Below are 133,962 nucleotides of genomic sequence, written 5' to 3' on the forward strand. Positions count from 1 at the left end.
CTCCACTGCTCCTCAGGTTCACTCCTCCCTCCCTCCCTCCCTCTCTCCACTGCTCCTCAGGTTCACACCTCCCTCCCTCCCTCCCCCTCTCTCCACTGCTCCTCAGGTTCCTCCTCCCTCCCTCCCTCTCTCCACTGCTCCTCAGGTTCCTCCCTCCCTCTCCCTCCCTCCCTCTCTCCACTGCTCCTCAGGTTCACCTCCCTCCCTCCCTCCCTCCTCCCTCCCTCCCTCCCTCTCTCCACTGCTCCTCAGGTTCACACCTCCTCCCCTCCCTCCCTCTCTCCACTGCTCCTCAGGTTCACACCTCCCTCCCTCCTCCCCTCCCTCCTCCTCTCTCCACTGCTCCTCAGGTTCACACCTCCTCCCTCCCCTCCCTCTCTCCACTGCTCCTCAGGTTCACACCTCCTCCCTCCCTCTCTCTACTGCTCCTCAGGTTCACTCCTCCCTCCCTCCCTCCCTCTCTCCACTGCTCCTCAGGTTCACTCCTCCCTCCCTCCCTCCCTCTCTCCACTGCTCCTCAGGTTCACTGCTCCTCACCTCCCTCCCTCCCTCCCTCTCTCCACTGCTCCTCAGGTTCACTCCTCCCTCCCTCCCTCCCTCTCTCCACTGCTCCTCAGTTCTCCACCTCCCTCCCTCCCTCCCTCCCTCTCTCCACTGCTCCTCAGGTTCACTCCTCCCTCCCTCCTCCCTCTCTCCACTGCTCCTCAGGTTCACACCTCCCTCCCTCCCTCCCTCTCTCCACTGCTCCTCAGGTTCACCTCCCTCCCTCCCTCCCTCCCTCCCTCCTCCTCCCTCCCTCCCTCCCTCTCTCCACTGCTCCTCAGTTTCCACCTCCCTCCCTCCCTCCCTCTCTCCACTGCTCCTCAGGTTCACTCCTCCCTCCCTCCCTCCCTCTCTCCACTGCTCCTCAGGTTCACACCTCCCTCCCTCCCTCCCTCTCTCCACTGCTCCTCAGGTTCACACCTCCCTCCCTCCCTCCCTCTCTCCACTGCTCCTCAGGTTCACTCCTCCCTCCCTCCCTCTCTCCACTGCTCCTCAGGTTCACACCTCCCTCCCTCCCTCCCTCTCTCCACTGCTCCTCAGGTTCACACCTCCCTCCCTCCCTCCCTCTCTCCACTGCTCCTCAGGTTCACACCTCCCTCCTCCTCCCTCCTCCACCTCCCTCCCTCCACCTCCTCAGGTTCCCTCCCTCCCTCCCTCCCTCTCTCCACTGCTCCTCAGGTTCACTCCCTCCTCCCTCCCTCCCTCCCTCTCTCCACTGCTCCTCAGGTTCACCTCCCTCCCTCCCTCCCTCTCCACTGCTCCTCAGGTTCACACCTCCCTCCCTCCCAGGTTCACACTCCCTCTCTCCTCCCTCAGGTTCTCTCCCTCTCCCTCCACTGCTCCCTCCCTCCCTCCCTCTCTCCACTGCTCCTCAGGTTCACACTCAGGTTCACACTCTCCTCCCTCCCTCCCTCCCTCCTCTCTCCACTGCTCCTCAGGTTCACACCTCCTCCCTCCCTCCCTCCCTCCCACTGCTCCTCCACTGCTCCTCAGGTTCACACCTCCCTCCCTCCCTCCCTCTCTCCACTGCTCCTCAGGTTCACACCTCCCTCCCTCCCTCCCTCTCTCCACTGCTCCTCAGGTTCACACCTCCCTCCCTCCCCTCTCTCCACTGCTCCTCAGGTTCACCTCCTCCCTCCCTCCCTCCTCCCTCCCTCCCTCCCTCTCTCCACTGCTCCTCAGGTTCACACCTCCCTCCCTCCCTCCCTCTCTCCACTGCTCCTCAGGTTCACACTCCTCCCTCCCTCCCTCCCTCTCTCCACTGCTCCTCAGGTTCACACCTCCCTCCCTCCCTCCCTCTCTCCACCTCCCTCCTCCTGCTCCTCAGGTTCAGGTTCCTCCCTCCCTCCCTCCCTCTCTCCACTGCTCCTCAGGTTCCTCCTCCCTCCCTCCCTCCTCTCTCTCCACTGCTCCTCAGGTTCACACCTCCCTCCCTCCCTCCCTCTCTCCACTGCTCCTCAGGTTCACACCTCCTCCTCCCTCCCTCTCTCCACTGCTCCTCAGGTTCACTCCTCCCTCCCTCCCTCCCTCCCTCTCTCCACTGCTCCTCAGGTTCACACCTCCCTCCCTCCCTCCCTCCTCCCTCCTCTCCACTGCTCCTCAGGTTCACCTCCCTCCTCCCTCCCTCCCTCTCTCCACTGCTCCTCAGGTTCCTCCACCTCCCTCCCTCCCTCCCTCCCTCTCTCCACTGCTCCTCAGGTTCCACCTCCTCCCTCCCTCCCTCTCTCCACTGCTCCTCAGGTTCACACTGCTCCCTCCCTCCCTCCCTCTCTCCACTGCTCCTCAGGTTCACACCTCCCTCCCTCCCTCCCCTCTCCACTGCTCCTCAGGTTCTCCTCCTCCCTCCTCCTCCCTCCCTCCCTCCCTCTCCACTGCTCCTCAGGTTCACACCTCCCTCCCTCCCTCCCTCTCTCCACTGCTCCTCAGGTTCCACTGCTCCTCTCACCCTCCCTCCCTCCCCTCTCTCCACTGCTCCTCAGGTTCACACCTCCCTCCCCTCCCTCTCTCCCTCTCTCTCCTCCTCCTCCCTCTCTCCACTGCTCCTCAGGTTCACCTCCCTCCTCCCTCCTCCCTCCCTCCCTCCCTCCCTCCCTCTCTCCACTGCTCCTCAGGTTCTCTCCCCTCCCTCCCTCCCTCTCTCCACCTCCCTCCCTCCCTCCCTCTCTCCACTGCTCCTCAGGTTCACACCTCTCCCTCCCTCCCTCTCTCCACTGCTCCTCAGGTTCACTGCTCCTCACCTCCCTCCCTCCCTCCCTCTCTCCACTGCTCCTCAGGTTCACTCCTCCTCCCTCCCTCCTCCCTCCCTCCCTCCCCCTCCTCCCTCTCTCCACTGCTCCTCAGGTTCACACCTCCCTCCCTCCCTCCCTCTCTCCACTGCTCCTCAGGTTCACACCTCCCTCCCTCCCTCCCTCTCTCCACTGCTCCTCAGGTTCACTCCCTCCTCCCTCCCTCCCTCCCTCCCTCCCTCTCCACTGCTCCTCAGGTTCACACCTCCCTCCCTCCCTCCCTCTCTCCACTGCTCCTCAGGTTCACACCTCCCTCCCTCCCTCCCTCCCTCTCTCCACTGCTCCTCAGGTTCACACCTCCCTCCCCTCCTCCCTCTCTCCACTGCTCCTCAGGTTCACACCTCCCTCCCCTCCCTCCCTCTCTCCACTGCTCCTCAGGTTCACCTCCCTCCCTCCCTCCCTCTCTCCACTGCTCCTCAGGTTCACACCTCCCTCCCTCCCTCCCTCTCTCCACTGCTCCTCAGGTTCACACCTCCCTCCCTCCCTCCCTCTCTCCACTGCTCCTCAGGTTCTCCTCCCTCCCTCCCTCTCTCCACTGCTCCTCAGGTTCACACCTCCCTCCCTCCCTCCCTCTCTCCACTGCTCCTCAGGTTCACTCCTCCCTCCCTCCCTCCCTCTCTCCACTGCTCCTCAGGTTCCACTGCTCCCTCCCTCCCTCCCTCCCTCTCTCCACTGCTCCTCAGGTTCACCTCCTCCCTCCCTCCCTCTCTCCACTGCTCCTCAGGTTCTCCTCCCTCCTCCCTCCCTCCCTCCCTCTCCACTGCTCCTCAGGTTCACCTCCCTCCCTCCCTCCCTCTCTCCACTGCTCCTCAGGTTCACACCTCCCTCCTCCCTCCCTCCCTCTCTCCACTGCTCCTCAGGTTCCACCTCCCTCCCTCCCTCCCTCTCTCCACTGCTCCTCAGGTTCACCTCCCTCCCTCCCTCCCCCTCCCTGCTCCTCTCTCCACTCCCCTCCCTCCTCAGGTTCCTCCTCCTCCCTCCCTCTCTCACTGCTCCTCAGGTTCACTCCTCCTCCCTCCCTCCCTCTCTCCACTGCTCCTCAGGTTTCCTCACCTCCCTCCCTCCCTCCCTCTCTCCACTGCTCCTCAGGTTCACTCCCTCCCTCCCTCCCTCCCTCTCTCCACTGCTCCTCAGGTTCACACCTCCCTCCCTCCCTCCCTCTCTCCACTGCTCCTCAGGTTCACACCTCCCTCCCTCCCTCCCTCCTCCACTGCTCCCAGGTTCCCTCCCTCCCTCTCTCCACTGCTCCTCAGGTTCACACCTCCCTCCCTCCCTCCCTCTCTCCACTGCTCCTCAGGTTCACACCTCCCTCCCTCCCTCCCTCTCTCCACTGCTCCTCAGGTTCTCCCTCCTCTCCTCTCCTCCCTCCTCCCTCTCTCCACTGCTCCTCAGGTTCACCTCCCTCCCTCCCTCCTCCCTCCCTCCCTCCCCCTCCCTCTCCACTGCTCCTCAGGTTCCTCCCTCCCTCCCTCCCTCTCTCCACTGCTCCTCAGGTTCACACCTCCCTCCCTCCCTCCCTCCCTCCCAGGTTCTCCCTCCACTGCTCCTCAGGTTTCCTCCCTCCCTCCCTCCCTCTCTCCACTGCTCCTCAGGTTCACTCCCTCCCTCCCTCCCTCCCTCCCTCTCTCCACTGCTCCTCAGGTTCACTCCTCCTCCCTCCCTCCCTCCCTCTCTCCACTGCTCCTCAGGTTCACACCTCCCTCCCTCCCTCCCTCTCTCCACTGCTCCTCAGGTTCACACCTCCCTCCCTCCCTCCCTCTCCCTCTCTCCACTGCTCCTCAGGTTCACACCTCCCTCCCTCCCTCCCTCTCTCCACTGCTCCTCAGGTTCCACACCTCCCTCCCTCCCTCCCTCTCTCCACTGCTCCTCAGGTTCACACCTCCCTCCCTCCCTCTCTCCACTGCTCCTCAGGTTCACACCTCCCTCCCTCCCTCCCTCTCTCCACTGCTCCTCAGGTTCACACCTCCCTCCCTCCCTCCCTCTCTCCACTGCTCCTCAGGTTCACACCTCCCTCCCTCCCTCCCTCTCTCCACTGCTCCTCAGGTTCACTCCCCTCCTCCCTCCCTCCCTCCCTCTCTCCACTGCTCCTCAGGTTCACTCCTCCTCCCTCCCTCCCCTCTCCACTGCTCCTCCACCTCCCTCCCTCCCTCCCTCTCTCCACTGCTCCTCAGGTTCACACCTCCCTCCCTCCCTCCCTCCCTCTCCACTGCTCCTCTCCCTCCCTCACTCCTCCCTCCCCTCCCCTCCCTCCCTCTCTCCACTGCTCCTCAGGTTCACTCCTCCCTCCCTCCCCCTCCCTCCCTCTCTCCACTGCTCCTCAGGTTCACCTCCTCCTCCTCCCTCCTCCCTCCCTCTCTCCACTGCTCCTCAGGTTCCTCCCTCCCTCCCCTCTCTCCACTGCTCCTCTCCCTCCTCCCTCCCTCCCTCTCCTCCACTGCTCCTCAGGTTTCACCTCCCTCCCTCCCTCCCTCCCTCTCTCCACTGCTCCTCAGGTTCACACCTCCCTCCCTCCCTCCCCCTCTCTCCACTGCTCCTCAGGTTCACACCTCCCTCCCTCCCTCCCTCTCCACTGCTCCTCAGGTTCCTCCCTCCCTCCCTCCCTCTCTCCACTGCTCCTCAGGTTCACTCCCTCCCTCCCTCCCTCCCTCTCTCCACTGCTCCTCAGGTTCACACCTCCCTCCCTCCCTCCCTCCCTCTCTCCACTGCTCCTCAGGTTCTCCTCCCTCCCTCCCTCCCTCCCTCTCTCCACTGCTCCTCAGGTTCACTCCTCCCTCCCTCCCTCCCTCTCTCCACTGCTCCTCAGGTTCACTCCACTGCTCCTCAGGTTCCTCCCTCCCTCCCTCCCTCCCTCTCCACTGCTCCTCAGGTTCACCTCCCTCCTCCCTTCTACCTCCTCCTCCCTCCCTCCCTCTCTCCACTGCTCCTCAGGTTCACTCCCTCCCTCCCTCCCTCCCTCTCTCCACTGCTCCTCAGGTTCACCTCCCTCCCTCCCTCCCTCTCTCCACTGCTCCTCAGGTTCACACCTCCCTCCCTCCCTCCCTCTCTCCACTGCTCCTCAGGTTCACACCTCCCTCCCTCCCTCCCTCTCTCCACTGCTCCTCAGGTTCACTCCTCCCTCTCTCTACTGCTCCTCAGGTTCACACCTCCCTCCCTCCCTCCCTCTCTCCACTGCTCCTCAGGTTCCTCCTCCCTCCCTCCCTCCCTCTCTCCACTGCTCCTCAGGTTCACACCTCCCTCCCTCCCTCCCTCTCTCCACTGCTCCTCAGGTTCACACCTCCCTCCCTCCCTCCCCTCTCTCCACTGCTCCTCAGGTTCAGGTTCACCTCCCTCCTCCCTCCCTCCCTCCCTCTCTCCACTGCTCCTCAGGTTCACCTCCTCCTCCCTCCCTCTCTCCTGCTCTCCTCCCTCCCTCCCTCTCCACTGCTCCTCAGGTTCACACCTCCCTCCCTCCCCTCCCTCTCTCCACTGCTCCTCAGGTTCACCTCCACTGCTCCCTCCTCCCTCCCTCTCCTCTCCACTGCTCCTCAGGTTCACACCTCCCTCCCTCCCTCCCTCTCTCCACTGCTCCTCAGGTTCACTCCTCCCTCTCTCTACCTCCTCTCCCTCCCTCCCTCCCTCTCTCCACTGCTCCTCAGGTTCACTCCTCCTCCCTCCCTCCCTCTCCTCCACTGCTCCTCAGGTTCACACCTCCCTCCCTCCCTCCCTCTCTCCACTGCTCCTCAGGTTCACTCCTCCTCCCTCCCTCCCTCCCTCTCTCCACTGCTCCTCAGGTTCTCTCCTCCTCCCTCCCTCCCTCCCTCTCTCCACTGCTCCTCAGGTTCACACCTCCCTCCCTCCCTCCCTCTCTCCACTGCTCCTCAGGTTCACTCCTCCCTCCCTCCCTCTCTCCACTGCTCCTCAGGTTCACACCTCCCCTCCCTCCCTCCCTCCCTCCCTCTCTCCACTGCTCCTCAGGTTCACACCCCTCTCCCTGCTCCCTCCCTCTCTCCACTGCTCCTCAGGGTCCCTCCCTCCCCTCCCTCCTCTCCCTCCCTCTCTCCACTGCTCCTCAGGTTCTCCTCCCTCCCTCCCTCCCCCTCTCTCCACTGCTCCTCAGGTTCACTCCTCCCTCCCTCCCTCCCTCTCTCCACTGCTCCTCAGGTTCACACCTCCCTCCCTCCCTCCCTCTCTCCACTGCTCCTCAGGTTCACACCTCCCTCCCTCCCTCTCTCCACTGCTCCTCAGGTTCACACCTCCCTCCCTCCCTCCCTCTCTCCACTGCTCCTCAGCTTCACTCCTTCTTCATGTCTTGATATAATCAGCCTCCCCTCAGGCCTGTAACCATTGCCACTGCAGGTATTCTAGGGGATCTCCTTGGAGAATAGGGGTGAGAATGGTGTGTGGGTGTAGGAGTTCAGTGGGAGAGCTCTGTGTACAGGCCACAGTGACGTGGCTGACGCTAGAACCCCTTGGAGGGCAGAGCAATAAACTTGGGTTCCAATGTTGTCCGGTGGTTGGTCAGCACTGACCTTTTAACCCCTCTCAGCATACCAAATTACACCCTAATCCCTTTTATAGTGTACTGTTATTGACCAGGGTACTGTGCTACAAAGTGAAAAGGGTGCCATTTGGGACACACCCATTGCTTTACCTGGATCAGTGTATAGATGGGAGATGTGATGACATCAATGAGTCTGCCAGAGGGGCAGACTGGCCACCTGGCATTTTGAGGAAATGCTGGATGGGATGGGCCGGTCTAACTTGTTTGTTTTGTTGTACAGAAAATGAGCCGGCGTGGGGGCCACAAGGACAGAAATGGACTGGTGTGTTAAATGTCGGGGGTCATTTCTGTCCCCAGTCTGCCCCTTTCCTATTCCTCTTCTGCTTGCGATGAAGAGTTACAACCGCTCTGTTACTATCTACAAACATTAATGGATTACACATTTTATGAACTGAACTGGACACTTAAGTTAAACGTAACCAGTGAAGGCATGTTAGTGTCTGTTCTCCTCAAGAAAGCAGACAAAGCGGCTGAGACATGGTCATCATTAGCACTGTGGATGGTATCAGAAGAAAACAGATCGTTTTCGCGCTTGGTCAAGGGATCACGTTTAAAAAATGGTTAGGCCTGTCCTTCACCTAACCTAATGTATTATTGTATTAAGCCTTTATTTAAACAGTCACATTGAGATTTACATCTCTTTTTCAAGGTTGCAGAAAACACACTAAAATAAAAACACAACATGCAACCATTTGAAAGATTTGATGACCTCCCTCCCTCCTCCTCTCTCCTCCTCCCTCCCTCCCTCCCTCCCTCCCTCCTCCTGCTCCTCAAGTTACAGGTTCCTCCTCCTCTCCCCTCCCTCACCTCTCCCTCCCCAGTTCAAATAAGGAAATCAGTCAGTTTAAATCAATTCATTAGGTCCTAATCTATGGATTTCACATGAGACTGGGAAGACAGAAAACCAGTCAGTATCTGGTGTGACCATTTGCTTCGTGCAGCTAGTCACAGGCTGTTGACTGTGGCCTGTGGAATGTTGTCCCACTCTTCAATAGCTGTTTGAGGTTGCTGGATATTGGCAGGAACTGAAACAAGCTGCTGTACATGTCAATCCAGAGCATCCCAAACATGCTCAATGGGTGACATGTCTGGTAAGTATGCAGGCCATGGAATAACCTGGAAATGTTCAGCTTCCAGGAATTGTGTACATGGGGCTGTGTATTATCATACTGAAACATGAGGTGGTGGTGGATGAATGGCACAACAATGGGCCTCAGGATCTCATCACAGTATCTCTGTGCATTCAAATTGACATTGATAAAATGTGATTGTGTTAACAGAGTGCCCCCACCATGGGGACATACACGCTGCCATCTCCCTGGTACAGTTGAAAACACGCTGCCATCTCCCTGGTACAGTTGAAAACACGCTGCCATCTCCCTGGTACAGGTGAAAACACGCTGCCATCTGCCTGGTACAGGTGAAAACACGCTGCCATCTGCCTGGTACAGGTGAAAACACGCTGCCATCTCCCTGGTACAGGTGAAAACACGCTGCCATCTCCCTGGTACAGGTGAAAACACGCTGCCATCTGCCTGGTACAGGTGAAAACACGCTGCCATCTGCCTGGTACAGGTGAAAACACGCTGCCATCTCCTGGTACAGGTGAAAACACGCTGCCATCTGCCTGGTACAGGTGAAAACACGCTGCCATCTGCCTGGTACAGGTGAAAACACGCTGCCATCTCCCTGGTACAGGTGAAAACACGCTGCCATCTGCCTGGTACAGGTGAAAACACGCTGCCATCTGCCTGGTACAGGTGAAAACACGCCTCCATCTCCCTGGTACAGGTGAAAACACGCTGCCATCTCCCTGGTACAGGTGAAAACACGCTGCCATCTGCCTGGTACAGGTGAAAACACGCTGCCATCTCCCTGGTACAGTTGAAAACACGCTGCCATCTCCCTGGTACAGTTGAAAACACGCTGCCATCTGCCTGGTACAGTTGAAAACACGCTGCCATCTCCCTGGTACAGTTGAAAACACGCTGCCATCTGCCTGGTACAGTTGAAAACACGCTGCCATCTCCCTGGTACAGTTGAAAACACGCTGCCATCTGCCTGGTACAGGTGAAAACACGCTGCCATCTCCCTGGTACAGGTGAAAACACGCTGCCATCTGCCTGGTACAGTTGAAAACACGCTGCCATCTGCCTGGTACAGTTGAAAACACGCTGCCATCTGCCTGGTACAGGTGAAAACACGCTGCCATCTGCCTGGTACAGTTGAAAACACGCTGCCATCTGCCTGGTACAGTTGAAAACACGCTGCCATCTCCCTGGTACAGTTGAAAACACGCTGCCATCTCCCTGGTACAGGTGAAAACACGCTGCCATCTGCCTGGTACAGTTGAAAACACGCTGCCATCTGCCTGGTACAGTTGAAAACACGCTGCCATCTCCCTGGTACAGGTGAAAACACGCTGCCATCTCCCTGGTACAGTTGAAAACACGCTGCCATCTCCCTGGTACAGTTGAAAACACGCTGCCATCTGCCTGGTACAGTTGAAAACACGCTGCCATCTGCCTGGTACAGGTGAAACCGGGATTCATCCGTGCCAGTGGCCATCGAAGGTGAGCATCTCCCTGCAGTCAGGTGTGTACGGAACATTTCTGGAAACTTTTATTTCAGCTCATGAAACGTGGGACCAACACTTTACATGTTGCATTCCCCCAAAAAATTCTGTGTAGTTACACAATACACATGAATGAAAGTTAAAACAGTGCAAAGTGCATAAGAGAGAAAGAGATTAAAAGAGCAGGTTTATAAACAAGTGCAGTCGGTGAGCAGCAGCCCTCCAATCCTGAATTTAAACTGGTCATTCAGAATAAAATGATCTAATTCTGGGATTATAACCCAATGATTTGACTTGTGTTTACATTTTGCCATGGTCTGAATACTGTTGCTTTCGTCATTGTTCATTTGAGAACTATGCATACCGGTATTATAAAACAATCAAATATATGTTTAATTTAACGCATGTTTAAGGTAATGAGGTAGGTCCTTTTCTGGGGGAAAATATGATTTATAGAGCGTTATGGTTTATAATGCCATCTAGCGTCCGAATGACCTCTTAACAACCTGAAGTGAAACAAGAAGAACAACTACAACTACCATGATCCCATAACCAACGTCGTACGTTTTGGGCGTTTCCGAAAGTTCCCCGGATGAAGTTGTGATTGACTGTTACACGGCTAAAAAGTTGAGCTCTAGTCGAGAGGTGGTAAGATAAACAACACTCTTTTTAAATATAGATCATTCTTGCAAACTATTGTTTTACCTATATGTATACTAACAATGTGCTTATTGTGGCTAATAACTGCTTTAATTGTTTTTAGGAAGTCTAAACTTTGAGAAACTCCACATGCTTGCTTGCTAGCACGCTAGCTAACGTTAGGTTCTTAGCGCTCCATCTAGCTGGCTGGCTGGTATGGGTGCGCCCAAAAGTTGACGACCTAAGATACCAAATTATTGTTGTCTAACTTTCTCAGGCTTTCCATTTTATCATAGTTAAATCATTGTACTTAACTAGTACCTTGTTAATTAAAATAAAATATTTGATAATTAATAATTAATAATAATCAAAACAAGCAACAGCCAATGTGCTGCTCATGGTTTATTCTCTGTCCCTCTTTCTCCCCTCCTCTCCTCATCTCCCTCCTTCCCTCTCTTTCTCCCCCCTCCTTCCCTCTCTTTCTCCCCCTCCTTCCCTCTCTTTCTCTCCCCCCTTCCCTCTCTTTCTCTCCCCTCCTTCCCTCTCTTTCCCCCCTTCCCTCTCTCCCCCTCCTTCCCTCTCTTTCTCTCCCTCCTTCCCTCTCTTTCTCTCCCCCCATTCCCTCTCTTTTCTCCCCCCATTCCCTCTCTTTCTCTCCCCCCCATTCCCTCTCTTTCTCCCCCCTTCCCTCTCTTTCTCTCCCCCCTTCCCTCTCTTTCTCTCCCCCATTCCCTCTCTTTCTCCCCCCATTCCCTCTCTTTCTCCCCCCCCCTTCCCTCTCTTTCTCCCCCCTTCCCTCTCTTTCTCTCCCCCTTCCCTCCTTTCTCTCCCCCCCTTCCTTCTCTTTTTCTCCCCCCTTCCCTCTTTATCCCCTTCCCTCTCTTTCTCCCCCTTCCCTCTCTTTCTCCCCCTCCTTCCTCTCTTTCTCCCCCTCCTTCCTCTCTCTCCCCCTCCTTCCCTTCTCTCTCCCTCCCTCCTTCCTATTTCTCTCTCTCCCCCCTCTTTTTCCTCTCCCTCTCTCTCTCCTTCCCTATTTCTCCCCCTCCTTCCCTCTCTTCCCTCTCTCTCTCCCCTCTTTTCCCTCTCTCTCTCCCCTCTTTCCCTCTCTCTCTCCCCTCTTTCCCTCTCTCTCTCTCCCCTCTTTCCCTCTCTCTCCCCTCTTTCCCTCTCTCTCCCCTCTTTCCTCTCTCTCTCCCCTCTTTCGCTCTCTCTCTCCCCTCTTTCGCTCTCTCTCTCTCCCCTCTTTCGCTCTCTCTCTCCCCCTTCTTTCCCCCTCCCCCTCCTTTCCTCTCTCCTCTCATTCCTGCTCTCCTTCCCTCTCCCTCTCTCCCCGCTCCTTCCCCCTCTCTCTCCCCCCTCCTCTCCTCTCTCTCCTTCCGTCTCTCTCCATCCTTCCCTGTCAAGGGGCGTTATTGGCATGGGAAACATATGTTAACATTGCCAAAGCAAGTGAAATTGATAAACAAAAGGGAAATGAACAATAAAAAGTGAATGGTAAATATTACACTCCCACAAGATCCGAAAGAATAGAGACATTTCAAATGTCATAGTATGTCTATATGCAGTGTTGTAACGATGTGCAAATAGTTTAAGTACAAAAGGGAAAATAAATTAACATAAATATGGATGTACGATGGTGTTTGTTCTTCACTGGTTGCCCTTCTCTTGTGGCAACAGGTCACAAATCTTGCTGCTGTGATGGCACACTGGTCTGTGTAATCTGAGGGAAATATGTCTCTATTATTGTCATACATTTGGCTGGAGGTTCGGAAGTGATTTCAGTTTCCACTTCATTTTGTGGGCAGTGTTCACATAGCCTGTCTTTAGCGAACCAGTTCAGCCGACGGAGACCTTTTTCAATAGCAAGGCTGTGCTGTCAATAGCAAGGCTGTGCTGTCAATAGCAAGGCTGTACATAGTCAAGGCCTTCCTTAATTTTTTGGGGTCACTTACAGTGGTCAGGTATTCTGCCGCTGTGTACTCTCTGTTTAGGACCAAATAAGCATTCTAGTTTGCTCTGTTTTTTTGTTGATTGTTTCCAATGTGTCAAGTATTTATCTTTTTGTTTTCTCATGATTTGATTGGGTCTAATTATGTTGCTGTCCTGGGGCTCTGTGTGGTGTTTGTGTTTGAACAGAGCCCCAGGACCAGCTTGCTTAGGGGACTTTTCTCCAGGTTCATCTTCCTGTAGGGGATAGTTTTGTTATGGAAGGTTTGGGAATATCTCTCCCCCTCCTTCCCTCCCCCCCCTTCCCCCTCTCCCCTTCCCCCTTCCCTCTCCCCCCTCCTTCCCTCTCCCCCCTCCTTCCCTCTCCCCCCTCCCCCTCCTTCCCTCTCCCCCCTCCTTCCCTCTCCCCCCCTCCCCCTCCTTCCCCTCTCTCCCCCTCCTTCCCTCTCTCCAGCCCCCCATTCCCTCTCTAATGAGGAGCATCCCCCTCCTTCCCTCTCTCTCTCCCCCCTCCTTGCTGTGACTCTTATGTGGATGATGCTAAAAAATATTTGTTGGTCTGATGTGATTAATGAGGAGCATCCAGACGCTGGTCTGATGTGATTAATGAGGAGCATCCAGACGCTGGTCTGATGTGATTAATGAGGAGCATCCAGACGCTGGTCTGATGTATTAATGAGGAGATTAATGAGGAGCATCCAGACTGGCTGGTCTGATGTGATTAATGAGGAGCATCCAGACGCTGGTCTGATGTGATTAATGAGGAGCATCCAGACGCTGGTCTGATGTGATTAATGAGGAGCATCCAGACGCTGGTCTGATGTGATTAATGAGGAGCATCCAGACGCTGGTCTGATGTGATTAATGAGGAGCATCCAGACGCTGGTCTGATGTGATTAATGAGGAGCATCCAGACGCTGCACTTGATGAATTTATGTAATTGCTTCTTCCAATTATTAACAAACATGCACCTGTTAATGAATAATTGGAAGAAGTGTTCAGGCTGTTAATTAATAACTTTTCAGGCACCACGGAATGACGAGGAATTGAAATGGTTGACAGGGATGGGCTAATATGAGGTCCCACAGTTGACAGTGCATGTCAGAGTAAAAACCAAGCCACGAGGTCAAAGGAATTGTCCGTAGAGCTCCGAGACAGGATGGTGTCGAGGCACAGATCTGGGAAAGGATACCAAAACATTTCTGCATCGTTGAAGGTCCCGAGAACACAGTGGCCTCCATCATTCTGAAATGGAAGAAGATTGGAACCACCAAGACTCTTCCTAGAGCTGGCCACCCGGCCAATCTGAGCAGTCTGCCTACGGCGGCCTCTCTCAATAGCGAGGCCATGCTCACTATAACTCTGTACATATTCAAATCTTTCCTTAATTGTGGGTCAGTCACAGTGGTCAGGTATTCTGCCACTATGTACTCTCTGTTTAGGGTCAGTCACAGTGGTCAGGTATTCTGCCACTATGTACTCTCTGTTTAGGGTCAGTCACAGTGGTCAGGTATTCTGCCACTATGTACTCTCTGTTTAGGGTCAGTCACAGTGGTCAGGTATTCTGCCACTATGTACTCTCTGTTTAGGGTCAGTCACAGTGGTCAAGTATTCTGCCACTGTGTACTCTCTGTTTAGGGTCAGTCACAGTGGTCAGGTATTCTGCCACTGTGTACTCTCTGTTTAGGGTCAGTCACAGTGGTCAGGTATTCTGCCACTGTGTACTCTCTGTTTAGGGTCAGTCACAGTGGTCAGGTATTCTGCCACTGTGTACTCTCTGTTTAGGGTCAGTCACAGTGGTCAGGTATTCTGCCACTGTGTACTCTCTGTTTAGGGTCAGTCACAGTGGTCAGGTATTCTGCCACTGTGTACTCTCTGTTTAGGGTCAGTCACAGTGGTCAGGTATTCTGCCACTGTGTACTCTCTGTTTAGGGTCAGTCACAGTGGTCAGGTATTCTGCCACTGTGTACTCTCTGTTTAGGGTCAGTCACAGTGGTCAGGTATTCTGCCACTGTGTACTCTCTGTTTAGGGTCAGTCACAGTGGTCAGGTATTCTGCCACTGTGTACTCTCTGTTTAGGGTCAGTCACAGTGGTCAGGTATTCTGCCACTGTGTACTCTCTGTTTAGGGTCAGTCACAGTGGTCAGGTATTCTGCCACTGTGTACTCTCTGTTTAGGGTCAGTCAAAGTGGTCAGGTATTCTGCCACTGTGTACTCTCTGTTTAGGGTCAGTCACGGTGGTCAGGTATTCTGCCACTGTGTACTCTCTGTTTAGGGTCAGTCACGGTGGTCAGGTATTCTGCCACTGTGTACTCTCTGTTTAGGGTCAGTCACGGTGGTCAGGTATTCTGCCGCTGTGTACTCTCTGTTTAGGGTCAGTCACGGTGGTCAGGTATTCTGCCACTATGTACTCTCTGTTTAGGGTCAGTCACAGTGGTCAGGTATTCTGCCACTATGTACTCTCTGTTTAGGGCCAGTCACAGTGGTCAGGTATTCTGCCACTATGTACTCTCTGTTTAGGGTCAGTCACAGTGGTCAGGTATTCTGCCACTGTGTACTCTCTGTTTAGGGTCAGTCACGGTGGTCAGGTATTCTGCCACTGTGTACTCTCTGTTTAGGGTCAGTCACAGTGGTCAGGTATTCTGCCACTGTGTACTCTCTGTTTAGGGTCAGTCACAGTGGTCAGGTATTCTGCCCCTGTGTACTCTCTGTTTAGGGTCAGTCACAGTGGTCAGGTATTCTGCCCCTGTGTACTCTCTGTTTAGGGTCAGTCACAGTGGTCAGGTATTTTGTCAAGTAATTATCTTTTTATTTTGTCATTATTTGGTTTGTTCTAATTGTGTTCTTTCTCTCTCTCTTTCTCTCTCTCTCTTTCTCTTTCTCTCTTTCTCTTTCTCTCTTTCTCCTCACGTCTCTCTTTCTCTCTCCTCACGTCTCTCTCTCTCTCTTCTCTCTCTCTCTCTCTCTTTCTCTCTCTCTCTCTCTCCTCACGTCTCTCTTTCTCTCTCTCTCTCTCTCCTCACGTCTCTCTTTCTCTCTCTCTCCTCACGTCTCTCTTTCTCTCTCTCTCCTCACGTCTCTCTTTCTCTCTCTCCTCACGTCTCTCTCTTTCTCTCTCTCTCTCCTCACGTCTCTCTCTTTCTCTCTCTCTCCTCACGTCTCTCTCTTTCTCTCTCTCTCACGTCTCTCTCTTTCTCTCTCTCTCTCCTCACGTCTCTCTCTTTCTCTCTCTCTCTCCTCACGTCTCTCTCTTTCTCTCTCTCTCTCCTCACGTCTCTCTCTTTCTCTCTCTCTCTCCTCACGTCTCTCTCTTTCTCTCTCTCTCTCCTCACGTCTCTCTCTTTCTCTCTCTCTCGTCTCTCTCTTTCTCTCTCTCCTCACGTCTCTCTCTTTCTCTCTCTCTCTCCTCACGTCTCTCTCTTTCTCTCTCTCTCTCCTCACGTCTCTCTCTTTCTCTCTCTCTCTCCTCACGTCTCTCTCTTTCTCTCTCTCTCCTCACGTCTCTCTCTCTCTCTCCTCACGTCTCTCTCTCTTTATCTTTCTTTCTCTCTCCTCACGTCTCTCTCTTTCTCTCTCTCTTCCCTCACATCTCTCTTTCTCTCTCTCCTCACGTCTCCCTCTCTCTCTCCTCTCCCTCTCTCTCCCCAGGTTCTGCAGCCCGTGTGTTCTAAGGAAGGCAGAATGCAGACCATGAAGTGTGTAGTGGTGGGGGACGGTGCTGTGGGTAAAACATGCCTCCTCATCTCCTACACCACCAATGCTTTCCCAGAGGAGTACATCCCCACCGTGTTCGACAACTACAGCGCCCAGGTTCACCTGTGTTTTCCTCTGTCTGTGTGTTCGTCTGCGTGTGTGTGTTTTTTACAGCTGGGTTTTTACATCTCTGTGTGTGTGTGTGTGTGTGTGTGTGTGTGTGTGTGTGTGTCGCAGATGACGGTAGATGGTCGCAGCATCAGCCTCAACCTGTGGGACACAGCCGGACAAGAGGAGTACGACCGCCTCCGTACTCTGTCCTACCCCCAATCCAACGTCTTCGTCATCTGTTTCTCCATCGGGAGTCCTTCCTCCCACGCCAACGTCCGCCACAAGTGGCACCCGGAGGTGTCTCACCACTGCCCCAGCGTGCCCATCCTCCTAGTGGGGACCAAGAGGGACCTGAGGAGTGATGGGGAGACGGTGAAGAAGCTGAAGGAGCAGGGTTTAGCTCCCACCACACAGCAACAGGGGAACAGCATGGCTAAGCAGATAGGAGCGGTGAAGTACATGGAATGCTCTGCTCTGACGCAGGAAGGGGTCAGGGAAGTGTTCAGCGAGGCAGTACGGGCCGTGTTGTATCCCGTTACCAAAAAGAATGCCAAGAAGTGTGTACTGTTGTAATGAAATGGGTTGGTGGCTGGGACTAAGGGAGGCACATGGATGGAGAGAGTGAGGAGAAAAGACTGGAGAGAGACTATGACGGGGAGCAAGTTTGAGTTTGTTGGAGGAGATGGACTCAGGCCCCTCTGCCTGTAAAGACTCTTGATTCAGCTCACTTCTCTCCTTCCTCCAGTACCCTCAAAATCAAATCAGGACCTCGAAGCCAGTTCCACGGCATTTATTTAGTTCCTTCTTACTCTCTAATCAGGGAAAAGCTTTAGACCTGGGACACCAGGTGGGAGCAATTCATAATCAGGCAGAACTGAAAACCAGTTGTAGTCTGGACCTCGTAGGGTCAGAGTTGAATACCCTGGCTCTATTCTTTTCCTCTCTGCAGAGTTTAATCCACTTCTCATTGTATCACCAAAGTGACTATGCCAACAGAGCTGCAGGGGAGAATATAGTCTTTCTCTCCAACAGTCTGCTCAAACTCCTATTAATGTTATCTATTGATATCACTTGATTTGTAGCAATGTTCGAAAAGATGCTTCTGCATTAGCTAATACAATCGGTCTAGAAGATGCTTCTGCATTAGCTAATACAATCGGTCTAGAAGATGCTTCTGCATTAGCTAATACAATCGGTCTAGAAGATGCTTCTGCATTAGCTAATACAATCGGTCTATAAGATGCTTCTGTATTAGCTAATACAATCGGTCTAGAAGATGCTTCTGCATTAGCTAATACAATCGGTCTAGAAGATGCTTCTGCATTAGCTAATACAATCGGTCTAGAAGATGCTTCTGCATTAGCTAATACAATCGGTCTATAAGATGCTTCTGTATTAGCTAATACAATCGGTCTAGAAGATGCTTCTGCATTAGCTAATACAATCGGTCTAGAAGATGCTTCTGCATTAGCTAATACAATCGGTCTAGAAGATGCTTCTGCATTAGCTAATACAATCGGTCTAGAAGATGCTTCTGCATTAGCTAATACAGTCGGTCTATAAGATGCTTCTGTATTAGCTAATACAGTCGGTCTAAAAGATGCTTCTGCCTTAGCTAATACAATCGGTCTATAAGATGCTTCTGCATTAGCTAATACAATCGGTCTATAAGATGCTTCTGTATTAGCTAATACAATCAGTCTAGAAGATGCTTCTGCATTAGCTAATACAGTCGGTCTATAAGATGCTTCTGCATTAGCTAATACAGTCGGTCTATAAGATGCTTCTGCCTTAGCTAATACAATCGGTCTAAAAGATGCTTCTGCATTAGCTAATACAATCGGTCTATAAGATGCTTCTGCATTAGCTAATACAATCGGTCTAAAAGATGCTTCTGCATTAGCTAATACAATCGGTCTATAAGATGCTTCTGCATTAGCTAATACAATCGGTCTAGAAGATGCTTCTGCATTAGCTAATACAATCGGTCTATAAGATGCTTCTGCATTAGCTAATACAATCGGTCTATAAGATGCTTCTGCCTTAGCTAATACAATCGGTCTATAAGATGCTTCTGCATTAGCTAATACAGTCGGTCTATAAGATGCTTCTGCATTAGCTAATACAGTCGGTCTATAAGATGCTTCTGCATTAGCTAATACAGTCGGTCTAAAAGATGCTTCTGCCTTAGCTAATACAATCTGTCTAAAAGATGCTTCTGCATTAGCTAATACAATCGGTCTATAAGATGCTTCTGCATTAGCTAATACAATCGGTCTATAAGATGCTTCTGCATTAGCTAATACAATCGGTCTATAAGATGCTTCTGCCTTAGCTAATACAATCGGTCTATAAGATGCTTCTGCCTTAGCTAATACAATCGGTCTAAAAGATGCTTCTGCCTTAGCTAATACAATCGGTCTATAAGATGCTTCTGCATTAGCTAATACAATCGGTCTATAAGATGCTTCTGCCTTAGCTAATACAATCAGTCTAAAAGATGCTTCTGCCTTAGCTAATACAATCAGTCTAAAAGATGCTTCTGCATTAGCTAATACAATCGGTCTAAAAGATGCTTCTGCCTTAGCTAATACAGTCGGTCTATTTTGTTTTGTGCAATCCCTTTTTGAGATGTTCCATAATGACAGATCCCCAACCTGATAGAGCTGGAGAGACGAGCTTTAGTATAAAGGTATCCACTCCCTCCATCACAGCCTATCCAGTCAGCTATTCAGGATACTCATCGAGTACTGTTGAAACCACACCTGGAAATAGCCTATAGGTTTTGGGCATCTTGTTTTGTGCAGCTCTCTGCTTTAGCTAGGTGTCCAGTTTGCCTTCTTAATTTACCTCCAAATGACCCTAAACCTTCTTAATTAACCTTCAAATTACCCTAAACCTTCTTAATTTACCTTCAAATGACCCTAAACCTTCTTAATTAACCTTCAAATTACCCTAAACCTTCTTAATTTACCTTCAAATTACCCTAAACCTTCTTAATTTACCTCCAAATGACCCTAAACCTTCTTAATTTACCTTCAAATTACCCTAAACCTTCTTAATTCACCTTCAAATGACCCTAAACGTTCTTAATTTACCTTCAAATTACCCTAAACCTTCTTAATTTACCTCCAAATGACCCTAAACCTTCTTAATTCACCTTCAAATGACCCTAAACCTTCTTAATTTACCTTCAAATTACCCTAAACCTTCTTAATTCACCTTCAAATGACCCTAAACCTTCTTAATTTACCTTCAAATTACCCTAAACCTTCTTAATTTACCTCCAAATGACCCTAAAACTTCTTAATTTACCTCCAAATGACCCTTAAACCTTCTTAATTTACCTTCAAATGACCCTAAACCTTCTTAATTTACCTTCAAATGGACATTAGCCTAATCCAATTATGATGCAAGGGCCAAATCAACGGGGTTGTGGGCAGACCTTTTAAAATCAATGAATCGAATGGTTGGATGAATGTTGTGAGTTTTTATGATTAATGCTGACAAGAATGATGGAACGACAGAAATATCAGATTGTTGTTTCCGGTTATTTATGCAAATGACATTTTATGTGCCTTATTGTATGATATTTGATTTTTAAATTTTATCTACCTTTTTTTAAATCTAGATGTACATGCATTAGATCCCAAAATGATTTTATTAGAAATATGTTGTGTGTGTACTAGTCTCTGGGAGTAACTCAACATTACATCCTCTCAGAAGAACCTAAGCTTCTTTCAGAAAGTGCCATGAAACAAACCTTTTGATTTTACACGATGTTTCCTCCCTCTCGGAAACGGATGTAGAGCTGACATCAGAGAGGTGGTGTGGGTGTTGTGGTGTGAACTTGTGTTCACAGCCTTCAGCGTTTGCCACTAGAATGTGATTTATGCTACAGCCTATACGATGCTGGTAAATGAGCGGTGGGGTTTACAGGCTCTGTGATAACTGACAACGGCAGCAGGAAGTAGGGCTCAGATTCCAGTAACTGTACATTATTTAGGCTTGTCTTTTTATTTCTGCATCTTTTTATTAAATGAATGAACCACGGGTGGTTTTTATAGTCTGGAAAGGGTATCATACTGAAAATGTACAGGGCCAAACCTGAAGATCTATTTAAGTGTGCATCACAAATGGCACACTACTCCCTTTTCTAGTGCATTACATAAGTAATCAGGGTGTCATATGGGACTTAGTGTATGAAAGCCTAAACCAAGAGAGCAATAAAACCTCATTCCTTTCTTTATTCAAAATTTTTTTAATCAATTTATTCAGGTGATCAGCTGTTAGTTTGAATGTAAACCTAACCAAAACCAGTCATGGGACTGCTCTTCTAGGTAAGGAGAGAGATGCAAATGGTTATTTATTGGGGGGGGTGGGTGGACTCTTGAGTTGGAAGAACCATGTTATTCCACCTCTCAAGTTGCAGAGGGAGTTTGCTTCATTCTGTCAAGAGAAGAGAGGTGGAGGTCCTTCAGGGCTTTGTGGAAACAGATGTTAGTTTGACAGATCACTGTGTTGTGTAGAGGATTGAATGAAAGCGTGTGTCTGTTAGTGGAAATCCTGTTTCCGTGTCCTGATTTCACTCTCTGAACATGCTGTTAAACATCACACACCTGGGGCCTTTCCATCTTACAGCTGTGTGTGTGTGTGTGTGTGTGTGTGTGTGTGTTTCCCAAATTCCAGGGGACCCCAAGAGGTGTGTGTTTTGGGTGTTGCCATGGCACTACACAGTTGATTAAAATAATCAAAGCTGGATGATTAGTTGTTTATTTGAACCAACTGTGTAGTGCCATGGCAACACCCCGGGGGGGGGGGGGGGACTCCATTTATTATACACTGGGAACTAGTTTTATCTGTAGAATTTTTGTAATTATATATAAAAGTGTATTTGTATAAATGAACTAACAATGAGATTATTTTAAACTATGCTAAATACAATTCTTCTAGTGAAATAGTGACGTGCTATTCCCTGTTTGGCGTTCTCTGCTTCTGCAGATGGGGAGCTTGTGGGGGACAACGCATCACGGCAAGAAGACAACATAGCAAGGTTACACAGCATGTGGAGGCAGGTAGCCTAGTGGTTAGAGCGTTGGACTAGTATGACACAGTAGACCTAGAACACAGTAGACCTAGAACACAACTCTTAAGCATTAGGTCATGACACAGTAGACCTAGAACACAGTAGACCTAGAACACAAATCTTAAGCACCAGGTCATGACACAGTAGACCTAGAACACCGTAGACCTAGAACACAACTCTTAAGCACCAGGTCATGACACAGTAGACCTAGAACACAACTCTAAGCACCAGGTCATGACACAGTAGACCTAGAACACAACTCTAAGCACCAGGTCATGACACAGTAGACCTAGAACACAACTCTAAGCACCAGGTCATGACACAGTAGACCTAGAACACAACTCTAAGCACCAGGTCATGACACAGTAGACCTAGAACACAACTCTAAGCACCAGGTCATGACACAATAGACCTAGAACACAGTAGACCTAGAGCACAACTCTAAGCACCAGGTCATGACACAATAGACCTAGAACACAGTAGACCTAGAGCACAACTCTAAGCACCAGGTCATGACAGTAGACCTAGAACACAGTAGACCTAGAACACAACTCTAAGCACCAGGTCATGACACAGTAGACCTAGAACACAACTCTTAAGCACCAGGTCATGACACAGTAGACCTAGAACACAACTCTAAGCACCAGGTCATGACAGTAGACCTAGAACACAGTAGACCTAGAACACAACTCTAAGCACCAGGTCATGACACAGTAGACCTAGAACACAACTCTTAAGCACCAGATCATGACAGTAGACCTAGAACACAACTCTAAGCACCAGGTCATGACAGTAGACCTAGAACACAACTCTAAGCACCAGGTCATGTACTGTATGTATTCAGGTCCCAAGTGGCTACATGTACTGTATGTATTCATCCCCTTTTAAAAGATACATTGAAGGCTGCTGTGGCACATTTATCAGCACATCAGTACTAAAATACATATATCTATACGTTGTAGTTGGTGAGTACATGACCATTCTTCAACACAAGATGGCGACAAAGCTCCTCTGTTTTATTCCACATTCCCAGATCGACTCTCTTCCCTGGTTTACACACTAGTGTTACACAACCTTCTACATTCAGAGGCAACGTCCCAAATGACGTTCTATTCTCGTTATAGTCCACTACCTTTGACCAGGGCCCGCATAGGGTTCTACAGGCAATAGGGTTCTGGTCAAAAGTAGTGCACTACAGGCAATAGGGCTCTGTTCAAAAGCAGTGCACTACAGGCAATAGGGTTCTGGTCAAAAGTAGTGCACTAAAGGCAATAGGGTTCTGGTCAAAAGTAGTGCACTAAAGGCAATAGGGTTCTGGTCAAAAGCAGTGCACTACAGGCAATAGGGCTCTGTTCAAAAGTAGTGCACTACAGGCAATAGGGCTCTGTTCAAAAGTAGTGCACTATATAGGGAATAGTGTCATTTGGCACACTGACTCAGAGTTCAAGTTCCATCCTCGTCTTCTCTCTGAGTCATCCTTCAACTCAGCAGACACCTACAAGTTCCACCCTCGTCTTCTCTCTGAGTCATCCTTCAACTCAGCAGACACCTACAAGTTCCACCCTCGTCTTCTCTCTGAGTCATCCTTCAACTCAGCAGACACCTACAGTTCCATCCTCGTCTTCTCTCTGAGTCATCCTTCAACTCAGCAGACACCTACAGTTCCTCCCTCGTCTTCTCTCTGAGTCATCCTTCAACTCAGCAGACACCTACAAGTTCCATCCATTCTTCCTGCTCTAGAATATCGAAGTGTTGCTAACGCTGAAAAATGGCTGTGACCTTCATGGGCGTTGGCTCTCACCACATGATAGATGTGTTGAACTTCACCAACAAACTCCCACAACAGTATGCATATTCTCTGTCCTGAAATGTTTTATTCCGTTCAGGTTTGAGTTCTATTCAAGAGGTTGACATTGTTGGCACAGAATAGTAAGAAGAGGCCTAGTTCACATTTAGTAGATACAATGTGGACATAACTTCTTCGACGACATGCCAGACATTAGAGCTGTGACCATGAACCGAAAATGATCAACAATGACCATACCAATCACTTATCGCAGGATTTTTGCTCATATGGTTCGTTTGGATAAGTAGCCTATACCAGACAAATGTGATGTTTGAAATGAATGTTTGCTAATAATGGTAATGGGACAATTGATGGCTTCAACCATCAGAATAGTAGTTTAGTAGTTTAAAGGATCATTTTAAAATGTGGTGTACATTTATATGATTAACTTGTGGTTCTATTGATCATTATTGCATCATCTCTGGTGCAGAGCGGAGGACAGCTAAGTTACTCTGGTGCAGAGCGGAGGACAGCTAAGTTACTCTGGTGCAGAGCGGAGGACAGCTAAGTTACTCTGGTGCAGAGCGGAGGACAGCTAAGTTACTCTGGTGCAGAGCGGAGGACAGCTAAGGTACTCTGGTGCAGAGCGGAGGACAGCTAAGTTACTCTGGTGCAGAGCGGAGGACAGCTAAGTTACTCTGGTGCAGAGCGGAGGACAGCTAAGTTACTCTGGTGCAGAGCGGAGGACAGCTAAGTTACTCTGGTGCAGAGCGGAGGACAGCTAAGTTACTCTGGTGCAGAGCGGAGGACAGCTAAGTTACTCTGGTGCAGAGCGGAGGACAGCTAAGTTACTCTGGTGCAGAGCGGAGGACAGCTAAGTTACTCTGGTGCAGAGCGGAGGACAGCTAAGTTACTCTGGTGCAGAGCGGAGGACAGCTAAGTTACTCTGGTGCAGAGCGGAGGACAGCTAAGTTACTCTGGTGCAGAGCGGAGGACAGCTAAGTTACTCTGGTGCAGAGCGGAGGACAGCTAAGGTACTCTGGTGCAGAGCGGAGGACAGCTAAGTTACTCTGGTGCAGAGCGGAGGACAGCTAAGTTACTCTGGTGCAGAGCGGAGGACAGCTAAGTTACTCTGGTGCAGAGCGGAGGACAGCTAAGTTACTCTGGTGCAGAGCGGAGGACAGCTAAGTTACTCTGGTGCAGAGCGGAGGACAGCTAAGGTACTCTGGTGCAGAGCGGAGGACAGCTAATTTACTCTGGTGCAGAGCGGAGGACAGCTAAGTTACTCTGGTGCAGAGCGGAGGACAGCTAAGTTACTCTGGTGCAGAGCGGAGGACAGCTAAGTTACACTGGTGCAGAGCGGAGGACAGCTAAGTTACTCTGGTGCAGAGCGGAGGACAGCTAAGTTACTCTGGTGCAGAGCGGAGGACAGCTAAGTTACTCTGGTGCAGAGCGGAGGACAGCTAAGTTACTCTGGTGCAGAGCGGAGGACAGCTAAGGTACTCTGGTGCAGAGCGGAGGACAGCTAAGGTACTCTGGTGCAGAGCGGAGGACAGCTAAGTTACTCTGGTGCAGAGCGGAGGACAGCTAAGTTACTCTGGTGCAGAGCGGAGGACAGCTAAGTTACTCTGGTGCAGAGCGGAGGACAGCTAAGTTACTCTGGTGCAGAGCGGAGGACATCCACTGTAAAGCCTGGAAAGAGAAGTGAGGAGAAGATATACCAAGGTCTTTACACAATACACACAGAATATTTCCATGACAGATTTCTCTCCTTTACCCGCTCACTCTGTCTTTCTCCCTCTAACGTTCCTTTTCCTTCAGTTTCACTAAAGACCTACGTAACTGGTGCCACTGCTGTAAACAGTATCTCTTCCTCCACTCCCTGTCGGTACCATGACTTAAACTAGTGGCCCACTGCTGGTCAACACACGTGACCATCGGCTTGACAACAGACTGAGCAGTGGACCAGTGGAAAGATCTGATTCTAGGGGCCAACTGGCTGAGTTTGTCCAGTACGATCTCAATCTTGTTACACCAACACATATTAACTATGGTCGGTCTTAGAGTTCAGATACATCTCCCCCATCTCTGTCTCAGCTCTGTGGGAGGTTAACTGTGCCTCTCAGCTCTGTGGGAGGACCTCAGCTCTGTGGGAGGTTAACTGTGCCTCTCAGCTCTGTGGGAGGTTAACTGTGCCTCTCAGCTCTGTGGGAGGTTAACTGTGCCTCTCAGCTCTGTGGGAGGTTAACTGTATCTCTCAGCTCTGTGGGAGGTTAGGTATATCTCTCAGCTCTGTGGGAGGTTAGCTATATTTCTCAGCTCTGTGGGAGGTTAGGTATATCTCTCAGCTCTGTGGGAGGTTAGCTGTATCTCAGCTCTGTGGGAGGTTAGCTGTATCTCAGCTCTGTGGGAGGTTAGGTATATCTCTCAGCTCTGTGTGAGGTTAGGTATATCTCTCAGCTCTGTGGGAGGTTAGCTGTATCTCAGCTCTGTGGGAGGTTAGGTATGTATCTCAGCTCTGTGGGAGGTTGTATCTCAGCTCTGTGGGAGGTTAGGTATATCTCTCAGCTCTGTGGGAGGTTAGCTGTATCTCAGCTCTGTGGGAGGTTAGGTATATCTCTCAGCTCTGTGGGAGGTTAGGTATGTATCTCAGCTCTGTGGGAGGTTAGCTGTATCTCAGCTCTGTGGGAGGTTAGCTGTATCTCAGCTCTGTGGGAGGTTAGGTATATCTCTCAGCTCTGTGGGAGGTTAGGTATATCTCTCAGCTCTGTGGGAGGTTAGGTATATCTCTCAGCTCTGTGGGAGGTTAGGTGTATCTCTCAGCTCTGTGGGAGGTTAGCTGTATCTTAGCTCTATGGGAGGTTAGCTGTATCTCTTAGCTCTGTGGGAGGCTAGCTATGTCTCTCAGCTCTGTGGGAGTTTAGCTGTATCTCTCAGCTCTGTGGGAGGTTAGCTGTATCTCTCAGCTCTGTGGGAGGTTAGCTATATCTCTCAGCTCTGTGGGAGGTTAGCTATATCTCTCAGCTCTGTGGGAGGTTAGGTATATCTCAGCTCTGTGGGAGGTTAGCTGTATCTCAGCTCTGTGGGAGGTTAGGTGTATCTCTCAGCTCTGTGGGAGGTTAGCTGTATCTTAGCTCTATGGGAGGTTAGCTGTATCTCTTAGCTCTGTGGGAGGCTAGCTATGTCTCTCAGCTCTGTGGGAGTTTAGCTGTATCTCTCAGCTCTGTGGGAGGTTAGCTGTATCTCTCAGCTCTGTGGGAGGTTAGCTATATCTCTCAGCTCTGTGGGAGGTTAGCTATATCTCTCAGCTCTGTGGGAGGTTAGGTATATCTCAGCTCTGTGGGAGGTTAGGTGTGTCTCTCAGCTCTGTGGGAGGTTAGGTATATCTCTCAGCTCTGTGGGAGGTTAGCTGTATCTCTCAGCTCTGTGGGAGGTTAGCTGTATCTCTCAGCTCTGTGGGAGGTTAGCTGTATCTCTCAGCTCTGTGGGAGGTTAGCTGTATCTCTCAGCTCTGTGGGAGGTTAGCTGTATCTCTCAGCTCTGTGGGAGGTTAGCTGTATCTCTCAGCTCTGTGGGAGGTTAGCTGTATCTCTCAGCTCTGTGGGAGGTTAGCTGTATCTCTCAGCTCTGTGGGAGGTTAGCTGTATCTCTCAGCTCTGTGGGAGGTTAGCTGTATCTCTCAGCTCTGTGGGAGGTTAGCTGTATCTCTCAGCTCTGTGGGAGGTTAGCTGTATCTCTCAGCTCTGTGGGAGGTTAGCTGTATCTCTCAGCTCTGTGGGGAGGTTAGCTGTATCTCTCAGCTCTGTGGGAGGTTAGCTGTATCTCTCAGCTCTGTGGGAGGTTAGCTGTATCTCTCAGCTCTGTGGGAGGTTAGCTGTATCTCTCAGCTCTGTGGGAGGTTAGCTGTATCTCTCAGCTCTGTGGGAGGTTAGCTGTATCTCTCAGCTCTGTGGGAGGTTAGCTGTATCTCTCAGCTCTGTGGGAGGTTAGCTGTATCTCTCAGCTCTGTGGGAGGTTAGCTGTATCTCTCAGCTCTGTGGGAGGTTAGCTGTATCTCTCTGTGGGAGCTCTGTGGGAGGTTAGCTGTCTCAGCTCTGTGGGAGGTTAGCTGTATCTCTCAGCTCTGTGGGAGGTTAGCTGTATCTCTCAGCTCTGTGGGAGGTTAGCTGTATCTCTCAGCTCTGTGGTGGGAGGTTAGCTGTCAGCTCTCAGCTCTGTGGGAGGTTAGCTGTATCTCTCAGCTCTGTGGGAGGTTAGCTGTATCTCTCAGCTCTGTGGGAGGTTAGCTGTATCTCTCAGCTCTGTGGGAGGTTAGCTGTATCTCTCAGCTCTGTGGGGAGGTTCAGCTCTGTGGGAGGTTAGCTGTCTCTCAGCTCTGTGGGAGGTTAGCTGTAACTCTCAGCTCTGTGGGAGGTTAGCTGTATCTCTCAGCTCTGTGGGAGGTTAGGTGTGTCTCTCAGCTCTGTGGGAGGTTAGGTGTGTCTCTCAGCTCTGTGGGAGGTTAGCTGTATCTCTCAGCTCTGTGGGAGGTTAGCTGTATCTCTCAGCTCTGTGGGATGTTAGCTGTATCTCTCAGCTCTGTGGGAGGTTAGCTGTATCTCTCAGCTCTGTGGGAGGTTAGCTCTGTGGAGGTTCTGTATCTCAGCTCTGCTCTGTGGGAGGTTAGCTGTATCTCTCAGCTCTGTGGGAGGTTAGCTGTAACTCTCAGCTCTGTGGGAGGTTAGCTGTATCTCTCAGCTCTGTGGGAGGTTAGGTGTGTCTCTCAGCTCTGTGGGAGGTTAGCTGTATCTCTCAGCTCTGTGGGAGGTTAGCTGTATCTCTCAGCTCTGTGGGAGGTTAGCTGTATCTCTCAGCTCTGTGGGAGGTTAGCTGTATCTCTCAGCTCTGTGGGAGGTTAGCTGTATCTCTCAGCTCTGTGGGAGGTTCTGTGGGAGGTTAGCTATATCTCAGCTCTGTGGGAGGTTAGGTGTATCTCTCAGCTCTGTGGGAGGTTAGCTATATCTCAGCTCTGTGGGAGGTTAGCTGTATCTCTCAGCTCTGTGGGAGGTTAGCTGTATCTCTCAGCTCTGTGGGAGGTTAGCTGTATCTCTCAGCTCTGTGGGAGGTTAGGTGTGTCTCTCAGCTCTGTGGGAGGTTAGCTGTATCTCTCAGCTCTGTGGGAGGTTAGCTGTATCTCTCAGCTCTGTGGGAGGTTAGCTGTATCTCTCAGCTCTGTGGGAGGTTAGGTATATCTCTCAGCTCTGTGGGAGGTTAGCTATGTGTCTCTTTTCTCTGTTTATCTGTTTAGCTTCCTCCTGCGGTACATGTGATTATCAGTGTAACCTAGCAGCAGATGCCCATGTTTTGTGTGTGTGTATGTGAGTCATCAGTGTGGGAGGAGAGACCCATGCTAAGACCTTGATGTGGGCTCTGCCCTCCCTCTCTCCGTACATTTGTTTGATACTGTACTGGTTAGGGGTGGAGGTTGGACAGCTGTGGGCTCCACAAGGAGATTTCTTATTTTCTTCAGAAAGAAATAAAGAAGAAGAGGCCTTGAACTCAGACACCCTGCAGCAGAGAATGTGAGACTGAGGCCCAAATGGCATCCGTTTCCCTATATAGTACACTACTTTTGACCACAGGGCCACTAGGGTAAGGTACAGGTTTCCATTTGGGATACAAAGAAAGTCATGGCTCTTCATTCAAATCAAGGAGTGAAGAAAGAGGTAGATGGAATTAAAGCCACAGAGGGAGGCTTTATGGCTGTGTGTTCCACGAAAGACAGGCTTTTAATATAAACAGTGAAGTAGAGAGTATTGATATAGAGACAGGAGTTATTGTATAGAGTAAAGGGATTGATATCAGAGGGGAGTTACTGTACAGAGGAAAGGAATTGATAGGAGTTACTGTATAGAGGAAAGGGGTTGATAGGAGTTACTGTATAGAGGAAAGGGGTTGATAGGAGTTACTGTATAGAGGAAAGGGATTGATATAGAGATAGGAGTTACTGTACAGATGAAAGGGATTGATAGGAGTTACTGTATAGAGGAAAGGGGTTGATAGGAGTTACTGTTTAGAGGAAAGGGGTTGATAGGAGTTACTGTATAGAGGAAAGGGGTTGATATCAGAGAGGAGTTACTGTACAGAGGAAAGGGATTGATAGGAGTTACTGTATAGAGGAAAGGGATTGATAGGAGTTACTGTATAGAGGAAAGGGGTTGATAGGAGTTACTGTACAGAGGAAAGGGATTGATAGGAGTTACTGTATAGAGGAAAGGGATTGATAGGAGTTACTGTATAGAGGAAAGGGATTGATAGGAGTTACTGTATAGAGGAAAGGGATTGATAGGAGTTACTGTATAGAGGAAATGGGTTGATAGGAGTTACTGTACAGAGGAAAGGGATTGATAGGAGTTACTGTATAGAGGAAAGGGATTGATATAGAGATAGGAGTTACTGTATAGAGGAAAGGGGTTGATGGGAGTTACTGTATAGAGGAAAGGGGTTGATATAGAGATAGGAGTTACTGTATAGAGGAAAGGGGTTGATATCAGAGAGGAGTTACTGTATAGAGGAAAGGGATTGATAGGAGTTACTGTATAGAGGAAAGGGATTGATATAGAGATAGGAGTTACTGTATAGAGGAAAGGGATTGATATCAGAGAGGAGTTACTGTATAGAGGAAAGGGATTGATAGGAGTTACTGTATAGAGGAAAGGGATTGATATAGAGATAGGAGTTACTGTACAGAGGAAAGGGATTGATAGGAGTTACTGTATAGAGGAAAGGGGTTGATATAGAGATAGGAGTTACTGTACAGAGGAAAGGGATTGATAGGAGTTACTGTATAGAGGAAAGGGGTTGATAGGAGTTACTGTATAGAGTAAAGGGGTTGATAGGAGTTACTGTATAGAGGAAAGGGGTTGATATAGAGATAGGAGTTACTGTACAGAGGAAAGGGGTTGATAGGAGTTACTGTATAGAGGAAAGGAATTGATAGGAGTTACTGTATAGAGAAAAGGGATTGATAGGAGTTACTGTATAGAGTAAAGGGATTGATAGGAGTTACTGTATAGAGTAAAGGGATTGATAGGAGTTACTGTATAGAGTAAAGGGATTGATAGGAGTTACTGTATAGAGGAAAGGGGTTGATAGGAGTTACTGTATAGAGGAAAGGGATTGATAGGAGTTACTGTATAGAGTAAAGGGATTGATAGGAGTTACTGTATAGAGGAAAGGGATTGATAGGAGTTACTGTATAGAGGAAAGGGATTGATAGGAGTTACTGTATAGAGGAAAGGGGTTGATAGGAGTTACTGTATAGAGGAAAGGGGTTGATAGGAGTTACTGTACAGAGGAAAGGGGTTGATAGGAGTTACTGTATAGAGGAAAGGGATTGATAGGAGTTACTGTATAGAGGAAAGGGATTGATAGGAGTTACTGTATAGAGGAAAGGGGTTGATAGGAGTTACTGTATAGAGGAAAGGGATTGATATCAGAGATGAGTTACTGTATAGAGGAAAGGGGTTGATAGGAGTTACTGTACAGAGGAAAGGGATTGATAGGAGTTACTGTATAGAGGAAAGGGATTGATAGGAGTTACTGTACAGAGGAAAGGGGTTGATGGGAGTTACTGTATAGAGGAAAGGGATTGATAGGAGTTACTGTATAGAGGAAAGGGATTGATATAGAGATAGGAGTTACTGTATAGAGGAAAGGGATTGATATCAGAGAGGAGTTACTGTATAGAGGAAAGGGATTGATAGGAGTTACTGTATAGAGGAAAGGGGTTGATATAGAGATAGGAGTTACTGTACAGAGGAAAGGGATTGATAGGAGTTACTGTATAGAGGAAAGGGATTGATAGGAGTTACTGTATAGAGGAAAGGGATTGATAGGAGTTACTGTACAGAGGAAAGGGATTGATAGGAGTTACTGTATAGAGGAAAGGGGTTGATATCAGAGAGGAGTTACTGTACAGAGGAAAGGGATTGATATAGAGATGGGAGTTACTGTATAGAGGAAAGGGATTGATAGGAGTTACTGTATAGAGGAAAGGGGTTGATAGGAGTTACTGTATAGAGGAAAGGGATTGATATGAGTTACTGTACAGAGGAAAGGGGCTGGGTGTGCATACATATGCATTTTTGTGTGTGTGTGTGTGTGTCGGTGTCTGTGTGTGAATGTCTGTGTCTGTGTCTGTCTGTGTGTGTGTGTGTGTACAGGGTAGGTGGTTTTAAATGACATGTTTATTGTCACATTATGGTTGCATTAGCATTCTAGACAGCACTGTGAGCGGAGAAGGACCCAGATGGAAATCCCTCAGGGAACACGGAGTTAGTGGGCAGCTTGGAGAGGAGAGGGGAGGGGAGGGGAGGGGAGAGGAGTGGGGAGGGGAGAGGAGAGGAGAGGAGGGTAGAGGAGAGGAGAGGAGAGGTCAAGAACAGAACTGGGAAGAAAAGGTAAGAGGACAGAGACACGTCAGAGAACATCTCAGGTCTTCATTGTGGATGAAGAGAGAGTAGAGTAGGAACTGCCCACGTAACCCGGACACAAACACACACACTGCCCACGTAACACACTTTAATGAAAAAGGAACATAGTCCTCACACTCTTCCTTTCTTCTTTGTACTCTCTCTCTCTCTCTCTCTCTCTCTCTCTCTCTCTCTCTCTCTCTCTCTCTATCTCTTCTCTCTCTATCTCTTCTCTCTCTCTCTCTCACCCCCTCTCACTGTCTGTCTTTTTCTGTCTCCTTTTCTCTCTTTCTATCTGTAGAAGGGTTCCCGGTCTCTCTGTTGTTGTTCACCTCACTGTGTTGATGTCAGCTATCTGCCATTATTGCACCAAGCCATTTCACAACACTGTCAGCTCTCACGCTGCTAGAAAGGTTACAAGGCAATTTAACCCCGACTGTTACTCACTGAACCAACCATCGCTCTGCTCAAATACATCTGTGTGCGTGTGTGTGTGCGTGCGTGCGTGTGTGTGCGTTTGTGTGTGTGTCACTGCTATCACCACAACAGTCACAGCAGCTGATTTTAACCACATTTCCATCTCCCCAGTACCGATCTCTAAAAAGACTGTTAATATTAAAGCAGGTGGAAAATGCACGTTGAATGTGAATCAGACAGTTTCTTTGGCTCCTCCGGTCCTCGGATTAGCATCAACTTCCACTGAAAGCAACCTCTCAGTGTGTGTTTCTGTCTCTGCATGACGGTATGATGACATGATGATACGATGGCTCCACAGTAAAACACCAAGACCTCTGAAACCTAAAGTCTCCCAGGGCCAAGTCTTTGCAGATGGAGTGAAGTACGTACACACACTGAGAGTCCAGGCAGTTCATCCAATTGTCTCAAGTCCCGTGTAAAGAGAGGGGATTGGGCCCTCTGTGTGTTTGTGTGTGGGTTGGGGGGTTGTGTGTGTGTCTGACATGTTTATGGATTAGTGGGGTGGGGGGTTGCAGGACGGCCAGCCAGTGTGTTGAGCCTCTAGCTGCTGCTGTCTGTTAGCTCTAGCTGCTGTCTGTTAGCTCTAGTTGCTGTCTGTTAGCTCTAGCAGCTGTCTGTTAGCTCTAGCAGCTGTCTGTTAGCTCTAGCAGCTGTCTGTTAGCTCTAGCAGCTGTCTGTTAGGTCTGTTAGCTCTAGCAGCTGTCTGTTAGCTCTAGCAGCTGTCTGTTAGCTCTAGTTGCTGTCTGTTAGCTCTAGCAGCTGTCTGTTAGCTCTAGCAGCTGTCTGTTAGGTCTGTTAGCTCTAGCAGCTGTCTGTTAGCTCTAGCAGCTGTCTGTTAGCTCTAGTTGCTGTCTGTTAGGTCTAGCTGCTGTCTGTTCTAGCTGCTGTCTGTTAGTTCTAGCTGCTGTCTGTTAGCTCTAGCTGCTGTCTGTTAGCTCTAGCTGCTGTCTGTTAGCTCTAGCTGCTGTCTGTTAGTTCTAGCTGCAGTTGTCTGTTAGCTCTAGTTGCTGTCTGTTAGGTCTAGCTGCAGCTGTCTGTTAGTTCTAGCTGCAGCTGTCTGTTAGCTCTATTTGCTGTCTGTTAGGTCTAGCTGCAGTTGTCTGTTAGCTCTAGTTGCTGTCTGTTAGTTCTAGTTGCTGTCTGTTAGTTCTAGTTGCTGTCTGTTAGTTCTAGTTGCTGTCTGTTAGCTCTAGTTGCTGTCTGTTAGGTCTAGCTGCAGCTGTCTGTTAGGTCTAGCTGCAGCTGTCTGTTAGCTCTAGTTGCTGTCAGTTAGGTCTAGCTGCAGCTGTCTGTTAGCTCTAGTTGCTGTCAGTTAGGTTTAGTTGCAGCTGTCTGTTAGCTCTAGTTGCTGTCTGTTAGCTCTAGTTGCTGTCTGTTAGCTCTAGTTGCTGTCTGTTAGCTCTAGCAGCTGTCTGTTAGCTCTAGCAGCTGTCTGTTAGCTCTAGTTGCTGTCTGTTAGCTCTAGTTGCTGTCTGTTAGCTCTAGCAGCTGTCTGTTAGCTCTAGCAGCTGTCTGTTAGCTCTAGCAGCTGTCTGTTAGGTCTGTTAGCTCTAGCAGCTGTCTGTTAGCTCTAGCAGCTGTCTGTTAGCTCTAGCAGCTGTCTGTTAGCTCTAGCTGCTGTCTGTTAGCTCTAGCTGCTGCTGTCTGTTAGCTCTAGCTGCTGCTGTCTGTTAGCTCTAGTTGCTGTCTGTTAGCTCTAGCAGCTGTCTGTTAGCTCTAGCTGCTGTCTGTTAGCTCTAGCAGCTGTCTGTTAGCTCTAGCTGCTGTCTGTTAGCTCTAGCTGCTCTCTGTTAGCTCTAGCAGCTGTATGTTAGTTCTAGCTGCTGCTGTATGTTAGCTCTAGCAGCTGTCTGTTAGCTTTAGCTCTAGCTGCTGTCTGTTAGATCTAGCTGCAGCTGTCTGTTAGCTCTAGTTGCTGTCTGTTCTAGCTGCTGTCTGTTAGTTCTAGCTGCTGTCTGTTAGCTCTAGCTGCTGTCTGTTAGCTCTAGCTGCTGTCTGTTAGCTCTAGCTGCTGTCTGTTGTTCTAGCTAGTTGTCTGTTAGCTCTAGTTGCTGTCTGTTAGCTGTCTAGCTGCAGCTGTCTAGTTCTAGCTGTTAGCTCTAGTTGCTGTCTAGTTAGCTGTCTGTTAGCTCTTTGCTGTCTGTTAGCTGTCTGTTAGCTCTAGTCTGTTAGCTCTAGTGCTGTCTAGCTCTAGTTGCTGTCTGTTGTCTAGCTGTCTGTTAGTTCTAGTTGCTGTCTGTTAGTTCTAGTTGCTGTCTGTTAGCTCTGCTGATCTAGCAGCTGTCTGTTAGGTCTAGCTGCAGCTGTCTGTTAGCTCTAGTTGCTGTCTGTTAGCTGTCTGTTAGCTCTAGTTGCTGTCTAGCTCTAGCTGCAGCTGTCTGTTAGTTAGCTCTAGCTAGCTGTCTGTTAGCTCTAGTGCTGTCTGTTAGCTCTGTCTGTTAGCTTAGCTGTCTGTTAGCTCTAGTTGCTGTCTGTTAGCTCTAGCAGCTAGCAGCTGTCTCTAGTTGCTGTCTGTTAGCTCTAGCTGTTAGCTCTAGTTGCTGTCAGTTAGGTGCAGCTGTCTAGCTGCAGCTGTCTGTTAGCTCTAGTTGCTGTCTGTTAGTTCTAGCTGCTGTCTGTTAGCTCTAGCTGCTGTCTGTTAGTTCTAGCTGCAGCTGTCTGTTAGCTCTAGTTGCTGTCTGCTCTAGCTGCTGTCTGTTAGCTCTAGCTGCTGTCTGTTAGTTCTAGCTGCTGCTGTCAGTTAGCTCTAGCTGCTGCTGTCAGTTAGCTCTAGCTGCAGCTCAGCTCTAGCAGCTGTCTGTTAGCTCTAGGTGCTGTCTGTTAGATCTAGCAGCTGTCTGTTAGCTCTAGTTGCTGTCAGTTAGGTCTAGCTGCAGCTGTCTGTTAGCTCTAGTTGCTGTCAGTCAGGTCTAGCTGCAGCTGTCTGTTAGCTCTAGTTGCTGTCAGTTAGCTCTAGTTGCTGTCTGTTTAGGTCTAGCTGCAGCTGTCTGTTAGTTTGTCTGTTAGCTCTAGCTGCAGCTGTCTGTTAGCTCTAGTTGCTGTCTGTTAGCTCTAGTTGCTGTCTGTTAGCTCTAGTTGCTGTCTGTTAGCTCTAGCAGCTGTCTGTTAGCTCTAGTTGCTGTCTGTTAGGTCTAGCTGCAGCTGTCTGTTAGCTCTAGTTGCTGTCTGTTAGCTCTAGCAGCTGTCTGTTAGCTCTAGCAGCTGTCTGTTAGGTCTAGTTGCTGTCTGATAGCTCTAGCAGCTGTCTGTTAGCTCTAGGTGCTGTCTGTTAGCTCTAGTTGCTGTCAGTTAGGTCTAACTGCAGCTGTCTGTTAGCTCTAGTTGCTGTCTGTTAGGTCTAGCTGCAGCTGTCTGTTAGCTCTAGTTGCTGTCAGTTAGGTCTAACTGCAGCTGTCTGTTAGCTCTAGTTGCTGTCTGTTAGTTCTAGCTGCTGCTGTCAGTTAGCTCTAGCTGCTGTCTGTTAGTTCTAGCTGCAGCTGTCTGTTAGCTCTAGTTGCTTTCTGTTAGCTCTAGCTGCTGTCTGTTAGCTCTAGCTGCTGTCTGTTAGTTCTAGCTGCTGCTGTCAGTTAGCTCTAGCTGCTGCTGTCAGTTAGCTCTAGCTGCAGCTGTCAGCTCTAACAGCTGTCGGTTTGCTCTAGGTGCTGTCTGTTAGATCTAGCAGCTGTCTGTTAGCTCTAGTTGCTGTCAGTTAGGTCTAGCTGCAGCTGTCTGTTAGTTCTAGTTGCTGTCTGTTAGCTCTAGTTGCTGTCAGTTAGGTCTAGCTGCAGCTGTCTGTTAGCTCTAGTTGCTGTCTGTTAGCTCTAGTTGCTGTCTGTTAGCTCTAGTTGCTGTCAGTTAGGTCTAGCTGCAGCTGTCTGTTAGTTCTAGTTGCTGTCTGTTAGTTCTAGTTGCTGTCTGTTAGCTCTAGTTGCTGTCTGTTAGGTCTAGCTGCAGCTGTCTGTTAGCTCTAGTTGCTGTCTGTTAGGTCTAACTGCAGCTGTCTGTTAGGTCTAGCTGCAGCTGTCTGTTAGTTCTAGCTGAAGCTGTCTGTTAGGTCTAGCTGCAGCTGTCAGCTCTAACAGCTGTCGGTTAGCTCTAGGTGCTGTCTGTTAGATCTAGCAGCAGCTGTCAGCTCTAACAGCTGTCGGTTAGCTCGAACAGCTGTCGGTTAGCTCTAGGTGCTGTCTGTTAGATCTAGCAGCTGTCAGTTAGCTCTAGCTGCTATCCTGTCAATGCTATGGACACTGTCCTTTCTGAGGATGTTAGGACTGTATGTCAGCTAACTGTTTCACAGAGGCAGTTGTTCATCCTGAAGAAAGAATGGGGACTCTGTGAATCTGTGTTGTTCCTCCTCTCTCTCTCTCTCTCTCTTTCATTGTCTCTCTCTCTTTGTCTCTCTCTCTTTGTCTATCTCTCTCTCTCACTCTCTCTATCTCTCTCTCACTCTCTCACTCTGTCTCTCTCTCTCTCAATTAAATTAAATTAAAGTGGCTTTATTGGCATGGGAAACGTGTTGCCAAAGCAAGTGAGGTAGATAATATACAAAAGTGAAATAAACAATAAAAATGAACAGTAATAATTACACATACAGAAGTTTCAAAATAATAAAAACATTACAAATGTCATTCTGTCACTCTCTGTCACTCTCTCTCTCTCCCTGTCACTCTCTGTCACTCACTCTCTCGCCCTGTCACTCTCTGTCACTCACTCTCTCGCCCTGTCACTCTCTGTCACTCTCTCTCTCTCCCTGTCACTCTCTGTCACTCTCGCTCGCTCTCTCTCTCTCCCTGTCACTCTCTGTCACTCACTCTCTCTTTGTCTCTTTCTCTCTCACTCTCTCTTTGTCTGTTTACATTGCATGAATGAATTTCTTCACGCTACATTCCAATCACCATACGGTATACCGCTCAGTAATGCTAGTGTCTGTTTATAAAACCGTGGGGACACAGAGTGGTGCTGGAAACCATGGGGACACAGTGGTGCTGGAACCATGGGGACACAGAGTGGTGCTGGAAACCACGGGGACACAGAGTGGTGCTGGAAACCATGGGGACACAGAGTGGTGCTGGAAACCATGGGGACACAGAGTGGTGCTGGAAACCATGGGGACACAGAGTGGTGCTGGAAACCATGGGGACACAGAGTGGTGCTGGAAAACCATGGGGACACAGAGTGGTGCTGGAAAACCATGGGGACACAGAGTGGTGCTGGAAACCATGGGGACACAGAGTGGTGCTGGAAACCATGGGGACACAGAGTGGTGCTGGAAACCATGGGGACACAGAGTGGTGCTGGAAAACCATGGGGACACAGAGTGGTGCTGGAAACCATGGGGACACAGAGTGGTGCTGGAACACACACACACACACATCTCCATCACTCATTTACATGTTATACACCATGTCCTCCCTCTCTCTGTAGTCTAGGACTAAAGCCGTCAGACACTATCCAATGATAGTGCACTACTTTTGACCAAAGGGCTCTGGTCAAAAGTAGTTCACTATGTAGGGAATATGGTGCCATTTGGGACAGAGACGCTGTCACCTCCAAATGTGTATGTGTGTTATCTCTGGTTCTACTGTGAAGCAGGCAGCTAGCCTATGCCCTCCACTGGCGCTACCAGTGGCGTGTGTGTGTGAATAGCATGCTAGGTTCAGTAATTGAAGAGCTAATCGCTAATAAAGGCCCCCTCCCCAGAGCCGAGAGCCTGTGTGTGTATGACCCCTGACTGACCTCTACAACCCCAAGCAGACTGTAATCCTGCCTGCCAACCCAGATACACAGACACACACACACACACACATAAAACTGACCTCACACCTCACAGTTTCCCTCCCACTTTACTGCACATCTCTGCTCTAACAAAGCATTGTGATATTTCCAGGTTAGGAGATAGAAGACACAACATTCACCTGACACCTGCAAATTATTAAACATAAAAACAGAAATATGTTATTTACATACAGCACCAGTCCAAAGTTTGTACACACCTACTTAATTTTTAGTATTTTCTCCATTGTAGAGTAATAGTGAAGACATCAAAACTATGAAATAACACATATGGAATCATGTTGTAACAAAAACAAGTGTTAAACAAATCAAAATATGTTTTATATTTCAGATTCTTCAAATAGCCACCATTTGCCTTGATGACAACTTTGCACACTCTTGGCATTCTCTCAACCAGCTTCGCCTGGAATGCTTTTCCAACAGTCTTGAAGGAGTTCCAACATATGCTGAGCACTTGTTGGCTGCTTTTGCTTCACCCTGCGGTCCGACTCATCCCAAACCATCTCAATTGGGTTGAGGTCGGGGGATTGTGGAGGCCAGGTCCTTTTTGGTCAAATAGCCCTTACACAGCATGGAGGTGTGTTGGGTCATTGTCCTGTTGAATTAATCAAACAAAAGGACCAATTGTGATGTTTATGGGACATATTGGAGTGCCAACAAAAGAAGCTTGTCAAATTAAAGCTACACTCGTTGTGAATCCAGCCAACATGTCAGATTACAAAAAGGCTTTTCGGTGAAAGCATAAGATGCTATTATCTGATGATAGCACAACAGTAAACCATGAGAGAGTAGCATATTTCAATCCTGCAGGCGCGACACAAAACGCAGAAATAAAATATAAATCATGCCTTACCTTTGACGAGCTTCTTTTGTTGGCACACCAATATGTCCCATAAACATCACAACTGGTCCTTTTGTTCGATTAATTCCGTCCATATATATCCAAAATGTCAATTTATTTGGCGCGTTTGACCAACGTCACTACAAAATATCTCATAAGTTACCTGTAAACTTTGCCAAAACATTTCAAACTACTTTTGTAATACAACTTTAGGTATTTTTAAACGTAAATAATCAATAAGATTGAAGACGGGATGATCTGTGTTCAATATAGAAAGACAACCAACTCAAGCATGCTTTACTGGTCTTGCGCAACTATCAAACAGTACACATGACGTGACACTTGTTCAAGATGGCCGTACTTCTTCATTACACAAAGGAATAACCTTAACCAATTTCTAAAGACTGGTGACATCCAGTGGAAGCGGTAGGAACTGCAAACAAGGTCCCTTAGAAATCTAGTTTCCCAATGAAAGCTCATTGAAAACAGGGTGACCTCAAAAACAATCTGAATGGTTTGTCCTCGGGGTTTTGCCTGCTACATAAGTTCTGTTATACTCACAAACATGATTCAAACCGTTTTAGAAACGTCAGAGTGTTTTCTATCCAAATCTATTAATAATATGCATGTCTAATATTTTGGGGATGAGTAGCAGGCAGTTGAATTTGGGCACTATTTATCCAAATTGAAAATGCTGCCCCCTATCCTGAAGAAGTTTTAAAGTGACTAGGCAGTCAGGATAGGTAATAAAAACAGTAGCAGAAACGTGTGAAGAGTATCAAAGTGTATGTTATGTTTTTGTGAGCATATGGTGTGTGTCAGTGTCTATACGTAGTATGTTTGGGTAGAGTCCATTGAGTCTGCGTAGAGCCAGTGCAAGAGAGTGGGGGTCAATGTAAGTAGTCCGGTTAGCCATTTGATTAATTGTTCAGCAGTCTTATTGCTTCGGGGTAGAAGCCGTTAAGGAGCCTTTTGGTCCTAGACTTGGCGCTCCGGTACCGCTTGCCGTGCAGTAGCAGAGAGAACAGTCTATGACTTTGGTGGCTGGAGTTTTTGACAATTTTTATGGCCTTCCTCTGACACCGTCTGGTATAGAGGTCCTGGATGGCAGGGGGCTCGGCCCCAGTGATGTACTGGGCCATACGCACTACCCTCTGTAACGCCTTGTGTTTGCCATACCAAGATGTGATGCAGACAGTCAAGATACTCTCAAATGGTGCAGCTGTTGAACTTTTCGAGGATCTGAGGGCCAATGCCAAATCTTTTCAGCCTCCTGAGTGGAAAGACGCGTTGTCGGGCCCTCTTCATGACTGTGTTGGTGTGTTTGGACCATGATATGTCCTTAGTGATGCGGACACAGATTTGTTTTTTGGAAGTGCTACTGAAGGGTCAAGGCTAGAAGAGATCCAGCTTGTGTCAAATCAGTCTGTTAATACAGGACTAGTAAAGGCCCAGTGCACTACTTTTGTGATTTTTTTTTTTTTTTTTAAACCTGCACTACAGACGGTTAAATCAATCCGTTTATACAGGACTAGTAAAGGCCCAGTGCACTTTTTATTCATATATATGTTTTTTTAATTCTGATTTTTCAGGGGGTGCTGCAGCATGCCGCCGTAGTCTCGTTAGGTATCCACACTGGCCTCTATAACGCCGCCTTTATCGCTTCCAAGTCTTGGGGATTTCGGCCTGGTCCAGAATGAGAAGGTCCGGGCCTGGTCCAGAAAGAGAAGGTCCGGGCCTGGTCCAGAAAGAGAAGGTCCGGGCCTGGTCCAGAATGAGAAGGTCCGGGCCTGGTCCAGAATGAGAAGGTCCGGGCCTGGTCCAGAATGAGAAGCATGTCGTTTGCTTCCGGTTGGTAAATGTAAAAATCCTCATCTAAACCCAGGTTAGTAATCACTGTTCATAGCTCTTTTTGGTCATAGGAAACGATGGAGGGAACGATGGAGGAAACGATGGAGGGAACGATGGAGGGAACGATGGAGGGAACGATGGAGGGAACGATGGAGGGAACGATGGAGGAAACGATGGAGGAAACGATGGAGGAAACGATGGAGGAAACGATGGAGGAAACGATGGAGGAAACGATGGAGGGAACGATGGAGGGAACGATGGAGGAAACGATGGAGGAAACGATGGAGGAAACGATGGAGGGAACGATGGAGGAAACGATGGAGGAAACGATGGAGGAAACGATGGAGGAAACGATGGAGGAAACGTTAGGCACAAGAAAAAGATCAGCGCAAAAAAAAAATAGCACAATTGGTTGAGATCCTGCCTGCATCCCTCCAGCAGCATTCTTTCCTTTAGCGGGTGTGTGTGTGTCGGTGTGTGTGTGTGTGTCGGTGTGTGTGGGTGTCGGTGTGTGTGTGTCGGTGTGTGTGTGTCGGTGTGTGTGTGTGTCGGTGTGTGCGTGTGTGTGTGTGTGTGTGTCGGTGTGTGTGTGTGTGTGTCGGTGCAGATTCCCTGTTTTCAGCAGGAGTCCCCGCCACAGTGAGAGATGACAGTAATTATACAACACTAAAATAGATTATACGATTCACCAGCCCACACAGTGTCCTACACACACACACACACCTCAAAACCAATCAACTGTGATGGAAAGTAATTAATATCCTGGCTTCAACCGTGGATTTAAAGAAGTGATGAGAGGCTTTGTGAGGGGGGAGGGGGATAAACCAATATTTTCACTGAGACTGGAGGTCTTGGTCCCATTCAAATAATTCAGAGATGAACCCTTCTCTTTGCCTCCTCTCCTTGGCCGCGTTCTAATAATTCAGAGATGAACCCTTCTTAACCAATCAATGATGCACCCTTCTTAACCAACTGTGCTATTTTGTTTGTTTTTCGCGTTGTTTATAACACATTTTGTACATAATGTTGCTGCTACCTTCTCTTATGACCAAAAAGAGCTTCTGGACATCAGAACTGGGATTACTCACCTCAAATTGGACGAGGAGTTGTTCTTCAATGAGTCGGATGCGAGGGATATACTACGGACACCCGACCAGGCCCAGAGGGATATACTACCGACACCCGACCAGGCCCAGAGGGATATACTACGGACACCCGACCAGGCCCAGAGGGATATACTACGGACACCCGACCAGGCCCAGAGGGATATACTACGGACACCCGACCAGGCCCAGAGGGATATACTACGGACACCCGACCAGGCCCAGAGGGATATACTACGGACACCCGACCAGGCCCAGAGGGATATACTACGGACACCCGACCAGGCCCAGAGGATATACTACGGACACCCGACCAGGCCCAGAGGATATACTACGGACACCCGACCAGGCCCAGAGGATATACTACGGACACCCGACCAGGCCCAGAGGATATACTACCGACACCCGACCAGGCCCAGAGGGATATACTACGGACACCCGACCAGGCCCAGAGGATATACTACGGACACCCGACCAGGCCCAGAGGATATACTACGGACACCCGACCAGGCCCAGAGGATATACTACAGACACCCGACCAGGCCCAGAGGGATATACTACGGACACCCGACCAGGCCCAGAGGATATACTACGGACACCCGACCAGGCCCAGAGGATATACTACAGACACCCAACCAGGCCCAGAGGGATATACTACGGACACCCGACCAGGCCCAGAGGGATATACTACAGACAGACCAGGCCCAGAGGGACCAGGCCCAGAGGATATACTACAGACACCCGACCAGGCCCAGAGGGATATACTACGGACACCCGACCAGGCCCAGAGGGATATACTACGGACACCCGACCAGGCCCAGAGGGATATACTACAGACACCCGACCAGGCCCAGAGGGATATACTACGGACACCCGACCAGGCCCAGAGGGATATACTACAGACACCCGACCAGGCCCAGAGGGATATACTACGGACACCCGACCAGGCCCAGAGGGATATACTACGGACACCCGACCAGGCCCAGAGGGATATACTACCGACACCCGACCAGGCCCAGAGGGATATACTACGGACACCCGACCAGGCCCACATCCCCATGATTCGCTGCAAAAGGAAACGTAGGTTTCACAGAAAGAGATCAGGGTGCCTTGTGAGGATCAGGCGCCAAGTAGCTAATCTGCCCTTCCCTTCCGCTCTGCTAGCTAACGTTCAATCACTGGAAAATAAATGGGACGAACTGAGAGCAGGTATATCCTACCAACAGGACATTAAAACCTGTAATATCTTATGTTTCACAGAGTCTGGGCTGAACGACGACATTAAGAACTGTAATATCTTGTGTTTCACAGAGTCTGGGCTGAACGACGACATTAAGAACTGTAATATCTTGTGTTTCACAGAGTCTGGGCTGAACGACGACATTAAGAACTGTAATATCTTGTGTTTCACAGAGTCTGGGCTGAACGACGACATTAAGAACTGTAATATCTTGTGTTTCACAGAGTCTGGGCTGAACGACGACATTAAGAACTGTAATATCTTGTGTTTCACAGAGTCTGGGCTGAACGACGACATTAAGAACTGTAATATCTTGTGTTTCACAGAGTCTGGGCTGAACGACGACATTAAGAACTGTAATATCTTATGTTTCACAGAGTCTGGGCTGAACGACGACATTAAGAACTGTAATATCTTATGTTTCACAGAGTCTGGGCTGAACGACGACATTAAGAACTGTAATATCTTGTGTTTCACAGAGTCTGGGCTGAACAACGACATTAAGAACTGTAATATCTTGTGTTTCACAGAGTCTGGGCTGAACGACGACATTAAGAACTGTAATATCTTGTGTTTCACAGAGTCTGGGCTGAACGACGACATAGATAATATACAGCTGTCGGGTTATTGTCACACCCTGATCAGTTTCACCTGTCCTGTTATTGTCTCCACCCCATCCAGGTGTCGCTTGTTTACCCCAGTGTATTTATCCCTGTGTTTCCTGTCTCTCTGTACCAGTGTATTTATCCCTGTGTTTCCTGTCTCTCTGTACCAGTGTATTTATCCCTGTGTTTCCTGTCTCTCTGTACCAGTGTATTTATCCCTGTGTTTCCTGTCTCTCTGTACCAGTGTATTTATCCCTGTGTTTCCTGTCTCTCTGTACCAGTGTATTTATCCCTGTGTTTCCTGTCTCTCTGTACCAGTGTATTTATCCCTGTGTTTCCTATCTCTCTGTACCAGTGTATTTATCCCTGTGTTTCCTGTCTATCTGTACCAGTTCGTCTTGTATGTTTCCAAGTCAACCAGCGTTTTCCCTGTTCTCCTGCTTTTTACATTCTCCTTTTTCTAGTCCTCCTGGTTTTGACCCTTGTCTGTTTCTGGACATGTGTTCAATCAATACACCCGGGAGGAGGGGAGGACGGAATGGAAGGGGAGGAGAAGGGAGCACTCTGTTTCCTCTTAAATCAGAATTGATATACTAGCTGATGAGATGAGCCCTTCATTCATTATCCCCCTTGGAAAGACAAGGCTATTGTGTGCCTCAAGGCAAACTGTGTGCACTCTGGCAGGTGCAGAGATATACAGTTTGTATCTAACTCAACTGGAGTTATGTGTTATGCTATATACAGTTTGTATCTAACTCAACTGGAGTTATGCTATATACAGTTTGTATCTAACTCAACTGGAGTTATGCTATATACAATGATTATGGTTGCATGCATACAAGAAAGTCATTTTTTTATTTTACCTTTATTTTACTAGGCAAGTCAGTTAAGAACAAATTCTTATTTTCAATGACGGCCTAGGAACAGTGGGTTAACTGCCTGTTCAGGGGCAGAACGACAGATTTGTACTTTGTCAGCTCGGGGATTCGAACTTGCAACCTTTCGGTTACTAGTCCAACACTCTAACCACTAGGCTACCCTGCCGTTACTAGTCCAACACTCTAACCACTAGGCTACCCTGCCGCCTCTACACTCTAACCACTAGGCTACCCTGCCGCCTCTACACTCTAACCACTAGGCTACCCTGCCGCCTCTACACTCTAACCACTAGGCTACCCTGCCGCCTCTACACTCTAACCACTAGGCTACCCTGCCCCCATTATTGTGGATAGTTTGATAAAACAAGTAGAACATTTTCCAAATAATCTAGAATCAGGCTTCCCAATGACTCTGATAAATGTAGAAAATCTCCAATCAAAATAAACCTTCAACTGTAACCGTGTTATACCTGGGAGTTCAGAGATATGAAGTTTGTATGTGAAAACTGCTAAGACACATATATTAGGTGGTTCCCGAACTCACTTCCCTCAGCCAGAGAGGGAGGCTCTCGGCTGGTGCTAACGCCATATCACATAGTCCGCCGGAACGCTGATTAAGATGTTTACACCACGTCCTAATAATTCAAATCCCTCAGCCAGAGAGGGAGGCTCTCGGCTGGTGCTAACACCATATCACATAGTCCACCGGAACGCTGATTAAGATGTTTACACCACGTCCTAATAATTCAAAAGATTGCTCAGAACACCAGGTGTTTTTAATCGGCGTGTGCCTACTTTGATTTTGACCGTACGCCGATTAAGATGAGCAGAGTAAAATGGAGATGGAGTGGTAGGCATGTGTGAGGAGATCAGCAGTGAGTTGTCAGGTTCTGGATCCATTGGATGGTTGTTGATGTTATTGTTATCTTAGTGTGCCAGAGGAAGAGAAACCCCTACAGCGAGGAGAAGGGTAATGAGGTTACCCCCAGTAGGCAGAGCTGTGAGAGGGGGGATACTGGGAAGTATTTAATTAATACCAGTCAGGAGCCCCAGTGAGGCCTGCCCTTCTGTTCAAAGCCTCCAGCTAACCTGCCTGCCTTTGGGCTAAATAATTGAACAGGCTAGGGGGCGGAAAGAGGTGGTGGAGTGTGTGTTAGATTGGCCCTGTTAGCTATAATAGCTATAAGACAGACAGACAGACACAGGATAAAGCCCTTAAATTGAGAGGGGGGAGGGTGAGGAAGATAAATGTAAAGAGGGAGGGAAGAGATGAGAGACTAGACACTCTGGTGTATTTGTCCTCTTGCTCAGTTATGCACCGGGGCCTCCCACTCCTCTTTCTGTTCTGGTTGGAGACAGTTTGTGCTGTTCTGTGAGGGGAGTAGTGCACAGCGTTGTGTGGAATCTTCAGTTTCTTTGCAGTTTCTCGCATGGAGTGGCCTTCATTTCTTCAGAGGAGGGTTATTTGTTTCTGGCCATTTTGGACCTGTGATCGAACCCACAGGTGCTCTCAGTCTGTCTTCTAGGGCTCTTTAGTTCTGGTACCAGTCTGTCTTCTAGAACTCTAGTTCTGGTACCAGTCTGTCTTCTAGAACTCTCTAGTTCTGGTACCAGCCTGTCTTCTAGAACTCTCTAGTTCTGGTACCAGTCTGTCTTCTAGAACTCTTTAGTTCTGGTACCAGTCTGTCTTCTAGAATTCTTTAGTTCTGGTACCAGTCTGTCTTCTAGAACTCTCTAGTTCTGGTACCAGTCTGTCTTCTAGAACATTTTAGTTCTGGTACCAGTCTGTCTTCTGGAACTCTTTAGTTCTGCTACCAGTCTGTCTTCTAGAACTCTCTAGTTCTGGTACCAGTCTGTCTTCTAGAACTCTCTAGTTCTGGTACCAGTCTGTCTTCTAGAACATTTTAGTTCTGGTACCAGTCTGTCTTCTGGAACTCTTTAGTTCTACTACCAGTCTGTCTTCTAGAACTCTCTAGTTCTGGTACCAGTCTGTCTTCTATAACTCTCTAGTTCTGGTACCAGTCTGTCTTCTAGAACTCTCTAGTTCTGGTACCAGTCTGTCTTCTAGAACTCTCTAGTTCTGGTACCAGTCTGTCTTCTAGGGCTCTTTAGTTCTGCTACCAGTCTGTCTTCTAGAACTCTCTAGTTCTGGTACCAGTCTGTCTTCTAGAACTCTTTAGTTCTGGTACCAGTCTGTCTTCTAGAACCCTCTAGTTCTGGTACCAGTCTGTCTTCTAGAACTCTCTAGAGAGTTCTGGTACCAGTCTGTCTTCTAGAACTCTTTAGTTCTGCTACCAGTCTGTCTTCTAGAACCCTCTAGTTCTGGTACCAGTCTGTCTTCTAGAACTCTTTAGTTCTGGTACCAGTCTGTCTTCTAGAACTCTCTAGTTCTGGTACCAGTCTGTCTTCTAGAACTCTCTAGTTCTGGTACCAGTCTGTCTTCTAGAACTCTCTAGTTCTGGTACCAGTCTGTCTTCTAGAACTCTCAGTTCTGTCTTCTAGAACTCTTTAGTTCTGGTACCAGTCTGTCTTCTAGAACTCTCTAGTTCTGGTACCAGTCTGTCTTCTAGAACTCTCTAGTTCTGGTACCAGTCTGTCTTCTAGGACTCTTTATATCTGGTAGCAATCTGTCTCTGCTGACATTATGTCTACGTCCCAAATGGCACCATATTCCCTTTATAGTGCACTACAAAGGAGTGCATTGTGGAATAGGGTGGGTGCCATTTGAGACGAAACCTAAATAGGGCTCTAGTCTGAGTGTAAGTGAGTCTCTCCTTTAGCCAATGTCTTGTTTGGCTGGCGAGGCAATTACCATGATTTGTAGAGCAGTCCAATAGCCAGGCTAACAGCTTTCTGTCTGCATACAAAGTTGTTTTTCAAACAGCTGTCTCTGTGTGACTCCCTGCCACCCGTTGAGTCAATCCCACTGAGGGTTTCTGCCCTGTGGAGACTGTGACGCATGGTTATGATCATGTCTAATCTGTTGAGTCATCAGTTTAGCTGGTAGTTATGGGAGGGAGGGAGAGAGACAGAGAGCGAGAAGGAGGGAGGGAGAGAGAGAGATATGTCTGAGGGGGAGAGAGAGGGAGGCAAAGCGAGGGGGAGAGAGATGTCTGAGGGGGAGAGAGAGGGAGGCAGAGAGAGGGGGAGAGAGATATGTCTGAGGGGAGAGAGGGAGGCAGAGAGAGGGAGAGAGAGATATGTCTGAGGGGAGGCAGCGAGAGGTGGAGAGATATGTCTGAGGGGGAGAGCGGGGAGGCAGAGAGAGGGGGAGAGATATGTCTGAGGGGGAGAGAGGAAGGCAGAAAGATGGGGAGAGAGATATGTCTGAGGGAGAGAGGGATGCAGAGAGAGGGGATAGAGATATGTCTGAGGGGGAGAGAGGGGGATAGAGATATGTCTGATGAGGGGAGAGAGTGGGAGGCAGAGAGAGGGGAGAGATATGTCTGAGAGGGAGGCAGAGAGAGGGGAGAGATATGTCTGAGGGGGACTGAGGGATGCAGAGAGAGGGGGAGAGAGATGTCTGAGAGATATGTCTGAGAGGGATGCAGAGAGAGGGGGAGAGAGATATGTCTGATGAGGGGAGAGAGTGGGAGGGGGAGAGATATGTCTGAGAGGGAGGCCGAGAGAGGGGGATAGAGATATGTCTAAGAGGGAGGCAGAGACAGAGGGAGATCTAGTCAGGGTTAGTCAGGTCTAGTCTGGTCTACTCTGTTAGTCAGGTCTAGTCTGGTCTTCTCTGTTAGTCAGGTCTACTCTGTTAGTCAGGTCTAGTCTGGTCTACTCTGTTAGTCAGGTCTAGTCTGGTCTGCTCTGTTAGTCAGGTCTAGTCTGGTCTACTCTGTTAGTCAGGTCTAGTTTGGTCTACTCTGTTAATCAGGTCTAGTCTGGTCTACTCTGTTAATCAGGTCTAGTCTGGTCTACTCTGTTAATCAGGTCTAGTCTGGTCTACTCTGTTAGTCAGGTCTAGACTGGTCTAGTCTGTTAGTCAGGTCTAGTCTGGTCTGCTCTGTTAGTCAGGTCTAGTCTGGTCTACTCTGTTAGTCAGGTCTAGTCTGGTCTACTCTGTTAGTCAGGTCTAGTCTGGTCTACTCTGTTAGTCAGGTCTAGTCTGGTCTACTCTGTTAGTCAGGTCTGGTCTACTCTGTTAGTCAGGTCTAGTTTGGTCTACTCTGTTAATCAGGTCTACTCTGGTAGTCTGGTCTGCTCTGTTAGTCAGGTCTAGTCTGGTCTGCTCTGTTAGTCAGCCTGCTAGCTTAGTGGAGTCTGCCACTAGCACAGTCAGTGTAGTCAGCTCAGTTATCCCCATTGGGACCGTGTCTGTGCCTTGATCTAGGTTGGGCGAAACTAAACATGCGGTGTTCGCTTTAGGAATTCAATTCAATTCAAGGGGCTTTATTTGCATGGGAAACATATGTTAACATTGCCAAAGCAAGTGGAGGAGGTCTTTATTTCAGTGAGATTGCTATTTTGTATATTATCTACAAAATAGCAATCTCACTGAAATAAAGACCTCCTCCATTCCTGTCATTATTTAAAGAGATTGTGATAATATCTCACATCTCAAAATATACCTACTTAATGTTAGATCCCTCATTGCCAAGGTAGTCATAATCAATTAACTAATCACTGATCATAACCTTAATGTTATTGGCCTGACTGAAACATGGCTCAAGTCTGATGAATTTACTGTGTCAAATGAGGCCTCTCCTCCTGGTTACACCAGTGACCATATGTGCAAATGTGGAGGTGTTGCTAACATTCACGACAGCAAAAATGACTGGGTTTTCGTCTTTTGAGCTTCTAGTCATGACATCTATGCAGCCTACTCTATCACTTTTTATAGCGACTGTTTACAGGCCTCCTGGGCCATATACAGCGTTCCTCACTGAGTTCCCTGAATTCCTATCGGCCCTCGTAGTCATGGTAGATAATATTCACATTTTTGGTGACTTCAATATTCGCATGGAAAAGTCCACAGACGCACTCCAAAAGGCTTTTGGAGCCACCATCGACTCAGTGGGTTTTGTCCAACATGTCTCCGGACCTACACATTGCCACAGTCATACCCTGGATCTAGTTTGATCCCGTGAAATAAATATAGTGCATTTAAATGTTTTTGCTCATTATCCTGGACTATCGGACCACCATCTTATTACATTTGCAATTGCAACAAATAATCTGCTCAGACCCCAACCAAGAATGATCAAAAGCCATGCTATAAATTCTTGGGCAATCCTCAAGATTCCCTTCCAGACTACCTCCACCTACCCAAGGACGTTGGAGTACAAAAATCTATTAACCACCTGACCGAGGATCTAAACTTAACCTTGCGGAATACCCTAGATTCAGTTGCACCTCAACATTGTTTTTCATTTGTATATTTTAAATGTAACCTTTATTTAACTAGGCAAATCAGTGAAGAACAAATTCTAAAAACAAAAAACATTTGCCACAAGAAATTAGTTCCCTGGTATGCAGAAAATACACGAGCCCTGGAAGCTTCAAGTGGTGGTAATAAAGCCTCTCATGAAAAAGTCAAAACTCGACTTGGAAAATGTAAAAAAATCTATCTGCCTATATCGAATCTCCCATTACTCTCAGAAATTGTAGAAAAGGCTGTTGCACAGCAACTCACTGCCTTCTCGAAGACAAAGAATGTATATGAAATGCTTCAGCCTGGTTTTAGACCCCATCATAGCACTGAGACTGCAGGTGGTAAATGACCTTTAATTGCGTCTGTCCTCGTGCTCCTAGACCTTAGTGCTGCAGTTGACACCATCAATCACCACGTTCTTTGGAGAGATAGGAAACCCTAATTGGTCTACACTGACAGGTTCTTTCCAGTGGTGGAAAAAAAGTACTCAATTGTCATACTTGAGTAAAAGTAAAGATACCGTAATAGAAAATGACTCAAGTAATGACTCAAGTAGAATATATAGTGGAGTCACTCAAGAAAATGATTCTACTATATATTCTACCTCTTGGTGATGTCATTCGGAAACACAATGTCAACTTTCACTGCTATGCGGAGGACACACAGTTGTACATTTCAATAAAACATGGCGAAGCCCCAAAATTGGCAACCCCGAAAGCATGTATTTCAGACATAAGGAAGTGGATGGTGGCAAATGTTTTAGTTTTAAACTCGGACGAAACAAAGATGCTAGTTCTAGGTCCCAAGAAACAAAGAGATCTGCTGTTTGATCTGACAATTAATCTTGATGGTTGTCCACTCATCTCAAATAAAACTGTGAAGGACATCTTTTGACAAACATATCAACAATATTTTAAGGGCAGCTTTTTTTCATCTTTGTAACATTGCAAAAATCTGAATCTTTTTGTAAAAAAATGATGCAGAAAGCTAATCTATGCTTTCGTCACTTTTAGATTAGACTACTGCAATGATCTACTCTCCGGCTACCCGGATAAAACATTAATTTAGTGCTAAATACAACTGCTAGAACCTTGACTAGAACCAAACAATTCTGATGATCGCTCAAAACATTTTTAGTACGTCGGAGCTCGTTTTTTTCCCCCAGTTGTCTTGAACAACCTGAAGTCAGAAGTCTGAGATTCCAGAGTTCCCAGCTGTTTTGAACAACCTGAAGTCAGAAGTCTGAGATTCCAGAGTTCCCAGCTGTTTTGAACAACCTGAAGTCAGAAGTCTGAGATTCCAGAGTTCCCAGCTGTTTTGAACAACCTGAAGTCAGAAGTCTGAGATTCCAGAGTTCCCAGCTGTTTTGAACAACCTGAAGTCAGAAGTCTGAGATTCCAGAGTTCCCAGCTTCACATATGAAGACAATGTTCCCTCCTGTCCTCTTCCCTTTCTGATATTCTGCATTGCACCAAGGACATGTGAAAGATAAGCCTGACCTCTCCCCTCTCTGGGCCCCAAGTGACTGAGCCCCAGCTGAGGGAAGAAGTGCAACTGCCAACACCAGAGTCCAAAGGGATACATTCTAATAACAAATATATCACATAAGCATATTATGCAGATAAGACATCTTAATTATCTATGTTACCCAACTAATTCTGATTCATCCGCCACAGAACACACATCATTGCGTCCTTGACTTGCATGTTCTGTTAATATGAATGACCATATTCTAAATGTGGTTTGTCATTCTGAAAACTGTGGGTGGACACCCTAATCAGGTTACACACCCAATGGATATGTCAAAGACTCCAGCCACAAATGACCTTGAACCTTCTTGGATGGGCACTTCTAATGTAACTCTATGGCAGCCCCCAAGGAGCTAGAACTTTCTTGATCTACCCTTAGACTTGGCGGTGACGTGGTGTCCCCATGAGTGACAGAACACTGAGCCAATAACAGCGCAATGCTCCGTATTTTCTGCTGGCTTGCCCCACAACCACAGAAAGCACTGAGCTTGTAACGCCCAAGGCACAGCGTGGTAAGTGTTCATGATTTTATTGAAAGAAACACTCGGACAAAGTAACAAAACGAAAGAGAACAGTTCTGTCAGATAAACAGATACTAAACAGAAAATAACTACCCACAAAACACAGGTGGGAAAAAGGCTGCCTAAGTATGATTCCCAATCAGAGACAACGATAGACAGCTGCCTCTGATTTGGAATCACACTCGGCCAACAACAAAGAAATAGAAAATATAGAATGCCCACCCCAAATCACACCCTGACCTAACCAAATAGAGAAATAAAACGTCTCTCTAAGGTCAGGGCGTGACAGAGATAGGCTGAAACCTCTGCATTTTGGAACTGCCTTACTCAAGAAAACAAGAAAGAGACCATGTTTTTATGCAGCTTTATTAACTCAATGAGATATATATATTTTTACATTGTTTGCAAACAGATGTGACACGTATTAATGCCAAAGTAACATGCAAAACAGGCAAGCCCCCCCAAAATATTTGCATTAATTTTTTTGTGAAAAAATGTGGGGTTAAAAAAAAAACATGCCCTGAATGATAGGTCACCACTGATGGCAGTCAAATTCCATGTGACGTTTAATGCTTCTCTAGGATCTGATGCTGCTGATGGTCATTAGTAGCCTATCAAACTGCCTAACTGTCTGGTACTCAGCACTCTATTGTCACTCTAATCACTCTGACATCAGAGAAAATCTAATCCTGAAAAACACTTCATGAGACCCCACGAGCTCTTGTTGCGCAAAATGTATATTGGCGATGCAATTGTATTATAAACCGAGTTTTGATGGCCTCTACTAAAAAGAGGATCCCATCAGCTTTCTATAGGCTAGGCCACATATATTTATTTCTCAACTTTCCTAATATTAAGCACATTGCTTATTTTTTTACAACAGGACCTATTATTTAGCGTATGTAAAGACGATTAAATCAAGAATCGTCTGACGGGTGACAAGATTAGCCTATCAAATGATATATTATCACATATATTATCACTTGTGAATGATATATTATCGCTTGTGAATGATATATTATCACTTGTGAATTATATATTATCACTTGTGAATGATATATTATCGCTTGTGAATTATATATTATCACTTGTGAATGATATATTATCACTTGTGAATTATATATTATCACTTGTGAATGATATATTATCACTTGTGAATGATATATTATCACTTGTGAATTATATATTATCACTTGTGAATGATATATTATCACTTGTGAATGATATAGTATCGCTTGTGAATGATGCCCAGCTTGTGTGGGACTTTTTAAATCACGTAGCCAATCACAGAGGCCTATATGTTTTGATAAGGTTTGTATCACAACTAAAGTAGCCTAATAACTTATTTAAATTAAGCACATTAATCCGCTGTACAAGGGGTGTAAGATCCTAACTGTTATACATAAGCAGCACGTGAGTTTCATGTTTGGGGAAGACCATTTTCACCATAAAAATGCACCTTTATAATGAAAGCATTACGTGCATTGCATTTGCGGTCACTTTTAAGAATGCTGTTTTCCCGCTAACAATGCATTTTGGAACATTCGCTCTTATACAGCCTAAGTTGTGTGCGCGTTGCTGCGCTTATAATGTGAAGAAATAGCCTAATAATTTATCAACATTTTAAGCTACATTTTCTGATCTGATAAGTCAGCCTCATTGCTTTTAAACACGTTTTAATGCTAGTGGTTGTATTAATTTGAGATCTATCGCATCCCACAACTGTCCCAAACTATGTTTGCACAGAATAGAATAGGTTGACTTTTGTACCATAGGGGATAGTAGATTGACATAGGCTAGTGCTTTTGCTGTTCGTTAAGCCTACTCGTCTTGTTGGCTGACGAAAAGCTAAATGTAGAACGTTCTTCAAACATCTTCAATATGTGCCTCTGAATTCGTCAAGGAACCGCGCGCAGTTGCATCCCCGATGGGTCTCGTGTAGCTCAGTTGGTAGAGCATGGAGCTACCAACACCAGGGTTGTGGGTTTGATGGGGGGACCAGTACAAATATGTGTGTGCTCATTACTGTAAGTCGCTCTGGATAAGTGTGTCTGTAAACGGAAACATATCTATCTTCACTTGTGAGAAGGATCTGATCACGTGACAGGCATTGGCCATGTGAGTGAGAGGTGGGTTGGAGAATGAGGTACTCAGGGAGAAGGGAATTATAAATATTATATTCAGCCTAAGGGCTCAACGACCTCTGGCTGCAAAAGGCATTTCTTTAGGGGGCATTATGACCACACAAAGGGGATACTGCCAGGGAATTTGAGGCATTATCAAGTGCTTGTCAAATTGTGAATGAGAGACTGAGGAAGTGTGTACAGCCTGTGCAAAAAAACAAACAAAGCAGAGCTCTGCCTTTCATGCAACTTTTTTCAAATCATCAATAGTCTCATCATGCATCCTTAGAACTCCACCATCCCAGACACCCTAGACCCACTCCAATTTGCATACCACCCCAACAGATCCATAGATGACGCATTCTAAATTGCTCTCCACACTGCCCTCACCTACCTAGATAAGAGGAACACCTAAGTGAGAATGCTGTTCATTGATTACAGCTCAGCGTTCAACACCATTGTCCAAACCAAGCTCGTCACCACGCTTAGGACTCTCAACACGGGGGCGCCATCAGGGGTACGCTCTTAGTCCCCTCCTGTACTCCCTGTCCACCCACGACTGCGTGGTCACGCACAACTCCAACATTATCATCAAGTTTGCTGGCGACACGACGGTGGTAGGCCTGATCACCAGCGATAATGAGTCAGCATACAGGGAGGAGCCTACAGGGAGGAGTTCCGTGACCTGGCAGTGTGGTGCCAGAACAACAACCTCTCAACGTCTGTAAGACTAAGTCGCTGATCGTGGACTACATCAACGGGGCCACAGTGGAGCAGGTCAAGAGCTTCAAGTTCCTCGCTGATCGTGGACTACATCAACGGGGCCACAGTGGAGCAGGTCAAGAGCTTCATGTTCCTCGGTGTCCAAATCACTAAAGATTTAAAAGTGGTCCAAACACAAGTGCACTGTCATGAAAAAGGCAATACAGCGCCTCTTCCCCCTCAGGAGGTTGAACAAGTTTGTCATGGACCCTCAAATCCTCAAACAGTTCTACAGCTGTACCATTGAGAGCATTTTGACTGGCTGCATCACTGCCTGGTATGGCAATAGCACGACAGTTGACACACACTCCCACATTCTCACAGGGCCCCACACTCACAGGGCCCTACACACTCTCACATTCACAGGCCTTACACACACACACGATCACAGGGCCCTACACTCTCACAGGGCCCCACACTCTCACAGGGCCCTACACTTTCACAGGGCCCCACACTCTCACAGCGCCCTACACTCTCACAAGGCCCTACACTCTCACAGGGCCCTACACATTAACACAGGGCCTTACACTCTCACAGGACCCCACACTCTCACACACTGACAGGGCCCTACACACTCACACAGGGCCCTACACTCTCACAGGGCCCCACACTCTCAGCACCCTACACTCTCTCAGGGCCCTACACTTTCACAGGGCCCTACACTCTCACAGGGCCCCACATTTTCACAGGGCCCCACATTCTCACAGGGCCCTACACTCTCACAGGACCCTACACACTCTCAGGGCCCTACACACACTCTCACATTATCACAGGGCTCTACACACTCACATGGCACTACACTCTCACAGGACCCCACACTCTCACAGGGCCCCACACACTTACTTGGCCCCACACTCTCATACACTCACAGGGCCTTACACACACTCACACAGGGCCTTACACACACACTCACAGGGCCCCACACTCTCACAGGGCCCTACACTCTCACAGAGCCCTACACTCTCACAGGGCCCCACACTCTCACAGCACCCTACACTCTCACAGCGCCCTACACACTCACAGCGCCCTACACTCTCACAGCACCCTACACTCTCACAGGGCCCTACACTCTCACAGGGCCCCACACTCTCACAGCACCCTACACTTTCACAGGGCCCATATATCCTGTATCCCTGTTCCCTTCCCCCTATACATATCTACCTCCATCATTCCTGTATCCCTGTCCCCCTTACCCCTATACATATCTACCTCCACCATTCCTATATCCCTGTTCCCTAACCCCTAAACATATCTACCTCCCTGTCCCCTTACCCCTATACATATCTACCTCCCTATTCCCTTACCCCTATACATATCTACCTCCATCACTCCAGTATCTCTGTCCCCTTCCCCCTATACATATCTACCTCCCTGTCCCCTTACCCCTATACATATCTACCTCCCTGTCCCCTTACCCCTATACATATCTACCTCCATCACTCCAGTATCTCTGTCCCCTTCCCCCTATACATATCTACCTCCATTATTCCTGTATCCCTGTCCCCTTACCCCTATACATATCTACCTCCATTATTCCTGTATCCCTGCACATTGTAAATATGGTATTGAACTGACCCTGTATATATTATGGTATTGAACTGACCCTGTATATAGTATGGTATATAGTATGGTATTGAACTGATCCTGTATATAGTATGGTATTGAACTGACCCTGTATATAGTATGGTATTGAACTGACCCTGTATATAGTATGGTTTTAACTGAGCCTGTATATATTATGGTATTGAACTGACCCTGTATATAGTATGGTATTGAACTGAGCCTGTATATAGTATGGTATTGAACTGAGCCTGTATATATTATGGTATTGAACTGATCCTGTATCTGTTGACCAGAGTCCTATGTGGGAACTAGGTTGCCATTTGAAACACACACACTGTCTACAGTGCATTCGGAAAGTATTCAGACCCCTTGACTTTTTCCACATTGTGTTCCGTTACAGCCTAATTATAAAATGTATAAATCTACACACAATACCCAATAATGACAAAGCAAAAACAGGTTTTTAGAAATGTTTGCAAATTGATTAAAAAAAAATACAAAACTGAAATAATACATTTACATAAGTATTCAGAGCCTTGACTTTTTGTTGAAGCACCTTTGGCTGCAATTGCAGCCTCAAGTCTTCTTGGGTATGAAGCCACAAGCTTGGCACAACTGTATTTGGAGAGTTTCTCCCATTCTTCTCTGCAGATCCTCTCAAGCTCTGTCAAGTTGGATTGGGAGTGTCGCTGTACAGCTATTTTCAGGTCAAGTCCGGGCTCTGGCTGGGCCACTCCAGGACATTCAGAGATTCTTGTCCCAAAGCCACTCATGCGTTTTCTTGGCTGTGTGCTTAGGGTTGTTGTCCTGTTGGAAGGTGAACCTTCGCCCCAGTCTGAGCTCCTGAGCGCTCTGGAGCAGGTTTTCATCAAGGATCTCTCTGTACTTTGCTCCGTTCATCTTTCCCTTGATCCTGACTGGTCTCCAAGTCCCTGCCGCTGAAAAACATTCCCACAGCATGATGCTGCCACCACCATGCTTCACTGTAGGGATGGTGCCAGGATTCCTCCAGACGTGACACTTTGCATTCAGGCCAAATAGTTCAATCTTGGTTTCATCAGACCAGAGAAGTGTGTTTCTCAGGGTCAGAGTCCTTTAGGTGCCTTTTAGCAAACTCAAAGTGGGCTGTCATGTGGTGAGGAGTGGCTTCCGTCTGGCCACTCTACCGTAAAGGCCTGATTGGTGGAGTGCTGCAGAGATGGTTGTCCTTCTGGAAGGTTCTCCCATATCCACAGAGGAACTTTGGAGCTCTGTCAGAGTGACCCTCGGGTTCTTGGTCACCTCCCTGACCAGGCCCTTCTCCCCTGATTGCTCAGTTTGGCCAGGCGGCCAGCTCTAGGAAGAGTCTTGGTGGTTCCAATCTTCTGCCACTGTGTTCTTGAGGATCTTCCATGCTGCAGACACTTTTTGCCACCCTTCCCCAGAAGGTGCTCTGACGTGCGCTGTCAACTGTGGGACCTTATAGAGACATGTGTGTGCCTTTCCAAATCATGTCCAATCAATTGAATTTACCACAGGTGGAGTCCAGTCAAGTTGTAGAAACATCTCAAGGATGATCAATGGAAACAGGATGCACCTGAGCTCAATTTCAAGTCTCATAGCAAAGGGTCTGAATACTTATTTAAATAAGGTATTTCTGTAAAAAAAAGATATATAATTAAGGGGTATCGTGTGTAGATTGATGAGATAAAAAAAATGATTGAATACATTTTAGAATAAGGCTGTAACGAAAAACAAAATGTGGAAAAAGGGAAGGGGTCTGAATACTTTCCGAATCTACTGTACATACAAAGGTATGTGGAAATCCCTTCGAATTAGTGGATTTGGCCACATCCATTGTGGATAGTGGATTTAAGCCACACCCATTGCTGACAGGTGTATAAAATTGAGCACAAAGCCATGCAATCTCCATAGACAAACATTGGCAGTAGAATGTCTTTACTGAAGAGCTCAGTGACCTTTAACATGGCACTGTCATAAGATGCCACCTTTCCAACTAGTCAGTTCGTCAAATTTCTGCACTGCTAGAGCTGCCCCTGTCAACTCTAAGTGCTGTTATTGTGAAGTAGAAACGTCCAGGATCACCAACAGCTCATCCGAGAAGTGGTAGGCCACACAAGCTCACAGAACTGGACCGGTCTGTCCTCTGTTGCATCACTCACCACCGAGTTCCAAACTGCCTCTGATAGCAACATCAGCAAAATAACTGTTTGTCGGAAGCTTCATGAAATAGGTTTCCATGGCCGAGCAGCCACACACAACTCTAAGATCACCATGCGCAATGCCAAGCGTCTGCTGGAATGGTGTAAAGCTCACCACCATTGGACTCTGGAGCAGTGGAAACACGTTCCCTGGAGTGATGAATCACGCTTCACCGTCTGGCAGTCCGACGGGCAAATCTGGGTTTGGCGGATGCCAAGATAACGCTACCTGCCCGAATGCATAGTGCCAGCTGTAAAGTTTGGTGGAGTAGGAATAATGGTCTGAGGCTGTTTTTCATGGTTCGGACTAGGCCCCTTACTTCCAGTGAAGAGAAATCTTAACACTACATTATACAATGACATTCTAGATGATTCTGTGCTTCCAACGTTGTGGCAACAGTTTGTGACTGCACATACTGCATAAATGCTTTTAAAGCAAGTGACATTGACCCTATGTGCGTGTGTGTGCTTGCCATGGGAGTAAGTCTGGTAAAGTAGGGATTCTGAAGTTACACTGATGGAACTGTCTGATTAAATAGGCATGAGACAGAAAGAGAGCTAGAGATTGAGGAAGCTAGAGACAGAAGGGGGGAGAGAGAGAGAAGGCAAGCGCATGTACGAGGGGAGGGGGTGCAGAATTAGGAGATTAACGTAGCTGCAGGATTAGAGAGCAGGTTTTAATGATGGGAATGGAAAAGCAGAGAAAAGAGCTACATTCTCTGCTAACCTCCCTACATCCTTTTCACTCACTACCCCTTCTCTCTCTTCTCCGCCTCTCTCTTTCTCCATATTTTGTATTACTTTCCTCTCCCTCTCCCTCCATTCGCCCTCTTTCTCCCCGTCTCTCTCCTCCGCTCTCTGTCTCTCTTCCCATCCCCCCAACTCTCTCTCTATCCCTCTCTACATCCCTCTCTCTCCTCTTCCTGTTCACTGATTCTCTCCCCGGGTTGATTGTAGTTAGGTCCTCTGGCTACAGCTTGCTCTGCCAAATCAGCGTTACAGCTAAATGACTATATATATTTGTTTAGGGAACATCCATGTGGCGTGCATCTAGAGCGTGTTTGCAGAAAGCACCGGCTGCCCTGGTTTCTGGTTTCTCTTCAAATGTGGATTAAGGCAGTATCCTCTGTGTTTGTATCTGTGTGCGTGCCGGTTCCATTTCACAGATACATGCACGTAAACACATGCACGCACACACAAACACTCACTAGCACACACACACACACACCCTCAAAACACTAACACACACACTCACAAAGACGCAGACACACACACACACACACACGCAAGTATATATGCAAGGAAGCATGTGTGTGCACACACATAGTTGGAAGTCAACAGGCCCTTGATGAGTACTGGTAATAATGAGGAACATCACAAAGTAGCAAAAGAGAGAGTGTGATTAGTGAAACTGAGTTTAGGTCAGAACAGGACGGTTAAATAGACCCGGGGAGGAGGAAGAACCACCCTCATTACGGACTACTGGTGTGATGATCACTCAGTCCTTGTTATGAAACGATGAGTTTGGCAGAAAGATTGAACACAAACGGCTTCAAGAAAAAAGCCTGGTCCAACCTGGGCCCGTATTCATAACGCAGAACAGAGTAGGAGGGTTGATCTAGGATCGCTTTTGGCAAACAGTGAGGAGAAACAATAATAAAACAATGTACTGTAAAATGGCAACTGTTTTTACATGATGCCAGGCTCATTTGCAACTGTGCAAAAAAATTGAGGGTTATGCCATATTTCTCTCTATTAGGCTAGATATTGTTGTAAATGTGATCTTTGTGCCAGAGCACATGTTCAGCTATTCTACCATAATGTTGATGTAATGCTGGCACGGTTCAACTGTTGTTTAAACTGTACAATAGAGCATCATTTATTTGTTTTTTTTTCAAAAAAATACCTTGTGGTGCTTGTGCTTCTTCCTGGAGTGGATTCTAGACACAGAAACAGCATTCCTTTGCCTGCGTGTGTCATTGGACCAGAACTGTATCCCTGTAGAGGGATTAGACATTATGTTGGATTTCAAGCAGATGACTCATGAGGGGCTGAATGGCCGTTTGATCATGACAACACTCCTCCCACAGCTTTACAAGAAAATGCTGTTATTGAAAAAAAAAAAATGTTTTGTTCCATAATGTAATCCAACAATATGTGCGCCGCCATCGTGTCTATTTCAAGTCTTCTCACTCATTGATCGAGACAGGTCTCTGTTATCATGACATGCAGCACTTTGGGGGGGACACCCACCTGTCTCTGTCGTCATGACATGCAGCACTTTGGTGTGGACACCTGTCTCTATTATCATGACATGCAGCACCTTGGGATGGACACCCACCTGTCTCTATTATCATGACATGCAGCACTTTGGGATGGACACCCATCTGTCTCTATTATCATGACATGCAGCACTTTGGGGTGGACACCTGTCTCTATTATCATGACATGCAGACACCCACCTGTCTCTATTATCATGACATGCAGCACTTTGGGGTGGACACCCACCTGTCTCTATTATCATGACATGCAGCACTTTGGGGTGGACACCCACCTGTCTCTATTATCATGACATGCAGCACTTTGGGGTGGACACCCACCTGTCTCTATTATCATGACATGCAGCACTTTGGGGTGGACACCTGTCTCTATTATCATGACATGCAGCACTTTGGGGTGGACACCCACCTGTCTCTATTATCATGACATGCAGCACTTTGGGGTGGACACCTGTCTCTATTATCATGACATGCAGCACTTTGGGGTGGACACCCACCTGTCTTTATTATCATGACATGCAGCACCTTGGGATGGACACCCACCTGTCTTTATTATCATGACATGCAGCACTTTGGGGTGGACACCCACCTGTCTCTATTATCATGACATGCAGCACCTTGGGATGGACACCCACCTGTCTTTATTATCATGACATGCAGCACTTTGGGATGGACACCCATCTGTCTCTATTATCATGACATGCAGCACTTTGGGATGGGCACCCACCTGTCTCTATTATCATGACATGCAGCACTTTGGGATGGGCACCCATCTGTCTCTATTATCATGACATGCAGCACTTTGGGATGGACACCCATCTGTCTCTATTATCATGACATGCAGCACTTTGGGATGGGCACCCACCTGTCTCTATTATCATGACATGCAGCACTTTGGGATGGGCACCCATCTGTCTCTATTATCATGACATGCAGCACTTTGGGATGGACACCCACCTGTCTCTATTACCATGACATGCATCTTTGGGATCATCTGTCTCTATTATCATGACATGCAGCACTTTGGGGTGGACACCTGTCTCTATTATCATGACATGCAGCACTTTGGGGTGGACACCTGTCTCTGTTATCATAACATGCAGCACTTTGGGATGGACACCCACCTGTCTCTGTTATCATGACATGCAGCACCTTGGAGTGGACACCCATCTGTCTCTATTATCATGACATGCAGCACCTTGGAGTGGACACCCACCTGTCTCTATTACCATGACATGCAGCACTTTGGGATGGACACCCATCTGTCTCTATTATCATGACATGCAGCACTTTGGGGTGGACACCTGTCTCTGTTATCATGACATGCAGCACTTAGGGGTGGACACCCACCTGTCTCTGTTATCATGACATGCAGCACTTTGGGGTGGACACCTGTCTCTGTTATCATGACATGCAGCACTTAGGGGTGGACACCCACCTGTCTCTGTTATCATGACATGCAGCACTTTGGGATGGACACCCATCTGTCTCTATTATCATGACATGCAGCACTTTGGGATGGACACCCACCTGTCTCTGTTATCATGACATGCAGCACTTTGGGGTGGACACCTGTCTCTATTATCATGACATGCAGCACTTTGGGGTGGACACCCACCTGTCTCTGTTATCATGACATGCAGCACTTTGGGGTGGACACCTGTCTCTATTATCATGACATGCAGCACTTTGGGGTGGACACCCACCTGTCTCTATTATCATGACATGCAGCACTTTGGGATGGGGCACCCACCTGTCTCTATTACCATGACATGCAGCACTTTGGGATGGACACCCATCTGTCTCTATTATCATGACATGCAGCACTTTGGGGTGGACACCCACCTGTCTCTATTATCATGACATGCAGCACTTTGGGGTGGACACCTGTCTCTGTTATCATGACATGCAGCACTTAGGGGTGGACACCCACCTGTCTCTGTTATCATGACATGCAGCACTTTGGGATGGACACCCACCTGTCTCTATTACCATGACATGCAGCACTTTGGGATGGACACCCATCTGTCTCTATTATCATGACATGCAGCACTTTGGGGTGGACACCTGTCTCTGTTATCATGACATGCAGCACTTTGGGGTGGACACCCACCTGTCTCTGTTATCATGACATGCAGCACCTTGGGATGGACACCCACCTGTCTCTATTATCATGACATGCAGCACTTTGGGGTGGACACCTGTCTCTGTTATCATGACATGTAGCACTTTGGGGTGGACACCTGTCTCTGTTATCATGACATGCAGCACCTTGGGATGGACACCCACCTGTCTCTATTATCATGACATGCAGCACTTTGGGGTGGACACCTGTCTCTGTTATCATGACATGCAGCACTTTGGGATGGACACCCACCTGTCTCTGTTATCATGACATGCAGCACTTTGGGATGGACACCCACCTGTCTCTATTATCATGACATGCAGCACCTTGGGATGGACACCCACCTGTCTCTGTTATCATGACATGCAGCACTTTGGGGTGGACACCTCAAATCAAAACAAATAAAATGTTATTTGTCACATACACATGGTTAGCAGATGTTAATGCGAGTGTAGCGAAATGCTTGTGCTTCTAGTTCCGACAATGCAGTAATAACCAACAAGTAATCTAGCTAACAATTCTAAAACTACTACCTTATAGACGCAAGTGTAAGGGGATAAAGAATATGTACATAAAGATATATGAATGAGTGATGGTACATAGTGGCATAGGCAAGATACAGTAGATGGTATTGAGTACAGTATATACATATGAGATGAGTATGTAAACAAAGTGGCATAGTTAAAGTGGCTAGTGATACATGTATTACATAAAGATGCAGTAGATGATATAGAGTACAGTATATACGTATACATATGAGATGAGTATGTAAACAAAGTGGCATAGTTAAAGTGGCTAGTGATACATGTATTACATAAAGATGCAGTAGATGATATAGAGTACAGTATATACGTATGCATATGAGATGAATAATGTAGGGTATGTAAACATTATATTAGGTAGCATTGTTTAAAGTGGCTAGTGATATATTTTACATCATTTCCCATCAATTCCCATTATTAAAGTGGCTGGAGTTGAGTCAGTGTGTTGGCAGCAGCCACTCAATGTTAGTGGTAGCTGTTTAACAGTCTGATGGCCTTGAGATAGAAGCTGTTTTTCAGTCTCTCGGTCCCAGCTTTGATGCACCTGTACTGACCTCGCCTTCTGGATGATAGCGGGGTGAACAGGCAGTGGCTCGGGTGGTTGATGTCCTTGATGATCTTTATGGCCTTCCTGTAACATCGGGTGGTGTAGGTGTCCTGGAGGGCAGGTAGTTTGCCCCCGGTGATGCGTTGTGCAGACCTCACTACCCTCTGGAAAGCCTTACGGTTGAGGGCGGAGCAGTTGCCGTACCAGGCGGTGATACAGCCCGCCAGGATGCTCTCGATTGTGCATCTGTAGAAGTTTGTGAGTGCTTTTGGTGACAAGCCGAATTTCTTCAGCCTCCTGAGGTTGAAGAGGCGCTGCTGCGCCTTCTTCACGATGCTGTCTGTGTGAGTGGACCAATTCAGTTTGTCTGTGATGTGTATGCAGAGGAACTTAAAACTTGCTACCCTCTCCACTACTGTTCCATCGATGTGGATAGGGGGGTGTTCCCTCTGCTGTTTCCTGAAGTCTTGGGAACAGGAACAATGGTGGCCCTCTTGAAGCATGTGGGAACAACAGACTGGGATAGGGATTGATTGAATATGTCCGTAAACACACCAGCCAGCTGGTCTGCGCATGCTCCGAGGGCGCGGCTGGGGATGCCGTCTGGGCCTGCAGCCTTGCGAGGGTTGAGACGTTTAAATGTTTTCCTCACGTTGGCTGCAGTGAAGGAGAGTCCGCATGTTTTAGTTGCGGGCCATGTCAGTGGCACTGTATTGTCCTCAAAGCGGGCAAAAAAGTGATTTAGTCTGCCTGGGAGCAAGACATCCTGGTCCGTGACGGGGCTGGTTTTCTTTTTGTAATCCGTGATTGACTGTAGACCCTGCCACATACCTCTTGTGTCTGAGCCGTTGAATTGAGATTCTACTTTGTCTCTATACTGACGCTTAGCTTGTTTGATTGCCTTGCGGAGGGAATAGCTACACTGTTTGTATTCGGTCATGTTTGTTGTCCTGTCTGCGGTGAATGGGCTTGTCCTGTCTGCGGTGAATGGGCTTGTCCTGTCTGCGGTGAATGGGCTTGTCCTGTCTGCGGTGAACGGCCAGCTGGATAAGACTCCATTGAAAGTGGTGTAGGGATTCTTAACCACCAACTGTTCAGTCTTCTGGCAGCAGATTTGCTGGTACTGCGCGCCTCCTGGAAAGACATGGTTGTGGTGTTAGCATGTGTTACGTACGCCTCTGTGAAGAAGGAACGCAACACCCTGCTACAACAACTCCCCGTGAAGGGAAAGAGGTATGGGACTGTAGGTAATCCCAGCTCTCTCACTCAACCAATACAGGACACACGAATCATTTCCCTCTGAGAACAACCAACACAGTATATCGCCATCAGCCTCCTCTCTCTCAGCAATCATCTCTCAGTTATGATCTTTTTTGCAATGAATCTCCCTTCTGAACAGAACACTGGCTTTTATATAGATTCAGAAGGCATTGGTAATTGGAGACAGCTGCGTCTTGACGAGGGGGGTGGGTTCAGCTCCAATCATCAACGGGGCTGACCAATCAGCTGCTTGGGGAGAATTCAGGAAGCCATCTCCTGAAATACATACATGCAAATACACAATCTACAACACAGAACCTGGGGTACGTAACAGCATTTTATACTTTTAGTGGAAGGGACAGAAAGGCAACATGCTTTTGGTGGTAAAGGCATCAACCGAATGGGACCGGATAGCGTATTGTTTAGGGACACTGAGGGGACATTGCTAAACTGCTTTTGAGAGGAAAGATCAGTCAACAAAGTGAATGGGCTGGGGGACTAAAGAAGGGGTGAGAAGTCTTAGGAAGGCAGTTCATAAACAATATGAGTTGTTGTGTATGGGAGATTGAGGAGAAATGACATCTCGATCGATCTCAAACACAACAATACAATTACTGTCTAAGCACAAACCAAATACCCATTCCTCATCTCAAAGTGCTGTGTGTAAACCTCCCCATTCCTCATCTCAAAGTGCTGTGTGTAAACCTCCCCATTCCTCATCTCAAAGTGCTGTGTGTAAACCTCCCCATTCCTCATCTCAAAGTGCTGTGTGTAAACCTCCCCCAGTCCATTGACTTTGACAGATCATGATGTTCAATAGTAGCCCTTTGCAGTGGAATATGGTAGACATGTCTTTGTATTGTGAATCTGTAGAGAGAAGAATGAGGTGGTTGTGTCATTACTGTTGTAGTCTTGATTGTATACCTTTCCGTGTCCCTGGCTGGTTTCTTTCCCACCATCTTGTTGTGCTCCATAACAGCAAGGTGTGTCCGCTCCCTCAAGCTTGTGTACCCAACATGACCCCGCTTTGGGCTGTTTTACAGAATGGAATGACTCTAGAAAACCTGAGTTTTACAAAGAGAACATTTAAAAAGAGAAGAGGGGTTGAAGAGGGGTTGATTACATGGTCTGGAAGGTACTCTGTGGTCCTCAGGCTACCTGTAACCATCAGTAACCCCATAACACACAAACAAACCATACAAACAATACCAAATTCATGTTTATACTATGCTTACTGTAAATTGAGCATTATGTGGACACCCCTTAGTAGCCACACCAGTTGCTGACAAGTGTATAGAATTGAGCACACAGCCATCCAATCTCCATAGACAAACATCGGCAATAGAATGGCCCGTGCTGAAGAGCTCAGTGACATTCAATGTGGCTCCATCATAGGATGCCACCTTTCCAACAAGTCAGTACATCAAATTTCTGCCCTGCTAGAGTTGTAAGTTGTAAGTGTTGTTATTGTGAGAGAAAAAAAACATCTAGGAGCAACAACGGACGCGAGAAGTGGTAGGCCACACAAGCTCACAGAACAGGACCGCCGAGTGCTGAAGCACATAACAATCGTCTGTCCTTGGTCGCAACACTCACTTCCGAGTTCCAAACTGCCTCTGATAGCAACGTCAGCACAAGAACTGTTAGTCGGGAGCTTCATGAAATGGGTTTCCATGGCCGAGCAACCACACACAACCCTAAGATCACCAATGCCAAATCCCGGCTGGAGTGGTGTAAAGCTCACCACCATTGCACTCTGGAGCAGTGGAAACACGTTCTCTGGAGTGATGAATCACACCACCATCTGGCAGTCCAACGGACGAATCTGGGTTTGGCGGATGCCAAGAAAACGCTACCTGCCCAAATGTATAGTGCCAACTGTAAAGTTTGGTGGAAGTGGAATAATGGTCTGGGGCTGTTTTTCATGGTTCGTGCTTGGCCCTTTAGTTCCAGTGAAGGGAAATCTTTAATGCTGCAGCATACAATGACGTTCTAAGCGATTCTGCGCTTCCAATTTTGTTTCAACAGTTTGGGGAAGGTCCTTTCCTGTTTCAGCATGACAATTCCCCTGGGCACAAAGCCAGGTCCAAACAGAAATGGTTTGTCGAGATTGGCGTGGAAGAACTTGACTGGCCTGCACAGAGCCCTGACCTCAATCCCATCGAACACCTATGGGATGAATAGATCACCGATTGCGAGCCAGGCCTAATTGCCCAAAAGCTTAGCCCGTCCTCACTGATGCTCTTGTGACTGAATGGAAGCAAGTTCCCGCAGCAATGTTCCAACATCTAGTGGAAAGCCTTCACAGAAGAGTGGAGGCTATTATAGCAGCAAAGGGGGGACCAGGTTCATATTCATGTCCATGATTTTAGAATGAGATGTTCGACAAGCAGGTGTCCACATACTTTTGTCCTTGTAATATCTTAGTCGTCAGCTTGTAATTTTTTGGGCCAATTTACCTTGTGCAGAGCTAGGGATTGGGAATGCACATGTTGGTGAAACCAGATTCTGTACCCCCTACAACAAAATAAACAACAATACACAATTTAACCAACCCACTAATTGTATTCATCTCTATTAAGCTAGCTAGCTAAGCATACCTAACATTGACATTTCAATATTGTCAGCTTGCTATTAGCAAACTAAATTGGCAGCAAGATTGCTAGCCAGCTGAGACTGGCAGGGAACCAATTAACCAATCATATACAATTTATACACATTCATCATTGCTACCAACACACAAACAGAGAGTGAGTTAGCTATATTGACAACTCTATTTTTAGTAACGGAGTTGCAACATTTCCTAGCTTACGTTAACTAATGTCAAGATAGAACGAACAGACATGTTTACTCTGCTGAAGGTCTAGAAGTGACTACCATGGCATAAACATTTTTTTTGATAGTGTGTATACCAAAAGATAGCTAATGTTTGATTTAGCTGATGGCTTTCTGAGTTCCTTACAGGACTGTAACGTTAGCTAGCTAACGTTAGGTTACCTATAATTGAGAATCTAACATTTTGTTGTGAAGGAAAGAAAATCGATGGTATCCCATCACTTCTCAGCTGTCTTCGAAATGGATTCCCCATCAGTTCAGCCTGACAATCCCTGTGATAATCTTTGGTCACTGCATTCTTGATAGCCGCAAGCCACTGACAGGATCGGGTGAATCTCTGGTAGTTAGAATGGTGAAAGGTAATTTTAAAAAATTGTGCTTGTTTGTAATTAGCACAGCCAGGAACACTACACGACACGGGCATGATGACAAACATTAATGAAAACGTGTTTATTTCGTTTATGCCATGGTAGTCACTGCTAGACTGGTAGCTACCTTCAGCAGAGTAAACTTGTTTATTTCGTTTATGCCATGGTAGTCACTGCTAGACTGGTAGCTACCTTCAGCAGAGTAAACATGTTTGTTTGTTCTATCTTGACATTAGTTAAGATAACGTAACTTTTTCAAAATTATCTTGCATTGAGAAGTTCTGAGATTACTGTGTGTCAGTCGTTCGAAGTTAACACCATTATTACATTTTGTGGGTACTGCCGTATCAGTTTTCGCTATGAATGTAATGATGTTAATATAGTAATGGCTGTATGCCGTGGCAGAGCCAGGATGAAATTCCCCTTTAACCAAAGCCAACATGGGGTCTTGTTAAATGAAGTGCACTATATAGGGAATTGGGTGCAATATGGGACCTAGTAATTGTCTAGGGATAGACTGCACAGCCACTCAGCCAGGGTGGGGTACTAAAGGTGAAATAATTACTCACGTCCCTCCTAGAGAAATGAGATGCTAATATATGTCAGACTGGTCTAACTCAATGTTCCAGTTGCTTGCTTATGGTAATGTTCTGCTAGCAACCGTTTCAGCAGGATAACCCTGTTGAAAGATTTTTTTGACAAGACAGGATCCTGGATGAGGTCGTTATTATCAAATGAAAAGCTAGGTGAAAGATACTATCCAGATGAAAGCTAGATGGTTGAAATGCCTTGGTTTTTGACAATTCCATTGTCACTCAAATGGTTGAATTATATTTACATACCTATCTGATCTTTTTTTGCACATTTGTTGGACTTCAAGCTTTGTGACAGACTATTATTTTTCATTTGTACGTTTTTCTCCCTGGTAAAATGTTACCATGACCTCAGTTGAAAAGCAACAATGTATTGTAGTAAATATTGACGTTTATACCCTGCTGAAATATTGTAACCATGGGATCACTGTCAACTCAATGCTTATATGGGCACAAACAGTAAGTACCATCACTGACAATACCAACTATCCAGTCTTTCCTGATACATCCGGGGTGTGTCCCGAATAGCACCCTACTCCCCATATACTGTAGTGCACTAGTTTAACCAGGGCCCGTGTAGCTCTGTTCAAAAATATGTATATAGGGAATAAGGTTCCATTTCTGAAAAGCCTGGTGTCTGATATCTGTTATCTTTGTTAAAGAAAATTCCACCCAAAAACTATATTTTGGTATTTGTTTCATTAGTCCATTGTTGACATATTCCCAAATTGTTTTTCCTGTCAGCAATCAAGTTTTCCAGATAAACTTTGAAAATACAGAAATCATCCCTGTATTACGCATTTTGAAAGATTGGCTGCTGACATGCTAATCATTGTGGGACTGTTCCAACAATGGACTAGTTAAACAAATACCACAAGATAGTTTTTGGGTGGACTTTTCCTTCAACATCAACCCCTGACACTTCTGCTGCGGAGGACATGAATCAACTGTCACTCCTCTATCCCATCCCGTTCTCCTCATCCTCTCCTCTGTAGGGAGATGGATTCACACGCTCTCTCAAATGGTAGGTATTGTCTTTGTTGAAATGATTCACCCTTCCTCTGGGATCACGAGACCTGAGTGAGAGAGGCAGGAGACAGAATAAATCACCAGTGTCATGAAATCCACACACACACATTCTCCAATTCAGCCTGCCAGTAGGAGATGGAGCATCCTCTGCTGTCTGTTGGGAGGTTAGCAAGGGCTTGGAGGGATTAGCAGTAAGCAAGGTCTCGTAGGGACAACAGTCAGCAAGGTCTCGTAGGGACAACAGTCAGCAAGGTCTCGTAGGGACAACAGTCAGCAAGGTCTCGTAGGGACAACAGTCAGCCAAGTCTCGTAGGGACAACAGTCAGCCAAGTCTCATAGGGACAACAGTCAGCCAAGTCTCGTAGGGACAACAGTCAGCAAGGTCTCGTAGGGACAACATTCAGCAAGGTCTCGTAGGGACAACAGTCAGCCAAGTCTCGTAGGGACAACAGTCAGCCAAGTCTCATAGGGACAACAGTCAGCCAAGTCTCATAGGGACAACAGTCAGCCAAGTCTCATAGGGACAACAGTCAGCCAAGTCTCGTAGGGACAACAGTCAGCCAAGTCTCATAGGGACAACAGTCAGCCAAGTCTCATAGGGACAACAGTCAGCCAAGTCTCATAGGGACAACAGTCAGCCAGGTCTCATAGGGACAACAGTCAGCCAAGTCTCATAGGGACAACAGTCAGCCAGGTCTCATAGGGACAACAGTCAGCCAAGTCTCATAGGGACAACAGTCAGCCAAGTCTCATAGGGACAACAGTCAGCAAGGTCTCGCAGGGACAACAGTCAGCCAAGTCTCATAGGGACAACAGTCAGCCAAGTCTCATAGGGACAACAGTCAGCCAGGTCTCATAGGGACAACAGTCAGCCAAGTCTCATAGGGACAACAGTCAGCCAAGTCTCATAGGGACAACAGTCAGCCAAGTCTCGTAGGGACAACAGTCAGCAAGGTCTCGTAGGGACAACAGTCAGCCAAGTCTCATAGGGACAACAGTCAGCAAGGTCTCGCAGGGACAACAGTCAGCCAAGTCTCATAGGGACAACAGTCAGCCAAGTCTCGTAGGGACAACAGTCAGCAAGGTCTCGCAGGGACAACAGTCAGCCAAGTCTCATAGGGACACATACGTCATCAGAGTTCGCAGTGGAACATTGTATGCTGGAAACACTTGGTTTGTTATTTTTGATTAAAAACAAAACCGCTATTCATTAAATATGATTAGCGAACTTGTTTTTGCTTTGATTGTGAGACGCAGTTAGCTTTTAACAGCAAGGACCACTATTTCTTGTCCCAGACTCCTGCTTAACAGACAGGTTGAAGCTTGCTTGACAGAGGCGCTAAGTTGCTAGCCATCAAGCTAATGAAGTTGGTACAATATTCATTTTGCAATGGAGCCTTTTGTCTGAAGAAGTAAATGAATGGTTCCAGCACTGTAGGAGCTGTGTCTACTACGCTTTGTTTCGGGACAAACCAGATCACTCAGTTCCAATGCGGCAATTGTTTGCTTGCCACGGATTATAGACTTGAGGTGGCTTCCTTGATCACGCAGGTCGCCAGCCTACATAAGACACTGGGGAAACCGCAGAGTGGAATTTTTACATTGTCTGAGCCGGTGGTTGGACAGCATTTGCGCTTGTTGGATGCATCTCCGCCTTGTCTGTTATCCGACTGGCCGGTGTTGCCCGGAACTCCCCCATCTGATAGCGGAGTTGAAGGAGCACAGCAAGAGGAGCAAGGCAATCAATGAAGATCGCATGTCACGAGCCGTGGAAGCCGACGACAGCGGCCTCCTGCAAAGGAGTCTACACTCCCAATGAGAGGCCCGGAGCGGATACAAAGAACGAATAGTCTCGCTGTCCTGGAGCCTGATCTTCCTGCTCCTTCATCACTGGGTGTGCCTGTGTCTGGAGCCTGATCTTCCTGCACCTTCATCACTGGGTGTGCCTGTGTCTGGAGCCTGATCTTCCTGCACCTTCATCACTGGGTGTGCCTGTGTCTGGAGCCTGATCTTCCTGCACCTTCATCACTGGGTGTGCCTGTGTCTGGAGCCTGATCTTCCTGCACCTTCATCACTGGGTGTGCCTGTGTCTGGAGCCTGATCTTCCTGCACCTTCATCACTGGGTCCTGCCTGTGTCTGGAGCCTGATCTTCCTGCACCTTCATCACTGGGTGTGCCTGTGTCTGGAGCCTGATCTTCCTGCACCTTCGTCACTGGGTGTGCCTGTGTCTGGAGCTTGATCTTCCTGCACCTTCATCACTGGGTGTGCCTGTGTCTGGAGCCTGATCTTCCTGCACCTTCATCACTGGGTGTGCCTGTGTCTGGAGCCTGATCTTCCTGCACCTTCATCACTGGGTGTGCCTGTGTCTGGAGCCTGATCTTCCTGCACCTTCATCACTGGGTGTGCCTGTGTCTGGAGCCTGATCTTCCTGCACCTTCATCACTGGGTGTGCCTGTGTCTGGAGCCTGATCTTCCTGCACCTTCATCACTGGGTGTGCCTGTGTCTGGAGCCTGATCTTCCTGCACCTTCATCACTGGGTGTGCCTGTGTCTGGAGCCTGATCTTCCTGCACCTTCATCACTGGGTGTGCCTGTGTCTGGAGCCTGATCTTCCTGCACCTTCATCACTGGGTGTGCCTGTGTCTGGAGCCTGATCTTCCTGCACCTTCATCACTGGGTGTGCCTGTGTCTGGAGCCTGATCTTCCTGCACCTTCATCACTGGGTGTGCCTGTGTCTGGAGCCTGATCTTCCTGCACCTTCATCACTGGGTGTGCCTGTGTCTGGAGCCTGATCTTCCTGCACCTTCATCACTGGGTGTGCCTGTGTCTGGAGCCTGATCTTCCTGCACCTTCATCCCTGGGTGTGCCTGTGTCTGGAGCCTGATCTTCCTGCACCTTCATCCCTGGGTGTGCCTGTGTCTGGAGCCTGATCTTCCTGCAACTTCATCCCTGGGTGTGCCTGTGTCTGGAGCCTGATCTTCCTGCACCTTCATCCCTGGGTGTGCCTGTGTCTGGAGCCTGATCTTCCTGCACCTTCATCACTGGGTGTGCCTGTGTCTGGAGCCTGATCTTCCTGCACCTTCATCACTGGGTGTGCCTGTGTCTGCGGAGCAGGGCATCTACTACTATGATTTTGAAGTCGACGTCTGCAACCTTCTGGCCCTGCTCTAGATCGAGCTTCACCATCTGTCAGAGGCACCAGGCGCTGGGAGCAACGGCTCAAGTTATCCTGCCTCTCTGAATAGTTGAAACTGGATTAAAGAGCTGATTGACACTCTGCTAGACACTAACAAAATACCCATCATATCTGACCCTGTGCCCTCTCTGAATCGTGGCATTGAACGCTTTAGCAGGATTCATTCTCTTCACAACTGGCAACTTAATGGGTGTAACTTTTGTTGACAATTTCGATACCTTTTGGAAACAAAACACGTTTTATAAGGAGGGTGGGATCCACCCAAATCATTTGGGTTCCTGGATCCTTTCACAGCATTATATGGCTGCGTGGAGATAATGACTTATCAATGACCCAAGCACAGCTCAGTTAATCCCTACCATTGTGATGCAGAGTTGTCATAATGCTTCAGCAAATGTACATTACTCCAGGGGCATTGGTAGACATAATGTAAGTAGCCTAATGTATGTCCCTCTAACTGCCCTGAATGCCTCTGCTGATCCTACAGCTATTGTATACAGTAATCATGTGCATATAAACCAGATTTATCCCGTTAGCACTGAGGCGGCATGCCCTAATAGGAAGTCCACTGAGGCGGCATGCCCTAATAGGAAGTCCACTGTGTGCAGCTCACCCTGCACTAACATAAATAACATGAACAAGTCTACTTCTGCTAAGCTTCCCAATTAAGCAATGAAAACAATTAAGCATCCTAGAAGAAAAGCGCTCTAAATATCCACGTTAACACACGTCGCTTAAGAAACAAGGTTCATGAAATCAATCATTTGCTAGATGACATTTATATTCTATCTCTGAAACTCACTGAGATAATACATTTGATGATACAGTGGTAGCAATACATGGTTCTAACATCTACTGAAAAGAAATGCCAACGGAGGCGGTGTTGCTGTTTATATTCAGAACCACATTCCTGTAAAGCTTAGAGAGGATCTCATGTTAAATACTGTTGCAGTAATATGGCTACAGGTTCATCTGCCTCACCTGAAGCCCATTCTTGTGGGATGCTGCTATAGACCACGAAGTGCTAACAGTCACTATCTGGATAATGTGTGAAATGCTAGATCATGTATGTGATATCAACAGAAATGTATATTTTCAGACGCTGCACTTGACACATTTATGAAAAGGCTTATTCCAGCTACTAATAAGCACTCATTAAGAAAGTGACTGTAAAAACTGTTAAATCCCCATGGATTGATAAGGAATTGAGAAATTGTATGGTTGAGACGGGTGAGGCAAAATTAATGGCAAATAAGTCTGGTTGCACAACCGATTGGCAAACATATTGCAAATTGAGAAATCGTGTGACTAAACTGAATAAAAAATAATAAACTAAACTATGAAACAAAGATAAATGACATAAAGAATGATAGTGTAACGCTTCTCGTCTGGGGAAGGAGAGGAGTACCAAGGTGCAGCGTGGTAAGTGTTCATATTATTTAATGAATTATGCAACACTAGACAAAACAACAAACACGACAAACAAACAGTCCTGAAAGGTGAAACAAAAACACTAAACAGGAAACAACCACCCACAAAACACAATGGAAACAGGCTATCTAAAATATGGTTCTCAATCAGGGACAACGATTGACAGCTGCCTCTGATTGAGAACCATACCAGGCCGAACACAGAAATAGAAAATCATAGACAAACTAACATAGACAACCCACCCAACTCACGCCCTGACCATACTAAAACAAAAGACAAAACAAAGGAACTAAGGTCAGAACGTGACAGATAGTAAAAAGCTTTGGAGCACCTTAAATTAAATTTGGGGAAAAAGGCTCCTCCTCTCCATCATTCATTGAATCATTCGTCACAAAACCAATTGATATTGTCAATGACTTACTTTAATGATTTTTTCATTGGCAAGATTTCAAACTTAGGCATGACATGCCGTAACAAATGCTGACACTACACATCCAAATATATCTGACCAAATTATGAAAGACATCTGTTGTAGTTTTGAATTCCCGAAAGTGAGTGTGGAAGAGGTGAAAACATTATTGTTGTCTATCAACAATGACAAGCCACCGGGGTCTGACAACGTGGATGAAAAATCACTGAGGATAATTGAGGACTATATTGCCACTCATATTTGCCATTATTTCAGTTTAAGCCAACTAGAAAGTGTGTGCCCCCAGGCTTGGAGGGAAGCAATCTGCTACCTAAGAATAGTAAAGCCCCCATTACTGGCTCAAATAGCTGACCAATTAGCCTGTTACCAACCCTTAACCCTTATCTTTTAGAAAAAAATTGTGTTTGACCAGATACAATGCTATTTTACAGTAAACAAATTGACAACAGACTATCAGCACGCTTATAGGGAATGGCATTCAACAAGCACAGCACTTACATTTATCTCAGCCAATCATCAGTCATTTGGGTATGATAAAAAGATTGGGGCTCTTTTGTTAGACTTCAGTGCGGCTTTTGACATTATCGGCCACAGTCTGTTGCTGGAGAAAAGTACGTGTTATAGCTTTACACCCCATGCTATATTGTGGATAAAGAGTTATCTGTCTAACAGAACACAGAGGGTATTCTTTAATGGAAGCCTCTCCAACATAATCCAGGTAAAATCAGGAATTCCCCAGGTCAGCTGTCTAGGCCCATTGAAAAAAGTAATCTTTGCTAATGACATGCCACAGGCTTTGAATAAAGCCAGTGTGTCACGTTCTGACCTTTATTTCCTTTGTTTTGTCATTATTTAGTTGGTCAGGGCGTGAGTTGGGTGGGCAGTCTATGTTTGTTTTTCTATGTTTTGGGGTATTTCTATGTTTCGGCCTAGTATGGTTCTCAATCAGAGGCAGGTGTCATTAGTTGTCTCTGATTGAGAATCATACTTAGGTAGCCTGGGTTTCACTGTGTGTTTGTGGGTGATTGTTCTTGTCTCTGTGTTTTGCACCAGATAGGGCTGTTTTTGGTTTTCCACGTTTATTGTTTTGTAGTGTTCATGTTTATCTGTTTTTATTAAACATGAATCAATATAACCACACTGCGTTTTGGTCCTCCTCTACTTCACCACAGGAAAACCCTTACAGAGTGTGTCTACGTATGCGGATGGCTCAAAACTATAAATGTCAAATACTACATCTACTGAAATGACTGCAACACTTAACATAGAGCTGCAGTTAGTTTCAGAGTGGGTGGCAAGGAATAAGTTAGTCCTAAATATTTCTAAAACTAAAAGCATTGTATTTGGGACAAATCATTCACTAAACCCTAAACCTCAACTAAATATTGTAATAAATCATGTGGAAATTGAGCAAATTGAGGTGACTAAACTGCTTGGAGTAATCTAGGATTGTAAACTGTCATGGTCAAAACATATTGATACAACAGTAGCTAAAATGGGGAGAAGTATGTCCATAATAATACACTGCTCTACCTTCTTAAAACTGCACTATCAACAAGGCAGGTCCTACAGGCCCTAGTTTTGTCGCACCAGGACTACTGTTCAGTCGAGTGGTCAAGTGCCACAAAAAGGGACTTATGAAAAGTGCAATTGGATCAGAACAGAGCAGCATGTCTGGCCCTTGGATGTACACAGAGAGCTCATTTTAATCATGTTCTTGTCAATCTCTCCTGGCTCAAAGTGGAGGAGAGATTGACTTTATTACTATTTGTATTTATGAGAGGTACTGACATGTTGAATGCACCAAGCTGTCTGTTTGAACTACTGGAGCACAGCTCGGACACCCTTGCATATCCCCTGAGACATGCCACAAGAGGTCTCTTCACAGTCCCCAAGTCCAGAACAGACTATGGGAGGCACACAGTACCACATAGAGCCATGACTACATGGAACTCTATTCCACATCAAGTAACTGATGCAGCAGTAGAATCAGATTTAATAAACAGATAAAAATACACCTTATGGAACAGTGGGGTCTGTGAAGCAACACAAACATAGACACAGAGACATGAATACACAATAACATACGCACTATACACACACGTACACATGGATTTAGTACTGTAGATATGTGGTAGTGGTGGAGTAGGGGCCTGAGGGCAAACAGTGTGTTGTGAAATCTGTGAATGTATTGTAATTGTACACACTGCCTTAATTTTGCTGTGGCAGCAGCTAATGGGGATAGATAATAAATACAAATACAACAGTCAGCCAGGTCTTGGAGGGACAACTGGCTGCCGTTTTACGGGCTCATAACCAACTGTGCTATTTTGTGTGGTTTTTTTTCGCATGATTTGTAACTCATTTTGTACATAATGTTGCTGCTACCGTCTCTTATGACCGAAAAGAGCTTCTGGATATCAGAACAGCGATTACTTACCTTGAGATGGTCAAAGATTGTTTCTGTAATGAGTCAGAAGGATATACTGTTTCTCCGAGGCCAGGCCTAAATCCTTGTCATTTGCGTGAACAAAACAGGTACAGGGGGCCGGAGACCAGGGTGCCTTGTGAGAATTTGTTGGGGAGTGGGTAACCCACCCCAACCATCCGTTCTATTGGCCAACGTACAATCACTGGAGAATAAACTGGATCAGCTCCGTTCGAGACTATCCTACCAACGGGACATTAAAAAATGTAATATCTTATGTTTCACCGAGTCTGGCTGAACAACGACATAGATAATATACAGTTGGCTGGGTTTTCCGTGTATCGGCAGGACAGAACAGCCACGTTCGGTAATATGAGGGGTGGTGGTGTGTGTCTATTTGTCAATAACAGCTGGTGCGCTGTATTAAGGAAGTATTGAGGTATTGCTCATCTGAGGTAAAGTACCTGATGATAAGCAGTAGACCACACTGTCTACCAAGAGTTTTCATCTATATTTTTCGAAGCCCTCTACTTACCACCACAAACCGATGCCGGCACTAAGACTACACTCAACCAGCTGTATAAGACCATAAGCAAACCAGAACATGTTCATCCAGAAGCGGCGCTCCTAGTGGCCAGGGACTTTAATGCAGGTAAACTTAAATCTGTTATACCTCATTTCTACCAGCATGTCACATGTGCAACCAGAAGAAAAAATACTCTAGACCACATTTACTCCACACACAGAGACACATTCAAATCTCTCCCTCGCCCTCCATTTGGTGAATCTGACCATAATTCTATCCTCCTGATACCTGCTTACAAGCAAAAACTAAAGCAGGATATACCAGGGACTCGCTCAATACGGAAGTGGCCAGATGAAACAGATGCTAAGCTACAGGACTGTTCTGCTAGCACAGACTGGAATGTGTTCTGGGATTCATCCAATGGCATTGAGGAGTATAGCACCTCAGGCATCAGCTTCATCAATAAGTGCATCGACACCACCGTCCCCACAGTGACCATACGTACATATCCCAACCAGAAGCCATGGATTACAAGCAACATCTGCACGAGCTAAAGGCTAGAACTGCCGCTTCAAGGACACTAATCCGGACGCATATAACAAATCTTACTATGCCATCAGACGAACCATCAAACCGGTGAAGCGTCAATACAGCCTAAATGACTTCTATGCTCGCTTTGAGGCAAGCAACACTGAAGCATGCATGAGACCACCAGCTGTTCCGAATGACTGTGTGATCACGCTCTCCATAGTCAATGTGAGCAAGACCTTTAAACAGGTCAACATTCACAAGGCTGTGGGGCCTGACCGATTTCCAGGACGTCTACTCAGAACATGTACGGACCAACTGGCAAGTGTCTTTACTGACATCTTCATCCTCTTCCTGACCGAGTCTTTTTAAAATTATTTTTATTATTATTATTTATTATATATTTTTTAGACCTTTTTCTCCCCAATTTCGTGGTATCCAATTGTTTAGTAGCTACTATCTTGTCTCATCGCTACAACTCCCGTACGGGCTTGGGAGAGACGAAGGTTGAAAGTCATGTGTCCTCCGATACACAACCCAACCAAGCCGCACTACTTCTTAACACAGCGCCATCCAACCGGAACCAAGCCGCACCAATGTGTCAGAGGAAACACTGTGCACCTGGCAACGTTGGTTAGCGTGCACTGCACCCAGCCCACCACAGGAGTCACTGGTGCGCGCTGAGACAAGGATTTCCCTACTGGCCAAACCCTCCCTAACCCGGACGACGCTAGGCCAATTGTGCGTCGCCCCACGGACCTCCCGGTCGCGTCCGGTTATGACAGAGCCTGGGCGCGAACCCAGAGTCTCTGGTGGCACAGCTGGCGCTGCAGTACAGCGCCCTTAACCACTGCGCCACCCAGGAGTTGACCGAGTCTTTAATACCTACATGTTTCAAACAGACCACCATAGTCCTTGTGCCAAAGAAAGCAAAGGTAGCCTGCCTAAAAGACTATCGCCCTGAAGCACTCACGTTTGTAGCCATGAAGTGCTTTGAAAGGCTGGTCATGGCTCACATCAACACTATAATCCCAGAAACCCTAGATCCACTCCAATTCACATACGGCCCCAAACAGATCCACAGATGACGCAATCTCAATCACACTCCACACTGCCCTTTCTTACCTGGACAAAAGGAACACCTATGTGAGAATGCTGTTCATTGACTACAGCTCAGTGTTCAACACCATAGTTCCCTCAAAGCTCATCACAAGGCTAAGGACCCTGGGACTAAACACCTCCCTCTGCAACTGGATACTGAACTTCCTGACGGGCCGCCCCCCAGGTGGTGAGGGTAGGCAACAACACATCTGCTACAGTGATCCTCAACACGGGATCCCCTAAGGGTTAGTGCTTAGTCCCCTCCTTTACTCCCTGTTCACCCACGACTGCATGGCCAAGCATGACTCCAACACAATCATTAAGTTTGCTGATGTCACAACGGTTGTAGTCCTGATCACCAACAACAATGAGACAGCCTATAGGAAGGAGATCTGTAAAGGCAGATCTCCTCTTCGTCTGAAGAGGAGTAAGGATCGGACCAGGATGCAGCGTGGTAAGTGTTCATGACGATTTATTACGAACTGAACACTGAAATACAAAACAATAAACGATATGATGAAAACGAAAACCGAAACAGTACCGTGTGGCGACAAACACTCACACGGAAACAAACACCCACCAACCAACAGTGAAACCCAGGCTACCTAAGTATGATTCTCAATCAGATACAACTAACGACATCTGCCTCGGTTTGAGAACCATACCAGGCCGAAACAGAAACCAAACATAGAAAAACAAACAGACTGCCCACCCCAACTCACGCCCTGACCATACTAAATAAAGACAAAACAAAGGAAATAAAGGTCAGAACGTGACCAGATCAGAGACCTGACAGTGTGGTGACAGGACAACAACCTCTCCCTCAACATGAGGAAGACAAAGGAGATGATCGTGGACTACAGGAAAAGGAGGGCTGAACACTCCCCCGTTGTGGTGGAGCAAGTTGAGAGTTTCAAGTTCCTTGGTGTCCACATCACCAACAAATGATCATGGTCCAAACAGACCAAGAAAGTCGTGAAGAGGGCACGACAATTCCTTTTCCCCCTCAGGAGACTGAAAAGGTTTGGCGTGTGTCCCCAGATCCTCAAACAGTTCTACAGATGCACCATCAAGAGCATCCTGACCGGTTGCATCACTGCCTGGTATTGTAACTGCTCGACACCGTAAGTTACTACAGAGGGTAGTGCGTACAGCCCATTACATCACAGGGGTCAAGCTTCCTGCTATCCAGGACCTACAGTGCATTCAGAAAGTATTCAGACCCCTTGACTTTTTCCACATTGTGTTACATTACAGACTTACTCTAAAATGAAGGAAAAAAACACACACTTGGGGACCTTCAATGCTGCAGACATTTTTGGATGGCGCCTCCCGAGTGGCCCAATGGTCTAAGGTACTGCAGTGCTTGAGTCATCACTACAGATCCGGCTTTGATCCCGGGCTATGTCGCAGCCGGCTACAACTGGGAGACCCATGGTACCCTTCCCCAGAACATTACCTCGACACAATCCTGTCTCGGAGCTCTACGGACAATTCCTTCAACATCATTGCTTGTTTTTTGCTCTGACATGCACTGTCAACTCTGGCACCTTTTTATATAGACAGATGTGTGCCTTTCCAAATCATGTCCAATCAATCCAGTTGTAGAAACATCTCAAGGATGATCAATGGAAACAGGATGCACCTGAGCTAAATTTCGAGTCTCATAGTCTGAATCGTTATGTAAATAAGCTTTTTCTGTTTTTATTTTTAATACATTTGCAAGAATTTCTAAAAGCCTGTCTTTGGTTTGTGTGTAGATTTAGAATAAGGCTGTAACATAACAAAATGTGGAAAAGGTCAAGAGGTCTGAATACTTTCCGAATGCACTATATATACTAAGTGGTGTCAGAGGGAGGCCCAAAAAGTAAGTAAGCATTTCACAGTAAGGTCTACTACACCTGTTTGTATTAGGCACGTGTGACAAATACAATTTGATTTGATTTGAATTCATACTGCCTGACAAAATGCAGAGGCAACAGGGATCAGAGCTATTGCGCGCTGGTGAGAGCTATGGCCTGTTCTCGATGGGCCCTGGTCAGAAGTAATGCACTATATAGGGAATAGGGTGCCATTTGAAACTCAGACATTTCCTTAAGGATCGTGACAAAGCTTTAATCTGGAGTTAATCCCTCCACTTGGAGCAAAGAGGATGTTTGTATTCTCTCTAATGCTCCTTGATAGATACCGTGACTTAAGGATTCCCGATAATAAACACTGGGCTGAATTCAAACTTCCACTTAAGTCAAATATTCACTTAGTCTCGCATTCTTCTAAAGAAGGACTGACTTGATGTCAAAGGCAGACTACAGATGTCATCTGTATGTGTCGTCTAAAGAAGAACTGATCTAGGATCTGTCCCTAAACCCAATTTCATAACAATAATTTCCACAACGATTAAGAATACCTGAACCTGTATCAGAGAGAGCGAGAGAAGCCAGGTTAGACTAAGAGCGAGAAAGAGAGTTCCTGTTCAACAGAGCATCTTGACTGTTCGTGAGTATGGATACACAGAGCATCATGCCTCTTCGTGAGTATGGATACACAGAGCACAGTGACACCTTGGGTGAGTATGGATACACAGAGCACAGTGACACCTTGGGTGAGTATGGATACACAGAGCACAGTGACACCTTGGGTGAGTATGGTTACACAGAGCACAGTGACACCTTGGGTGAGCATTAAAGATAATCATCACGGTAGAGGAGACCAGGTCTGGCAGTGTACCGCTGTGCTTGTACAATTAAAAAACACAAACACACAAACAGACCACCACTGTGACAATTAAAAAACACAAACACACAGACCACCACTGTGACAATTAAAACACACACAAAACGCACACAGAACACCACCGCTTTCCTCAGGACAGCCTTTAAAATAACCTATTTACTGTAATTAACATATTGCTCTGAGAGAGAGAGAGAGAGAGAGAGAGAGAGAGAGAGACCATGCAGTGATTCATTAGGCCAGGCTGAGTGATGATGTTTATGCCCCAGCACAGATGGGAATAATAAGTATGTGATTGTGTTGGTCATGAAGTTGTTATTCAACTGTTCCCATCTTAGCTAATCACAATACCACAATTTATAATTCAATCACATTCACTGTTATTCTGTCTTGGGCTTGGATAACGGCATCATAATAAACACAAACCCAATCTGGAGAAGCTTTTTTTCTGGCTGTATGTGTGTGGGTTTGTGTGTAGGTTAGGTGGACTAGGCTTTGAAGCTTGTGTTAATATTAATAAGTTGAAACACTTGACATAAATAGACCCAGGGATCACAGGGATTTCCTTTTATTTTATTTTGCATCAGTGAGGTGAAGCTCCTCAGAACAAAAATAACACTATTATTCTCCATTAGCCTGATTCTTACTAGAGAACAGGGCCAACATAGATTTTTTTCCAGGACATACTAAAATATTGATCTCGTCAAGGGTGAAAGTGGAATCACAGAACTGAAAACTCTGTTTCCTCTGTGTGGGTTAAAGACGTTGCAGTAACATTCTCTTTCTCACTGGCAAGAATATGAGTCCCATTTTAGTTCATAGTCCTCTGGATATTATACAGTATATAGATCCATGCTAATATCAGTCATAGGAGTCCTCTGTATATGATATTATAGTTGTCCAGTCTAATATCAGACATAGTATCCATTTGCTGTTGACATGTAAAGTAGATATCTTCATCAGCAGCACTAGCCTGTAAACCTATTCGTTCCATTGTGTTGCTAACACTTCATTGTATTGTCCTCATAGTTTTTGCTTCAAGTAAAGGTGAGTATATGGAACCATGAACCAGAAAGCATTATGTGATGATAAAACCACTGGAATCAATGTGGTCTAGTACAGTTTCATGCCTGATTTCTAAAGTCCAATGCCAATTTAATGCAAGTCCTATTCAAGCCAATCGTTGAAACACACTGCTTATTACTGTAATCCGATATACACAGTAACACCATCTTATTGTGTTGTGTCTGTTAGGTTGCCGTGGTAACGTTATTGCCCCTAGGCGTTGTATTTCTTCAGTAGGTCGTTCTGCCAGTGCCTCTTCTTGTCAGGGAAGACTTTAGGAACTTTGATCTTCCTAAAATCCTCAATACACTTTTTTAGATCTTCCTCCATCACCTTCCTCTCCTCCTCTTCCTCATTGACGCCTTTTGGGGGCCCCCCATTCTCCTTGACGGTGCTGGGGCGCGGCAGGGTCTTCAGGGCGAGGGTGGTGGGCCGCTGGGGGCTCATGTCAGGCAGGGGCGGAGAAGAGGGAAGAAGGTCGGGGCTGACCGGGGCTGGGACTGAGGCTGGAGGAGGGGGAGGGAGAGGTGGGAGATTAGCAGGAGGAGGAGGGTTGACAGGCAGGCCGTTTCGCAGATCCAGAGTGGTGCTTGTTTCTGGTTGGCTGACGGCAGTGCAGGGGGGGCAGGGGTCGTCGACGGGCTGGTCGGCGTGACGACTGGTGTCTGGGAAGTCGGAGGGCACAGGCTTGGGAAAGGTTGATCGCCCACCTGTAGCAGAGTGAGAGAGCGAGAAAGAGAAAGGCGGATGAGAAAGGTGGAGAGAGCGAGAGAATAGAACTTTAAAGGTGCACTATGCAGAAATAACTCCGCCATTTCCTGGTTGCTAAAATTCTAATAGTTTGCCTACTTTCAGTTTATGTGATAAAACAATCAAGTATAGTGTGGAGAATCACACCAAGAGAAACAACACTAAATAAAGAGAGACCTAAGACAAAAACATAGCAAGGCAGCAACGCATGACAACACAGCATGGTAGCAACACAACATGACAACATGGTAGCAGCACAAAACATGGTACAGACATTATTGTTACAACAGCACAAAGGGCAAGAAGGTAGAGACAACAATACATCATGGGATTGATCAGTGTGTCAACACTATACCACAGCTGCCTGGTAGGGAGAGAAAGCCTCTCAAATCGGATTAGATATGAGATTTTGTTGCCATGGGAACCAAGACAAAATACACCCTGGAAGGAAGAATGTTACTAGTTACCACAGCCACAAGTCAACATGGGCTTTTTCATAAAAGTTAATGAAAACAAAAATGTGCTTTTAGATATTAATTTAAGGTTAGGGTTAGGCACAATGTTAGCAGTGTGGTTAGGGTTAGGCACAAGGTTAGCAGTGTGGTTATGGTTCAGGTTAGGTTTAAAGTCAGATTTTAAGAAGAGAATTTGAAGAAATATGCAGAGTTTAGTTATTTGTGGCTGTGGTAGCTAGTGATGAGCTGGAAGGAGAGGACAATGAGGATTGTGGGTAAAGAGGACAAGGAGAAACACAGCAGGAGAACATCAGCAGAAATTAATATGGAGTAAAAGCACATCAGGTAGGTGGTGTTAGGTAGTGTTAGGTGGTGTTAGGTAGTGCTAAGTAGTGTTAGGTGGTGTTAGGTGTAGGTGGTGTTAGGTAGTGCTAAGTAGTGTTAGGTGGTGTTAGGTGTAGGTGGTGTTAGGTAGTGCTAAGTAGTGTTAGGTGGTGTTAGGTGTAGGCAGTGTTAGGTGTAGGTGGTGTTAGGTAGTGTTAGGTGTAGGCAGTGTTAGGTGGAGGTGGTGTGAGGTGTAGATGGTGTTAGGTGGTGTGAGGTGTAGATGGTGTTAGGTGGTGTGAGGTGTAGGTGGTGTTAGGTGTAGGTGGCATGCGGTGTAGGTGGTGTGAGGTGGTGTTAGGTTGCGTGAGGTGTAGGTAATGTGAGGTAGTGTTAGGTGGTGTGAGGTGTAGGTAGTGTGTTAGGTGGTGTGTGAGGTGGTGTAGGTGGTGTTAGGTGGTGTTAGGGTGGTGTGAGGTTGTGTGTTAGGTGGTGTGAGGTGTAGGTAGTGTTAGGTAGTGTGTTAGGTGTGAGGTGTGAGGTAGTGTGTTAGGTGGTGTGAGGTGTAGGTAGTGTTAGGTTGTGTGTTAGGTGGTGTGAGGTAGGTAGGTGTTAGGTTGATGTTAGGTGGTGTGAGGTGTAGGTAGTGTTAGGTAGTGTGTTAGGTGGTGTGAGGTGTAGGTAGTGTTAGGTAGTGTGAGGTGATAGGGAGGTAGGTGATGTTAGGTGGTGTGAGGGTGTAGTGTAGGTAGTGTGTTAGGTGGTGTGAGGTGTAGGTAGTGTTAGGTAGTGTGTTAGGTGGTGTGAGGTGTAGGTAGTGTTAGGTAGTGTGTTAGGTGGTAGGTGGTGTAGGTGTGTTAGGTGGTGTGTGTAGGTAGTGTTAGGTAGTGTGTTAGGTGGTTAGTGTAGGTAGTGTTAGGTGGTATGAGGTGTAGGTAGTGTTAGGTAGGGTGTTAGGTGGTGTGAGGTGTAGGTAGTGTTAGGTAGGGTGTTAGGTGGTGTGAGGTGTAGGTAGTGTTAGGTTGTGTGTTAGGTGGTGTGAGGTGTAGGTAGTGTTAGGTAGGGTGTTAGGTGTGTGAGGTGTAGGTAGTGTTAGGTAGGGTGTTAGGTGGTGTGAGGTGTAGGTAGTGTTAGGTAGTGTGTTAGGTGGTGTGAGGTGTAGGTAGTGTTAGGTAGGGTGTTAGGTGGTGTGAGGTGTAGGTAGTGTTAGGTAGTGTGTTAGGTGGTGTGAGGTGTAGGTAGTGTTAGGTGGTGTTAGGTGGTGGTAGTGTTAGGTAGTGTGTTAGGTGGTGTGAGGTGTAGGTAGTGTTAGGTAGGGTGTTAGGTGGTGTGAGGTGTAGGTAGTGTTAGGTAGTGTGTTAGGTGGTGTGAGGTGTAGGTAGTGTTAGGTAGGGTGTTAGGTGGTGTGAGGTGTAGTGTTGGGTAGGGTGTTAGGTGGTGTGAGGTGTAGGTAGTGTTAGGTAGGGTGTTAGGTGGTGTGAGGTGTAGGTAGTGTTAGGTAGTGTGTTAGGTGGTGTGAGGTGTAGGTAGTGTTAGGTAGGGTGTTAGGTGGTGTGAGGTGTAGGTAGTGTTGGGTAGGGTGTTAGGTGGTGTGAGGTGTAGGTAGTGTTAGGTAGGGTGTTAGGTGGTGTGAGGTGTAGGTAGTGTTAGGTTGTGTGTTAGGTGGTGTGAGGTGTAGGTAGTGTTAGGTAGGGTGTTAGGTGGTGTGAGGTGTAGGTAGTGTTAGGTAGTGTGTTAGGTGGTGTGAGGTGTAGGTAGTGTTAGGTAGGGTGTTAGGTGGTGTGAGGTGTAGGTAGTGTTAGGTAGTGTGTTAGGTGGTGTGAGGTGTAGGTAGTGTTAGGTAGGGTGTTAGGTGGTGTGAGGTGTAGGTAGTGTTAGGTAGTGTGTTAGGTGGTGTGAGGTGTAGGTAGTGTTAGGTAGTGTGTTAGGTGGTGTGAGGTGTAGGTAGTGTTAGGTAGTGTGTTAGGTGGTGTGAGGTGTAGGTAGTGTTAGGTAGTGTGTTAGGTGGTGTGAGGTGTAGGTAGTGTTAGGTAGGGTGTTAGGTGGTGTGAGGTGTAGGTAGTGTTAGGTTGTGTGTTAGGTGGTGTGAGGTGTAGGTAGTGTTAGGTAGTGTGAGGTGTAGGTAGTGTTAGGTAGGGTGTTAGGTGGTGTGAGGTGTGGTAGTGTTAGGTAGTGTTAGGTAGGGTGTTAGGTGGTGTGAGGTGTAGGTAGTGTTAGGTGGTGTTAGGTGGTGTGAGGTGTAGGTAGTGTTAGGTAGGGTGTGAGGTGTAGTGTAGGTGTAGGTAGGGTGTTAGGTGGTGGTGTGAGGTGAGTGTTAGGTGGGTGTTGGTGGAGGTGAGGTGATGTTAGGTGGTGTTAGGTGGTGTGAGGTGTAGGTAGTGTTAGGTAGGGTGTTAGGTGGTGTGAGGTGTAGGTAGTGTTAGGTAGGGTGTTAGGTGGTGTGAGGTGATGTTAGGTGGTGTGAGGTGGTGTGAGGTGTAGGTAGTGTTAGGTGGTGTGAGGTGGTGCATTCCTACAGTACCACCATACACACACACACTGACGCACACACAAAGTTCCTATACACACAGAGATGCACAACATTTCCACTCACCATCATATAGACCGATCAATTGTTTTTAAAGACTTGCACATCATATGACACACACACATGCACACGTACACACATGCACACGTACACAGGCCCAGCGCCTCTGCCCTGGATCTCCCAGCAGGCCTGATCGTCAGGGTAACCCTGCTTATGTAACAATTTCAGAGCAGACAAAGAGAGAGTGTGTGTGTGTGTGTTTTCATATATATGTGTGTGTAAGAGATAGGCCTATATAGAGAGAGCTACGGAGCTAGAGAGAGACAGAATAGGCAATGTAGGTTTAGATTTAGATGTGTGTGTGTGTGTGTGTGTGTGGGTTTAGATGTGGGTGTGTGGGTTTAGATGTGTGTGTGTGGGTTTAGATGTTGGTTTAGATGTGGGTGTGTGGGTTTAGATGTGGTTGTGTGGGTTTAGATGTGGGTTTAGGAGTGTGTGTGGGTTTAGATGTGGGTGTGTGGGTTTAGGAGTGGGTGTGGGTCTAGATGTGGTTGTGTGGGGGATTACATTTACATTTACATTTAAGTCATTTAGCAGGCTCTTATCCAGAGCGACTTACAAATTGGGCATTCACCTTATGACATGCATCTAAATCTTTTAAGGGGGGTGAGTGGGTTTAGGGAGTGGGGTTTCAGGTGTCTGGGTGGTGATTGATGTGGGTGTGAGGGGTTTGTTCCACCATTGGGGGGAGCAGGGAACAGTTTTGACTGGGTCTAGACTGTACTTTGTGGTAGGGGTTTAGAGGTGGGTTTAGGAGTGCCCTTGTTTGGGTTTAGAGCCTGGAGGTACTGGGTGTGTGGGTTTAGGGAGTCTTGTAGATGTGGGTTGGTGTGGGTTTAGATGTGGGTGTGTGGGTTTAGGAGTGGGTGTGGGTCTAGATGTGGGTGTGTGGGTTTAGGAGTGGGTGTGGGTTTAGATATGGGTGTGTGGGTTTAGGAGTGTGTGGGTTTAGATGTGGGTGTGTGGGTTTAGGAGTGTGTGGGTTTAGATGTGGGTGTGTGGGTTTAGGAGTGTTAGAGGAATAATCCACTGGGGGATGGGCAGCATGTCTCTCTCTCTTTCATAGAGGCTTAGGGAGGAAATTAGGGAAAATAGTCCCTCCAACTCTCTCTCCCGTCCTCGTGGGGTTGCTTTGGGGAGGGTTGGGTGTTTTCTTTATTGGGCACAGGGGAGGGTAGTGGGTTTTTTCCCTGGTTTTACTTGCACTCTTTTGCAGGTTTTACTATATAATGTCTTCCATCCAAGCCTCATCTGCCTGCATGCTCCTCAAATCAAATCAAATTATATTCGTCACATGCGCCAAATACAACAGGTGTAGACCTTACAGTGAAATGCTTACTTACGAGCCACTAACCAAAAGTGCAGTTTCAAAAAATATGGATAAGAAAAAGCGATAAAAGTAACAATTAATGAAAGAGCAGCAGTAAAAAATAACAATATATATACAGGGGGGTGCCGGTACAGAGTCAATGTGCGGGGGCACCGGTTAGTTGAGGTAGTATGTACATGTAACGACGTAGCGTGAGTTTATTAAATTGACTTAACATAGGTGACAACAGAGAGTGGCAGTGGTGGGGAGGGGGGGGGGCAATGCAAATAGTCTGGGTAGCCATTTGACTAGATGTTCAGGAATCTTATGGCTTGGGACTAGAAGCTGTTTAGAAGCCTATTGGACCTAAACTTGGCGCTCTGATACCGCTTGCCGTGCGGTAGCAGAGAGAACAGTCCATGACTAGGGTGGCTGGAGTCTTTGACAATTTTTAGGGCCTCTGACACCGCCTGGTAAAGAGGTCGTGGATGGCAGGAAGCTTGGCCCCAGTGATGTACTGGGCCGTTCGCACTACCCTCTGTAGTGCCTTGTGGTCGAAGGCCGAGCAGTTGCCATACCAGGCCGTGATGCAACCAGTCAGGATGATCTTGATGCTGCAGCTGTAGAACCTTTTGAAGATTTGAGGACCCATGACAAATGTTTTCAGTCTCCTGAGGGGGAATAGGTATTGTCGTGCCCGCTTCACGATGGTCATGGTGTGCTTGGACCATGTTAGTTTGTTGGTGATGTGGACACCAAAGAACTTGAAGCTCTCAACCTGCTCCACTGCAGCCCTGTCAATAAGAATGGGGGCATGCTCGGTACGATTTTTCTTGTAGTCCCAAATCATCTCCTTTGTCTTGATCACGTTGAGGGAGAGGTTGTTGTCCTTGCACCACTCGGCCAGGTCTCTGACCTCCTCCCTATAGGCTGTCTCATCGTTGTTGGTGATCAGGCCTACCACTGTTGTGTCATCTGTAAATTTAATGATGGTGTTGGAGTCGTGCCTGGATGTGCAGTCATGAGTGAACAGGGAGTACAGGCGGGGACTGAGCACACACCCCTGAGGGGCCCCTGTGTTGAGGATCAGAGTGGTGGATGTGTTGTTTCCTAACCTTACCACTTGGGGGCAGCCCATCAGGGAGTCCAAGATCCAGTTGCGGAGGGAGGTGTTTAGTCCCAAGGTCCATAGCTTATTGATGTGCTTTGAGAGCATTATGACGTTGAACACTGAGCTGTAGTCAATGAATAGCATTATCACATAGATGTTCCTTTTGTCCAGGTGGGAAAGGGTTTGCAGGCCCTGACACATCTGACAAGCGTCTGCGCCGGTGTCTTACCACTCGATCTTAGTCCTGTATTGATGCTTTGCTTGTTTGATGGTTCGTCGGAGGGCATAGCTGGGTTTCTTATAAGCTTCCGGGTTAGAGTCCCGCTCCTTGAAAGCAGCAGCACTAGCCTTTAGCTCACTGCGGATGCTGCCTGCATGGCTTCTGGTTTGGGTATGTACGTACGGTCATTGTGGGGACAACATCATCGATGCACTTATTGATGAAGCCAATGACAGATGTGGTGTACTCCTCAATGCCATTGGAGGAATCCCGGAACATATTCCAGTCTGTGCTAACAAAACAGTCCTGTAGCTTAGCATCTGCTTCATCTGACCACTTTTTTATTAATCTAGTCACTGGTGCTTAACCGCAAAAGTTATTTTTTATTATGTATTTAGCAGATTTGACCAGCAACAAGTCGGTTTGATCGAAACACATCTCGGATGGGAAAATTCACATATTGTTTTAATGCAGATTTTAGAATAGTAACATGACAATCTGTCACCAATTGGATGGGAACCTAGCTATAGACACCTTAAAGACTGTGGCAAGTGCGCTCATCCAGTGTCACTTTCATTATGTTCATCAGCATCCCCAAACATCTAAAGAATAAGCTACAGCCAAAACAAGCCCGGTAAGAACTGTTCTTCAACTTCCCCCTCCAGCGTTTAAAGCAGCTAGATTGGCTACCTGTGGAACAAATAGTAGTATTTATTCAACTTGGTCTGGTCCACAGATCTATCACGGACTCCGCCCCCAGAGAGAGCTATATTTCGTTTGAATTTTTTTCACTTTCACTTACTTAGCTAGCGAATGCAGCTAGCTAGTTTAGCCTACTTAAACATCCAGCTCAACAGATAGGGATGCTATGCTAGCTAGCTGGCTATGGCTATCTAACACTGGAACTCTTCCAAGTCAAGGTGAAATGGGGTTGAGGTCAGGGCTCTGTGCAGGCCAGTCAAGTTCTTCCACACCGATCTCAACAAACCATTTCTGTTTGGACCTCGCTTTGTTTATGGGAGCATTGTCATGCTGAAACAGGAGAAAGCCTTCCCCAAACTGTTGCCACAAAGTTGGAAGCACAGAATAATCTAGAATGTCATTGTATGCTGTAGCGTTAAGATTTCCCTTCACTGGAAATAAGGGGCCTAGCCCGAACCATGAAAAACAGCCCCAGACCATTATTCCTCCTCCACCAAACTTTATAGTTGACACTATGCATTGGGGCAGGTAGTGTTCTCCTGGCACCTACCAGATGGTGAAGCGTGATTCATCACTCCAGAGAACGCATTTCCACTGCCCCAGAGTCCTATGGTCGCGAGCTTTACACCACTCCAGCCGACGCTTGGCATTGCGCATGGTGATCTTAGGCTTGTGTGCAGCTGCTCAGCCATGGAAATCCATTTCATCAACATTTTATTGTGCTAACATTGCTTCCCAACGCAGTTTGGAACTCGGTATATAGTGTTGCAACTAAGGACAGGCGATTTTTACGCGCTATGTGCTTCAGCTGTCTCGTTCTGTGAGCTTGTGCGGCCTACCACTTCTCAGCTGAGTTGTGGTTGCTCCTAGATGTTTCCACTTCACAATAACAGCATTTACAGTTGACAGGGGCAGCTCTAGCAGTGCAGAAATGTGATGAACTGACTTGTTGGAAAGGAGGCAGTGCCATAAGTCACTGAGCTCTTCAGTAAGGCCATTCTGCTGCCAATGTTTGTCTATGGAGATTGAGCAATGTTGAGCAAAATTGAGCAATGTGCTCAATTTTATGCACCTGTTAGCAGTGGGTGTGGCCAAAATAGCTGAATCCCCTAATTTGAAGGGGTGTCCACATACTGCTGTATATACAATGTATATACAGTATATTTCTCTGTTTGTATCTCTTTCTCCCTCTCTCTCCCATCTGTTCGTTGTGCCACCTCTCTGTGTTTCCACCATCAGAGCCATTAGCAGCTCTAATGTGTCACCATTGCCAGGGCTTAGCACCTCATGTCAACTAATTTCTACTGCACCCAGCACATATTTCATATTAATCCTCCATCTCTTCTCTTCTACTCCAACTGTACATGACATTTCTTTAGCTGCAGAACAGTAATATATAGAAAGAATGCATTACTTTGCTAACAGTCGACACAGTCCATAGATCCATAGATGCTGAGTATGGTGAATGTATTCAATGAATATATTCAGATATTGGTGAATTTGAGGTTGTTTGATCTGCTGTCATTCTGTACTGATGAATTGACCCGAAGAATGAAGAACTACACCAAAACACAGGGAGTATTTTGTATCCATGGTAACACTGTGACATGGGGAAAGACATTTCAGAGTAACTAGTGGCTCTTTAGATTGAGTAGTGTTTTTTTTGTTGTCCTGGGGGTGTATTGGTGCATAATGGTCACATCCTGCACATTCAAAAGGGAGATCACGCTACACGCTAGTACCTGCTACATATCTTCCACAACAGCACAGTGTTTTTGATCTAATTACCCATAATTCAGTTCAGTTCGTGCTATAAATTCTCAGACAACACAAAGATTCCTTGATGCCCTTCCAGACTCCCTCTGCCTACCCAAGGATGTCAGAGGACAAAAATCAGTTAACCACCTAACTGAGGAACTCAATTTAACCTTGCGCAATACCCTAGATGCAGTTGCACCCCTAAAAACTAAAAACATTTGTCATAAGAAACTAGCTCCCTGGTGTACAGAAAATACCCGCGCTCTGAAGCAAGCTTCCAGAAAATTGGAACGGAAATGGCGCCACACCAAACTGGAAGTCTTCTGACTAGCTTGGAAAGACAGTACCGTGCAGTACCGAAGAGCCCTTACTGCTGCTCAATCATCCTATTTTTCCAACTTAATTGAGGAAAATAAGAACAATCCGAAATGTATTTTTGATACTGTCGCAAAGCTATCTAAAAAGCAGCATTCCCCAAGAGAGGATGGCTTTCACTTCAGCAGTAATAAATTCATGAACTTCTTTGAGGAAAAGATCATGATTATTAGAAAGCAAATTACGGACTCCTCTTTAAATCTGCGTATTCCTCCAAAGCTTAGTTGTCCTGAGTCTGCACAACTCTGCCAGGACCTAGGATCAAGAGAGACACTCAAGTGTTTTAGTACTATATATCTTGACACAATGATGAAAATAATCATGGCCTCTAAACCTTCAAGCTGCATACTGGACCCTATTCCAACTAAACTACTGAAAGAGCTGCTTCCTGTGCTTGGCCCTCCTATGTTGAACATAATAAACGGCTCTCTATCCACTGGATGTGTACCAAACTCACTAAAAGTGGCAGTAATAAAGCCTCTCTTGAAAAAGCCAAAACTTGACCCAGAAAATATAAAAAACTATCGGCCTATATCGAATCTTCCATTCCTCTCTAAAATCTTAGAAAAAGCTGTTGCGCAGCAACTCACTGCCTTCCTGAAGACAAACAATGTATATGAAATGCTTCAGTCTGGTTTTAGACCCCATCATAGCACTGAGACTGCACTTGTGAAGGTGGTAAATTACCTTTTAATGGCGTCAGACCGAGGCTCTGCATTTGTCCTCGTGCTCCTAGACCTTTGTGCTGCTTTTGATACCATCGATTACCACATTCTTTTGGTGAGATTGGAAACCCAAATAGGTCTACATGGACAAGTTCTGGCCTGGTTTAGATCTTATCTGTCGTAAAGATATCAGTTTGTCTCTGTGAATGGTTTGTCCTCTGACAAATCAACTGTAAATTTCGGGTTCCGTTTTAGGACCACTAATGTTTTCACTATATATTTTACCTCTTGGGGGATGTCATTCGAAAACATAATGTTAACTTTCACTGCTATGCGGATGACACACAGCTGTACATTTCAATGAAGCATGGTGAAGCCCCAAAATTGCCCTCGCTAGAAGCCTGTGTTTCAGACATAAGGAAGTGGATGGCTGCAAACTTTCTACTTTTAAACTCGGACAAAACAGAGATGCTTGTTCTAGGTCCCAAGAAACAAAGAGATCTTCTGTTGAATCTGAATCTGTCTCAAATAATACTGTGAAGGACCTCGGCGTTACTCTGGACCCTGATCTCTCTTTTGACAAATATATCAAGACTGTTTCAAGGACAGCTTTTTTCCATCTACGTAACATTGCAAAAATCTGAAACTTTTTGTCCCAAAATTATGCAGAAAAATGTATCCATGCTTTTGTTACTTCTAGGTTAGACTACTGCAATGCTCTACTTTCCAGCTACCCGGATAAAGCACTAAATAAACTTCAGTTAGTGCTAAATACGGCTGCTAAAATCCTGACAAAAAATATTGATCATATTACTCCAGTGCTAGCCTCCCTACACTGGCTTCCTGTTAAGGCAAGTGCTGATTTCAAGGTTTTACTGCTAACCTACAAAGCAATACATGGGCTTGCTCCTACCTATCTCTCTGATTTGGTCCTGCCGTATATACCTACACGTACGCTACGGTCACAAGACGCAGGCCTCCTAATTGTCCCTAGAATTTCTAAGCAAACAGCTGGAGGCAGGGCTTTCTCCTATAGAGCTTCATATTTATGGAATGGTCTGCATACCCATGTGAGAGACGCAGACTCGGTCTCAACCTTTAAGTCTTTACTGAAGACTCATCTCTTCAGTGGGTCATATGATTGAGTGTAGTCTGGCCCAGGAGTGTGAAGGTGAACGGAAAGACTCTGGAGCAACGAACCGCCCTTGCTCTCTCTCCACTGGGATTCTCTGCCTCTAACCCTATTACAGTGGCTGAGTCACTGGCTTACTGGTGCTCTTTCATGCCGTCCCTAGGAGGGGTGCGTCAATTGAGTGGGTTGAGTCACTGACTTGATCTTCCTGTCTGGGTTGGCGCCCCCCCCCCCTTGGGTTGTGCCGTGGCGGAGATCTTTGTGGGCTATACTCGGCTTTGTCTCAGGATGGTAAGTTGGTGGTTGAAGATATCCCTCTAGTGGTGTGGGGGCTGTGCTTTGGCAAAGTGGGTGGGGTTATATCCTTCCTGTTTGGCCCTGTCTGGGGGTATCATCGGATGGGGCCACAGTGTCTCCTGACCCCTCCTGTCTCAGCCTCCAGTATTTATGCTGCAGTAGTTTATGTGTCGGGGGGCTAGGGTCAGTTTGTTATATCTGGAGTACTTCTCCTGTCTTGTCCGGTGTCCTGTGTGAATTTAAGTATGCTCTCTCTAATTCTCTCTTTCTCTCTCTTTTTGCCTCAGGACTACCTGGCATGATGACTCCTTGCTGTCCCCAGTCCACCTGGCCGTGCTGCTGCTCCAGTTTCAACTGTTCTGCCTGCGGCTATGGAATACTGACCTGTTCACCGGACGTGCTACCTGTCCCAAACCTGCTTTTTTCAACTCTCTAGAGACAGCAGGAGCGGTAGAGATACTCTTCATGATCGGCTATGAAAAGCCAAGTGACATTTACTCCTGAGGTGCTGACCTGTTGCACCCTCGACAACTACGGTGATTGTTATTATTTGACCATGCTGGTCATTTATGGACATTTGAACATCTTGGCCAATTTCTGTTATGATCTCCACCCGGCACAGCCAGAAGAGGACTGGCCACCCCTCATAGCCTGGTTCCTCTCTAGGTTTCTTCCTAGGTTCTGGCCTTTCTAGGGAGTTTTTCCTAGCCACCAGGCTTCTACACCTGCATTGCTTGCTGTTTGGGGTTTTAGGCTGGGTTTCTGTACAGCACTTTGAGATATCAGCTGATGTACGAAGGGCTATATAAATATGTTTGATTTGATTTTGATTTGATTTGACGGGCGGTGAAGGAGAGGACGGGGTAGGACAGAAGAGGGACAGGGCAGGACAGGAGAGGAGAGGACAGGGCAGGAGAGGAGAGGAGAGGACAGGGCAGGACAGAAGAGGGACAGGGCAGGACAGGAGAGGGACAGGGCAGGACAGGAGAGGGACAGGGCAGGAGAGGAGAGGAGAGGACAGGGCAGGACAGGAGAGGGACAGGGCAGGAGAGGAGAGGAGAGGACAGGGCAGGACAGGAGAGGGACAGGGCAGGACAGGAGAGGACATGGCAGGAGAGGAGAGGAGAGGACAGGGCAGGACAGAAGAGGGACAGGGCAGGACAGAAGAGGGACAGGGCAGGAGAGGAGAGGAGAGGACAGGGCAGGACAGAAGAGGGACAGGGCAGGAGAGGAGAGGAGAGGACAGGGCAGGACAGAAGAGGGATTTGTAAGTCGCTCTGGATAAGAGCGTCTGCTAAATGACTTAAATGTAAATGTAAATGACAGGGCAGGACAGAAGAGGGACAGGGCAGGACAGGAGAGGAGAGGACAGGGCAGGAGAGGAGAGGAGAGGACAGGGCAGGACAGAAGAGGGACAGGGCAGGACAGGAGAGGAGAGGAAAGGGCAGGGAAGGAGAGGACAGGGCAGGACAGAAGAGGGACAGGGCAGGACAGGAGAGGAGAGGACAGGGCAGGGAAGGAGAGGAGAGGACAGGGCAGGACAGAAGAGGGACAGGGCAGGACAGGACAGGAGAGGACAGGGCAGGGAAGGAGAGGAGAGGACAGGGCAGGACAGAAGAGGGACAGGGCAGGACAGGAGAGGAGAGGACAGGGCAGGACAGAAGAGGGACAGGGCAGGACAGAAGAGGGACAGGGCAGGACAGGGCAGGACAGAAGAGGGACAGGGCAGGACAGAAGAGGAGAGGACATAAGAGGACAGGGGTACAGAGGCAGCAACACCTGTTCTACTACTACTACAGTATAACTCTACTGTTCCAATACTACTACGGTATAACTCTACTGTTCTAATACTACTACAGTATAACTCTACTGTTCTAATACTACTACAGTATAACTCTACTGTTCTAATACTACTACAGTATAACTCTACTGTTCTACTACTACTACAGTATAACTCTACTGTTCTAATACTACTACGGTATAACTCTACTGTTCTAATACTACTACGGTATAACTCTACTGTTCTAATACTACTACAGTATAACTCTACTGTTCTAATACTATAATATAACTCTACTGTTCTAATACTACTACAGTATAAGTCTACTGTTCTAATACTACTACAGTATAACTCTACTGTTCTAATACTACTACAGTATAACTCTACTGTTCTAATACTACTACAGTATAACTCTACTGTTCTAATACTACAGTATAACTCTACTGTTCTAATACTACTACAGTATAACTCTACTGTTCTAATACTATAATATAACTCTACTGTTCTAATACTACTACAGTATAACTCTACTGTTCTAATACTACTACAGTATAACTCTACTGTTCTAATACTATAATATAACTCTACTGTTCTAATACTACTACAGTATAACTCTACTCTTCTAATACTACTACAGTATAACTCTACTGTTCTAATACTATAATATAACTCTACTGTTCTAATACTACTACAGTATAACTCTACTGTTCTAATACTACAGTATAACTCTACTGTTCTAATACTACTACAGTATAACTCTACTGTTCTAATACTACAGTATAACTCTACTGTTCTAATACTACTACAGTATAACTCTACTGTTCTAATACTACTACAGTATAACTCTACTGTTCTAATACTATAATATAACTCTACTGTTCTAATACTACTACATTATAACTCTACTGTTCTAATACTATAATATAACTCTACTGTTCTAATACTACTACAGTATAACTCTATTGTTTTAATACTACTACAGTATAACTCTACTGTTCTAATAGTACTACAGTATAACTCTACTGTTCTAATACTACTACAGTATAACTCTACTGTTCTAATACTACTACAGTATAACTCTATTGTTCTAATACTACTACAGTATAACTCTACTGTTCTACTACTGCACTATAACTCTACTAGTACTACTACTACTACTACAGTATAACTATACTGTTCTAATACTACTACAGTATAACTCTACTGTTCTACTACTGCACTATAACTCTACTAGTACTACTACTACTACTACAGTATAACTCTACTGTTCTAATACTACTACAGTATAACTCTACTGTTCTACTACTGCACTATAACTCTACTAGTACTACTACTACTACTACAGTATAACTCTACTGTTCTAATACTACTACAGTATAACTCTACTGTTCTACTACTGCACTATAACTCTACTAGTACTACTACTACTACTACAGTATAACTCTACTGTTCTAATACTACTACAGTATAACTCTACTGTTCTACTACTGCACTATAACTCTACTAGTACTACTACTACTACTACAGTATAACTCTACTGTTCTAATACTACTACAGTATAACTCTACTGTTCTAATACTACTACACTATAACTCTACTAGTACTACTACTACAGTATAACTCTACTGTTCTAATACTACTACAGTATAACTCTAGTGTTCTACTACTGCACTATAACTCTACTAGTACTACTACTACTACTACAGTATAACTCTACTGTTCTAATACTACTACAGTATAACTCTACTGTTCTAATACTACTACAGTATAACTCTATTGTTCTAATACTACTACAGTATAACTCTACTGTTCTAATACTACTACAGTATAACTCTACTGTTCTAATACTACTACAGTATAACTATATTGTTCTAATACTACTACAGTATAACTCTACTGTTCTAATACTACTACAGTATAACTCTACTGTTCTACTACTGCACTATAACTCTACTAGTACTACTACTACTACTACAGTATAACTCTACTGTTCTAATACTACTACAGTATAACTCTACTGTTCTACTACTGCACTATAACTCTACTAGTACTACTACTACTACTACAGTATAACTCTACTGTTCTAATACTACTACAGTATAACTCTACTGTTCTAATACTACTACACTATAACTCTACTAGTACTACTACTACAGTATAACTCTACTGTTCTAATACTACTACAGTATAATTCTAGTGTTCTACTACTGCACTATAACTCTACTAGTACTACTACTACTACTACAGTATAACTCTACTGTTCTAATACTACTACAGTATAACTCTACTGTTCTAATACTACAACAGTATAACTCTATTGTTCTAATACTACTACAGTATAACTCTACTGTTCTAATACTACTACAGTATAACTCTACTGTTCTAATACTACTACAGTATAACTCTATTGTTCTAATACTACTACAGTATAACTCTACTGTTCTAATACTACTACAGTATAACTCTACTGTTCTACTACTGCACTATAACTCTACTAGTACTACTACTACTACTACAGTATAACTATACTGTTCTAATACTACTACAGTATAACTCTACTGTTCTACTACTGCACTATAACTCTACTAGTACTACTACTACTACTACAGTATAACTCTACTGGTGTAATACTACTACAGTATAACTCTACTGTTCTACTACTGCACTATAACTCTACTAGTACTACTACAGTATAACTCTACTGTTCTAATACTACTACAGTATAACGCTACTGTTCTAATACTACTACAGTATAACTCTACTGTTCTAATACTACTACAGTATAACTCTACTGTTCTAATACTACTACAGTATAACTCTATTGTTCTAATACTACTACAGTATAACTCTACTGTTCTAATACTACTACAGTATAACTCTACTGTTCTACTACTGCACTATAACTCTACTAGTACTACTACTACTACTACAGTATAACTATACTGTTCTAATACTACTACAGTATAACTCTACTGTTCTACTACTGCACTATAACTCTACTAGTACTACTACTACTACTACAGTATAACTATACTGTTCTAATACTACTACAGTATAACTCTACTGTTCTACTACTGCACTATAACTCTACTAGTACTACTACTACTACTACAGTATAACTATACTGTTCTAATACTACTACAGTATAACTCTACTGTTCTACTACTGCACTATAACTCTACTAGTACTACTACTACTGCTACAGTATAAGATGGTGCCGGAGAAGATGGCAGACATTTTACGTGCCCCCAGCCGATTGTGTTTTTTTGTTTGCTTATTTGCGTTGTTTGTAACTTATTGTTTTATCTATTTTGTACATAATGTTGCCTCTACCGTCTCTTATGACCAAAAATAACTTCTAGACATCAGGACTGCGATTACTCTCCACGGACTAGCAGAATCCTTTTTCCTTTCACGACTCTGACGAGCCCGATGCTGAGGATACGCTGCTTCCTCGGGAGCAGGCCCTGATCCCCGTGATCTGCGTGAAGAAGAGGCGACCAAAGAGGAGCCAAAGGTCTGTCTGCCTTCTGAGAATTCGCAAGCGATTGAATAAACCCCCACTATCCTCCATTCTGCTAGCAAACATGCAATGTTTGGACAATAAAATAGACGAGTTACACTGAAGATTAAACTACCAATGGGACATTAAAAACTGTAACATCTTATGATTCACGGAGTCATAGCTGAACGACGACAACATCAACACACAGCTGGCTGGTTATACGATGTGCCGGCAGGATAGAACAGAGGCGTCTGGTAAGACAAGGGGCGGCAGACTATGTATTTTTGTAAACAGCTGGTTTCTTTGTAGCTGTTTGTAAACAATCTGTATTCTTTGTAGCTGTTTACATACTACCACAGTCAGAGGCTGGCACTAAGATAGCATTACATGAGCTGTATTCCACCATAAGCAAACAAGAAAACGCTCACCCAGAGGCGGCGCTCCAAGTAGCCGGAGACTTAAATGCAGGGGAACTTAAATCAGTTTGACCAAATTTCTATCAGCATGTTAAATGTGCATCCAGAGGAAAAATACTCCACACAAAGAGACGCGTACGAAGCTCTCCCTCGCCCTACATTTGGGGAATATGACAATAATTCTATCCTCCTTACAAGAAAAAGTTCAAGCAGGAAGCACCAGTGACAAGATCAATAATAAAGTGGTCAGATGAAACAGATGCTAAGCTACAGGACTGTTTTGCTAGCACAGACTGGAATATGTTCTGGGATTCATCCAATGGCATTGAGGAGTATACCACATCAGTCATTGGCTTCATCAATAAGTGCATCGATGACGCCGTACGTACATACCCCAACCAGAAGCAATGGATTACAGGCAGCATCCACACTAAGCTAAAGGCTAGAGCTGCCACTTTCAAGGACCGGGACTCTAACCCGGAAGCTTATAAGAAATCCCGCTATGCCCTCTGACGAACCATCAAACAGGCAAAGCGTCAATACAGGACTAAGATTGAATCGTGCTACACCAGCTCTGAAGCTCGTCGGATGTGGCAGGGCTTGCAAACCATTACAGACTACAAGGGGAAGCACAGCCGAAAGCTGCCCAGTGACACGAGCCTGCCAGATGAGCTAAACGACTTCTATGCTCGCTTCGAGGCAAATAACACTGAAACATGCATGAGAGCTCCAGCTGTTCCGGAAGACTGTGTGATCACGGTCTCCGCAGCCGATGTGAGTAAGACCTTTAAACCGGTCAACATTCACAAGGCCGCTGGGCCAGATGGATTACCAGGATGTGTACTGCGAGCATGCGCTGACCAACTGGCATCTTCACTGACATTTTCATCCTCTTCCTGTTCGAGTCTGTAATACCAACATGTTTTAAGCAGACCACCATAGTCCCAATACCTAAAAACACTATGGTAACCTGCATAAACGACTACCAACCTGTAACCCTCACGTCTGTAGCCATGAAGTGCCTTGAAAGGCTGGTCATGGCTTACATCAACACCATCCTCCCAGAAACCCTAGACCTACTCCAATTTTCATATCGCCCCAACAAATCCACAGATGATGCAATCTCCTATGCATAGATGTTGTCACTTTAAAAACTCTACTTACATGTACATACTACCTCAACTAACCATTGCCCCCGCACGTTAAATCTGTACCGGTACCCCCTGTATATAGCCTCCACATTGACTCTGTACCGGTACCCCCTGTATATAGCCTCCACATTGACTCTGTACCGGTACCCCCTGTATATAGCCTCCACATTGACTCTGTACTGGTACCCCCCTGTATATAGCCTCCACATTGACTCTGTACCGGTACCCCCTGTATATAGCCTCCACATTGACTCTGTACCGGTACCCCCTGTATATAGCCTCCACATTGACTCTGTACCGGTACCCCCCTGTATATAGCCTCCACATTGACTCTGTACCGGTACCCCCTGTATATAGCCTCCACATTGACTCTGTACCGGTACCCCCCTGTATATAGTCTCCACATTGAATCTGTACCGGTACCCCCTGTATATAGTCTCCACATTGAATATGTACCAGTAACCCCTGTATATAGTCTCCACATTGAATATGTACCAGTACCCCCTGTATATAGTCTCCACATTGAATATGTACCAGTACCCCCTGTATATAGTCTCCACATTGAATATGCACCAGTACCCCCTGTATATAGTCTCCACATTGAATATGTACCAGTACCCCCTGTGTATAGTCTCCACATTGAATATGTACCAGTACCCCCTGTATATAGTCTCCACATTGAATCTGAACCGTACCCCCCTGTATATAGTCTCCACATTGAATATGTACCAGTACCCCCTGTATATAGTCTCCACATTGAATATGTACCAGTACCCCCTGTATATAGTCTCCACATTGAATATGTACCAGTACCCCCTGTATATAGTCTTGCTGTTGTTATTTTACTGCTGCTCTTTAATTACTTGTTACTTTTATCTCTTATTCTTATCCGTATTCTTTTAAACTGCATTGCTGGTTAGGTGGCTCATTTTAAGTAAGCATTTCCCTGTAAGGTCAACACCTGTTGTATTCGGCTCATGCGACTAATAACATTTGATTTGATATGTGGCCGTTCTACTCCTACAGTGGATTCTATGTCTCTCAGGAGCTCAGCTAACTTTCGCCCAAGCCTACTGTTCTACTAATACAGTACAGTATCCAACCCCACTACTCTCCTCCTAGATTTGAACCCTAACGATATATTATAGTATAATATAGAAGACATTTAGTACACAGTATCCTGTCCTCACAGTACCCTGCCCTCACAGTATCCTGCCCTCACAGTATCCTGCCCTCACAGTATCCTGCCCTCACAGTATCCTGCCCTCACAGTACCATGCCCTCACAGTATCCTGTCCTCACAGTACCTCTTCATTTCTCTCTCTCCATCCATGTCTGTGTGATGTATCTGTCAGGTTTCAGAGGGCTAGGGCCACTGTAATCACAGCACTAATGGATGCTCTTTAATTGTGTCTCTGCGCTTTGTACAGGCACAAATCCATGATGGGTCGCACTCCTGGCCATAACTACCGTGTCTAGGAGAGAGAGGAAGAGAGGGGAGAGAGAAAAAATGAGAGATGGAGGGAAGGAGAGACAGTGGGGAGACAGAAAGATAAAATCAGAGAGAGGGAAAGCTGTCACCAGAATGACATTCAGCATTCTAACATCTGGTGTTACTGGACCGCAAAGACACACCGCTTTATCAGTCAGTGATGTTTAATGAGCAGCCTCTCTCTCTCTCTCTCTCTATAAACCCATGACCTTGCATGTCAGTGTCCCCAGTGTGTTATAAGACCAATATGTTCTGTGACAGCTCAGAAACCTCCGTCCTGCCACTAGAGGAGTGTCAGTCTGTGTGAGGAAACAGCAGAGTGTCAGTCTGTATGAGGAAACAGTGGTGTCAGTCTGTATGAGGAAACAGTAGTGTCAGTCTGTGTGGAAACAGTGGTGTCAGTCTGTGTGGAAACAGTGGTGTCAGTCTGTGTGAGGAAACAGTAGTGTCAATCTGTGTGGAAACAGTGGTGTCAGTCTGTGAGGAAACAGCGGAGTGTCAGTCTGCGTGGAAACAGTGGTGTCGATCGGTGTGAGGAAACAGTGGTGTCAGTCTGTGAGGAAACAGCGGAGTGTCAGTCTGCGTGGAAACAGTGGTGTCAGTCTGTGTGGAAACAGTGGTGTCAATCTGTGTGTAAACAGTGGTGTCAATCTGTGTGGAAACAGTGGTGTCAATCTGTGTGTAAACAGTGGTGTCAATCTGTGTGTAAACAGTGGTGTCAATCTGTGTGGAAACAGTGGTGTCAATCTGTGTGGAAACAGTGGTGTCAGTCTGTATGAGGAAACAGTAGTATCAGTCTGTGTGAGAAAACAGAGGAGTGTCAGTCTGTGTGAGGGAGGGAGAGAGGGAGAGGGAGAGAGAGGGAGAGAGAGGGAGAGAGAGGGAGAGAGAGAGAGCGAGGGAGAGAGAGAGGGAGAGAGAGCGAGACAGAGAGAGAGAGAGAGAGAGAGAGAGAGAAACAGAGAGAGGGAGAGAGAGAGAGGAGTCAAATAGATTGTTTATTTGTTTGCTAATGCATTTCTAAGTGGCCTGGCCTTAAAAGATGAAAGACTGACACGAAAGAGAGAGGGAGAGGAGAGAAGAAAGAGCGAGAGAGAAAATAAGCGACCAATTAGTGAGATTAGCCTTAGATCTTGAAGCTTCGTTAACCTTACATGCAGTCCTCAGTCTTTATCCACTGAGGCTATTCCTGACCACTACGAATGTACATGTGTTGACTGAGAGGTGTGTGTTTTGTGTGGGTGTGTGTGTGTGTTGTGCATGCATATGCCGAGCAGGTCTGCAGTAGGCTACTCTGTGGCAGTAATATCAGCCTAGAACCAAACGCTGACTGAGCGACCTCATTGACATGATAATAAGAATCAGAATCACACACAGCCATGCCTCTTGGAAGACTTCAAATGGACCACAACAACTCCATTTAATATTACCCTGGAAGGAGAGAGAGAAGTTATAATATTACCCTGGAAGGGGATAGAGAGTAGCTATAATATTACCCTGGAAGGGGATAGAGAGTAGCTATAATATTACCCTGGAAGGGGATAGAGAGTAGCTATAATATTACCCTGGAAGGAGAGAGAGAGTAGTTATAATATTACCCTGGAAGGGGATAGAGAGTAGCTATAATATTACCCTGGAAGGGGATAGAGAGTAGTTATAATATTACCCTGGAAGGAGAGAGAGAGTAGTTATAATATTACCCTGGAAGGAGAGAGAGAGTAGTTATAATATTACCCTGGAAGGGGATAGAGAGTAGCTATAATATTACCCTGGAAGGGGATAGAGAGTAGTTATAATATTACCCTGGAAGGAGAGAGAGAGTAGTTATAATATTACCCTGGAAGGAGAGAGAGAGTAGTTATAATATTACCCTGGAAGGGGATAGAGAGTAGCTATAATATTACCCTGGAAGGAGAGAGAGAGTAGTTATAATATCATTTACATTACATTTAAGTCATTTAGCAGACGCTCTTACCCTGGAAGGAGAGAGAGAGTAGCTATAATATTACCCTGGAAGGAGAGAGAGAGTAGTTATAATTTTACACTGGAAGGGGATAGAGAGTAGCTATAATATTACCCTGGAAGGAGAGAGAGAGTAGTTATAATATTACCCTGGAAGGGGAAAGAGAGTAGCTATAATATTACCCTGGAAGGAGAGAGAGAGTAGTTATAATATTACCCTGGAAGGAGAGAGAGAGTAGTTATAATATTACCCTGGAAGGAGAGAGAGAGTAGTTATAATATTACCCTGGAAGGGGATAGAGAGTAGTTATAATATTACCCTGGAAGGAGAGAGAGTAGCTATAATATTACCCTGGAAGGGGATAGAGAGTAGTTATAATATTACCCTGGAAGGAGAGAGAGAGTAGCTATAATATTACCCTGGAATGGGATAGAGAGTAGCTATAATATTACCCTGGAAGGGGATAGAGAGTAGTTATAATATTACCCTGGAAGGGGATAGAGAGTAGCTATAATATTACCCTGGAAGGAGAGAGAGAGTAGTTATAATATTACCCTGGAAGGAGAGAGAGAGTAGTTATAATATTACCCTGGAAGGGGATAGAGAGTAGTTATAATATTACCCTGGAAGGGGATAGAGAGTAGTTATAATATTACCCTGGAAGGAGAGAGAGAGTAGCTATAATATTACCCTGGAATGGGATAGAGAGTAGTTATAATATTACCCTGGAAGGAGAGAGAGAAGTTATAATATTACCCTGGAATGGGATAGAGAGTAGTTATAATATTACCCTGGAAGGAGAGAGAGAGTAGTTATAATATTACCCTGGAAGGGGATAGAGAGTAGTTATAATATTACCCTGGAAGGAGAGAGAGAGTAGCTATAATATTACCCTGGAAGGAGAGAGAGAGTAGTTATAATATTACCCTGGAAGGAGAGAGAGAGTAGCTATAATATTACCCTGGAATGGGATAGAGAGAAGTTATAATATTACCCTGGAAGGGGATAGAGAGTAGCTATAATATTACCCTGGAAGGGGGGATAGAGAGTAGTTATAATATTACCCTGGAAGGAGAGAGAGAGTAGTTATAATATTACCCTGGAAGGAGAGAGAGAGTAGTTATAATATTACCCTGGAAGGGGATAGAGAGTAGTTATAATATTACCCTGGAAGGAGAGAGAGAGTAGCTATAATATTACCCTGGAATGGGATAGAGAGTAGTTATAATTTTACACTGGAAGGGGATAGAGAGTAGTTATAATATTACCCTGGAAGGAGAGAGAGAGTAGCTATAATATTACCCTGGAATGGGATAGAGAGTAGTTATAATATTACCCTGGAAGGGGATAGAGAGTAGCTATAATATTACCCTGAAAGGGGATAGAGAGTAGTTATAATATTACCCTGGAAGGGGATAGAGAGTAGCTATAATATTACCCTGGAAGGGGATAGAGAGTAGCTATAATATTACCCTGGAAGGGGATAGAGAGTAGTTATAATATTACCCTGGAAGGAGAGAGAGAGTAGCTATAATTTTACCCTGGAAGGAGAGAGAGAAGTTATAATATTACCCTGGAAGGAGAGAGAGAGTAGCTATAATATTACCCTGGAAGGAGAGAGAGAGTAGTTATAATATTACCCTGGAAGGAGAGAGAGTAGCTATAATATTACCCTGGAAGGGGATAGAGAGTAGTTATAATATTACCCTGGAAGGGGATAGAGAGTAGCTATAATATTACCCTGGAAGGAGAGAGAGAGTAGTTATAATATTACCCTGGAAGGAGAGAGAGTAGCTATAATATTACCCTGGAAGGGGATAGAGAGTAGTTATAATATTACCCTGGAAGGAGAGAGAGAGTAGCTATAATATTACCCTGGAAGGAGAGAGAGAGTAGCTATAATATTACCCTGGAAGGAGAGAGAGAGTAGTTATAATATTACCCTGGAATGGGATAGAGAGTAGTTATAATTTTACCCTGGAATGGGATAGAGAGTAGTTATAATTTTACACTGGAAGGGGATAGAGAGTAGCTATAATATTACCCTGGAAGGAGAGAGAGAGTAGTTATAATTTTACACTGGAAGGGGATAGAGAGTAGCTATAATATTACCCTGGAAGGGGAGAGAGAGTAGCTATAATATTACCCTGGAAGGAGAGAGAGAGTAGTTATAATATTACCCTGGAAGGAGAGAGAGAGTAGCTATAATATTACCCTGGAATGGGATAGAGAGTAGTTATAATTTTACCCTGCAATGGGATAGAGAGTAGTTATAATTTTACACTGGAAGGGGATAGAGAGTAGCTATAATATTACCCTGGAAGGAGAGAGAGAGTAGTTATAATTTTACACTGGAAGGGGATAGAGAGTAGCTATAATATTACCCTGGAAGGGGAGAGAGAGTAGCTATAATATTACCCTGGAAGGAGAGAGAGAGTAGTTATAATATTACCCTGGAAGGAGAGAGAGAGTAGCTATAATATTACCCTGGAATGGGATAGAGAGTAGTTATAATTTTACACTGGAAGGGGATAGAGAGTAGCTATAATATTACCCTGGAAGGGGAGAGAGAGTAGCTATAATATTACCCTGGAAGGAGAGAGAGAGTAGTTATAATATTACCCTGGAAGGAGAGAGAGAGTAGCTATAATATTACCCTGGAATGGGATAGAGAGTAGTTATAATTTTACACTGGAAGGGGATAGAGAGTAGCTATAATATTACCCTGGAAGGAGAGAGAGAGTCATTATAATATTACCCTGGAAGGAGAGAGAGAGTAGTTATCATATTACCCTGGAAGGAGAGAGAGTAGCTATAATATTACCCTGGAAGGAGAGAGAGTGTAGCTATTTGTCTTCATGAATAAACATCTACCCTATGAAGTCTTACAGAAGAACATACACAGACCTTGTTGAATAAACATGTTGCCTTGCAGTGCGCTATATAGGGCTCAGGTCTGAAGAAGTGCACTATATAGGGCTCAGGTCTGAAGTAGTGCACTATATAGGGCTCAGGTCTGAAGTAGTGCACTATATAGGGCTCAGGTCTGAAGTAGTGCACTATATAGGGCTCAGGTCTGAAGTAGTGCACTATATAGGGCTCAGGTCTGAAGTAGTGCACTATATAGGGCTCAGGTCTGAAGTAGTGCACTATATAGGGCTCAGGTCTGAAGTAGTGCACTATATAGGGCTCAGGTCTGAAGTAGTGCACTATATAGGGCTCAGGTCTGAAGTAGTGCACTATATAGGGCTCAGGTCTGAAGTAGTGCACTATATAGGGCTCAGGTTTGAAGTAGTGCACTATATAGGGCTCTGGTCTAAAGTGGTGCACTATGTAAGGCTCTGGTCTAAAGTAGTGCACTATATAGGGCTTTGGTCTAAAGTGGTGCACTATATAGGGCTCTGGTCTAAAGTAGTGCACTATATAGGGTTCTGGTCTAAAGTGGTGCACTATATAAGGCTCTGGTCTAAAGTAGTGCACTATTATATAGGGCTCTGGTCTAAAGTGGTGCACTATATAGGGCTCTGGTCTAAAGTAGTGCACGATATAGAGCTCTGGTCTAAAGTAGTGCACTGTATAGAGTTCTACAATGTGTTTTTCTGGAATTTTTTTCTAATTTTGTCTGTCATAGTTGAAGTGTACCTATGATGAAAATTACAGTCCTCTCTCATCTTTTTAAGTGGGAGAACTTGCACAATTGGTGGCTGACTAAATTATTTTTTGCCCCACTGTATCTATTCCCTCTCTGTGTGTATCTATTCCCTCTCTGTGTATATCTATTCCGTCTCTGTGTATATCTATTCCCTCTGTGTATATCTATTCCCTCTGTGTATATCTATTCCCTCTGTGTATATCTATTCCCCCTGTGTGTATATTTATTCCCTCTGTGTATATCTATTCCCTCTGTGTATATATATTCCCTCTGTGTATAGCTATTCCCTGTGTGTATCTATTCCCTCTGTGTGTATCTATTCCCTCTGTGTGTATATCTATTCCCTCTGTGTATATCTATTCCTTCTGTGTGTATATCTATTCCCTCTGTGTATATATATTCCCTCTGTGTGTATATTTATTCCCTTTATGTGTATCTATTCCCTCTATGTGTATATCTATTCCTTCTGTGTGTATATCTATTCCATCTGTGTGTATATCTATTCCCTCTGTGTGTATATCTATTCCCTCTATGTGTATATCTATTCCCTCTGTGTGTATATCTATTCCCTCTGTGTGTATATTTATTCCCTCTATGTGTATACCTATTTCTGTGTATTCCCTCTTTCCTTCTCTAACTGTGGCTTATCTGGCAGGGGAAATGAGGATCCCACTGCGTGTATGGCACCCTATTCCATATTTAGTACACTACCTTTGACCAGAGCTATATGGGAACGACATAGGGAACAGGGTGTAATTTGTTCCGCAAACACAGAGATTGAAGCTGACTGCTGAAGGCATGTTGTCCTGAAGATGCACGGGGCCTCATCTCTCTCTGGCTCAGGGACTTTCAAGGCTAAGCTACAGTATAAGGCCTACTGTGTCCCTGGCTCTCTCTACTCCACACATAGAGCACCAGTACTAATGTTGCCTGGTGCTAGAGGGCTCTAATAGCAACACTCTAGAGCACTCTATAGCTACATTCCAGTAGATTCCGGAACACTCTATAACACTCCGCCTCTCACATGTTGTGTTCTGAAGGACATGTGAAGACCGAGAAGGTGAGAAATATAATAACAGAAAGAGGAGGTAGATGACACAGTGTTATAAATGCATGCTTAGTGTAACTATCTTACCGTACAAGATTCTGGACAGTATATTAAAAAAGGTAGATAAGAACCATGCATGATACGATGTCTTTATTGTACGATCATGACATGGTATTCTGGTGACTGTTCACACCTGCTCACTATATGGCTCACAACCAAACATGCTAGACTTTTCAAACCGGCTTTAGATCACCATCCGGGATAGCTTCATCGTATCTAAGTGACACTATTACATCAACAGTGTTTTTTTCCCCAGGTAGGCCAGTTGAGAACAAGTTTTAATTTACAACTGTGACCTGGCCAAGATAAAGCAAAGCAGTGCGACAAAAACAACAACACAGAGTTACACATAGGAATAAACAAACATACAGTCAATAACATTATAGACAGTCTGTATACAGTGTGTGGTAATGGAGTAAGGAGGTAAGGCAATAAATAGACCAATAGTAGCAAAGTAATTACCGTTGACCGCTGAGCCTCATCGTTAACCACAGAGGTATAGACCTGTAGCATGAACACTACCTTCTGAAAGTCCCTCAATGTGCTTCTGCACCTTGCAACTAACGGCTTGCTGTGGCATTTTACACTACGATGTGGATGTGCAGTCACTCACTGACGAGACCAAACCCACACTCATACCACCCCCTCATTAACTCCAGACTCAGTTTGGATTGGTCGGAAAAACGTTCCAGGCACTGTGACAACACTATAGAGGATTCCACCGCCGTCATCCAAAAATAGAAAGATCTAGAAGAGAGAGGCAGCACAAAGATTTTAACGTGTGTGTGTGTGTGTGCGTGTGCGTGTGTGTGTGTGCGTGCGTGCGAGCGAGCGCCAGACTGAGAATATTTTGAGAGCTTCCGACATTGAAGCCATTTAAAATATTTATGACTTACTCACTTTATATAAAGGTTATGATTCATTGACTTGATTCATACTTAATAGACTCACTCACCTCACTTTATATAAAGGTTATGATTCATTGACTTGATTCATACTTAATAGACTCACTCACCTCACTTTACATAACAAGGGTTGAGTGGATTCATACTTAATTGTGAGAAAAAAAATTCAAATCTATTTCACACATCACACACAAGTCAACACCATCCAACAAGATCTCACAGTCTCGTCAAAATGAGATGTTCAGCCACGTTCTCCTGCTGCTCTGTATCGTTCCATTTCTCCAAACGTCAACTTTCAAAGTTAAAGGTTAAGTTTAGGCACTCATTCCAAATGGTTAAGGGTTTGGGATAGGGTTGAAACCAGAAATAAAAACCAGTGTCCACAACCGGGATCAAACACCCAGCCTTCTGATCCCAAGCCTACTTGATGCTAATAGCGCTCACTTTGCCCCTAGTGGCTGGTTTTGAAGGCATTTCCTGACATCCTCAGGACATGGATAGTTGTCCAATTTCGTCGCCCACAAGTGGTACATCTTGCTGTTTGAACATCAGAGAGGGCAATGGGAGAAAAATACAGAGACTGTTGACTGTATTCAATGGGAGTAAAATACAGAGACTGTTGACTGTATTCAATGGGAGAAAAATACAGAGACTGTTGACTGTATTCAATGGGAGAAAAATACAGAGACTGTTGACTGTATTCAATGGGAGACAAATACAGAGACTGTTGACTATTCAATGGGGGAAAAATACAGAGACTGTTGACTATTCAATGGGGGAAAAATACAGAGACTGTTGACTATTCAATGGGGGAAAAATACAGAGACTGTTGACTGTATTCAATGGGGGAAAAATACAGAGACTGTTGACTATTCAATGGGGGAAAAATACAGAGACTGTTGACTGTATTCAATGGGGGAAAAATACAGAGACTGTTGACTGTATTCAATGGGAGAAACATACAGAGACTCTTGACTGTATATAATGGGAGAAAAATCAGAGACTTCGTTTTCTCTGTTTCGATGGAAACCAGTGATCCCTGTTTGCAATCTACCTGGCCTGGCTATCACTCAACAACAACTATGTTAATTAATACCTGGTGTCTGACTAATACTAGATTACTACAGTATATTGAGGTCTAATTATTAATGTCTGGTGTCTGACTAATACTAGGTTACTACAGTATATTGAGGTCTAATTATTAATGTCTGGTGTCTGACTGATACTAGGTTACTACAGTATATTGAGGTCTAATTATTAATGTCTGGTGTCTGACTGATACTAGGTTACTACAGTATATTGAGGTCTAATTATTAATGTCTGGTGTCTGACTGATACTAGGTTACTACAGTATATTGAGGTCTAATTAGTAATGTCTGGTGTCTGACTAATACTAGGTTACTACAGTATATTGAGGTCTAATTATTCATGTCTGGTGTCTGACTAATACTAGGTTACTACAGTATATTGAGGTCTAATTAGTAATGTCTGGTGTCTGACTAATACTAGGTTACTACAGTATATTGAGGTCTAATTATTAATGTCTGGTGTCTGACTAATACTAGGTTACTACAGTATATTGAGGTCTAATTAGTAATGTCTGGTGTCTGACTAATACTAGGTTACTACAGTATATTGAGGTCTAATTATTAATGTCTGGTGTCTGACTAATACTAGGTTACTACAGTATATTGAGGTCTAATTATTAATGTCTGGTGTCTGACTAATACTAGGTTACTACAGTATATTGAGGTCTAATTATTAATGTCTGGTGTCTGACTAATACTAGGTTACTACAGTATATTGAGGTCTAATTATTAATGTCTGGTGTCTGACTAATACTAGGTTACTACAGTATATTGAGGTCTAATTATTAATGTCTGGTGTCTGACTAATACTAGGTTACTACAGTATATTGAGGTCTAATTATTAATGTCTGGTGTCTGACTAATACTAGGTTACTACAGTATATTGAGGTCTAATTAGTAATGTCTGGTGTCTGAATGATACTAGATTACTACGGTATATTCAGGTCTAATTAGTAATGTCTGGTGTCTGACTGATACTAGATTACTACGGTATATTCAGGTCTAATTAGTAATGTCTGGTGTCTGACTGATACTAGATTACTACGGTATATTCAGGTCTAATTAGTAATGTCTGGTGTCTGACTGATGCTAGGTTACTACAGTATATATATTGAGGTCTAATTAGTCATGTCTGGTGTCTGACTGATACTAGGTTACTACAGTATATATATATTGAGGTCTAATTAGTAATGTCTGTTGTCTGACTGATACTAGATTACTACGGTATATTCAGGTCTAATTAGTAATGTCTGGTGTCTGACTGATACTAGGTTACTACAGTATATATATTGAGGTCTAATTAGTAATGTCTGGTGTCTGACTGATGCTAGGTTACTACAGTATATTGAGGTCTAATTAGTAATGTCTGGTGTCTGACTGATACTAGATTACTACGGTATATTCAGGTCTAATTAGTAATGTCTGGTGTCTGACTGATACTAGGTTACTACAGTATATATATATTGAGGTCTAATTAGTAATGTCTGGTGTCTGACTGATACTAGATTACTACGGTATATTGAGGTCTAATTAGTAATGTCTGGTGTCTGACTGATACTAGGTTACTACAGTATATATATTGAGGTCTAATTAGTAATGTCTGGTGTCTGACTGATACTAGGTTACTACAGTATATATATTGAGGTCTAATTAGTAATGTCTGGTGTCTGACTGATGCTAGGTTACTACGGTATATTCAGGTCTAATTAGTAATGTCTGGTGTCTGACTGATACTAGATTACTACGGTATATTCAGGTCTAATTAGTAATGTCTGGTGTCTGACTGATACTAGGTTACTACAGTATATATATATTGAGGTCTAATTAGTAATGTCTGGTGTCTGACTGATACTAGATTACTACGGTATATTCAGGTCTAATTAGTAATGTCTGGTGTCTGACTGATACTAGGTTACTACAGTATATATATTGAGGTCTAATTAGTAATGTCTGGTGTCTGACTGATGCTAGGTTACTACAGTATATTGAGGTCTAATTAGTAATGTCTGGTGTCTGACTGATACTAGATTACTACGGTATATTCAGGTCTAATTAGTAATGTCTGGTGTCTGACTGATACTAGGTTACTACAGTATATATATATTGAGGTCTAATTAGTAATGTCTGGTGTCTGACTGATACTAGGTTACTACAGTATATATATATTGAGGTCTAATTAGTAATGTCTGGTGTCTGACTGATACTAGGTTACTACAGTATATATATTGAGGTCTAATTAGTAATGTCTGGTGTCTGACTGATACTAGGTTACTACGGTATATTCAGGTCTAATTAAGAAAGAGAGACAGACAGAAAGAGGTGGAAAGTCTTGGAAGTATACAGTTACATTTATAAAAACATGAACATTTGAAAGGATTTACTTGTGAAATATTTTATATTCTTTTAACACTTTTCAGTTACAACAATAATAATAATATCAATGGGAGCGTACACAACTCTACTGAAATATGTCACCCTAGTTAGTTACTAAAACAATTCATAAAAGGATGTGTAATTGAAGATAATTAACACATTTGAATTGACAGACTACATTTTCCTTTTGTCTGCTGTATAACAAGAGGAATATGCTGACACACACCCAAAAACTGTTTTGTAGAGGTTCTGATTAACGGAGAGTAAGCTATGAAAAGAAAGTCACACACTAATTATGTTTCCAAACATTTAGTAGGTACAGCAACCGTAGGTATACAGTACACCCTGTATGACAAACATGTCTCCCCCCCCATTGCTGTTTGGTCTACGTTTGACTTGTGACATCGACACTGAAGCTGACATTGACGACGCATTGTGCCATCACACTCGAAGAACGTGCCATCACACTTGAAGAACGTGCCATCACACTTGAAGAACGTGCCATCACACTCGAAGAACGTGCCATCGCGCCATCACACTCGAAGAACGCGCCATCACACTCGAAGAACGCGCCATCACACTCGAAGAACGCGCCATCACACTCTAAGAATGTGCCATCACACTCTAAGAATGTGCCATCACACTCTAAGAATGTGCCATCATACTCTAAGAATGTGCCATCATACTCTAAGAATGTGCCATCATACTCTAAGAATGTGCCATCATACTCTAAGAATGTGCCATCATACTCTAAGAATGTGCTATCATACTCTAAGAATGTGCCATCATACTCTAAGAATGTGCCATCATACTCTAAGAATGTGCTATCATACTCTAAGAATGTGCTATCATACTCTAAGAATGTGCCATCATACTCTAAGAATGTGCTATCATACTCTAGCGATATCCGATAAAAGATTGATCATCCGTCAGGTATTCAGAATGTCTTCTTCACACCTTCACTCACATTAAAATCACTGTCTACCGAACCGTCAAGGCAGTTTCTTTAACAAGAGTTTCTCTTTGTCAGGGAGAATATTCTGTACTTTACAAGTCATATAGTTTACAAGTCATATTACTAGTTGATCCATTGATTATTACTGGTACAAGTTTAGCCTTTTCAGATAATTAGTGTTTCTTGGTATTGGAGATGATTCTCAAGCTTTATTTGACCTACTGAGGTACTGTTGGTTGAAGTTGTGAGGTTGTTGTTGATATGCAGACTTGCCCTGAGGGTATACCTGAATATTACCCCATACCACTTAACCATTCACACACTTTCTTCTGTTACTGTGGTTATAGTTGCTGTGGGTACAATTACTGTTCAGTCCTACTACAGTCAATTCCTAAAATACAACTGGTGTGACTGTACTGACGACACTAACCAGTGATTTTGCACTTACAAGAGGTGCACTTATCAGGAATCAACTGTACTACAACATTCCCTCAAAAATATGCACAATATCCATGTCCTATACTGTTGTTTAGCTGCTAGAGTTTTGGGAGAATGTCGTTCTTTGGCTGGTAATGGCGTAAACCTCTCTCCTTCTCATGGGTGTACACATTACAGTCAATGAAAGCTACCAAATATCAAAGAGCTTAAAAGTGGAATACTGAACTGAATAGAAGAGTTTGGGATAGATAGAGTAAAAACACACTCCAATGAGAAAAGGGATTGTCCTTCATTGATGTAAACCAGTTTCAGAAGAGGGCTAAGAGCCAAAACGCTGTGGGCTTTCAATAACAATCGTATCCCTGTAAAAATGATACCGTTTGAAGAAAGTAAAAAACAGAGAGGCGGTATAAAAACCAAGATGAGAGGAGGAGGAAGAGTACGAGGATGGGTAGGAGAGGTTCTGTGGACATTGTGATGTAACACTTCACATCTCCTCTGGTCTTCCAGGCATGGGCCATGGGCCATTAGAATTCTCAACACTCCATCGAACAATCAAATAACACACTTCAACCACCCTATTCCCCATGTAGTGCACTACTTTTGACCAGGGCCTGCATAGGGCTTTGGTCAAAAGTAGTGCACTATATAGAGGATAGGGTGCCATTTCCGACAAACCCTCACCCTGTACTAAAACCACTCTGTACTAAAACCATTTATTTCTCTTTCTTGCAGTCAAACACACAACTTGATCTTTTCCCCTTGTTTGTTAGCTTTGACTCTCGGACAAGACCCAGCATTGTTTTTCTAGCATTAAGGATCCCCTCTAGAATGCAAATACCTGGGTTGTCCTAAAGAATATATACATGAACAGCTCGAGAGGATATTGATGGTCCATATAGATCTTCTTTTACCTTATAAGGAGTTCTTTTTTGTGAGACAAGGTGGCATCATGTAAGCTGGTTGTCTTCACAAGCAGAGACTTAACAAAAGGTGAGGCGTTATCTTTACAAGAAAAACATAATCATTTTTTTATTTTACCTTTCTTTAACTAGGCAAGTCAGTTAAGAACAAGTTCTTATTTTTCAATGACGGCCTAGGAACAGTGGGTTAACTACCTGTTCAGGGGCAGAACGACAGATATTCACCGTGTCAGCTCGGGGATTCGATCTTGCAACCTTTCAGTTACTAGTCCAACGCTCTAACCACTAGGCAACCTGCCGCCTCTACACTCTAACCACTAGGCAACCTGCCGCCTCTACACTCTAACCACTAGGCAACCTGCCGCCTCTACACTCTAACCACTAGGCAACCTGCCACCCCATTTGAATGGTAAACGTGAACGGCCCCTTTCCCAACAGTTTGGTCTCAGACATATAAGGAAAATAAGAAGAGGGGAAGAAGGAAATGAAAGACATTTCGTTTTGTGTGACACTTTGCTCTTGTTTGTGCCCGGCTGGCCACTCTCTCTCTCTCTCATTCCTCTAGGCTGCTTAGATGTCACATTATTTGGCCATTATAGTTCAGAGGAGTAGGAGGGTCTGTTGGAGAGATTCAGAACAAAATAGTACTTCAATCTAGGCCCTTTTCCAATTGGCCCCTCCAGCCTGCTAAAGGTACAGACCAGGCAGGACCTGAACTGGACTAAACAAGCTCTTTTACACACAGCATTGTGCTTCACCAAGGCAGATACTACATACAAGAGGAAGGACAGTACATGGAGGGTGGGGAGGGGGGAGCAGTCTCTGTAGGATGGTTAGGGGGGCTGTGGTCAGGTCTCTGAGGCTTGGTGCTGGGGCAATGGTTGGGTTATAGCTGGATCAGGAGAGGGGACCGCAGAGGTGGTAAGGATTACAGCTGATGGGTGAGAGAGAAATATGGAGAGAGGGGACGGCTGGTTGGAGGCAGGGGTGCTTGAAGCAGGAATCCAGGGCTGGGGGCTAGGGAGCACTAAGGGGGCCAAAGAGCCAGGGGGCAGGGGATGGGGGGCAGGGGCTGGGGTCCAGGAGGCAAGGGAATAATTGATGGATCCAGGGATGCAAGGGGACCCAGGACTGGATACAGGGAGACGAGGGGATCCAGGACTGGATACAGGGAGACGAGGGAATCCAGGGATGCAAGGGGACCCAGGACTGGATACAGGGAGACGAGGGGACCCAGGACTGGATACAGGGAGACAAGGGGATCCAGGGAGACGAGGGGACCCAGGACTGGATACAGGGAGACGAGGGGACCCAGGACTGGATACAGGGAGACGAGGGGATCCAGGACTGGATACAGGGAGACGAGGGGATCCAGGACTGGATACAGGGAGACGAGGGGATCCAGGACTGGATACAGGGAGACGAGGGGATCCAGGACTGGATACAGGGAGATGAGGGGATCCAGGACTGGATACAGGGAGACGAGGGGACCCAGGACTGGATACAGGGAGACAAGGGGACCCAGGACTGGATACAGGGAGACCCAGGACTGGATACAGGGAGACGAGGGGATCCAGGACTGGATACAGGGAGACGAGGGGATCCAGGACTGGATACAGGGAGACGAGGGGATCCAGGACTGGATACAGGGAGACGAGGGGACCCAGGACTGGATACAGGGAGACGAGGGGATCCAGGGATGCAAGGGGACCCAGGACTGGATACAGGGAGACGAGGGGATCCAGGGATGCAAGGGGACCCAGGACTGGATACAGGGAGACGAGGGGATCCAGGGATGCAAGGGGACCCAGGACTGGATACAGGGAGACGAGGGGACCCAGGACTGGATACAGGGAGACGAGGGTACCCAGGACTGGATACAGGGAGACGAGGGTAGAGGAGGCTGGATGCTGGGGACCACTAGGGGGACCGGGGACCAGGGCTGATGATGACCTCACTCACGGTAGAACACGTATTCAGTGTAGCTGGTCCAGATCTTGTCGTCCGTCTGCTCGTGAGCGAAGGCGCAGGTCCCCGTGGAGTTACAGGCCACCATGTGAAACCCGGCGTCTGCCAGCTTGTCAAAGGCCTGCTCCAGGAAGGTGAATTTGAGGTAGTAGCGTGACGTGTAGCGCTCTGGGGGTCGGTCCGGGTCCCGGCTCTCGTTCAGCGTCTCCCCAAACACCTCTTTTGCCAGCGACGTCTTGCCACAGACCATAATGCGAGCAACACGTCTGAACTTGGCGTCGGTCTGGCTGTCGCGCCCCAATGTATAGGAGCCGCGATAACCGATGGTGATGAATCCCGAGCGTTTACCGTCTCCACTGGGGACCAGACTGGCGCAGGCGGCAGTGCCCAACGAGGCCAGGTTGCGCCCGGTGTCGATGCCCGGCGAGGAGTCCTCCGGGTCACTCTGACACCCCTCGTCGCCCAGCGAGTTCTGCTTGCTGAGTTTGGGCGCCAGGATCTTTATGAGCTCAGGTAGGTTGAAGAACTCAGCCTCCCGCTGCAGGCGACTCCGCTCTGGGAAGTGGTCAGGGAGCACCAGCTGCTGATCTCTCATGTAGTCCAGAATATACCGGAACAGGAAACCATCCCGGTCCACGAAGAAACGGCCCTTGGTGTCCCTTGCCAGCCCTTTGGTGGATTTCCTGCTAAACATCTCCCACAGGAGAGAGTCTGGTACGCTGACGAGGGTTGAGTAGCGAGTGATGTACACCTGGCCGCCCACGTTCAGCTCTACTATCTCAGGGAAGATGACTGCTTCCCCTAAAGGAATGCTGGGGGTGTTATCGGGCAGAGCCATGGCTATGGTCGTTCTGTTACAGAGAACTCTGCAACCCTCCTCCTACTGTCACCTTGCTAGTGAGGTGGGGAGATTTGTTTCCAAGTTATAGCCTACAACTGTACACAGCAGCTCAGAATAGGTTACTTGCGTTCATATGAAATGCATTTGAATTGAAATAAATGGGTTTTCTGTTGTCAAAATGAACAAAAGGGTATTTCTGAAACCCTAAAGGTGATCAGCTGATAAAAAGGGTTTAACTACAGCAGCGCACTATTCCTAAAAGACCAAGCAATCACCTAAACTGCAGTTATATCATCTCAGGCCGTTAATAGCCAAACTTGACAACACGAAGGCATCTATTCTAACTACAGGTAGCTAAAACACCTTGTGTCCATGTCCTTTACGCGTAAACCAATGGAATATCCTGAATATTGCACCCGAGGATTGAAACAAAATAGCCTACCAAAATCCGTTCACGCTTGTATTTCTCAACGAGTCTTGTCTATATATGGAGAACAGTCCGGAATGGATAATAGCTCACAGCAGTCCTGGATCGTTTCCTCTTATTTCGCCCGATTGTCTTGACGCAAAAATACAAAAGGTGGAACTTCAGTGCAATCCATAATTGGAGGTGTCGGTTGGAGTACAGGATCAGGAATAGCCAATAAATGAAGCAGAATTCCCAGACGAAATGCGAGCTAGAGACGTGAACAAAAACAACTCTAGTCGTGCCATCGCCGAGGGGACGACGCTGTCTTTCATTCGGTAGGTTTTCTCCTCCCGTAGTAATAGCCACTCTCTTATGCCATCCCGGAGAGCTCTGCTGCTGCAAAAAAGTACCGTAAATAATCAGCCCCGTTAAACCCCACCTACCTGCCGATGACGCGCTCGAGCTTTGCCCCGACCCGGGTCAGTGTTTATATTATGCAAAACTAACAGTTTCACTTACAGCTATAAACACAAAGGCAGATTTGTGATTGTTTAGATGATTCATCAAATGGAATTATGGAGATGATTCATCATTTGGTGTCATGTCATTTCTGTCATGAGCCATATAGCAAAGCAATTGAGATGTCAATTTGATTTGCAATGTCAATTTAAATTAATTTGTCCCTTTTGAACATCAACTGTGAATAGTATAGTCAACAGGGGTGTAAATGACCAACTAGGGGTCCTTAGAATTGTCATTAACGGTCCTTATAATAACACTCAGATCCCTATAATAAAATAGGACAGCAGCGACACCTATCGGATATAACTACAACTACAACAATGGCAAATACCCAAGACTAAATACAAAACATTGAGCACTCCGTAAAAACGTTAGATATAATTTGAATTCCAAATCAATTTGAAAAAAAATCTAAATTGCATTGTAATTAAGATCACTTTATTGGTCGATTGCACACAAGGTCCAACCAAAATTTGACTTCCGCTATTAACCCAACCCCTCTGAAAGACACACACATATACCGTTTTTTTGGAGGAGAGGTGCGGGGGCTGCCAGACTGGGTGCCCAGGGAGCTGTTGTAGTGGGGGGTTAAGTGCCTTGTTCAAGGGCACAAAAGCAAGCAATGGTAGCTAGGATTTGATACCAGCAACCCTTTGGTAGCCTGCTCACTTCCCAACTTTTCCTGTCTGACCCGGGATTAGAACAGGTAACCCTCCTGCTGCTGGCTCACCCCTCTTACCACTAGGCTACATGCCCTCGCCTCTCTTACCACTAGGCTACATGCGCTCGCCTCTCTTACCACTAGGCTACATGCCCTCGCCTCTCTTACCACTAGGCTACATGCCCTCGCCTCTCTTACCACTAGGCTACATGCCCTCGCCTCTCTTACCACTAGGCTACATGCCCTCGCCTCTCCTACCACTAGGCTACATGCCTCGCCTCTCTTACCACTAGGCTACATGCCTCTCTTACCACTAGGCTACATGCCTCGCCTCTCTTACCACTAGGCTACATGCCCTCGCCCTCTTACCACTAGGCTACATGCCCTCGCCTCTCTTACCACTAGGCTACATGCCCTCGCCTCTACCACTAGGCTACATGCGCTGCCTCTCTACCACTAGGCTACATGCGCTCGCCTCTCTTACCACTAGGCTACATGCGCTCACCTCTCCTACCACTAGGCTACATGCCCTCGCCTCTCTTACCACTAGGCTACATGCGCTCGCCTCTCTTACCACTAGGCTACATGCGCTCGCCTCTCTTACCACTAGGTTACATGCGCTCGCCTCTCCTACCACTAGGCTACATGCCCTCGCCTCTCTTACCACTAGGCTACATGCCCTCGCCTCTCTTACCACGAGGCTACATGCCCTCGCCTCTCTTACCACTAGGCTACATCTCTTACCACTAGGCTACATGCCCTCGCCTCTCTTACCACTAGGCTACATGCCCTCGCCTCTCCTACCACTAGGCTACATGCGCTCGCCTCTCTTACCACTAGGCTACATGCGCTCGCCTCTCTTACCACTAGGCTACATGCGCTCGCCTCTCCTACCACTAGGCTACATGCCCTCGCCTCTCTTACCACTAGGCTACATGCCCTCGCCTCTCTTACCACTAGGCTACATGCCCTCGCCTCTCTTACCACTAGGCTACATGCCCTCGCCTCTCTTACCACTAGGCTACATGCCCTCGCCTCTCTTACCACTAGGCTACATGCGCTCACCTCTCCTACCACTAGGCTACATGCCCTCGCCTCTCTTACCACTAGGCTACATGCCCTCGCCTCTCTTACCACTAGGCTACATGCCCTCGCCTCTCCTACCACTAGGCTACATGCCCTCGCCTCTCCTACCACTAGGCTACATGCCCTCGCTCTCTTACCACTAGGCTACATGCCTCGCCTCTCCTACCACTAGGCTACATGCCTCGCCTCTCTTACCACTAGGCTACATGCCCCCGCTACCACTAGGCTACATGCCCTCCTCTCTTACCACTAGGCTACATGCCCTCGCCTCTTCTACCACTAGGCTACATGCCCTCGCCTCTCCTACCACTAGGCTACATGCCCTCGCCTCTCCAACCACTAGGCTACATGCCCTCGCCTCTCCAACCACTAGGCTACATGCCCTCGCCTCTCCTACCACTAGGCTACATGCCCTCGCCTCTCTTACCACTAGGCTACATGCCCTCGCCTCTCCTACCACTAGGCTACATGCCCTCGCCTCTCTTACCACTAGGCTACATGCCCTCGCCTCTTCTACCACTAGGCTACATGCCCTCGCCTCTCTTACCATTAGGCTACATGCCCTCGCCTCTCTTACCACTAGGCTACATCCCCTCGCCTCTCTTACCACTAGGCTACATCCCCTCGCCTCTCCTACCACTAGGCTACATGCCCTCACCTCTCTTACCACTAGGCTACATGCCCTCGCCTCTCTTACCACTAGGCTACATGCCCTCGCCTCTCCTACCACTAGGCTACATGCCCTCGCCTCTCCAACCACTAGGCTACATGCCCTCGCCTCTCCAACCACTAGGCTACATGCCCTCGCCTCTCCTACCACTAGGCTACATGCCCTCGCCTCTCCAACCACTAGGCTACATGCCCTCACCTCTCCAACCACTAGGCTACATGCCCTCGCCTCTCCAACCACTAGGCTACATGCCCTCGCCTCTCCTACCACTAGGCTACATGCCCTCGCCTCTCTTACCACTAGGCTACATGCCCTCGCCTCTCCTACCACTAGGCTACATGCCCTCGCCTCTCCAACCACTAGGCTACATGCCTCGCTCCAACCACTAGGCTACATGCCCTCGCCTCTCCTACCACTAGGCTACATGCCCTCGCCTCTCCTACCACTAGGCTACATGCCCTCTCTACCACTAGGCTACATGCCCTCGCCTCTCCAACCACTAGGCTACATGCCCTCGCCTCTCTTACCACTAGGCTACATGCCCTCGCCTCTCCTACCACTAGGCTACATGCCCTCACCTCTCCAACCACTAGGCTACATGCCCTCACCTCTCTTACCACTAGGCTACATGCCCTCACCTCTCCAACCACTAGGCTACATGCCCTCACCTCTCCTACAACTAGGCTACATGCCCTCACCTCTCTTACCACTAGGCTACATGCCCTCCCTCTCCGACCACTAGGCAACATGCCCTCACCTCTCCTACCACTAGGCTACATGCCCTCGCCTCTCTCTTACCACTAGGCTACATGCCCTCGCCTCTCCAACCACTAGGCTACATGCCCTCGCCTCTCTTACCACTAGGCTACATGCCCTCGCCTCTCTTACCACTAGGCTACATGCCCTCGCCTCTCTGCCCTACCACCAGGCTACATGCCCTCACCTCTCTCTACCACTAGGCTACATGCCCTCGCCTCTCTTACCACTAGGCTACATGCCCTCGCCTCTCTTACCACTAGGCTACATGCCCTCACCTCTCTTACCACTAGGCTACATGCCCTCACCTCTCCAACCACTAGGCTACATGCCCTCGCCTCTCCTACCACTAGGCTACATGCCCTCGCCTCTCTTACCACTAGGCTACATGCCCTCGCCTCTCCTACCACTAGGCTACATGCCCTCACCTCTCTTACCACTAGGCTACATGCCCTCGCCTCTCTTACCACTAGGCTACATGCCCTCGCCTCTCCTACCACTAGGCTACATGCCCGCCTCTCCAACCACTAGGCTACATGCCCTCGCCTCTCCAACCACTAGGCTACATGCCCTCGCCTCTCCTACCACTAGGCTACATGCCCTCGCCTCTCCAACCACTAGGCTACATGCCCTCGCCTCTCCAACCACTAGGCTACATGCGCTCCCCTCTCCAATCACTAGGCTACATGCCCTCACCTCTCTTACCACTAGGCTACATGCCCTCGCCTCTCTTACCACTAGGCTACATGCCCTCGCCTCTCTTACCACTAGGCTACATGCGCTCGCCTCTCTTACCACTAGGCTACATGCCCTCGCCTCTCTTACCACTAGGCTACATGCCCTCGCCTCTCTTACCACTAGGCTACATGCCCCGCCTCTCTTACCACTAGGCTACATGCGCGCTCTCTTACCACTAGGCTACATGCCCTCGCCTCTCTACCACTAGGCTACATGCCCTCGCCTCTCCTACCACTAGGCTACATGCCTCGCCTCTCTTACCACTAGGCTACATGCCCTGCCTCTCTACCACTAGGCTACATGCCCTCGCCTCTTACCACTAGGCTACATGCCTCGCCTCTCCTACCACTAGGCTACATGCCCGCCTCTCTTACCACTAGGCTACATGCCCTCGCCTCTCTTACCACTAGGCTACATGCCCTCGCTCTCTTACCACTAGGCTACATGCCCCGCTCTCTTACCACTAGGCTACATGCCCTCTCTTACCACTAGGCTACATGCCCTCGCCTCTCTTACCACTAGGCTACATGCCTCTACCGCATGCCCGCCTCTCTTACCACTAGGCTACATGCCCTCGCCTCTCTTACCACTAGGCTACATGCCCTCGCCTCTCTTACCACTAGGCTACATGCCCTCACCTCTTACCACTAGGCTACATGCCCTCATGCCTCTCCTACCACTAGGCTACATGCCCTCGCCTCTCTTACCACTAGGCTACATGCCCTCGCCTCTCTTACCACTAGGCTACATGCCCCTCGCCTCTCTTACCACAGGCTACATGGCTACCACTAGGCTACATGCCCTCGCCTCTCTTACCACTAGGCTACATGCCCTCACCTCTCTTACCACTAGGTTACATGCGCTGCCTCTCCTACCACTAGGCTACATGCCCTCGCCTCTCTTACCACTAGGCTACATGCCCTCGCCTCTTACCACGAGGCTACATGCCTCGCCTCCACCACTAGGCTACATGCCTCACCTCTCCTACCACCACTAGGCTACACCCTAGGCTACATGCCCTCTCCTTACCACTAGGCTACATGCCCTCGCCTCCTACCACTAGGCTACATGCCCTCGCTCTGATCACTACATGCGCGCCTCCTACCACTAGGCTACATGCGCTCGCCTCTCTTACCACTAGGCTACATGCCCTCGCCTCTCTTACCACTAGGCTACATGCCTCGCCTCTTACCACTAGGCTACATGCCCTCGCCTCTCTTACCACTAGGCTACATGCCCTCACCTCTCTTACCACTAGGCTCCATGCCCTCGCCTCTCTTACCACTACGCTACATGCGCTCACCTCTCCTACCACTAGGCTACATGCCCTCGCCTCTCTTACCACTAGGCTACATGCCCTCGCCTCTCTTACCACTAGGCTACATGCCCTCGCCTCTCCTACCACTAGGCTACATGCCTCGCCTCTCCTACCACTAGGCTACATGCCCTCGCCTCTCTCCTACCACTAGGCTACATGCCCTCGCCTCTACCACTAGGCTACATGCCCCCGCCTCTCTACCACTAGGCTACATGCCCTCGCCTCTCTTACCACTAGGCTACATGCCCTCACCTCTCCTTACCACTAGGCTACATGCCCTCACCTCTCCTACCACTAGGCTACATGCCCTCACCCTCTTACCACTAGGCTACATGCCCTACCACGCTCTCTTACCACTAGGCTACATGCCCGCCTCTCCTACCACTAGGCTACATGCCCTCGCCTCTCTTACCACTAGGCTACATGCCCTCGCCTCTCTACCACTAGGCTACATGCCTCGCCTCTCCTACCACTAGGCTACATGCCTCGCCTCTCTTACCACTAGGCTACATGCCCTCTTACCACTAGGCTACATGCGCTACCACCTCTCCTACCACTAGGCTACATGCCTCGCCTCCAACCACTAGGCTACATGCCTCGCCTCTCTACCACTAGGCTACATGCCCTCGCCTCTCTACCACTAGGCTACATGCCCTCACCTCTCCTACCACTAGGCTACATGCCTCACCTCTCTACCACTAGGCTACATGCCCTCGCCTCTCTTACCACTAGGCTACATGCCCTCGCCTCTCTACCACTAGGCTACATGCCCTCGCCTCTACCACTCCATGCCCTGACCACTAGGCTACATGCCCTCGCTCTCCTACCACTAGGCTACATGCCCTCGCCTCCTACCACTAGGCTACATGCCCTCACCTCTCTACCACTAGGCTACATGCCCTCGCCACCTCTACCACTAGGCTACATGCCCGCCTCTCTTACCACTAGGCTACATGCCTCGCCTCTCTACCACTAGGCTACATGCCTCACCCTCTTACCACTAGGCTACATGCCCTCGCCTCTTACCACTAGGCTACATGCCCTACCACCTCTCCTACCACTAGGCTACATGCCCTCGCCTCTCCAACCACTAGGCTACATGCCCTCGCCTCTCCTACCACTAGGCTACATGCCCTCGCCTCTCTACCACTAGGCTACATGCCCGCCCAACCACTAGGCTACATGCCCTCGCCTCTACCACTAGGCTACATGCCCTCGCCTCTCCTACCACTAGGCTACATGCCCTCGCCTCTCTTACCACTAGGCTACATGCCCTCGCTCTCTTACCACTAGGCCATGCCCTCGCCTCTCTTACCACTAGGCTACATGCCCCGCCCTCTTACCACTAGGCTACATCCAACCACTAGGCTACATGCCCCGCCTCTCCTACCACTAGGCTACATGCCCTCTTACCACTAGGCTACATGCCCTCGCCTCTCTTACCACTAGGCTACATGCCCGCCTCTCTTACCACTAGGCTACATGCCTCGCCTCTCTTACCACTAGGCTACATGGCTACCATAGGCTACATGCCTCGCCTCTCCTACCACTAGGCTACATGCCTCGCTCTCTTACCACTAGGCTACATGCCCTCGCCTCTCCTTACCACTAGGCTACATGCGCTCACCTCTCCTACCACTAGGCTACATGCCCTCTTACCACTAGGCTACATCGCATTCTCTTACCACTAGGTTACATGCGCTCTCTACCACTAGGCTACATGCCCTCGCCTCTCTACCACTAGGCTACATGCCCTGCCTCTTACCACGAGGCTACATGCCCTCGCCTCTCTACCACTAGGCTACATGCGCTCACCTCTCTACCACTAGGCTACATGCCCCGCCTCTCTTACCACTAGGCTACATGCCCTCGCCTCTTACCACTAGGCTACATGCCTCGCTCTCCTACCACTAGGCTACATGCGCTCGCCTCTGATCACTATGCTACATGCGCCGCCTCTCTCTACCACTAGGCTACATGCTCGCCTCTTACCACTAGGCTACATGCCCTCGCTCTTACCACTAGGCTACATGCCCTCACCCCTTACCACTAGGCTACATCGCCCTCTTACCACTAGGCTACATGCCCTCACCTCTTACCACTAGGCTCCATGCCCTCGCCTCTCTACCACTACGCTACATGCGCTCACCTCTCCTACCACTAGGCTACATGCCTCGCCTCTCTTACCACTAGGCTACATGCCCTCGCCTCTTACCACTAGGCTACATGCCCTCGCTCTCCTACCACTAGGCTACATGCCCTCGCCTCTCCTACCACTAGGCTACATGCCTCGCCTCTCTTACCATTAGGCTACATGCCCCCGCCTCTCCTACCACTAGGCTACATGCCTCGCCCTTACCACTGTTCAGGCTACATGCCCTCGCCTCTTCTACCACTAGGCTACATGCCCTCGCCTCTCTTACTACTAGGCTACATGCCCTCGGAAACCACTAGGCTACATCCCTCGCTCTCCTACCACTAGGCTACATGCCCTCACCTCTCTTACCACTAGGCTACATGCCCTCGCTCTCTTACCACTAGGTTACATGCCCTCGCCTCTCTTACCACTAGGCTACATGCCCGCTCTCTTACCACTAGGCTACATGCCCTCGCCTTCTTACCACTAGGCTACATGCCCTCACCCTCTTACCACTAGGCTACATGCCTCGCTCTCTCTTACCACTAGGCTACATGCCCTCACCTCTCTTACCACTAGGCTCCATGCCCTCGCCTCTTACCACTACGCTACATGCGCTCACCTCCTACCACTAGGCTACATGCCCCCGCCTCTTACCACTAGGCTACATGCCCTCGCCTCTCTTACCACTAGGCTACATGCCCCGCCTGAGAGACTCCTACCACTAGGCTACATGCCCCTCGCCTCTCCTACCACTAGGCTACATGCCCGCCTCTCTTACCATTAGGTTAAACATGCCCTCGCCTCTCCTACCACTAGGCTACATCTCTCTTACCACTAGGCTACATGCCCTCGCCTCTTCTACCACTAGGCTACATGCCCTCGCCTCTCTACTACTAGGCTACATGTCGCTCTCTTACCACTAGGCTACATCCCCTCGCCTCTCCTACCACTAGGCTACATGCCCTCACTCTCTTACCACTAGGCTACATGCCCCGCCTCTCTTACCACTAGGTTACATGCCCTCGCCTCTTACCACTAGGCTACATGCCCTGCCTCTCTTACCACTAGGCTACATGCCCTCGCTCTCTTACCACTAGGCTACATGCCCTCGCCTCTCCTACCACTAGGCTACATGCGCCGCCTCTCTTACCACTATGCGCTCGCTCTCTTACCACTAGGCTACATGCGCTCACCTCTCCTACCACTAGGCTACATGCCCTCGCTCTCTTACCACTAGGCTACATTCGCCTCTTACCACTAGGCTACATGCGCCGCCTCTCTACCACTAGGTTACATGCGCTCTTCTCTCCTACCACTAGGCTACATGCCCTCGCTCTCTTACCACTAGGCTACATGCCCCGCCTCTTACCACGAGGCTACATGCCCTCGCCTCTCTTACCACTAGGCTACATGCCCTCGCTCTCTTACCACTAGGCTACATGCGCTCACCTCTCCTACCACTAGGCTACATGCCCTCGCCTCTCTTTACCACTAGGCTACATGCCCTCGCCTCTCTTACCACTAGGCTACATGCCCCGCCTCCTACCACTAGGCTACATGCGCCGCCTCTGATCACTATGCTACATGCGCCGCCTCTCTTACCACTAGGCTACATGCGCCGCCTCTTACCACTAGGCTACATGCCCTCGCCTCTCTTACCACTAGGCTACATGCCCTCACCCTCTTACCACTAGGCTACATGCCCTCGCCTCTTACCACTAGGCTACATGCCCTCACCCTCTTACCACTAGGCTACATGCCCTCACCCTCTTACCACTAGGCTACATGCCCTCGCTCTCTTACCACTAGGCTACATGCCCTCGCCTCTCCTACCACTAGGCTACATGCCCGCTCTCCAACCACTAGGCTACATGCCCTCGCCTCTCCAACCACTAGGCTACATGCCCTCGCCTCTCCTACCACTAGGCTACATGCCTTCACCTCTCCACCTACTAGGCTACATGCCCTCGCCTCTCCAACCACTAGGCTACATGCCCTCGCCTCTCCAACCACTAGGCTACATGCCCTCGCCTCTCCTACCACTAGGCTACATGCCCCGCCTCTCCTACCACTAGGCTACATGCCCTCGCTCTCTTACCACTAGGCTACATGCCTCGCCTCTCCAACCACTAGGCTACATGCCCTCGCCTCTCTTACCACTAGGCTACATGCCCTCGCCTCTCCTACCACTATGCTACATGCCCTCACCTCTCCAACCACTAGGCTACATGCCCTCACCTCTCTTACCACTAGGCTACATGCCCTCACCTCTCCAACCACTAGGCTACATGCCCTCACCTCTCCTACAACTAGGCTACATGCCCTCACCTCTCTTACCACTAGGCTACATGCCCTCCCCTCTCCGACCACTAGGCAACATGCCCTCTCCTCTCCTACCTCTAGGCTACATGCCCTCGCCTCTCTTACCACTAGGCTACATGCCCTCACCTCTCCAACCACTAGGCTACATGCCCTCGCCTCTTACCACTAGGCTACATGCCCTCGCTCTACCACTAGGCTACATGCCCTCGCTCTCTTACCACTAGGCTACATGCCCTCACCTCTCTTACCACTAGGCTACATGCCCTCACCTCTCCTACCACTAGGCTACATGCCCTCGCCTCTCTTACCACTAGGCTACATGCCCTCGCCTCTCTTACCACTAGGCTACATGCCCTCACCTCTCTTACCACTAGGCTACATGCCCTCACCTCTCCAACCACTAGGCTACATGCCCTCGCCTCTCCTACCACTAGGCTACATGCCCGCCTCTCTTACCACTAGGCTACATGCCCTCGCCTCTCCTACCACTAGGCTACATGCCCTCACCCTCTTACCACTAGGCTACATGCCCCGCCTCTCTACCACTGCAGGCTACATGCCCCGCCTCTCCTACCACTAGGCTACATGCCCTCGCCTCCAACCACTAGGCTACATGCCCTCGCCTCTCCAACCACTAGGCTACATGCCCGCCTCTCTACCACTAGGCTACATGCCCTCGCCTCTCCAACCACTAGGCTACATGCCCCGCCTCTCCAACCACTAGGCTACATGCGCCCCCTCTCCAATCACTAGGCTACATGCCCTCACCTCTCTTACCACTAGGCTACATGCCCTCGCTCTCTTACCACTAGGCTACATGCCCTCGCCCTCTACCACTAGGCTACATGCGCTCGCCTCTTACCACTAGCTACATGCCCCGCCTCTTACCACTAGGCTACATGCCTCGCCTCTCTTACCACTAGGCTACACCCGCCTCTACCACTAGGCTACATGCCCCGCTCTCTTACCACTAGGCTACATGCCCCGCCTCTCTTACCACTAGGCTACATGCCCTCGCCTCTCCTACCACTAGGCTACATGCCCACGCCTCTCTTACCACTAGGCTACATGCCCTCGCCTCTTACCACTAGGCTACATGCCCTCGCCTCTCTTACCACTAGGCTACATGCCCGCCTCTCTTACCACTAGGCTACATGCCCTCGCCTCTTACCACTAGGCTACATGCCCTCGCCTCTCCTACCACTAGGCTACATGCGCCGCCTCTTACCACTAGGCTACTTGCGTCGCCTCTTACCACTAGGCTACATGCGCTCACCTCTCCTACCACTAGGCTACATGCCTCGCCTCTCTTACCACTAGGCTACATGCGCCGCCTCTCTTACCACTAGGCTACATGCGCCGCCTCTTACCACTAGGTTACATGCGCTCTTCCTCTCCTACCACTAGGCTACATGCCCGCCTCTCTTACCACTAGGCTACATGCCCTCGCTCTCTCTTACCACGAGGCTACATGCCCGCGCCTCTCTTACCACTAGGCTACATGCCCGCCCTCTTACCACTAGGCTACATGCGCTCACCTCTCCTACCACTAGGCTACATGCCCTCGCCTCTCTTACCACTAGGCTACATGCCCTCGCCTCTCTTACCACTAGGCTACATGCCCTCGCCTCTCCTACCACTAGGCTACATGCGCTCGCCTCTCTGATCACTATGCTACATGCGCTCGCCTCTCTTACCACTAGGCTACATGCGCTCGCCTCTCTTACCACTAGGCTACATGCCCTCGCCTCTCTTACCACTAGGCTACATGCCCTCACCCCTCTTACCACTAGGCTACATGCCCTCGCCTCTCTTACCACTAGGCTACATGCCCTCACCTCTCTTACCACTAGGCTACATGCCCTCGCCTCTCTTACCACTACGCTACATGCGCTCACCTCTCCTACCACTCAGGCTACATGCCCCGCCTCTCTTACCACTAGGCTACATGCCCTCGCCTCTTACCACTAGGCTACATGCCCTCGCTCTCCTACCACTCAGGCTACATGCCTCGCCTCTCCTACCACTAGGCTACATGCCCTCGCCTCTCTTACCATTAGGCTACATGCCCGCCTCTCTTACCACTAGGCTACATCCCTCGCTCCTACCACTAGGCTACATGCCCTCACCTTCTTACCACTAGGCTACATGCCCCGCCTCTCTTACCACTAGGCTACATGCCCTCGCCTCTCTACCACTAGGCTACATGCCCTCGCCTCTCTACCACTAGGCTACATGCCCTCGCTCTCTTACCACAGGCTACATGCCCTCGCCTCTCCTACCACTAGGCTACATGCGCCGCCTCTTACCACTAGGCTACTTGCGCCGCTCTCTACCACTAGGCTACATGCGCTCACCTCTCCTACCACTAGGCTACATGCCCTCGCCTCTTACCACTAGGCTACATGCGCCGCCTCTCTTACCACTAGCTACATGCGCTCGCCTCTCTACCACTAGGTTACATGCGCTCTCTCTCCTACCACTAGGCTACATGCCCTCGCCTCTCTACCACTAGGCTACATGCCCTCGCCTCTTACCACGAGGCTACATGCCTCGCCTCTTACCACTAGGCTACATGCCCTCGCCTCTCTTACCACTAGGCTACATGCGCTCACCTCTCCTACCACTAGGCTACATGCCCTCGCCTCTTACCACTAGGCTACATGCCCCGCTCTCTTACCACTAGGCTACATGCCCCGCCTCTCCTACCACTAGGCTACATGCGCCGCTCTCTGATCACTATGCTACATGCGCTCGCTCTTACCACTAGGCTACATGCGCTCGCCTCTCTTACCACTAGGCTACATGCCCGCCTCTCTTACCACTAGGCTACATGCCCTCACCCTCTTACCACTAGGCTACATGCCCTCGCCTCTCTTACCACTAGGCTACATGCCCCCGCTCTCTTACCACTAGGCTACATGCGCTCACCTCTCCTACCACTAGGCTACATGCGCCGCCTCTCTTACCACTAGGCTACATGCCTCGCCCTCTTACCACTAGGCTACATGCCCTCACCCTCTTACCACTAGGCTACATGCCCCGCCTCTCTTACCACTAGGCTACATGCCTCGCCTCTCTTACCACTAGGCTACATGCGCCACCTCTCCTACCACTAGGCTACATGCCCGCCTCTTACCACTAGGCTACATGCCCTCGCCTCTCTTACCACTAGGCTACATGCCCTCGCCTCCTACCACTAGGCTACATGCCCTCGCCTCTCCTACCACTAGGCTACATGCCCTCGCCTCTTACCATTAGGCTACATGCCCGCCTCTCCTACCACTAGGCTACATGCCTCGCCTCTTACCACTAGGCTACATGCCCGCCTCTTCTACCACTAGGCTACATGCCCTCGCCTCTTACTACTAGGCTACATGCCCTCCTCTCTTACCACTAGGCTACATCCCTCGCCTCCTACCACTAGGCTACATGCCCTCACCTCTCTTACCACTAGGCTACATGCCCTCGCCTCTCTTACCACTAGGCTACATGCCCTCGCCTCTCCTACCACTAGGCTACATGCCTCGCTCCAACCACTAGGCTACATGCCCGCCTCTCCAACCACTAGGCTACATGCCCTCGC

General features: G+C 47.1%; 2 protein-coding genes across 4 annotated transcripts; one reads left to right on the forward strand and one right to left on the reverse strand.

Moving 5' to 3' along the window:
* Positions 1–10,526: 10,526 nt before the first annotated feature.
* On the forward strand, positions 10,527–20,897 carry LOC135571758 (rho-related GTP-binding protein RhoG-like). 2 transcript variants are annotated; one of them, XM_065018386.1, is made up of 3 exons: positions 10,527–10,591; positions 16,178–16,339; positions 16,460–20,897. In XM_065018386.1, the coding sequence occupies exons 2-3, from the start codon at positions 16,211–16,213 to the stop codon at positions 16,904–16,906; spliced, it is 576 nt and encodes a 191-aa protein (XP_064874458.1). In that variant the 5' UTR covers positions 10,527–10,591; positions 16,178–16,210; the 3' UTR covers positions 16,907–20,897. The 2 variants fall into 2 exon arrangements, with proteins under 2 accessions (XP_064874458.1, XP_064874457.1); XM_065018385.1 differs by having other exon boundaries at positions 16,178–20,897.
* Positions 20,898–82,988: 62,091 nt separating this feature from the next.
* On the reverse strand, positions 82,989–120,613 carry LOC115118346 (BTB/POZ domain-containing protein KCTD12-like). 2 transcript variants are annotated; one of them, XM_029646940.2, is made up of 2 exons: positions 118,908–120,613; positions 82,989–84,221 (listed from the first exon to the last, which is right to left on the reverse strand). In XM_029646940.2, the coding sequence occupies exons 1-2, from the start codon at positions 119,749–119,751 to the stop codon at positions 83,725–83,727; spliced, it is 1,341 nt and encodes a 446-aa protein (XP_029502800.1). In that variant the 5' UTR covers positions 119,752–120,613; the 3' UTR covers positions 82,989–83,724. The 2 variants fall into 2 exon arrangements, 1 of the variants encoding a protein (XP_029502800.1); XR_010463896.1 differs by lacking the exon at positions 118,908–120,613 and adding an exon at positions 110,726–112,498 and having other exon boundaries at positions 84,134–84,221.
* Between the last annotated feature and the right edge of the window lie 13,349 nt (positions 120,614–133,962).

This window comes from Oncorhynchus nerka, linkage group LG5 (genome assembly GCF_034236695.1).
Source record: "Oncorhynchus nerka isolate Pitt River linkage group LG5, Oner_Uvic_2.0, whole genome shotgun sequence".
Classification (NCBI taxonomy): domain Eukaryota; kingdom Metazoa; phylum Chordata; class Actinopteri; order Salmoniformes; family Salmonidae; genus Oncorhynchus; species Oncorhynchus nerka.

What these genes read in the sequence shown, in the direction of transcription:
- LOC135571758 (XM_065018385.1), top strand. Translation starts at nt 16,211, where the DNA reads ATGCAGACCATGAAGTGTGTAGTGGTGGGGGACGGTGCTGTGGGTAAA.
- LOC115118346 (XM_029646940.2), bottom strand. Translation starts at nt 119,751, where the DNA reads ATGGCTCTGCCCGATAACACCCCCAGCATTCCTTTAGGGGAAGCAGTC. An exon ending in CACTGAATACGTGTTCTACC is followed by an intron (nt 84,222 to 118,907) that starts GTGAGTGAGGTC and finishes ACTCTGCTACAG; the next exon opens with GTGGGCGATCAACCTTTCCC.